The 144,179-nt window shown below is 40.4% G+C and overlaps 6 protein-coding genes and 1 long non-coding RNA gene across 8 annotated transcripts in view; 3 read left to right on the top strand and 4 right to left on the bottom strand.

The window, feature by feature from the left end:
• LOC119725854 overlaps positions 1 to 989 on the bottom strand; it is a 9,070-nt gene extending 8,081 nt beyond the window's left edge. Inside the window, exon 1 of the mRNA XM_038197446.1 lies at positions 891 to 989. The gene's annotated coding sequence lies outside the window, so the exon portion shown is untranslated. The remainder of the gene's footprint in view (positions 1 to 890) is intronic.
• A 17,159-nt stretch (positions 990 to 18,148) lies between these two features.
• On the bottom strand, positions 18,149 to 31,936 carry LOC119725853 (NACHT, LRR and PYD domains-containing protein 3-like). 2 transcript variants are annotated; one of them, XM_038197444.1, is made up of 4 exons: positions 31,786 to 31,936; positions 27,030 to 27,128; positions 25,275 to 25,342; positions 18,149 to 23,080 (listed from the first exon to the last, which is right to left on the bottom strand). In XM_038197444.1, the coding sequence occupies exons 3-4, from the start codon at positions 25,309 to 25,311 to the stop codon at positions 21,921 to 21,923; spliced, it is 1,197 nt and encodes a 398-aa protein (XP_038053372.1). In that variant the 5' UTR covers positions 25,312 to 25,342; positions 27,030 to 27,128; positions 31,786 to 31,936; the 3' UTR covers positions 18,149 to 21,920. Both variants share the same exon structure in this region, with proteins under 2 accessions (XP_038053372.1, XP_038053373.1).
• A 9,102-nt stretch (positions 31,937 to 41,038) lies between these two features.
• On the top strand, positions 41,039 to 45,215 carry LOC119725852. Its single transcript, XR_005270740.1, has 3 exons — positions 41,039 to 41,945; positions 44,727 to 44,861; positions 45,201 to 45,215. It is a non-coding gene; the product is annotated as an uncharacterized LOC119725852 (long non-coding RNA).
• A 4,301-nt stretch (positions 45,216 to 49,516) lies between these two features.
• LOC119725453 lies at positions 49,517 to 52,977 on the top strand. Its single transcript, XM_038196860.1, has 4 exons — positions 49,517 to 49,525; positions 49,841 to 50,322; positions 50,469 to 50,542; positions 50,668 to 52,977. Exons 1-4 carry the CDS (start codon positions 49,517 to 49,519, stop codon positions 51,405 to 51,407), a joined length of 1,305 nt encoding a protein of 434 aa, XP_038052788.1. The 3' UTR covers positions 51,408 to 52,977.
• A 451-nt stretch (positions 52,978 to 53,428) lies between these two features.
• Positions 53,429 to 54,847, bottom strand: LOC119725851. The gene is made up of 2 exons (XM_038197443.1): positions 53,532 to 54,847; positions 53,429 to 53,498 (listed from the first exon to the last, which is right to left on the bottom strand). Exons 1-2 carry the CDS (start codon positions 54,617 to 54,619, stop codon positions 53,492 to 53,494), a joined length of 1,095 nt encoding a protein of 364 aa, XP_038053371.1. The 5' UTR covers positions 54,620 to 54,847; the 3' UTR covers positions 53,429 to 53,491.
• Positions 54,848 to 70,477: 15,630 nt separating this feature from the next.
• Positions 70,478 to 90,678, bottom strand: LOC119725850 (Y+L amino acid transporter 2-like). The gene is made up of 12 exons (XM_038197442.1): positions 90,545 to 90,678; positions 86,895 to 87,216; positions 84,634 to 84,861; positions 80,131 to 80,256; positions 78,952 to 79,060; positions 77,970 to 78,014; positions 76,108 to 76,231; positions 75,150 to 75,253; positions 73,942 to 74,038; positions 73,151 to 73,300; positions 72,082 to 72,259; positions 70,478 to 70,858 (listed from the first exon to the last, which is right to left on the bottom strand). The coding sequence occupies exons 2-12, from the start codon at positions 87,178 to 87,180 to the stop codon at positions 70,800 to 70,802; spliced, it is 1,506 nt and encodes a 501-aa protein (XP_038053370.1). The 5' UTR covers positions 87,181 to 87,216; positions 90,545 to 90,678; the 3' UTR covers positions 70,478 to 70,799.
• A 5,380-nt stretch (positions 90,679 to 96,058) lies between these two features.
• Positions 96,059 to 129,477, top strand: LOC119725848 (putative N-acetylated-alpha-linked acidic dipeptidase). The gene is made up of 18 exons (XM_038197441.1): positions 96,059 to 96,458; positions 108,522 to 108,687; positions 109,492 to 109,635; positions 111,009 to 111,134; positions 111,775 to 111,955; positions 112,875 to 112,968; positions 113,422 to 113,520; positions 114,478 to 114,563; positions 115,284 to 115,403; positions 116,031 to 116,113; positions 116,504 to 116,567; positions 118,246 to 118,313; positions 120,356 to 120,447; positions 121,629 to 121,719; positions 123,358 to 123,616; positions 124,943 to 125,024; positions 125,389 to 125,481; positions 126,264 to 129,477. Exons 1-18 carry the CDS (start codon positions 96,220 to 96,222, stop codon positions 126,448 to 126,450), a joined length of 2,274 nt encoding a protein of 757 aa, XP_038053369.1. The 5' UTR covers positions 96,059 to 96,219; the 3' UTR covers positions 126,451 to 129,477.
• Positions 129,478 to 144,179: the final 14,702 nt, after the last annotated feature.

The raw sequence follows: 144,179 nt of genomic DNA, 5'->3' as shown, positions 1-144,179 counted from the left end.
AGATTGTGGTCTAGGAGCATGCCAAGTTGTAAGTAGATCGGATTAACAACAGGTGGTTCGTGGACCGCATGTGCATTTTTAAACAACGAAATGACCCCTACATGACTTTTGACCTCTAATATCGGGAGAGTTGCGAGGAACCCCCAAGTATCTTTGCATCCAAGTGGCTTTAAAATCCATCAAATTCTGTACATATATCTTAACAATGACATCTAATGCCCCTACATGACCTTTGTCCTCAGTTATCTGATGAAGAGTTATGTTTTTCTACCCAAGGGTCACTGTGTCAAAGTTTCATCAAAATCCATGAAGAATTAAACATTTTTGTTTGTTTAAACTTTAACATACGTACGGTTTGTACTGGTCTACGTGTCTACAATCGAGGGGGAGTGTCTCCCAAAACCACGCTTAGCCGACACAAAAAGGGGGTAATTTGATATTGGACATTGGACATTCACATTCGTTTTACAGGGAATGTTCATTTTGCTGTTTTGATATTGGACACTGGATACGCACATGGGTTTGTCAGGCAAATGTCCATTATTTGAAATTGAACATTGGACATTCAAATAGGTTTGTAGTGCAAATGTACATATTGTTTAAAAGCCAAGGAGGGGATTGAATGTGATCCCCCCCTTCCGTAATGCGCGCCTATGGCCCACACGAGACGCCCTACTAATGTTGACTGGTAATACACGTATATTCGAAATTCACATAGCGAATGTCATTATTTTTTCAAGTCCGGGAGGAAACGTGATTTTGTTTACCCGCAAAAGTGTTGGGCCGATTTGGATCCAGTAGTATAACCAAGGAGTTTTACGCTTGTGAAATTAAAGATGACGGAACATTTGCTAATATGAGAAGAGTGAAGAATGACGACTTTTACTTACAACTTGTGGACGGCCTGGTGGACGTACCAGCATCATCAGCAGGCTGAGTGCCAACCTCCTCCCTTGATGTAACTCCAGATGTTTGGGGGATCTGACTTGTAGACGGCCTGGTGGAAGTACCAGCATCATCAGCAGGCTGAGTGCCAACCTCCTCTCTTGATGTAACTACAGATGTATGGGGGATCTGACTTGTAGACGGCCTGTTGGAAGTACCAACATCAGCAGGCTGAGTGCCAACCTCCTCCCTTGATGTAACTCCAGATGTTTGTGGGATCTGACTTGTAGACGGCCTGGTGGAAGTACCAGCATCATCAGCAGGCTGAGTGCCAACCTCCTCCCTTGATGTAACTCCAGATGTTTGGGGGATCTGACTTGTAGACGGCCTGGTGGAAGTACCAGCAACATCAGCAGGCTGAGTGCCAACCTCCTCCCTTGATGTAACTCCAGATGTTTGTGGGATCTGACTTGTAGACGGCCTGGTGGACGTACCAGCATCAACAGTAGGGTGAGTGCCAACTTCCTCCCTTGATGTAACTCCAGATGTTTGTGGGATCTGACTTGTAGACGGCCTGGTAAAAGTACCAGCATCATCAGCAGGCTGAGTGCCAACCTCCTCCCTTGATGTAACTACAGATGTTTGGGTGATCTGACGTGTACACGGCCTGGTGGAAGTACCAGCATCAGCAGGCTGAGTGCCAACCTCCTCCCTTGATGTAACTCCAGATGTTCGGGGGATCTGACTTGTAGACGGCCTGGTGGACGTACCAGCATCATCAGCAGGTTGAGTGCCAACCTCCTCCCTTGATGTAACTCCAGATGTTTGTGGGATCTGACTTGTAGACGGCCTGGTGGAAGTACCAGCATCATCAGCAGGCTGAGTGCCAGCGGCCTGTCGTGATGTCTTGATGGTCCTGTAAGAATCTTGTTGATGTGAAGACTTTCGCTTCATTGTGACATTTTGCTCTTCATAACGAGTGCCAACGGGCTGCCTTGATTTCTTGTGACGTCCTAGTAAATTGTAGTACACAATATCTTTATTAACAACCTGGCTAGGCAAACAATATGATTTATTGACCCGTTTTTTTTTTAAGACGGGCCTTCAAAAGGACTTTTAATTTTTTTTTTAACTTTTAAACTGAGGTTTGCTCGCTGGTGATGTTTGAAGACAATTCGTCATCAGTTTCACGAAAAGACGGGCATGTGGATTTTGAAGAAAAACAGTTTTTGAGATAATCGCAAGAGAAGTTTCTCCGTTTTTAAAACTGCAAAAACTACTACTTTGCAACTACTTTATGCAATAAGAAAACCTTGACTTAATTCTTTGATAGGTAAACGTTAATTTGAACCCAATAATTTTATTTAATATAGTGGTTAAAAAGCCAAAATTAATTAGTAAAGATGCCAGGCCCTTCGTGAAAACGAAAATGTCTCATTTCCTCATTAATTAATTACGCCCTTTTTGTTCAACGTATTTTCCCCACAAAAATAAAAGAGACTAGATCGGCAGTGCGTACAGACGCGCGTTCTACCAGGGGCGGTGACATTTTTCAGCTCGTGGGGCAAAAGTTGCGTTATGCTCAACTTTATTTTCGTAGGTTTACATGAAAAGATAAATGTTTATGTCCGTAAAAGTAATATTTTTGACCTGTAGTAGTTATTTCCCCCACAACATTCAAAATGGGTAATCAAGCTGCATAATCATTTCGAAGTTTGGTCCCTTTTATTTCTCGTATTTATTTTACGTTTGAAAATGCTGGTGCCCGTTGCTAAAAGAAACACCTTGCATACAGTTGTTTAGGTGTTATTTTCTATATTTTCAAAGGGAGTGTACAACATTTGCTTTTGCTGCAATTTTCAGAAATAAATGGATTTGGAGGATTAGTATGTTATAGAAAATATTGTTAAACTGACTTACTTCACGTTTTGGGTTTGTAGATGCTGGAAAAACCAAGAAAAGCTATCATATTCTTGAAGTCTGGTTCCCTGGCCCGCTTGAGATGAAGGGAGCAATTAATACACTTTGGGGAATTGTAAGGTCAGAGAATAAGTCTAGCAAGCTTGAACCCTTCACAGGTGTGAAATCAATTGCAAAGAAAGGTCAGAATAACTAAATATGAAAAAGTGGGAACGGTTTTTGAAAAAAATTAAGTTTTCTCCAACGCTGGTCGGCCGACTTGAAAAGACAGCACACCAGGAGCCACGGTTTTAAACGATGCTTTAGACAGTCATTCCCTAACAATTCAGTAAGGTATTACGTGATAATTTGATCATTCCGTTCTTTGATGTTTGCAAATGTTGTATCTTCCCTTGAAGGGACAAAACCCAGAACATTATTTTCTCCATTGTCCTCCTGAGGACATTGCATACGCCATTATCATTTGCCTATGAGTAGCAGTGGTTTTGTTTATTGCTCGTTGCAAATTATAAATTGTATCGTCCCGATTTTGCTTCTATCAGCTTTCCCGACTTCGCTTTTAAGATCTTCGTGATGTTGCAATCTACCAATGCCCCCCTCCCAGCCTGGTCACGCCACCACTCTTGAGGTCAAAATATCCCTGACGCTTTTTCGAAATATGCACAACAACACACCCATCATCCGTACCCCTCAACCCATCCTCCCAAAAGGTTCGAATCCACCAATGCATTAAGAAGAAAGGAACATTATAAGGTCTGCTTATAAGTCCGACGCCTCATAGGTCCGACGCCTCATAAGTCCGACGCCTCCTCGATCTGACGCCTCATAGTTCCGACGCACCGTGGGTTCGACAATTTAACGCCTCGTTTTTCTGACGTCGGACTTATGAGGCGTCGGACTTATGAGGTTTCGGACTTATGAGGCGGAATAAATAAATGTTATGCCTCATAAATCCGACGCCTCATAATTTTGAAATTCCGGACTTATGAGGCGTCGGACCTATGAGGCGTCAGACTTATGATACGACTCCAACATTATGATAGTGTAATTGAATTTCGTTCTAAAAACGGTTTTCAGGGGAAGTATTATTGTCATTAAAAGTCATACATATAAAATGCAATCCAAGTAAACTGTTCTCATTCAGAAAAGGATAATTATAATATATTGTAACACACATCTCTAAAATCATTCATTCAAACATTTCACAATTCTAATTTTCAATAAATCAGAGATAATTTAAAGCAGTTTTTACATTCTACATTTTCCTTTTCATTGTTTAAAACAATGTTTGTATACACAATTTTATCAGATAATCTGACACAATATTTGGAGATTTTTAGCAACGCGCACCACCATGTTGAAACGAAAAAATAAATACGAGGGGAAAACAGAGCGAACTTCGAGGTGACTATCCAGCTTGAAATTTTATATTGAATTTTGTTGGTGACATAATTACTGGTCAAAAATGTTACTTTTACGGAAAAAAGGCAAGTTTGTGCACAAACCTACAGGAATGTAGGTGCACGTAACGCAAGTTTTACCCCACGCACTAAGTACTGCGCGTAGAGCGTCCAAGACGGAACGGGGATATTTGTGCACCCAAAAGTCTCCGGTTTCTGGTATGGAGCTTGCCCCAAAAGTGGTGCGGCGACGCGGCTTTTTATTTTTTTTACCTGTTTGTTTGTTTGTTTGTTTTTTGCTTCAAATGTCGGCTGATGACTGCAAATGGTGCCCGACTAAACTGAGTGCACTTTTTTCCAAAGTGAATGGCGCACGTGTTCGATTACGGGCGCGCAGCTGATAATGTAACAAAGATGCCCGTCCCTTCGTGGAAACGGAAATCTCTGTTGACCTACTTTCACGTCTTTGCGTGCAATACGTTTTGTACAAAGACAAAGACCTCAAAAGACCTTTATATGACCCTTGACCTCCAATTTGAGTTGTGACGAACCCCTACCCAAGGATCACTCCTTCTAAGTTACATTAAAATCCATCAAATTATGTTGACAATGAAACATTTAAAGCATATATGAACAATGATCTGTAATGACCCACACATGACCTTTGACCTAAGTAATCCGATGGGGAATATTGTCTTCCCACCCAGGGGTCACCGCATCTAGGTTTTATTAAAATCCTTGTCAGCCTGTAGAAGTTATACATTAAAAAAACGCTTAACTTACACTGCAACATACATACGGGTCCTAAATTCTGTATGACCGTAGGTTCATACAGAATTAAAAACTGGTGTCTCCAAAAACTTTGTTTAGGCGACATAAAAACGTATGTGCTCAAGCATGAATATAGTTTTATAGGCCGATGTGGCATCGCAAGATATATTATTTTACTTTACCTTTTGGTCCACCGCCCAGTAGGCCATCAGTACTCAGGCGGAGTGAGATATTCTCGTCCTGTTGTATTCCGTAGTCATAAAGTGTCAGCAAGTTACAAAGCTGAAACAAATCATTTTTTAATCATTTAATTTTAAATCTTCACAAAATACTTCTTAAACGGAGGTTTTTTAAAGACGAAAGTCTGGTGGTTGGGATTAAAACATAATTAAAGAAAACTTTTTTGAGACTAATTAATTGAGACTATTTTTAATTTGTGGTTTCAAAGCAACCAGTTCCCTCAGTAATAATATATTTATTGTTTCCTGAACTTTAGTGCAACAACATAATTGTACCGATATCAGAGCAGCGTCTGTTCGCAAATGATAGTGCTGCTTCTGATCCACGGCCAAATTATAATGAAATATTGATTGATACTTTACAACATGGTAATTTTGAAAAATGTGGAGCCATTTTTACCTCAAAGTTACGAAAGTTTCTTCGTATGAACAATCGTTGTTGTTGAGGATGAACACTGATGATCTCGTTTAATATATGTTTTAAGCACAAGACAGATGTCTCTGGATCCAATTGGAAACAAAGCGTTCTGGGCTTATGTGTCAGGTGTAATCCGATAAAGACTTGCACATGACTGAAACTGTCAGAAAAAAAAGTTCTGCATGTTAATGCACTTTTTTAGGTTGAATTGGCAATTACAATATAGTAATGAAGGTAAAGACCATGGACCATTTTTGTAGCCATTTTTGTACACAATTGTTTAGGTGAGGAAATATTTTTTTTTTTTCCAAACAAAACGTTTAGTTCTTTACAAAATAAAATGTGATGCCGAGGTAATTCTTCAAACACAATGTGAGGAACAAATAGCAGCATTTAATCACGCTTTACCAGATGCGCCGAGGTTTGTCTAGATCACAAATGTCTTACTTGTTCTTTAACTTTTCCTTGGTTGATCCCGCCTTGTTATCTTTGTTCTCCTCGTCAACTCCTGCATCTTGATGCCTTTCTGGCTCAGGTCCAGCTGCTTCGTCTCTTGATTCATTCGTTACTAATACATGCAAGAAAACAGAGTGCATCATATCGTTTATAAATGGTTTGAACTAATATGTTTAATTCGGTTCTTAAATGAGCAGGTTTTTTAATGGCCTATTTTCTGTCAAATGCGTGTGTTCTGATTTGAAAAATTAGTCCTCACTTCTAGCGTACCTGGTACATTTTGGCCCAAATCAGTCAATCCGATGGCCTCCAGTGCTCGTCTAAGCTGCTGAGCTGCTTCGTCGCGATCTGTCGTCTTTTCCCACCAAGTGAGTAACATGTGACGGCCAGCTTCATTGCTGCCTTTGTTGCTGGATTGGATGTCTGCAATTTCCGCTTCTTCATATCCTAGATGTTCAGCTAGTTCCTTCCATGATGATTCACTTTTCCAAGACAATTCCTTGAGGTACTCATCATCAATGTTGGCTTTGTCTATCAAAATAATGATTAACTTTAATGAAACATTCTCAAATGATTTTTCCACAGTATAAGTTACCAACACGTTTCTTCTTGATTAATATATCAAATAAAGATACAGTTTATTTACTTGAAAATTCTATTCCCACATTTTGTAGTTTACCTTTTGATACACTGTCATCATTTGGACCATCTACTGACAGATGAAGAGAGATGATTTCATCCTTGCCGACACCGTTCTCCTCAAGTGTGAGTAGGTCACACAGCTACCAAAGTGAATAATGTTTGAAAATAAGTTAAACGATCAGGGAAAAAACGCAGTTGATTTTCGTTATTTGTGAATTGATATTGTGTTCGTTTAACCTTTTGTATGGAGAGATTAATTGTAATGTGTTTGTGTATTTAACGTGTGTGTATCATCAGTACAAATAACATTGATTAAAACATGAAAATGCGCGAGTTTACGTTTTATACTACCATTTGGAACATCACATAACACCAAAATCCAAGATGGGATATTTCAAATTATCTGTATTGATATTAAAGTATACCTACCTGGAAGTTTCTCCTGATGTACAGACGCTGATATCGTGCCTCAACACCAATTCTCTTCTGGATTGTTTCCTTGAGAGATGTAACTGATGTCTCGGGATGGAGTTCAAAGTAAAGTGTCTTGGTTTTTTTCGAGAGGGAAGTCCGGACATAGAGATGCAGTTTCTGTTTTACGTCTTCGGTATTACTGTGAAAATATGGGGAAAACAGTGTGTAGTTTTAGAAATAAATTATTAAGCTATAGAACGAGATCAACAAAGAGTTTATTTTAAAACTACTATCTGAGTCATGTCCATTGTCACTGCCATTATTCTACCAAAAGTGTTGCGTTTAATCGTTTAAATTGTTTAAACTTTTAAACAATAACAAAAACGTTTTGAAAGAATCAAATATCTAATAAATTCTTCGAAATAAAGTTACAATTCTCATATAGCTTTTATTTGTCTCAATGTATGACTGTAAAAATGTCATTGCTGTTTACCTCCGACTTCGAATCCATCGTTTCGATGGTCTCCTCTTTGCACAGGAATCATCAGAAGACGTTTGCCTGTAATGTAGTCCGGACAGGAAAGCTTGTTTCCTCCTTGGTTTGACTTTAGTCTTCCTGCTGATGAGTTTGGTGTTAGAGTGGTTGTACACGACGGCTGTTGCCTTAATGTATGCATCCAACTCCTGAACTGTCTTTCGCGTCATCTTGGTACCTCACTGAACGAATATGAAGGAAAGGCATTTTTTAACCACATGTGGAGGTTGTATTCCTATCATTAGAACCCGCGTCCCCTAAAAGCCGCCCTCAGGCAGACCTTGCGACGAAACAGATCAGTCGGCGACTGACTTTTTAGGATCAAGCTGCGTCTGAGCTACGACCGTCGGGAACAACTCAGTGGCCGATTCAGTGCGACCTGAATGTAACTGCGACGATATTTAAATGATTGGCATAAGTCGGCGCTCAACAAAAATCAAAATTGGTAGAAAAAAACTCAACTTCTGCGACGTGTTTTGCGGCAATCACACGATTTCTCAGTTTTGTGACTTGAGCATAATTTGTGTGTTTGATACCGACGGTTCCGCCATTTTTTGACGTGAAAGAAATCACTTTTGTGCAATGGTGATTGGCAACCGAAATTGGTCGTGAGCATGGTGCTGTGTACGTGTGTAATACAAAACACACACAACGTGTATCGTACATTGTTTGAAAACGACAGGAAACACGTATCATACTCCGTCGTGCCCGATGTTAACAACCTGTTGTTTTTCTCGTCTTTTCTCTGGTACGGTAAGGCATTAGGTTGGTTTCCCTGCAACCAAATGTTTAAAATTGAATAAGTAAACGAACCAAAACATGAAATTTTCGGGGATTTCAGGACGCAGTGCCCCTTTAAACATTGAACATGTTTAACCGTGGTTTCCTGGTTCTCTTAACAACTGAGGACGCTCTAATTGCTGTGATGTCATTATAGGAACACATTCTTAAGTGTGTTTGTTCATATTTTAACGTCAAGATTAACTGATTGAAACGCTTCTCAGTGAAAGGTTCATTCGCTAACTTTCATGAACTGAAACTACAAAAGAATCACCAACAACATAACAGTTCGGACGGAACAAAAAAAATCATTATTCCTAAAACTGTTGTGCTTAAATACACTCAATCCAAAAAAGTCCCTATTAATATATATTTTTTGGTCTAACTTAAAAATTACTGAGCACATCTTGGGCAAATTACGACTGATCAGTACAGAAAATCCTGAGCTATCCAGTCATACCCTTTGTTGGGCTCCAAACAGTGATAATGTGTACAGAAATATGCAATTAATAATAAAAAGGTACGGAAAAACAGTTGCACTTTTGTATATGCGCAAGGTGAGTGTGACTTGCACGTATACAAAGGTGCAACTGTTTTTGCTACCATTTGTAGTAAATTGCATAAATTCGTACACATCACTGTTTTGGGTCAAATAAAGAGTATGGCTGGATTGCTAAGGAATTACTGTATTGATTAGTCATTATTTGAGCGAGAGGTGCTCAGTAGTTTTTGAGTTAGAAAAAAAAGTATTGGAAGGGGGGACTTTTTTTTTTTGGTTGAGTGTAGGTGTAACACGTTAGGGCAGGATTATGAATAAGGCTGATAATTGGTACTTATTTCAGGCGCGTATCAAATATTTTATGACGGCGGTGGGGTGGGCATAGTTGCTAAATTCCTTTCAATCTTTCAAACTTTGTAAGTAAACTTTTGTTAATCTCACACAAGAACATTGCATTAGTTGTGACGTGGCGTTTATCAAATTCAGACTAGGTCCTGACGTGTGATTTCTACATGGTGTATTTGTTTAAAACAGCTCTTCAGCCAAACAATTCGTGTTGCACCTATACGTGCATTCGTGGCCAATACTACCATTGTATGCATTAGCAGCTAAAGCCCCTGTCACAACTTTGCGTATCCTAATTCCTTATAAGTTCCTTATCAAAAAATTTCAATACGCAGCCGTACGCTCAATTAACGTCGAAATGTTTTGATCACTTTGACATATGTGCCGACGCACATCTAGCGTACAAGTAACGAATTCAGCGCATCTATTGCGTATGAGATGCGTATGAGTTGCGTATGCAGTGCACAACAATATTTTTTGGGCTGCAAATAGGTCAGTATGCAGTGCGCATGCCGAGCGTATTCCGGACGCACCCGACTTATGCCGACCGCATGCTTGACGCACTTCTGAGCGTCCAGCGTGCGTTGCATCTGCGCTGCAAGTACGCTATGTATACGTCCAATCCAGGCGGCTCATATGCTGACGGGGTGCGTCACGAACACATAGCGTACTCGTAACGCACTCGACTGATGCGGGACCGATGCGCTGCGTATTTATAACTTATGACCTGCGTAACAGCATAGGCAGCGTAGTTTTGTGCATGCCCAAAACTATCCTGCGTACTGGACGGACCATGCGTATGCCTGCGTACATAAAACTTACACAAAACGATAGTGATGCATATGAGGTGCGTATTGTGCGTACGACTGCGTATGAAAAAAATGTCAATGCGCAACTCATAAAGAATTAGGATACGAAGAAGTGTGACAGGGCCCTAACTGGCTCGTGACTGTACGCCGATAACTGCCCGAGCTGGTTGCAGATTCCTTTGCGTGAAAATGCCAAAACAAGTAGGAAAAAAGAAAGAAGATATTTCCAACGATTTGTGTACTAAGTGTGAATAGCTTTCAGTAAATAGGGGTCATATGTGCGGGTGGGAGGGAGGGGTTCAAAGAAGGCGAAGGCACGCCTTGCAATTTCCACCCCCGTTTAATCTGCCAAGTATGTCCCACAAAAAGTGTCCGTATGACTATTTTTGAAATAACTACAAAATCATAACGTCAATTTTGAAAACTTTCGACTGTGCAGATATTCATTATCTTCAATCTAAATACCAATAAGTTAATTTAGTTTCAGTCACTCACCGCTGCACAAAGGCCAATAGATCTCAACGAAATGTTGGACAATATGCACAAATTCATTGCCTTAACCAATTTCGGTGCTGAGTTATGTAATAGCTGTTTAAAACCCTTCATGTTGTGAAAAAACATTGTGGTTTGGAATTAAACTCAGTTGCCCTTGAGCATTATATTGAGGTTTTGCCATGATGACTGATAGCCAGATTTAATTATTCCAATCCCAACCGCAGCTCTTGTTCACAACATGCACGGCTTTAGACCAAGGATAAGAAGTATCTGCACACTAAAAACATTCAAAATGGACTTCATGGTTTTTAGTTCAAAATAGCCAGGTAGACACTTATTTGTGCACATACTGCAGAGCGGCCGACTGGCGCTCTAAACATCAACTCACCTCATTTCGTGAGACGTCCTAGTCAATTTCCCATCATTGGCTGTTGGCAATCACCTAGCTAGTAGTCATCATGCAGAAAACAGGAATCAGGAAATCAGTCGACCAGTAAAAGGGCACACCTGATGAGAATAATCGATGGTCAGGTGTTTCTGTTCAATTCTATGGTCATTCACCGATTGTCTATGTGGTTTAATCTTTAACATCTAAGTGTCGCATGGACCGTGTGTGATGTAAACGTCATCAGTGAGGGTCAACCGTGTCCACGTTATAGCGGGTATCGGTGAAAGAATTTTGCTGAGTGTTATATACATGTGTTAGGTCCTCCCACATTCAGTAACAGAGAGTAGACTCAAAACTATAGATTCGTGCAAGTCTTACACGAATCTACAGTCTATTTTCCGAGTCTATTGTCTGACTTAATATGGTACACGAATAAGGATGATAAAAAAGCTAGTTATTTCAGGAAGTATTAGCGATATTAGGAAAGGAGATTAAGTGGCCTCTGATGCTTCGTTTCAATCGTTTTTTAATATCACGCAAGACAATTGCATTCGTTGTGACGTTTATCTATTTGCAACCTCGGCCCCGCAGTGTGACTTGGGTGAAGGGCGGGGTCGTCAAGGCTGACAATAATTGTCTTCACACATGTCTTTTTTCAAATACAGGCTTTCAGAACACACAATTCCTATTGCCACCTATACGTGCATTTGTAGTCCATACTACCATTGTATGCATAGCAGCTGAGGTTATCTTACAGGTCAAAGTTGTGAATTATTAACCACAAGTAGGTTAGCATGAAGCAGGTCTCGGATCCCTACTTCCATGTCAATGAGTTGATTCAAAGCTAAGTTTGTCTGCTAAGTGTTGTTGACACTGGTATGAAAGTCCATTGGAACGCAATATCATAGGAGTCCTGCAATGGTGCTTCGTACAGCAGGCCTCGTGCGCCGGGCCTTTGTACGCAAACCCACCGCGTTCAACAGAAAATGGTATTTCGCAAGGGTATTAGGCAGTGGAAGAAGCTTCGTATATACCTCACGTCACTTAAACATTTCTGCTGTCTTAATCTCATCTTTACAAAACGTCTTTACACACACATCAGCACGTTTGTTTATGGTGTAAATCGAAGATTTTCAATTGTTCCTCTTCCCTTTTCCTTTGTTTATTACTTGTTTGCAACAGCTCTTATTGTTTTTCTGCATGTATTTCAACCGAGGAGTCCTCGATTTGGTTCAATTTCTCAATTCATTGATGATGTTGCACGTGTGTGTTCTCGGTTTACACCATAAACAAACGCAAACAATATGTATTATATGCGTTTTATCTAATAAAATGCATATAATACAGTACCTTCAATATGTCTATCCAGTTTCCTTTTAGAAATCTGAGTGCGAACAAAGGTTTTTTTTGTGGGGGGGGGGGGTATAGGGCACCCTGTAATCATGTGTGATTGTGACTGTGTTTGTGACTTTCCATGATGACGATTATACTGTGCATCATGATGACTGAAACACAGATGTGCACCAATCCGAGTGGCAAACAATAGGACCTGGTCATGATGCAAGCACAGGGCCATGCAGGCAAAGTTGAATAGATTGTACGAATCTACACTTACTCACAAACGTGGAAATTGTGGTAAACCAGAAAGCTTGTTTGCATAAACTATTGTTGTTTTAGGAAATAGTTCAGGTCGGAGAATCTATTGGGAACTGCAGATTCGTTTAACTATTAATGGACAAGGAGAGTGAATCACAGCTCGAATATAGAATTCCTCGTCCATTTTCCTCAACATATCCTTTTCTTTTGCTTACAATGGCAGCTTGTGCCAGTGTATCATCATTATAATCATTCTTTTGTTGATTACTGCTACCAAGCACAGAACCTGTCCCCTTACAGTGGCATCACAGATTGGCATCGGTTCCCTGGGTTCTGGGTGTAAATTCAGACGCAAATTCACCGAGTTCATCAAAGAACAAGGATCCGTTTTCAAATATATCGCTGTCGTTGGCTGAATGTTAGTGACTGAGTTGTGACTTCGGTGTGAAATGATCGCGTGATGCCAGAAAAATCACCTGACGTTTGACTGAACTATTTTTCCGATCGAAAATAGTTCGCAAATCTTATACTGCGTATTGCTTGTACGCGTATTGATATTGGCATTTGCCATGCTTACCAAGCCTGTCATTACAAAGTTAGTTTTAACAGGTAACAAGGAGCGCCTTCAGAGATATGAAATTTTGAGTAAAAAAACCAAACTTCATCATCGTATTATGGTTTTCCCAGTTTTTGTCTCCTTCAGTTGGTTACTTCATGGATATTGATATTGATTACGCGTATTGATATCAGCTGTTGTTATGTTTATACCAAACCTGTCATTATTATTCCGAGTTAATAATTAAGAGTGATACTCTGGCATTTCTTTGGTAATACTTGAAATGTAACTTTATGTTTCAGTTAACATTATATTTTAAGTTGAAATTGCCAGTTTAGGGGCTTGTTGCCTTTATGGTTTTTATACAAATACAAATTCCCATATTCATGAGCAAATTTTGTGACGTCAAGGCAGACATTTCAGTTTCACATCTGCTTAAGCCTAAAATGTCACCAGAATGCTCGGGGTAAGCTGTGAATATGTTGACTGCTTGCAGCGGTTTATTGTTGTTTCAGACTGTATATGACAGTAAGAATTAAAAACAATATATATGCACTAATAATAAACACAATTTTGGGCTTTGAACTTGAAGTGAAACTCCCTTATCTGACGAGTGTTCATAAAAGACATCACGCTGCAGCGCCCTCAGTTGTCAGGTAAAATTGATTGTTACAAAGAGTGCTACTTTCGAAACCTTGTACTATTATATGGATTTCTTATACTTTTTTTTTTATACATTCCAGAGAAATAGATATTAGCACATTATATGTCTCAAGTGGTAAATTCATTTCATTGACCCTTTAAATGTACAGTAACTGACGTTATTGTTGTTGAAAGCATACTTGGTTTCATGATAGTTTTAAAAATGATGGACTGTTCCTTTATAACATAATCAAGAAGAGACCTATTCATTTCACTTCACACAAGCTAGAACAATCCCGAAAACTATTTCTATTCTGATGAACAACTTTTTCATTTGCTTTTCATAGCATAAATCAATGACGAAAACTGTCCCTTCTTAATGCTGAAACAACTGGGAAACCTATACTAGTTCAACACAAGTCCTTCCGGCCACCAATGGAGGCGTGTCAGTGGCGTATCAAGGAGGAGGGGTGTTGCATCCTGCCTTTCAGCCACTGACTAATGTTATGATACCAGCAAAATGGGGTCACAACGATTAAACTGAATGCTAAAAGTCCTATATATATAATTTTCACTGCCTTGGAATGCAGGAGAGAGCATCACATATTTCAAAACTTTCTGGGTCATGCCCCCTAGCAGGGCGCGCCGTCAGCACGCGTCATATCAACCACCGTTTCCTAAAACTTAAAAGCTACATCGGCGCTGCGTGTTCCCTACCTACATTCATCGCTCATACAGACTACCATTGCATGCTAAAGCTGCTGAGGTTATCTTACATGTCGAAGTTGTGAATTATTAACTACAAGCGTGCTTTTATCGGGTCTCGAGTCCGTCCATTATGTCAATGAGCTTGATCAAAGCTAGGTGTCTGCTAAGTGTTGGCACTGGTATGAAAGTCCATTTGAATCAAAATACTCCTGCAATATGGTGCTTGTACACGTACACGTAGATATACAGTATGCAGAGTATTACGAACAGATCAATAATCGCTAATATTCAGACGCGGGTAAGGTTGCAAAAATTCATTAAAATAAACCATGGTTTTGCTGTTGGTGATATACGGAAGTTTGAGTCCAACGGTGGGCAGATGGATGACAGTTTACGATCGAAGGACCACTTTGAGTCCCCAGACTTTGTAGGTATTCCCCTTCATAAGAACAATGTGTAGCATATAATTATAATGCTCTTATGTGATGAAAATGAGTCGGAGCTGAAAAGAACATTTTGAAATAAACCAATCTTCCAAGACTCAGTGGTTTGAATCTTACGCGCTGCAAATAACTCAGAGGATGACCTTTGCTATTTTAATTTACATGCAGTAACAGTGAGTGCACAAAAGGTTCACTCATGCCTATGCACGCAATAAAACAACATTGCCCTCTATGGCTTAAGGTCTATTTCGAAATCTTAATAAGTAGTGTAAAGATGTCCTAGTCGTATGGTTGTATTGAACGCGAATGACGTGATTTTATGCAATCCTCGGGCGGAGATTCATGTTGCCTATGAATCTTATCTTTGCAAAAAGGAACACACGTATACACGAAAACAGGTTTAACGAAGTCAAATACCGCCATATGAATGTCATAAATAGTATAATATTACGGTTCGTGAGTAATATCTAATATTTAATGTTTACTACAAAAACACAATATCAACATTTAGAAACCAACATAAATTAACTGTTTCAGACAAAGGAAAAATATAGTTCAGTCTAAATCTGGTCGATAATATTACATATCAAGCTGTTACTCCTTTTCTTCCGCTTACAATGACAGTATATCGTAATGGCAATGGTAATCATTATTTTGGAAAATAACAAGTTGTTTCTCTTACTTTTTATTGAAATCAAACTAGAACATTTCCTACCTTTGTTTGTTTGTTTGACTTGCTATACCGACGGGCTGTGTGTTGCAAACAGCTACCGAGACTGTGGCATCACAGTCTACCAATGAACGGGTCGGTTCACTGCGTTCTGGGACTTGGTTCTGGGTGCGAATTCAGACACAAATCCACCGATGTTCATCAAAGAATAAGGTTCAGTTTCAACGGATGTATAGCCAGTATGAAAAGGAAAGAACATGTGAGGTTGTTGCAATGCAGAAACATTATAAAGGTGTGCCGTGCCAGTGACGTACGCTCGCGATAAATAATGTGTGCCGATAGACTTGACAAACGTCGTCACTTACGTACAGTACAGGTACCGGTACATTGAACACTGATCCACAGCACGCACCATGTGAATACGACCGTTTATCACAGATTGGAATTGCAGTCTACGGAACGTAGTGAGAATGTATATGTCTGCTGCATACTCAGACTTGAACAATACACTGCTTAATACAGTGCCCTGCGCAATGAGTACATGAAATCATTGTATTTCTTGGCAAATTCTCCATAGTCGCGTGCGTTGTCACGCTTGTTGCCCAACTGTGATATCGGTCCCCATGTATTTTGGTCGCCCAGACGTGAAGTACGCATAGTACATGTATATGTTCTCTTTTGGAAATTCAGAAACTAAATGCAGATACAATTGTATGGGGTGGACATATCTGACTAATGACGATTGGGAAACTGTGCTGTACCCTTAATTACGCTTATATTCCCTCACCAAACACAATTTGCTTTGTCTCAGAAAATTGGGTCGGTCGGGTGATCCGAGCCGAAGGTATGTTTTCTTGGCCTTAATTATCATGAAATTTTCAGATTCATTTTCACACGTTTGGGTATCAATATTTCAACTTGAAATTTCACGAAAATTAGACATCTGAAAAAGGCAGCACTTTCTCATTAGCCTATCAAGAGGGTGAGTATACTTCTAAAGCAAAGACAAACTACAAACTAATCCTAAATGTTAAAATCAAAATTTGACAAAGTTCGACATTTTTTGTACAAGGTGGAAGTGTGGCCTTTATTTACGGAGGTAGTCCAGTAAATTGGCCACATTTATGGAGCTATGTATCGGGGTGAAGGCCTATACGATAAGGATAATAATGATAGACATTTCGCCGTAAACTAAAATACATGTATCCATGATTATCGAGCCAGACACTAGTAGTATAGAATACGGATGAATGCTTACGGGAATTAAATGTCCAGAAATAAACATGATATAAATTAAAGTCAAATTACTTACAAATAGTCAAAATACTTACAAATAGTTGGCTACAGAAATGTGTAGTGAGTTGATCGGGAGCGTGGAGGCAACTGATTCGAATCTCCCGCACGCCGGGGTGACGCGAGCAAAGATATTACGTAATTGCATACCAGAGATGCCTAATCGGGATTGGTCGGGGACTGACTGGATTAAACCTATGTAGTAAGGGCTCTATTTAAAATAAGGGTAATAGTTTAATACTCGAAGGAGAAAATAAATAACGGAATAGACTCATAGCGGTGACGATTACAGGCTTATATTGCATGCTTCCGTCCGTGCAAGGTCGCGTGTACATAATCCAAATCGTTTACAATCCTTAAACAATGCTTCGAAATTTGGTGAGAATGCCATGCCCCTTTTTTATTCAATTTTGTACAGGTTTTACCGTATGATTTAGTACATTTTGCAGCCTACTTTCACAAATTTAACGCCTAAGTTATATGCGGGCTGGACGCAGTAAAAAAATAACCCTGGAGGAGGGGCAAGAAATTGCAAGTTGAATGACGAGATGAGAAGTCAGCCCTTCAAGGAATTCTTGCCACGAATCTTCTCCTGACACTTCAGCAGGTGGATAAACTGGAAACAGCTCCTTGTAGTTCAACGCCTGATTGTTTCGAGCCCGCGAAATATTTTGAATCGACCTCACGCATAGCAGCCATCTTAGAGGGCGTCTTTTGTTCTGTAATCTAGTAGCAATGAATGCACAAAAGGTTGACTCATGCATATCCCTGCAAAACAAATGCACTGTCCTCCAAGATGGCTGCTGTGTATAATGTCTATAAAGAAGGAGCGATATACATGTAGTTTCAGTGCTGAAATGGGGGCGCTGTTTTTGTAGTCTATTGCAAACTTTACACGGCAGGCAGCAGTGAAAAGTCAACTACTACAGTTTAGTATTCTGTGCTAAAAGGGGGCGGGACATCGCTCCAGTGGGGGAGGACATATACAGTCAAACTTCATAGCAGGCGATGGATTTACTGGAGGAAGATTTGACCTGAACTTGCACCGACACATCCTACTATTGCACTCCCGTATCAAGCAGGTTTGCAAAGATAACAGCAAGGGTTCGAACCCACGAGCAAAAGTACAAAAGGAAATGCGCAATGACAAGCTGTGGTGAAAAACAGAATATTTGACGGTGAAAACTTTGGCTTGACATTATAAGTATTTTGTTTTAACAAAGAAAATATTACAAACCAAGATATACAATATCTCTAATATCATTTATTTTTGTTCACTATGTCCGAAATAATCCAGCTGCAAAAATATGAAACAGTTACAAAAATAAAAAAGTCCATCCAAATATTCCCGTCACACAAGTTGAATTTTAGGGTAAACATTTCAAAAAAACTAATCGTTTTGATATTGAAACATTTATAACCTAAGTGCTAATGTTTTACTTTCATTGAAGCCAGAAACTTGCGATCTTTTTCTTGCAGGTAAACATAAACAAAAAACACATTATTAAATCCTGGACATCAACAAGTGCTAAGAAATACACTGACAACATGCCTGCGTTAATTTTACACAAGAAATGGTGAAAACTGCAACTTTACCCAAAATTGGGTTGTTCTATAACTCAGTGAAATTTGTAAAATGGAGCCTGGCTTTAATGGTTTAACAAAAAATGCATAATGCAAAAATCCTAAAAAGAGGCAAAGTATGAAGTAATTTCAAAGCATATTCTTTGTTAACCCAATTAAACATTGTATGTTTAATTTCATGGGTCATGGGGTTTGTTCCCTATTTTTGGAATAAAATATAACATAACATATCTATAACCAATTGTTTGGGTACGAATTTCTGTTAAATTCAACCAAAAGTTGTAGTCATAGACGATGCGAAAGTAACATGGAACTATTATGACCTTGCATCATTAACTACATCTATCCATTCCAGAACGAAGCAGACAATTTGGAAAAAACATCATTTTATATTAATGATTAACATCAAACTCTAAACAAAGAAGCGTACAAGTAAATAAATCCAGGACGCACAGACATGCGATTGATTACCAAAACGGACAGTTAGATTAGTGGAGCGTCTCACAGAAAAGTTGTGGAGACCTTGATTTCATTTTTAGATTCAAATACAAATGAAACAATTACAAAATAAAACCTTGCTCTTGAATCCATGAATATATTTTCGACTATAGCTTGAAGTTTTCGTTTGCATCAGCTTGTTATATACATTAATTGTCTTAAATATAAAACTTCCTTTGTGATATCACACTATTATTGAAAGTGTAGATTACTAGAGGTATTATATTAGGAATCGAGAGTTTACTGTAGATTCGTTGCGAATTCACAGTAAACTGTAGATTCGTAACGAATCACGGTTACCATGGATTTTGAACGTTTGTAAATTTACGATTAGTGTACTGCTGAATAAGGTAAAATGAAAAACAAACCGAAAACGCAATAATGTTGCAAAAAAGTACCATATTGTACTATTGGTAAGTTGTAATATACTAGAGATAATTTGGAATGTCACCATCATTGCCAGTTGTCAAACTGATCTTCGAGACAATGGAATTGACAAATCTTGACATCGTTTTACTGGTAATAAACAGTAAACAATTGAAACATAATGCAAATAAGTCTTGAAGATGTTTAATAAAACAGGATACCAGACTAAATACACATTCACATTAAGTTCTTACATACGTGTCACATGACTTGTTACATTGAGAGCTCAAGAAAACTCTTCTTGTTTTAACTGATTAATTATTCTTTCAGGCGAAGCATAGACTAATCTCTGACAATTTTTTTTTTCACAATACATTAGGTGGATATTTACGCAAGATTTTATTAATTTGTTATAAAGTTTCACTTGCTCAGAACAGCGCTGTGTGAGTCATTATTATGACGGCAGCACAATTCCAGATCTGATCGAAAATGAAAATGACGAGTTGTTGAGCTGTACCCTGGAACTTTGAACAGATTCTTGGGACTATAAAGCCACAACACGTTAAAATCTCCATGATATGTATAAATGTGGTTGTCTCGGATGTATTCAGGAATGTTCACCATTTTGTCTCTGGCAATCCTCAGGTGACTCGTTAGAGTTGAGAGAAAATAAGGAAGGACATTCAAGTCTAAGAAGCAAGAAACGGATGAGAGAGAACAATTCTTGATGGAAACCACGTGATACGGTGTGACATTTGCCCTTGACGGGAATCGAACCGAATGGTTGTGCAATGGGAGTACCCGGCCACCACCTCAAGTGTCCAGATAACACATCTAATACAAACAGCCACGATTCAGAGTCAATAAGCCTCAAAGACACCCTGGTTGGATGTGAACCTCGCCAACACAGACAAGTAACAAGAAAGGATCATAGGCGGATAACCAGATTGAGTAACACAAGCATCCAGAATAGACAATAAAGTAACTCTGGTTGGATACGCCGAATCCGCTGAAAATTCTCTGATAAGTAATGTACTTCACTAATTGTCAATTTGTAATACTTCTCAACAGGACTATTTGCTGAGGGGGGGGGGGGTCATGCCCGTTACATTTTCTTATGTCCGATTGTAGCAGACAAGCGGACATTTAGGTAATTGTTATTACTTTAATTTTTATGTTTTTGTTTTTGGGTGACAGAGCAGAAAGGGGGTTTCGACCTCCACCCCCGGGATCCGTGCCTGTCTCAACGTGTATTGTCACAGGATATGTCTTTTGTATGCTTACCAGCGCTGAGAGTTACACAGAGATTCGAGCGAAATAGCCCAACTGTCCAATTTCAAATGTTGGTGATGTAACTGGTAAGAAAATCAACAAATTTATGTTATCTTTTTGTAAAATTTATCTAAGAAAACGTGACTTCTGGAAGATTTTCCTTGACCATCTGCTTGACACGCTCTGCATTGGGACCTTTGTAATCAAGCTTAAACAGGAGTAGTTCAGGCAGATTCCTGAGATGAGCAGTAAGAGTCTCCAATCCAACCTCACTGAATGAATTGCCTTCAACATTAAGCGACACCAAACCATGCCCAGCAGGGAGGATGCTGATCAGGTCATGGATGTCATCATCATTCAGTCCACATGATTCTAATACCAACAACAACAGGAACGGAGAAACAAGAGGGGCTACACCAGCCAGATGGCCGTGAAGGTTGGTATAGTACACAAATACCCATGCCAACCTATCACAACCAGCCAGTGCATTCGCAAGTCTAATGACATCATCATACGTTCTCAGCCACAGTGCCACTTTCTGAATGATCTGCTTGCATACACGAGACAGGGATCCTAACACACGCTCACCAAGGTGAGAATCCTCATCAATCTGCAGTTCAAGCTCTATTTGATCACGAAGCCTCTCGACCACCACTACGGCTGTCTGCATCTCCTCGTCTGGTTTATCCGACACATTGTAAGAGACAGACACCCGAAATCTCCTGATTGACCTGATGTTATCAATCGGTAGTATCTCCTCCAGCAGCTTCAGGCATTCATGCAATCTACTGGTGATACTTAAATCAATGCGTACCTTTGTGTCATCATGCAGTAGGCTATCAATTCCCCTCAACGGCGCCAATTCTTCATGCGATCTGCAGCGGACAGTTAAGTCCTTAAGTTCTACTAGTGGCTGACGGAGACACTGCAAGTAATAGCGCATTGCTAACAGATCCTCCTGACTATCACACTTCGCTTTAGTTGGTCGGTCTAGCTTATCAGCCAGTTTGCCACAACCAGACTCCAATAAACACAGGTGCGTCAGTGGCTGCAGTTTAATCTCGGGAAAGAATTCTGCCTTGCTACGTTGTTTTTGTACGTGCTCGAGGATGAGCGGAGTAGCCAGAGACCCTGATGATATACCGCATGCAAACCGAAGCAGATATTCCATTGCACGGACATTGCCTGGATTGATCTGCTGCAACCTCTCATGAAACTCCTTTTTGTTTGCGTGATGCAAATTGGCAAAGTAGTATGCTGCAAAGTACTCTTGCATAGACTTGTGTTCGAAAGCTACTACTTCATCTTCTTCAAGCCACTCGTGAAACTTTCTTGTTGAAGGAAACCAAATCGACACCCATCCTTCAAGGCTTTCTCTTCAAATTCCTCCGAGGAGAATACGAGCCTTTCCCCCTTGGGGTCTAGTAACCCATCAAGAGCGACTGGTCCCAGTCCACGCACGACTGATTTCACCAGCGCCACCTGATCCTCGCCTTCATTGCAACGGCGACTGACTAGAACATCAGCAAACTGTGTGTAAAGTGCCGTTAATTGATCAGGCAGTTTTGACAGATTATCCCAAATTATGCACAGGAAGAGTACAAGGATTGGAATCTGGGCCAGTGTGCGCATCAATGAGCTGGATGTCACATGTGAAATTAATAATTCACCATTTTTGGCGTCACATTTTGTAGCAAAGTAGGATGTTATGTATTTCTGTGCAGTGTCGAGTGTGAAACCCAAAGTTTGTAATCTGGTGTAGTGCGGGTATCCCTTGATGGCAAAGTCAATCATGTGTGGCCGAGTTGATACTAAGACAGTGCTGCGTCTCAACACCTTGTTATGCAAGATGTCCTTGACCCCATAGCCACCTTCCGGGGCCGGAGAATTGAGAACATGGGATGGAATCTCATCCAATCCGTCCAATAGGAAAGCTGTATCCGCTTCGTAATCATCAATAACTTTCTTCAAAACTGCCTTCTCAATGCCAGGTAAAATCTGGTCTCGTATGGCCTCAAGGACGCAGCTTGTCTTTTTCATTTGGCTCAACTTTAACGGGAACACAAGTTTGAACTTTGCCATATTGGAATTTGGATCAGTACTCGCATTTGCAACGCTCAATAAAAGAGTAGACTTGCCAAATCCTGCCCTCCCTGAAAGAATGACCCGGAGCTTTGTTACTAAAACGTCAAGCATATCTTCAAAAGAATATAGGGGCTTCGTTCTAGGTTTATCTAAATCCCGTGTCCCCTCCGGTAAATGGATGAGTTCTTTTGTCGTCTCATTACTTTCTACGTTCTGAGTGAGTTCTAGTTCAGAAAAGTGGTAAATATCCAAGGTCCTGGAAGGATCCAAGGGATGTGCTGGGATAGTACATGTTTGATCGTTGTTGTACTCCAAAACAAGCTGCTGGATATTCGTCAGATCAGTACGGGGTGCGAATCCACCAGAAGGCCCTGAAACGAAGTTAGAATTAGCAGAAAATGTACCGAGTTCATATCATCGCGCCAAATTTCTCACTTTAACGGTCACTCTTAAAACGGCGTTAATCAATTTAGCTTGAATTCGGATGATGATAAAGGTTGAACCGCACTTAGTAATTAGAGATTTTCACGAAACCATTTCATTTCTTTTGAAACCTTTGAAGCTACTTGTTAGCAATTCAAAGATATTATGATTTACTTTGAAACGAAATAAAGCACCCGACAATTTTGTTATGGACAAATGCGTCACCGTTTTCACAAACTGACACTGTGGTATTAGTTCGTGAAAATCGTGTACAATTACGGTTTCACGAACCGACTGGCGGGTGCGCGCACAAATCGGAAAATGACGCAAAACAGAACGATTTGGTTTTTCACTATCTGAAACCCAAGAATGTGGCCGAAATACAATTCGTAGATAAAAAAAAGCTTTGAAGTGTTTGACACGAAATAAATCCGTCCGACTATTGTGGACTTACGCAAAAACAATACTAAGAACGGTTTTAATTTTTTTGGTGAAATTAATGTCGGTTTCAGTTCGTGAAAACGAAATTGAACGAGTGCGCGCAAGCAATGCTAGTGTGTCGTAAATTTAGGATTTTGTACTGTTAAATACGGACTCATTGGTAATATTGCGCATGTCTAAGTATGGTAATTAAGTGACCAGTCACGTGAGAGGGTTTAACCAATAATACGGTGAAGACTCACATTTTTACAGGAGTCTGCTTTTATGACACAGGGTGAAAGTTCGTGAAAACGAACATAATGCGGTTATGTATGCGAGCGTGCCGGCTCGTGTCGGTTCGTGGTGTCAGTGGCGTATTACAGAATGTAGGTGACACATTGTGAATTATTTGCGGCCCGACTATAGTTCTTGAAGGGTAGACTGGTTCTCGCCACCCAACATAATAGTAACATGGGCTTTTGTTTTGGATTTGTGAAGCCAATATGCCGACTGACATCCGACCCACATTATGATCCAAGTCTGAAGCAGACTGGGAAAATGGACAACACGTAATGCTAGGTCTCCATATTTCCCTGGGATATATTGCGCTCAACTTTCCAAATGATTGCATAATACAAGGTGCATCTCCGAAGAGGTCTATTTGACGGGTAGTTAGATAGATTTCAGTGAAGAGGGGCGATAAGTGAGTGATGTAGGTGTTCAAAGAAGACGAAGGCTCGCTTTGCAATTTCCACCCACTTTCTGCCACTGAACAGTATGCTCCACAAAAAGTGTCCGTCTGACTATTTTTTTTTTAATAACTGCAAAACCATGACGTCAGTTTTAAACACATTAAGTGCAAATATCCTTATTCCTTAATCCAAATAAGTTAATTAATTTCAGTCGCTCATCACTACACATGGTCAACTGATCACAACAACATTTTGCACACTGTGACACAGTTCACTGCCCTAACCAACTTCGGTGCTGTGTTATGTAAGCTGTTTAAAATCCGTCATTTGGTGAAAAACATCTTTGTCTATGAGTATTAACCCTTACGAGCAGCGAAGCGGTGATAGAATTCTCCACATTTTCCAAATATTGGCATATTTTTTTTCAATGGGCCAATTAGGCCAAGCTTCCATCTAATCCTCACCCCTACTATACACCACAAGCCTGTAGACTCCCATTGGCCAGACCCTAGCCACTCCGGAGTAAGGAGTGTTGGAAAATAGAAGCCAAGATGGCGGCTCTTGCCTTTGTGCAGTAGTTGGAGAAAATGGCGGCCAAACCCTTTGTGCCGCCGATCTCTTTGTGTCAACCCCTCGTGCCGCCCAGAGCTCAGACAGGTTGTAAACAGTCTCTTACGATGTGAATGACCTATATCTTGTGTATGTACAGGCATTTGACCTAGGTTATTGACCTAGAAACACATGTGGTGATAAAATTCTCCACGTTGTCACTCCGTGTGATTTTTTTTGCTAAGTTGCTCCCAAGGTTAAACTGAGATCTAGCCATGATAACTGAAAGCAGGCAAATGATTCCAATTCCAGCAGCAGCTCTTATTCACAACATGGGTTTTGGCGAAGGATAAGGAGTATCCAGTATTGACATCCAAAATTGACTTCATGGTTTAAGTTATCAAAAAAAATAGGTATAGACACTTATTTGGAGACATACCGAAGAGCGGCGGACTGACGTTCTAAATAAATTCCAACTGACCTGATTTCCAGAGACGCCTTAGTAAATTTCCCATCATTGGTTCTTGGACCTCACCCAGTAGTCATCATCTAGGAAATAGAAAACAGGACATCAGTTTACAGTCGACCAGTACAAGGGCACACCTGATGAGATTATCGATGGGTAGGTGTTTCTGTTTAATTCCATGGCCATTTAATAACCACTCGTCAATGTGGTTTATTCAGTAACATCTAGTTTGTGTCGCATGGACCGCGTATGATGTAAACGTCCTCAGTGAGAGTTAACCGTGTCCACGTTTATGAAGCAGGTATCGGTGCTGAAATTTGCCAACTGTTGTATACATGTGTATTGTCCATCCATATTGAGTTATATAGAGTGAACGAGGAATTGTAGATTCGTGCAAATCTTACACGAATTTACAGTCAATTCTCTGACTTAACTATTTTATTTCAAAACAACAACGGTTTATACAAATGAGTCCCATATGCATCAACCCACTCTCCGTATTATCGTCCATTTTGATGCATTTGTTTAACAAACTCTTCAATGGCGATAACAAAAGCTTACCTAATTACAGGGGTGCATACAAAGGCCTATGTTTCCCAAATACAGAGTTCCTCAACCCTAACCCTCACCTAACCCTAACCCTTACCCAACCCTAACCCTAAGAATGTTAGGGAAAATAGGTATTGGAGGACATAAGTATTAGGGAACGTCGGGTAGAGCTCAATTACAGTATGGTAACATTATCGCTTTTCAACTTGTTTCTTATTTTACCTTATTTTCACAGTACAGTAATCGTGAATTTACAAGCATCCAGAAACCATGGTTTATGTGGTTCGTTACGAATCCACAGTAGTAAAACAATCTACAATAGCGTGACGTCACAAAATAGTTCAATCGGTAATAATCCGAACCCGCCCATCTTATATACACCCAACTCTTAAACGTGTCCGGTCAGATTCGGCCAAGGATCCAGATCAGTTTTAAACTTAGACCGTTCTTGGTCCAAACGACCGAGTCGTGTTTCCCTTGAAACCAACATTTGAAATGTTGACGCAAAAGCGAGTAAGGTCAATTCTGAACTAGAATGGCCAATTCTGACGAAAGACTTTCAAGAGTGCTTGTCTCATACAAATCATTGTAATACAAGTGCATTGTATAGTTTGCATGGGGGAGTGTCGATATAGTTTCGGTATGCAGTAATACCATGAGGTAGTAGACTTAATTAGTTCTGATAACAACAATTATTCATAGTTCTAAACAGAGCTTGTACTGCTAAGTGCTGTAACCACAAGTAGGTTAACATGAAGTAGGTATCGGATCGATCCTACTGATGTCAATGAGTTGGATCAATGCTAAGTTTGTCTGCTAGTTGACATTCAGCTACCTCAGTGAAGATAATTGGGAGAAGTCCAATCGCCTTCCAACGTACTTAGCGAAAGTAGACAACAAGCAAGACAAGATCTTTTAAAACCTAAGCAGGACTGTTCTTATCAGAAATAAATTTACTAAGCGATATAGTTATTACCACAAACCGAAACTATAACGAAAATGCAGTTTTGAAATAGAAACCAAATGTGCAATCCAGAGGCATACGACTTTATGTCGTTACAGTGACAGTCAGATTCATAGATGACATGACTTGTGTGTCTGTTATAAAGAGCGGGCTTATGATGCACGAATAAGGTAGATTAAAATGTATACATTTGTTGTGAGCGAAATTGTTTCCAGTAGTACAAAGTTTCCTAAAAATGTATACAAAAGGACACTCACCACAATTTATGGAGGAGCCCAGTGAATTGTCCAGGTCAAAAGCGAGGGAAGGTCCAAAGATTGCGAGGACATACCCCGGCTTAAACTTGAGCGTCGCTGCTAAAAACAAAAAGACAACCAGCACTAGTTAGACCCGTCCGGTCCCGGCCGGTGTAGCGTGAATATCTGATTCTATGAATATGGACTCGTTTGTAGTATTGCTCATGCGTAAGCATGATAATTAGGAGAGTGACTGGTCACGTGCAAGGGATATTAACCAATAAAAGGTGAATTAGTCCGATTTTCATTGAGTCGGATTTTCTTATGACACTGGCCGCACCCGAACGATGTGGACACACCACCAAGCGTTTCTAAATTATTATTGCACCCTCCACGAAATGGGGTTATGAAATCAATTGTACTGTCTGTGACATAAAAGAAACTCTCACTTACACATAATTATAGTCCTTATATACAATTATGAAAAGAACATAAAGAACAAATAAACCCTCCAAAACGATGGACCTAGTTCTTTCTACAGTGTAGGGATTTAGAGACAACTAGTTCGATATAGTTGCATACATGAGTTGATGTTACAAGCAAATTATAGAACAAACTTAATTTAACTCTGTATCCGTGGGTTGGACAGTGGGTGAATGTTGCATGTCTCCATAGTAAATTGGAACAGTTGCTCTTGGTGCATTTTCTTTCCGTTTGAAGAAACCGAATTTTTCAAAAACGTTTTGTAGGAAATGTGTGGAATGAAATGGAATGGAATGGAACGGAATAGAATGGAACGGAATGAAATGGAATGGAACGGAATGAAATGGAACGGAATGGAATGGTTTGGAATGAAATGGGATGGGATGGGATGGGATGGGATGGGATGGGATGGGATGGATGGGATGGGATGGGATGGGATGGGATGGGATGGGATGGGATGGGATGGGATGGGATGGGATGGGATGGGATGGGGCATGGGGATGGGGAGGGTCGGGTCGGGTCGGGGAGGGGGGATGGGGAGAACGGATGGGGAATGTGGATGGGGATGGGGATGGGATGATAATCATGTTTGGGAGAATGTTAAAGTGTGGGAAGATATCTCAGCCAGCTTTGAAATGGAATGGAATGGGATAGAATGGAACGGAACGGAACGGAACAGAACGGAACGGAACGGAATGAAATGAAATGGAATGGAATGAAATGAAATGAAATTGAATGGAATGGAATGGAATGGAATGGAATGGAACGGAATGAAATGGAATGGAATGGAATGGAATAGAATAAAATGGAATGGAATGGAATGGAATGGAATAGAATAAAATGGAATGGAATGGAATGGAATGGAATGGAATGGAACGGAATGAAATGGAATGGAATGGAATGGAATTGAATGGAATGGAATGGAATAGAATAAAATGGAATGGAATGGAATGGAATGGAATGGAATGGAATTGGGGATGGGGATGGGGAGGGGAGGGTCGGATCGGGGAGGGGGATGGGGAGAAGGGATGGGGAATGTGGATGGGGATGGGGATGGAATGATAATCATGTTTGCGAGAATGTTAAAGTGTGGGAAGATATCTCAGCCAGCTTTGATGTTTTCCTTTTTATATCTCCCAGCATACCGGGGAAAAGTTCCTAGTCCTACATGGGTCCTAGCTCTATGGTCCTACTTCATTTAACAAGAGACATTATGATCTGAGCTTGCATTGCATTGTTGCTCTATGTGCTGAATACAGCCTCAAAGTTCCCCCCTGGTGGCGCGCATCCAGAACTCTGAATAGGACACTGAATTCACGTCCAATAATTCTAGAATGTGCAATTATTTTTGGTATATTGATTTCTTAAGAAAATCACCCCCAGAAAAAAAAGGCCTTGGTAAAATTTACAGAAAATGAGAAACGACGTACATACTTTCGCCCGACGTGAAAGAGAAATATCGTGTCAAAAAATGACCTCTCACTTCCGAAAATATAAAATTCATGTGGACTTGTGCAACGCGGCGTACTCGTAAATAGATGAAGACTTATGAAATAATTTGGGGAGGTCAAAAGGTAAAAAGTGAAAGTTAAACAGAAGGACAATATTAATGTTAGGGTTTACATATTTTTGGAATAAATGTAGAATTATTAGCTTTTATGAAAAAAAATCGAAGTGATAGCTGATAAGGACTGCATTCAAGCTAGCCCGACTAAATCTAGAACCCATCAGCGGTAGGTAGATACATATCTGCTTTGTTGTACTGGATAAGGATCACTTTCGTTGTTGTATAGCCAGTATGAATCAACATGCAATACTTGCCCGAGTCTGACAGGCTAGGAAAGCAACACGTAAGGGTGTGCCTACGTGTGTTCACGGTGGCCATTAAGTTAGCGCGCATGCGCATGAAAGGTAAACCCAGTTACACATAGCAAAACAAAAGTGATCTAAGGTTTCGCGCCCTTTCTGTAAAACTATTTATTTTGCTGTATAAGTTACATGAAAAGTTAAGAGAGTATTGTTGTGAGTTCAGAGCACATTTTATATTGATGAGCACATTCAGGTTTAATAGTAGCGTTTGTTTTCTAATCGATTCATTTTCAAGCCGATCGACTTGAAAATGTTGTATAATAATTTTACGACACTCTTTTTTCAATGACTTGTTAACGTTTCGTTTGAGGCGAGAATCATTTTTGTTTTCAAGTTGTGGTCAATTTCTTGATTTATTACGAGCATATATGGATGACGGATAGTGCCACTCAATACATCAGAATATTTTTTTTGTACGTGTGAACATATTTTTTTTGTACAGCGGCCGCCACTTATTATGTGGCGGCCGCCACTATTCAGACTTATTAAGTGGCACTAACTGTCTTCCGTACGAGTATACAAACATATAGCAAAATTAAAAGTAAATCATATACAGTAATTTCAGGTTAAAAATAGCAAGTTCCATGAAGCACTGGAAAAGCTATTAGTTTGGTAACCGGCCAGTTGTTTAACTTTCGGCTTGTGAACTTTCTTGTATCGATGGTACCACATGGTACCGAGACTGAAACACGGATGTGTGTACAACAAATGATGTTGAAAAAAAAAATCAACATGCCACGGATGTCACAGAGGTCAAGGGACATGATCCCGGATCCAGGAATGCGCACTTTCACTCTCGACACAGTGCCTGCAGTATACATGTACTCGCCTGCTTCTGGCCTTATCTTTGATTTTGGCTGATTTCCAAACATATGTAACATGTTTTCAAACATCAACACAAACACCGTCTGCATGCACCCAAGTTTGCATTATTTTACTTTCAATCGTGGACTCCCTATTTATTTATACTATTTTATTGAGCCGGACAGGAAAACGCATTCAAAGCCAATGTGAGCTGTTGCCAAAATAAAAGAAAATAATAATTGAGTGTAAACAGAAGATCGATGATGAGAAACAATGGGACATTAACACCATGAACAAAAGGCGTGTGGCAAAGTCTGTTTCTGCATTCAACAGGGAACGTTAAACAATAGAGGACAATAGGCTCCCCAGTTCGCGAGGGTCCCCAATTTACGATCGTGTACAAAACATGCGGGAATTATTAAAAAGTGAAAGTACACACAAAAGAGGGACAATAGGGGGCCAACGATTGCAGGCAAACACACACTTGTGTGCGTGTGTAACTATAGCAGAAAAGTGTGCTGGAATTTACTACCTTACGGAGACATGCACACAATAGGGAACAAAAGATTGGATACGTCTCCACAAGAACATTTCTATAGATGAATACGTCTCCACAAGAATTTCACGAAATAGATATATGGATTTTACTCAAAAACTAGGAATTTCCAAGGTAGGTTGATCCGTCGCAAATTGAAGATTTTTAGAAAAGTGATATTTAGTCCAAATTTCAGCCCAGGAAATTAATTCTGGTTAAAATAAGAGCAATTTGAAACTTCAATTTCAAACTCGAAAACTTTACTACACGAGGACAAAGAAATGTCACCACAAGAATACAAATTCCAGAATGTGTGTGCTAACAATAATTAAGCACTTTTTTTCATGGCATAGATGCGGTAGTGTGTGCACTCATGCAGATTGCTATTGTTACGTCACAATTATTTAAGAACATTTTCCTCTGAGGTTAAGTTTGCTTTTGCTGTGCTTATCTGCTAACAGTCTGTATGCAATCGGGCCCTGAAGGTTGAAGATGCCATTAGGCAAATGTACTTGGGAGGAAAGAGAACAGTCTTTCTTTGTTGCAAAATTAGGGGGTGGGTGGGTGGGTCAAAATAATTTGGAAAAAAAGTCGAAATTTTAAAACACTGAAAATTCTGAATGGTCCCTTAGTACCTGCATTCACACTCATATGCTGTTGTAGTCCTTTGTCCTGCCTGTCCCATTGTCTGTCCCTAGGTTAGGGTTCAAAAGCATTCTTGCTTCGCCCAAACCGTGTTGTCCTTTGTGTAATACTTGATATTAAATGTGTACTATTTGATATTAAACCTAACCTGCAATACTGAAAATCAACTTATTGTAAACATTGTGCATTTCCTCTCCAAAGGACAGCATTGAAATAAAATGGACCATTCATGCATTTCGCCTCACCCACCTGTATCTATAAACGCACAAACAATAATCGCGGCCACTATATGCGCTTTGTATACGTACATGCACAGTACAACGTGTGTACAAGATTTTTGCACGACTGTATGATAACAACGCTGAGCTTAAACAAGTTGTGGGCGAAAGTGTCTCTAGTAGTACAAACGTTTCCTACAAAATTATACAAAAGGACACTCACCCCAGTGTCTAGAGGAGCCCACTGACTTGTCCAGGTTAAAAGCAAGGGAAGGTCCAAAAATGCGAGGAAATACACCGGCTTAAACAAGAGCGTCGCCTCTTAAAGCAAAAAGACAACCAGCACTAGTTTGTCCCGTCCGGTCCCGGCCGGTGTAGCGTGAATCTGACTCTATGAATATAGACTCGTTTGTAGTATTGCGCATGCGTAAGCATGATAATTAGGAGAGTGACTGGTAACATGCGAGGGATTAACCAATAATAGGGCAAATGAGTCAGATTTTCATGGAGTCAGAATATCTAACGACACCGGCCACGCCCACACGATGTGGACACACCACCAAGCGTCTCTAAATAATTAAACTCTCAGTTTGGAAAAAAAAAGTGTCCCATTACCTTTTTCTGTAAGCAGATGCCTAGCTGTACTATTTTGTAACAGGAAAAAAAAAACTACTTTCATTGACCCAAAAATCGGGACGCCATATAAAGTGGGGACCGTCTTCTACATAGGAAAGTGCACATGTAAACAAAAAGAAGGCGCCCACTGAATGGTCAGTTTCTCGAGGTCAAGATGCAGTCTAATTGCATAATTAATCGCCATGTCTGCTCGCATATCATAGACCCTTGCTGCGCAAGTGAATGTTCCGTATACTAATAGTAGGTGTCCCCTCCCCATTAAAAAAAAAGTTGGGACGGATGCCGCTGATATGTATCTGCAATCAGATTGATGCTTGAGGGAAATTTACCCGAATATCCAAATTTGGTTGTGGTCCCGTTTTAGGCTAACAATTTTAGCCCTTTTCAAAATGCTGCTTATTTTGTTTAAAATGAAGAAAAAAAAGAGCGTGGGGGGTGTTTGCAATTTACCATTACTGCACCATTTCGTTTAATGTAAACTGACACTATAGTGTTGAGTCAAAGAAAGCATATCATAGTTGGTTTTTTTTCCTGCCTACGGATTTCCCTGTACGTCTACATGTACATATTTCCTGCTTCACGCTGGTAGAAATGGCCCAGGCATCCGCAATCGGGAAAAAGGGCAATGGGACACTTTTTTTCCAAATAAAAGGAGAGTTTTGCAAGTTATCAGTTCGAAAAACCCTATGCAATCAGTGCAGTGTTGGCTGGGATGTTTTACGAACAACACCCCCCCCCCCCCGATGCTCTTAGAAAACCCTATGCAATCAGTGCAGTGTTGACTGGGATGTTTAACGAACAACAACCCCCCCCCCCATGCTCTTAGAAAACCCTATGCAATCAGTGCAGTGTTGGCTAGGATGTTTAACGAACAACAACCCCCCCCCCCCCGATGCTCTTAGCAAACCCTATGCAATCAGTGCACTGTTGGCTGGGATGTTTTACGAACAACAAACCCCCCCCCCCCCCCATGCTCTAAGAAAACCCTATACAATCAGTGCAGTGTTGGTTTGGATGTTTAACACCCCCCCCCCCCTCCCGATGCTCTTAGAAAACCCTATGCAATCAGTCCAGTGTTGACTGGGATGTTTAACGAACACCCCCCCCCCCCCTCCATGCTCTAAGAAAACCCTATGCAACAGCAGTGCAGTGTTGGCTGGGATGTTTTACGAACAACAACAACCCCCCATGCTCTAAGAAAACCATGTGCAATCAGTGCAGTGTGAGTGTGATATTCTGCGAACACCCCCATGCTCTTACAGAACCCAATGTAGTTAGTGTAGTGTGCTTCAGGATGCTCTAACAGACCCCTCTCCTGAATGGTCAAACAAACCCACTGGGATGCTGCAAGAGAACCCCTATGCAATTAGTAAAGTATGGGATGCAATGTTCTAAGAACCCCCCCCCCCCCCCGCATGCTCCAAGAGAAACCTACTCAATCAGTGTAGTTTGGGTCGAGATGCTCTAAACCACCCCTAAGTCAATAGCTCGTTTCTTGCAGTTAATTCATACGGCTGCGACATGACTTTACAAGTTAACCTGCATTCAATAAAATGTGTAAGATTTGACCTGGGTCCGAGTTGACCTGTTCCCTGCATTCGCTGTCAGAATGTCACGGGAAGGTACGGGTAGTGGCGTAATAATGCACGGCGCCTGTTGCACCGACAATAAACGTCAGCGGATACGCGGATATAACTGTCTTGAACTGTCCAATTCGCAATACATTGGAAATAATATCATCATTTTGAACAAGTGTTCATCATGTAGCGGCATATTTCATTTGTTTGAAAATTGGAATAAAACTGGAGAAATGGTTGAAAAATGGGATTGAAATACCTGGACATTTATTTTCGAGTGAACATACGTGGTACTTACGGTAATTTGCGGGCTGCATGAATATGTATGCGGCGGGTCAAAGTTAACGGGCTTTGATTGGATATCGTGTAAAATATGCGCATCAGAAATTCTCGGCCGAGTTTAGCCGAAAACATAATAAAGAAACATATAATAAATTCGCCACGGTTGCGTCAAGGCTATGCTCCGCCTCGACTTACTGTACGGCTGTTTGCGAAAGTGTGTGTGTGGGGTGTACATGTTGTGTTCGTACATGCACACAAAGCACACGCAAGGGTCGTTGAGGCTAACGGTATACTAGTAAAACCAGTGTGTCGCGCGGCGCGGGCAGTGTGCGGTAGCACTAGCGAGAACAAGCTCGTATGGGAACAAGCTACTTGTAAGCGGATGCCCAGCTGTTCTAGCGTGTAACAGGAAATACGTACAGAGAAATCCGTAGGCAGGAAAAAACAAACTACTTTCATTGACCCAACCTTTGGAGTGTCAGATTACATTCAACGAAATGATGCAGTCAAGTTCAAATACATACGCAAACTCTCCTCATTAAAAAAAAAGACAAAATGATAGTCTTTGAAGGAACTTCATTAATGTTTATCTTTTTTTGTGTACACATATGAAGCATGTCCAAATGGATTTTGTTTTCGAAAGGGGATCACGACCATACTATTATCTGAAAACTTGCAAATTGGCCTTCGAGAAATCTTCAGATTAATAGACCTGAGACGAAATGACGTAATGGCTTTGTTTACATATGCGCTTTCCCATGGGATCGGAGCGAAATCGGGACCCCATATAAAGTGGGGACCGTCTTCTACATAGGAAAGCGCACATGTGAACAAAAAGAAGGCACCCACTGAATGGTCAGTTTCTCGAGGTCAAGATGCAGTCTAATTGCATAATTAATCGCCATATCTGCTCGCATATCATAGACCCATGCTGCGCAAGTGGATGTTCCATATAGTAGGTGACCCCTCACCATCAAAAAAAAAAAAAAATTTGGGACGGATGCCGCTGATATGTATCTGCAATCAGATTGATGCTTGAGGGAATTTGGTCGTGGTCCCGTTTTATGCGAACAATTTAAGCCCTTTTCAAAATGCTGCTTATTTTGTTTAAAATGAATAAAAAAAGAGCGGGGGGGGGGGCTGGGTTTGCAATTTACCATTACTGCACCATTTCGTTTAATGTAAACTGACGCTATAGTGTTGAGTCAAATAAAGCAGATCATAGTTGTTTTTTCCTGCCTACGGATTTCCGTGTACGTCTACATGTACATATTTCCTGTTTCACGCTAGTAGAAATGGCCCAGGCATCCGCAAACGAGAAAAAGGGCAATGGGGCATTTTTTTTTCCAAATAACTGGAGAGTTTTGCAAGTTATCAGTTCGAAAAACCCTATGCAGTCAGTGCAGTGTTGACTGGGATGTTTTGCGAACACACCCACCCCCCCTCCCGATGCTCTTAGAAAACCCTATGCAATCAGTGCAGTGTTGGCTGGGATGTTTAACGAACTCCCCCCCCCCCCTCCCGATGCTCTTTAAAAAAACATGCAATCAGTGTAGTGTTGACTGGGATGTTTAACGAACGTGCACCCCCCCCCCCGCGATGCTCTAAGAAAACCCTATGCAATCAGTGCAGTGTTGACTGGGATGTTTAACGAACACCCCCCCCCCCCCCCGATGCTCTAAGAAAACCCTATGCAATCAATGCAATTTTGGCTGGGATGTTTAACGAACACCCCCCATGCTCTAGAACCCAATGTAGTTAGTCTAGTGTGCTTCCGGATGCTCTAACAGACCCCCCCCCCCCCCCTTGGATCGTCGAACAAACCCCACTGGGATGATGCAAGAGAACCCCTATACAATTACTTAAGTATTGGATGCAATGTTTTAAGAACCCCTCCCCCATGCTCCAAGAGAAACCTATGCAATCAGTGTAGTTTGGGCCGAGATGCTCAGGGATGCTCAAAGAGAACCTCGAATACTTTAGTGAAAACAGGCAATTATTAAATTACTTTTTCGTCTTACGATTTTCGGACAAAAATAATTAGTGGAATGCAAATGATTCTAAAAGTATTCTCGAATTGCTTCAGAATGCAGGAGAAAGCATTATTTTCTCTGGGTCACCCCACCAAGAACAAGGTGTGCATTCAGAACGCCTTCACTCCACTCCCACAACTTCATAAATCAACCCCTCCCGTTTACCGAAAGCTACATCCGCCCTTTTATGGAATCCTACCCGGTTCATTAATGGTATTTAAAGGGTATTCATCAATGCGCAACACCGGTTAATAATCAGAAGTGGACAGTGAATTTGTGTATTTTAAAGGTGGATATCACTATTGGTAATGATTATGTTCTGAAGCGAGCCACATATTGTTTTTATCTTAAAATATTGTTTTTAAACTCGTTCACTTTTTTTCACTCACTGTTTTCTATATTCATGATTGGATTTGATCATTTTTTCTTCTTATCGTGTCCACACAGGCTAAACACGGTTCAGCCAAAGCTGAATGCATTGCTTAGCACTATCATTGTATATTGCCAAGTCTTCAGCTGTGGTTCATTTTAGAAAAAAACAAACCTTAATGGTTTAAACAAATCATAGTACTGTTTATCAGCATTATTCTGACACAGTTGTTGCAAAGAAACAGCAAACAATCTGTTTTAAGCTCGGTTGTCGTGTCCAGGCACGTGTGAAGAAGGAAGCAGGACAGTCCAACTCGTCAACATATATCCGTATCTATTTCTCGAAATCTGTTAACCAAAGAATGCTAAGAAAAGGTCTGATATTATTGGTAAGAACTCTGAGTTAGAAAAAAAAAAACAAGTCCCATTACCGTTGTCTCGTAAGCAGATAGCTGTAGCTGCCTTGCATTAACACAACACTCGTCGGCCAAGTTCTAGTGCTGAATATCCCATTCATGCATCAATGAAGAAAACTAAAACGACCGACTCTGAGACTTTCCAAAGCGAAATGTTAACAATGGAATAACAGCAGCCACTATTAACAGGAACTATTTTTCTGTCGTTCAACTTCCTCAATCGTTGCTTATTGCCATCACAAAGTCAGTTAGCCTACACGTTAATTTGTTTTGTTTTGTCATATAAATATAGTGTTGGGGGAACCCATAGCCTACAACAATATAACACATAAGACAAAAGAAACCTTCCAGATGCAGAAAGTACAAATAGAACTGCAATGTAGGCCCTACTTTGTATTTTGGGTACATTTCAGTAATTCCCTTTCAATGCATACAAACGAAGCAACTGTGATAGGCCTACATTGATTCGGAGCTTTGGAAAATTATCGCCCTGAAAATCAACATACATCCGTTATACTAGTGCGCATTAGTTTCGGTTAGAACAGCACCCCCATCGACAGATGGTACCACCCCGCCCCCCCCCCCCCCCCCAATTTGGTTTTATGGAGGCCAAGTGTACTGAGAAAAAAATGTGTCTGTATACACATTTCAGCCTGGATGCCTATGTGCAAGTGCCCTTTTCAAGACATTGTTATCCCCCCTAATATACATGTAAATGCCCTTGCTATGCTACTGTTGTCTCTTTCAGGGGTTAAACTTTCAAGGCAGCACCTCAAGCTAAGCATCTTTCCGAATTCTTTCCATATGCTATTGTGCCTGAATGTTTCCAATTTGAAATATTAGGTCTTTATTCATCATTACTACAACATGACTAGTCAGGTTATAATCCGCAGAATAGCCAGAAAAGGCCATTTTGGGGTTAATTTTGAATTTCAAGGGGTGGGGGGTTATTTAAGAGATACAACGTTTAGTTTTGGGGTCAAAAAGTCTTGTATCGATGGTGTTAGCCATTTCCCAGATAGACGTCTTCAAATTTTGACATTGGATTTTACCACCCCCTGCTAACCTATGCAAATCATTTTGGATCCAGAAGAACGCCTTGGTCCAATCGTCCATGTGAGGGTTTGGGGGTGGTGCTCATTATATGCTGCTGAATTGCCTAAGCTGACCTTAAAAGTCGTTGTCTTATCGGTCGATCGTTGCGTGGAAACTTGCATAGCGGCGAAAGTTAAAACGTGTGACATGTGCTGTGCATAATACATACACACACGATGTGTGTCTCACATTATTCTTACCCACACAACATCAATGCACAAAAAAATGTGGTTTCTGACACGTCCGCAAAAGGCGAATAGCTGCAAAAAAATTGATGACGTCGGGATTTACCAAGGTGTGATTGGACACGTACTCGCACAAACTAAAGTAAAACATAACCATTGATCGAATCGGACATTATTACCAGTATACACATGTAATTGTTGTAGGTGTTAGAGCGGAGGGGGGGGGGGTGCATTATTTTGAATGAATTTCTATGAATTTCTATTTCTTATTAAACGTACTTGTTTGTATTCCCATTCACAAATATCTTTGAGTCAAAAAGTCGAACTAGTCGAGATGATAAATTGCCAACTATTTTTTTCAACAAAGTTTAGTTCATGTTCTTTAAACACCCCTCTAGCTATAGTTTGGTATGTGCCGCTCGCAGGAGTAGTAAACAATCTCCTTATACGGAGATTGGCGCGCGCGTGTCGCGTACTTCGTGATATGGCGCAGAACGCGAAGTGCCGGTGTGTGCTGATTGGATACGCAATGAAGTTGGATGATCTTGATGCGCACACAACGTCGTAAATTCAAACACGGGTCTACTGCGATTGATTCCCGCCTGTCAGAAACACGTCGTAGAAGTTGAAATGTTCCTATATGGCTCGAGACTGTTCCGGTCGTCCTAATAATTATCGTCGCACTTGCACTCAGCCGGTCGATACAAAATCGGCGACTAAAATGTTCCCGACTGTCCTTCGACAGTCAGGCGCAGCTTGATCCTGAAAAGTCAGGCACCGACCACCGAGTGATCTGTGTCGTCGCAAGGTACGGTCGATCTGAGGGCCACTTGCAGGCGTCATCGGCGATGCGTTCGAATGGCGATGGTCTCCCGCATCGTTCTCCTAGTTCCGGATTTTTCCTAGTTCCGGATCGCTTCAAATAAAAAACCTACTACCTGTACCTCTTTTGGATTAGTCTCCAATAATTTTTATTTTTCTGACGAAGTGCATTTTGAAAAGGAAAATGTGTAAGCTTCTTGACGTACAAAGATCTTTTCGATAATCTTATTGTGTAGGTAAACTTTTTAGCCAATGTCACTTGAATTCGTGGAGTAGTTGAGCCAAAAGCAGCCTGAATGATGCTTGCTATCCGGAACTAGGAAAACGACTGTACTTTCTTGCCGGGGAGTACTTGTGCGCGGAGCCCATAGCAAGGTTTTACTACTATTATTAGTCTGAATCGGCGAGTATACTCCTTGACATTTTTAATTAAACCAAGTTCCGGAACTTAGGCCATCCTTGGGAACGTTCGGCCAAGCCTTGGAATTGTGGTGACTGAATCATAGAGTAATAGTTGTCGGTTTTTGTTTTAAACATAACTCTATATTGATTGAAATGCACACGGAAGTATGGACTGCGCCTGCGCATAATGTGATTGCACTAACTAGGGAATTTTTCTACGGTCATCTTGGGATTTTTTTAATTTCATAAAATCACTTCAAAAGGTTGGAGTAACAATTCAGTAACTGATAAAACAAACGGTCTTTCAAAACTATTATAATGTAAAACACTGGACACAATAAATTCCTTCTCTATCTTCTTTTTTTATTGACGACTGAACAGCTTGATATATGAATACATCACATATAAATACATAATCATAAAACTTACTGTGCAGACTAATCAACAGAACATGTACATATGCAAATTGTACATTCACTGAATAACTGTAACACAATTTCTTATCGCAATTTCAGTTTGATAATTATATTCTACAACAGTTTCTATCATTGCTATAACAGTACACTTATCCGAACATTTCAGAAAATACGATCAGTTTACATACATGTAGTAATTTTGCCCTAACTATGGCAGTCGCCCCAACTATATAGGGCCCAGTTGGGACAATTCCAACATTATTGGAATTAGTTGGGGCAATCCTTACTTTAGTTGGGATCATCCCAACTATAGTTGGGACAATGCTATAGTTGGGGCGAAATACACACACCAACTCTATCAATATATGTAGCATTTCATGCTCTTAACGTGATTTCAGTACTTATCCAAAGTTTTGTAATATTCATAATAAGCCAACAAATAGTACTGATTTATTAAAGTAACTAAACCTTGTTTAAAATACATGTTTAAACAAATTTGTAATGTTTAAACAAAAATACATTGTACAAGTGTACATACAAGTACATGTGTAAACTGAACGTGTACTTAAGTTAAATCCAATTTAGACAATCAAGCTGTTAAAAACTATCCAACTTTTTTGGAAACTTTTTGAAATGAGTTGTACATCATCATCTAAATATAACATAATTTGAATGCTTCTAATTTATACATGAAAAAATATATGTTTCATTCGTGGGCAATATAATTTTGAAAATGTATACCCCGTACATAAATATAAAGATACCCATTCATATTTTATTGTTGGTATCGATGGTACATGTATGTGAGTTTTTGAATAATAAAACAAATTAAAGGATTCCCTTCAGAAAAAAAATATAACATTGTGAACACTTTTATTATACATTACCACAAATACGTTTGATGTCTTGAAAAGAAAAAAAAGATACAATTCTATAAACTTGAGTAAAACAAAAAGGGCCACACCACATAAATGTATTTACGAGTTACGACTATTCTTAATCCATAGGCTTTTAATTTTTTTTTAGGAAGCTCTTAAATCCACGGAAATGCATCTCATAAAAGAAACTGAACTTTCTAAATACATTTTTTTCTCAAAATACAAAACATGTTAATGAATTTTGATGAATTCTGGTAAGTTAAGATACTACAAACTAGCCATTAAAAAAGGAACAAATAATAAATGAATACACACTGACTTTTACACAGCTTACAAATATATGTACATGTATGTTTGCAACATTTACAAAAAAACAACAACACATTTTCTTCTTATTTTCAATGCAAAACCTGTGCATGTATTTTCTTGAGTTGCAATAAAAACTAGCCCATATAAAAACACGGGGGAATGTAAACACTGACATTTTGCATAGCGAACACATGTTTGCGACACCTATTAATATTTTATTAAAAAATCCAAAAACAAAAACAAAAACAAAAAACCCGGTAAATTCTGGTGAGCTTAGATGAAACTGGCCTTTTCTTTTCATGATAAAAATACACAGACTGACAATAATTGCATAGCGCATGAAAAATTATATAAACAAAATCATTAACTTCCAAAAACGATTGCATCAGCACATCAAGCATAGTATTAGAAGGTGTGACATTGCATTTTAAATTTTACATGTAGATTTGTAATGCAAATCTTAATTTAAAGTGTAGGGGGCCTACTGAGTTTAACCGTTTTATTGAGTCTTATAGGGTGCATTCGAGTAGCGTCCCCGTGTATACAAGGGGATCATTCTCGTGGAAGTCATAATTAAGGTCAAAGGCTGTTAATTGGCAGGAATTTAAAATGTACACACATCAGGCATACCTGTCGTATGCTTCACTGGTAAAATTAGTTTTATCATTGCAGCCAGATCGATAATTGCTGGAAATGGAGGATATGCTCTGAATCATAAACACAAAGGTGTCCATCCAATTGAACACCGTCAATAATTGGGAATTTTGTGTCATCAATCTCTCCATTATATGCAGTTAGTAATCAAATTTTGGCCATCTTCAATCTAATTAGCCACGGACCCATCTGGTTACATTGTTACATCCGGGCAGCTACCACAGACCCGCGATCGCAAGCTGGGACATTGATGGTTGACACCGCGGGGCAGACACAGGGATCACATGACGGCTAATAGCACGCTCTCATGTAAGTTACTTGTAAGCTACTCAAACGCACCCATGGAATCTTTAACACTTCACCCACATGTTTGACCTTTGACCTGTAATCATCTTTTACTAATTCTCCCATTTTGTAGTCAGTTAACACCTGGGGCCCATTTCATGAACTGCCAAGAACATTATTATCTCTGTGTAAAGTTTAATCGCCTTGAGTTCATGTACATTGTACTTTTGATTATCCCGTATAATTCATGAGCAAAATCATACAGTCAGTGCCTTATTTGTAAAGAGAAAAAGGAGAAGAGATGCGAAGAAACTAAGTTTAGAACATCGCTATTTGACAGACACAAGTGTCCGGTTTTCATGCTCATCATGACGCATACTTTTGCCTTATAACAACGATCGAGTCCTCTGACACTATCAGAGAAGCCCTCGAACTGTACAAGTCTCTGTTAACTGAAGAGGCATTTGATGGGAGAGGGACAAAGTGTCCACGGGTGTGGATGGATGACAGTGATGCCAAACGGATTGCCTTAGAGGCTGCTTTTTTCCATAATCGCAATTGCTTGTGTGTGCTTTTCACATCTTGCAACAGAGAAGACAGGCAACAGTTGTTTTCATTTTTGAAAGCAATGTCATTTGCTTCTACCATAACAGATTTGGAAAATAATGGCATGATGAAGCCATGAAGGATGAAAAAGTGGCAACGTATCCCAATTTCTGTAAACTTCTGGAAGACATATACATGTCAATGTAAAGGCGACAAGTTTTCGCCATTTGCTTGAGATCACATCTACCCATCAGGGGTTACAACACAAATGACTGCGAGGCAGCAATTGCAAGTGCTGACGGATAAGGTTTTCGCAAGGACAAAAGCCTTCAATGTTCTTCAACTTATCAATTTCATTGTAACAAGACAGAATGGATATTATCACCGTAAAGTAGTGGACATTGCAAACAATGGTCTCGATGTTGTTAAAATGTCCAGATTTATGCCATGGGACGTTAAAATACCACATGACTCTGTACAACATTTGTCAATGTGAAACATTGTTTACCCCTATCATTATCGTAAACAAACATTCGACAAAAAGCCTGAAAGGCACCCCATCTGAATGTTGTAACACTGGTGCCCTAGCACTGTATGTAAAGAAGTATGTAAAGAAAGACCACAAATAGTACAAATTCTCATGACTGATGGAACCAACTTGACAATGGAGGTTCACCGGCATACTGCTACATGGACAGGTCCATGAAAAACATTTTATATTGGGTTGGAGCAAATAGAAACCTGTCACTGAATTGCTTGATTTGAGAATGACAATATCATGGGGCTTTGCTCTAACAAAAAAGAGCCTCAAAGCATCAACGCAAGAAATGAGAAGACAATATTCTGAGCTTGATGCAACCGATCAGTGAGCTTTTACGTATTATTAGGAGAGGATCTAGTGTACATGTAGATAGGTCCGTGACAAGACTTCAGGGACAACCTGCAGTGATGGCCCACTTGGATAAACTCTTGGAGGAGACATCCAACAGAGAAGAAAACTTATAAAGGACCCTGACAACATGGCCATATCAAAACTCGTAGAGAAGCTATGAACATATGTAACCGGTGAAATATTTCAAGCATATTTCAATCATATCTTTTGGGCACCTTTGCTTTTCCTACATGTCCTATTTCTACTGAAAGTCTTTTTAATATGTTAGGCCTATATCCCAAAAGTCGGTACGTAGGATTGCTTTTACTCAAGTTTCGGATTGTTTTCATGTTCACACATTTTCTTAGTATTGAAATTATTGTTATCTTCATTGTTTATACATGTCATTTTTTTTCATTTAAATACCACTGTGAGAAAATCTGTCCTTTGGCCCTGATTGGGTCAGCCACGCATTCCAAGTTTCTGGAAAAGTAATCAACTCCAGGCAGGAGGCCTGACTACATGTACCTCATTATTATTCATTAGATAGACTCTAGCTTTTCGACACTAGTTACTTTGTTTTATCACCCCATATTAGCTTTGTTTATTCATAATCCCTGTGTGGTTTGCCCAGGAATGTGAGGCACTGGCCAACATCCTGTGGTTAAGATTAGCTTTGTTCAGTCTTGTGTTAGCCACCGACAAGAGAACACACATGCAGTAAAAGTCTTGTGATGTAAAGAAAGTTACAGCACTGGCGGCACCTTGCTGCCATGCAGCCATTGAGAAATAAAAAAAAAGTATTATTTCATCTAAACTTGAAGAGCCTGTTGTCCCCGGTTACACATATTAAGACTTAACCCGATCGATGGCCAATACAAATGTCAAAATCAGTAATAAAGATACATATTCAGTCTAGAGAATGTCACAAGCACATAGATAGATGCCAATTCATCAACCTTTTCAAACACACTGGACAATGATGAAACTGTCAGAGGGCGTCTGAAGATACACTTATTCAAATCATGCGGAAAACAATTGACTAGGCATGCGGGACAAAGTCCGAGAAAAAAAATAGAAAAGTAGACGAAGAAGTGAAGAAATGTCGGATTCCACATCTGATTGAAAGCTTACACCTGATAAACCAACTTGTTTGAAAGTTAGAAAGGAAGGAAAGTCATGGTGTGATCATGCAGCTTGTAAGAGAAACATCAGCAGGATGAAAAAGCTCGCCCATGATTCCACATCGGTAGTTCAACGTCCAGATCGTACATGTATTGCCTAAAAGATTACAAGGTCACACAACGTCATGAGCCGATGTCGATTCCCACAAACAGTTGTATCAATTCTCCAACCCTGCATTCTCAAGAATTGTTTTGCATTCGCAGACAAACTTACCAGTTACCACGACTCACGAAGCATGATTGCCTGTGATAACTGTGACATGTGGTACCACTACACTTGCATTAACCTAGAACCGCAAACAAGACGCAAGTCATACATGGATAAAGGTACCTTTGCAGGTAGGTGCAGACTAAATAGTTGTAATGGTGGAGAAAGGGTGTTCACCAGTAACACAAGCTTGGATATTTCTTTCAATTCAAAAGATGAAGATATGCATGATGAACACATTAGTATCCCGATGCCGTAAATCAAAGGTGTCACAATGGATCGAATCATGTTCTAATTTCTTCAGCAAGAATATTTCATCACTTTGTGGCAGGGCCAACTTTTCCTTGTGTATTTCCATAGTGTATTATAATAGGAGTAGCTCCCCTTAGAAAAGAAAATCATTTTAGTTGAAGTTTGGATGCCCCCCCCCCCATTTCCTGGTAGTGTGACCCCCTGTTTGTTTATTTTAGCCCACAAGCCCCCCCCCCCCCCATATAAAAGCTGCCACAGTGTCATGCCAGAGTCATTATTACCCAGCAGACCAGCAGTGAGACAACTTAACATCATATAGTCATATATTTCCTCCTACCTGGAGAGTGTCTTCCTAGTTGTTTCTTTTGTCTGCTAGTCCAGTCATTGGTGAGTTTTCATTACTTTTCTTATTATTGTATAATTCCAGTTTTATATTTGCCATTATGATAGTCATATAATTCAGTTCAGCATCATTTTAGCTCCTTTTAAATTTTTTTTTGCTATACATGAAATCGTTTGAGTCTCCGCTCTTTTCTTATAGAAGCCGTTTTAACTAGCCATTTTGTTTAGAAACTTTTGATTACTGTTATAAGTTTTTATTCCAACTTGATTATTCTTTTGGCTCATTTCTAAACATTGGAAGTGTTCTCTTCTTTGAAAGTAATAAAGTTGTGTGATTCTAATAAGTTTTGTAATATAAGTTTGTCCAAGTTTTAATTGCTTGAGTCTAGGATTACCTGCATTTAGGTTTCATGTGTATGTTATCCACAGAGTTTAAGTTCCTTTTTCTTGCATTTTGAGTGGATTTTCATATTTTTCTAGATTTTTTTTAGTTGCTCTTTTTGACTACATGTACATGTACTTGTACATGTACATAGACCTGTATCCATTTATTTAGCCTAGACCATGCCTTAATCCTTTGTTCCCAAGTTTTAATTGCTTGAGTCTAGGATTACCTGCATTTAAGTTTCATTGCTTATCATTGTTACATTGCTTATCATCATATTTATTTTCTTTAACCTCTTACAAACCATACCCCTTACAACGTGGGATTGCCAGCTACAGCCATGGAAGGAGGAAACGCGGTAGACAACGGTGAAGCTGCACAGGCACCTGCAGCTCACCACATAAGCTTTGTGCCCATTGACCTGAAGGTCAGTATGTTTTCGGGCACGAAGCAGAGCGTCAATGACCCGACAGTCGAAGAGTGGATCACTGACATGAGGGCGCTCCTACAGACCTGGAACACTCCACCGCACCAGCAGTCCCAAGTACTCATCTAGTACTTGGGAGGGGAGGCCAAGCGTGAGGTACTGGTCATGCCAGAGGAGGAGCGGCAGCAGGCAAATGACATCTTCGCCCGACTACTTGAGACATATGGAGACAAGGTGCCAGCTGCCACGCTTCTGCAGATGTTCCACAGCAGGAGGCAGAAGTCCAAATTTCAGCGAAGAATCTTGCGTTCTCATTCCGTGGTTGCTAAAATTAAGCCTGGTCTGTTCAAGCCTGTTTAACATGTGGAAATACTATGGGTCACATATAGTCTGGGGATGAAAAAGCCTGATGGCTTATTCCTAATGGAGCATTATGTAGGAAAGTGTCCCCTACAAGATTTGGGTCACAATCTACAATGTACCTGTATCTTATCACTCACTAATTGCCACTGTTGGCAAATGCATATGGCCGGCCATCATTCAAGCATTTCATTTTACATTGATTATAAGATCACAGTAAAAAAAATAGACCATTTGTTAATGCTAATGAAAAGTGAATACATGTGACTGTGACAAAAAAACTGTTTTGTTCACTGACATATGAACAGAGACTTCCAGTCAAAAGCTGTCGTGGGAAGTTTATTTAGAAGTTTAATGTTTCAATTAAACTTAACATGGACTATACATGTACTTTTGTTTAACACCTTAAAGGGTGTAACTTCAAACAGGGCATCCCTCGCCCTTTTTTGAAGTTTATTCAAGATGCAGTCAACTGGAAGGACAGGCAGGATGTTTGGAGGGGATCAGGAAGTGCTTGAAGAGGTTGCAGTCCTGGAGAACGACTGCAGCACAGTGATATTTCTCACAACCTACTCCCCTGCTGCTGTCAAGAGAACGAATGGTTTCTCATCTGTGAAACTCGTTATGTTTGACATGGAGGTAAGTGGTTGTGTGATTATCATGTAGCTGATAGTGAGGCAAGGCTACAATCAAAACGAAAGAAAAGAAATACCGTATGGTACAGTACACCTAGAGTGAATGTTGATTTCTTAGAGAAATCTGAATAATGTTGTAGAATTATTTCTTCCAAGTTACATAAATACATATGACAATGATTAACACTATATCACAGAATAATGTGCATATTCCCCCAACCAAGCCGGCTCTGTACGTATTTTGTGCAAGGCGGACATTATTACTATCAAGACAAATTTGGGTGTTAGGGGGAAGGGGTTTTGCCTTATTTTACAGGAATTTCTGTGAAAAACAATTTTTGGGACAGAGCTGGCCCCCCCCCCCTTCTGGATCCGTGCCTGCGCACATATTGCATTCTTGCATGTTACACCATTACGAATATATATTTTAATCCCGCTTAATAGCTCGAATGGTTGAACCATGGTTGAACATATTGAAGGTCCTGAGATTGTACGGAGGCTAAGTTTGGTTGGTTGTTTGTTTGTTCTATTATAAGTTTCAGTTTGTTTTCAATCAAATCCTACAGGTACATCAGACAAGAGGTATTGCAATGGTGGTTTTGAGAGATCTCAATTATGAACTTATTGCATCTTAAGGAACATAGAACATTTATTTGTATATACATGTATACTTTACTGATACAGATGCTGTGACTGGTGAGATGAATATATTCCTAAAGGCGCACTTCCGTAACGACGAGGCAGAATTACTTGCAGAGGAGTGCGATATGCTCCTCAAAGAAGACCCAATACAACATGTGTTGGCAAAAGAAACAAAGGAGGGAGATTGGGTTGTAGACCTAACAAAAAATGGTAGGTATTCAATCAGTATTTGGCAGGCTGCACAAAGCAAACTCAAATTGACTATTAAAAACTTTGACACAGTACACAAGCGTATTAAAAACGTTGGAGTGTATTGGTGGTCTCATTATGGCTCTATGTACTTTGTAAGAAAGTATATCAAGCCCTAATGTCTGAGCAACGTAATGCATTGATAATGTTTGCCATTCCGATGTACAACAGGCCATTTGTGCATGGGGAATTGAATATCTGTGTACTGATATATTTCATCGCATGTTCTCGATCAACATTATATTATACAGACTTTACATTGAAGATTGTGTTGCTGTTTCACGTGATTCGGGGCAAGCATGCTCTTAGCAATCCCTAGCTTGGTATACATTTGTGACTTTCTTCTTCACTGTAAATGATCGTTATTGCTAAACACCTGTTATGTAACTAAGCAGATACAGCAACAGTATTTGGATCCGCCGCTCGGTCAAATGTTAAAAAGTCATGAGGCATTGACAAAAGGCCATTGCAGCCACAACACATGCACCCCACAGGCCTAAAAAAGTTTCTGAGTGCATTCACTGTCTTATTTTTTTCTTTTTAAGAAATAGTTTTGAAAAAAAAACCGGTTGTCTGTGTTCTTCAACCAATTTTTTTCTTGAAATATTTTCTCCAAACGTGTTTTTTTTATGAAAAATAAAACAATGAAAACAAATCACACTTTCATCTATTTTGAACCGCGTATGTAAACACACAAATGATACACCAACATATACAGTGGAAGCAAATGCTTCTTGATGAGGAAATGAATGCTTTGCAATTGCATTGATTATGTGAATTTTTGTCAGTTAGACTGACTTGGCAAATTCACATGTTGTTCTTGTCATAAGTAGGCGACTTTTAGCATCAATGTTACTGTAATATTCTTGAGTGTTCTCACTACCCTTAGAAATTGTTGTAAATCTTTTTAAAATTTTGTGTTGCCAATTATAGCAGCAGCTGCTCTAAAGGCTTGTGAAGGTGCAAGAAGTGCTGTGGTCGTGGCAAGTTCAGAGCATATTAAGAGAAGTATTCAAAAAGAAATTGCAAGCTATCTGCAGCTTGGCAGCTCTCAACTAGAAGAGAGAGACAGCCAGGATGAGGACTCCATGATGTCTCTGGATTCAGATGAGTGAAACGACGGTGTTAAGGCACACCTCTCATCTCAACAAGTAGCTCACCCATCAGCAAAATGTATGTATTTTCTAGAAACTCAATACACAATGGACAGATCTTGGGTTTGATGCAGGGTTGATACAGGCTTGACAATAAGGAACATTTCATAGCGCACAACTCTTAACCCAACCACGTGATGGTTATTGAAATTACATCTGTATTTTAGTGGTAATTACAGCATATTAATAAATTGTGTCAAATATGACTTCATGACAGCTGTGTTTGGACACACATACTTTATACAACTTTATACAAACTATTTGGATGCCTACAAAAAGACAACGAGCGCCAAAGAACTTATCCTGAAATTGGTTTCAAAGACTTTTTCTTATGAAGAACATGGCACAAGTGGGATGGACTGCGCGTAGCATTGACCAATCGATCGAGCTCGGCTCTTACCCACAGAGCTCCCACACACAGCCCTGACTAAACATTATAGTGAGCTGAGATGTAAATATTCCTGACTAAAGCAGTAGAGACTAATCTTAATTTGCACTGATATTGTTAATTGTGCCGACTTATTATTTTGATCAGACACAAACAAATTTTTTGTCTTTTGAACGGGCAAATAAAAGAAAAAAACAGTTATGAGTTGAACTGGTAATGTTTCTTTACGCATAAAGTTGTTTGAAATCTTTACCAGATTATCTTGTTTACAACAAGTTTATAAATATTTCATTAAAATTACGCTTATTTTTTTTATTTTATCAATTCACAGGCGATCGAACTGTAGCACGTTGGATGCAGCCACCGCACAAAAGCTACAGAAGTTCCACAAGGTACAAGGGGTTTATAGAAGCACGGGTCCCCGCAAAGGAGAACTCCATCCAGAAGGACAACCCAAACAGCCACTTCTACTCGGCACGGGTGAGGTATGCTTTGGAGTTGGCCTCCAAGTTCCACGAGTCATCCCTGGTCTACTCCGTGGACAACAAGAACAAAATTCTTCTTGGCGACCAGGTTGCGGCAGTGGACCGGCATCTCAAGATTCATCGGTTCTTCCCCTCTGGTGACTGCCCAAACCTCCCTGACCATGATTTCCCCACTCCAGGGTATTTCATAGTTCCATGTGGCTACCTTCAGATGCTTCCTCCGGCCCTTCCATCTACCCTGACGAAGGACGACCTTGGGCGGGACCAGTACGAGTAAGTCAACCTTAATTGTCATTTCATTAATTTAAGTCACTAAATTTGGCCCAAAGATTCCACGTACCAAGGGGGCCTATGATGTTGGATTAAAAAGAAAACCTGTCATAAAAAAAGGGTTTTTAATGCACATTTCTTGTCTGAAGATATAACATAATAATAACGCGAGTCAAGACAACACGTTGGTACTGTAAAGTCACGGTACTCATAAGCTCATACAGTAAAAATACCTGCAAGTATCTCTAAGAAAACACGGTTACATAAAAACAATGATTGGTGCTCAAAGTAACTGAGCAAAAATTACCACAATAATACATGTAGACGAAAGTATTGACTTTTAAACAGTGCGTATAGTCCACTTTCTATTGATTATATTCAAGGGAACATCGCCCGTGATAACAACGAAATATAGCAGTTCGGCATTGAACCCCGTGGAGCGGCTGTGGGCCCCGTGCACCCGGGCATTGACCTCCACGTCGATACCCGCAGCGCTCCCCGGGGAGCTGCCTCCCAAGCGGCAGTCCCTCAGCCAAGATGAACGAGAAAGGAAGGATGCAGAGGTGTTCAACAATGCCATGGAACGCGTCAAACACTATTGGAAGGGGCTCCACTACGCTGGGCATCCGGTCACCACCATCACAACGCCCAGCGGAACCCAAGATGCGCCCTTTAATGACTTTGATCGTGTTCACACTGCAGTGTCATCATCGGCGACTAGGCTGCGGGAGGATCGAGCAGTGAATGATGAATACAAGTTCGTCATGCGACACATGGATCGGCGCATTGGCATGGTGATTTTTGCTAAATGTGCCGATCCAGGGTGTCAGCACTGCTCGTCCAACCCCCCAGTTGCTGGTGATATGCTGCAGTGTGTGCGCGACTTTCCCACACCAGTTCCTTCATTGGACCACCCAGGTCATTTCTTTACATTCATAGAGGCCCTTCGACGTGGCAGAGACCCCCCATGTGAGCACATGCCGTTGTTCCAACAAAAGTCGTTAGGCCGCTGTAAAGAGACAGGGTGCAAGTATGTGTTTACTAGGAAAAAGGACATCGACGATCACAGGAGAAAGCTTCACAGATAAACAGTCATGATCAAGAAGTATGGATACAGCAAAATAGCAAAGTCATAGGTGATTTTTTTTCCAGACAGGATTTTTAATAGTACCTACATGTAATACTTTTTAAGCATGTTTCTGAAGATTACATTTGGACCGGATTATTTAATTTGGTCAGCAGATTATTTTATTAATGGTTTCTAATAAAGCACCTTTTCTACATATTGTCTTAGTGTCTGGCCAATTTCGCAGACCAATGCAAACAAAAAACACAGGGTCTGAATATCAATTCTACTACAGGTTGCAATCGAAAAGTACTGATGGCAAATCTTACATCTTATGTTAAAATCTAAATTTTTAGGGTGTTAGTTTATTTATTTAGTTTAACCTAACACAATAAAGCAAGACCAAGTTCCCGATTTTTTTTTTGGAATTTTTAAAATTGTTTTGCGAAATGTATAAGATCTCGATAAACTTACCGCCGGAATTTACTCCGGTACTTTGACGCCGGTAAATCTATTTGGTAATGGAACAGGAAAGTGCATTGGTGATAATTCTACCTTGAGAAGTTAAGTATGTGCAAAATTGTTTTTATTGTGTTTATCCGTGGAGCTATAAAAGCTGGGAATTGTTTCTGTTCTCGGAACCAATCGCCGAATTGCCGCAAGTATTCTTATAATCATGTTCATTTTGGAAACTGAGCTCGGTGTCTGATAATCTGAAAATGCTTTTCAGTCAACAGCTGTTCACAATTTATAAATGTACATTCGTAGAATTCCAATACAAAGTGAAGATCGTGCACAATATAAATTTTAACTCTAGAACTCACTGCCGGCACGCCGAGGCGGGCCGTGTGTATCCACGGTGTATGAAATGCGTTCGGCCGTGACGCCTATTGTTATGCGTGTTTTCCTCCAGCGCCGCACAGCGCCGGGCATCGGCGGGGCGAGGGAGGCCGTGAGCACGGCGCTCTCCGGCGCTAGTCGGCGCAGTGAAGCGGATCGCAGCGCGCCGAGTAAATTATTAAGGACGCTGGCCCTAAGATATTTATCTTATCTGGCTCTTTACTGATAATTTCTCTCACCCAAGAGAGACGTTACTAACTATCTCCCCCCCCCCCCCCCTGTTCTCCCTTCTCTTGCATTCTTTTTTGTGTGTTAAGCTTCAATCAAAGTTTATACACAAGACAAATTGCTGTTTCCTTTTAAAATGTCGGTAGTTTCTCGTGTACATTTTGATATAGCATTAAATTCTTGGTTTCCATCATTTATTAGGGGCCTGCATGACAGGAGGCCAAGGCGAGGGAGGACATAGCTTCATTCTTGAAGTATGCCCCACTAACAAGCCCGGAGGGACAAGATTCAGGGTAATATTAATTACACCAAATTACTGTGAACAGTATTTAAGTTGCTTGTTAAATAAACAAGTAAGCCTGGGCCTACAGAGTAAGAAAACACTCTTTTATATAAACGCAAAGTTATCGTAATGTCGACTTCACACTAATGGCTGAAGACAACATGTAATATCTATCCAAGATATACAAACTTGTACACTAGAAGTTGTTTGCAGATAGTGTACTCTTTACCAGACCTGCCTTTGAAGCATTAATCGCAGTACGCTTGCGGAACACAAAAATGAAATGTCAGTACATTTTGTTTACCTTCTCATGCACAATAATGATCCAAAAAGAAGTGACAGATAATCCAAAAATACATGTAAGTCAGTTGGTCATCATCGGTTGTCCACCAGCTGGAAAAAATATTTACATTGATTTTTTTCTATTTTTTTTATTTTTTGGGGCAGAATCTTGCCAACCCTGTTGACCCTACCAATGCTGTTGAGCCCGCCAACCCTGTCGACCCTGCAAACTCTGCAGATGACGAATAATGACACTGCATCTTTTGCTTGAAATTAAGTGCACCGTTCGTGCACTTCAAAATGCTGGCACAAGAGAGTTTTCATGGATTGTGCCAGTCATCGGCCAGCTCCATCTGGAGATGAACGCAGCCCGGATTTTCCTCAGACTGCACTGGAAAATTTTCCTGTCAAGACTGTAATATGTGTTGGGGTTCAAGACAGAAAAGAACAAGCAGTATTGTCCACGGCCTCCGTCACCACCTCCAGCCCCAGAACAATGGCCTCCATCACCACTTCCAGCCCCAGAACAACGGCCTCGAGTCCGTCACCACCTCCAGCCCTACCACAACAGCCTCCGTCACCACCTCCAACCCTACCACAACGGCCTCCGTCACCACCTCCAGCCCTACCACAACGGCCTCCGTCACCACCTCCAGCCCTACCACAACGGCCTCCGTCACCACCTCCAGCCCTACCACAATGGCCTCGGTCACCACCTCCAGCCCTACCACAAGAGCCTCCGTCACCACCTCCAACCCTACCACAACAGCCTCCGTCACCACCTCAAACCCTACCACAACGGCCTCCATCACCACCTCCAGCCCTACCACAACGGCCTCCGTCACCACCTCCAGCCCTACCACAACGGCCTCCGTCACCACCTCCAGCCCTACCACAACGGCCTCCGTCACCACCTCCAGCCCTACCACAACGGCCTCCGTCACCACCTCCAGCCCTACCACAACGGCCTCGGTCACCACCTCCAGCCCTACCACAACAGCCTCCGTCACCACCTCCAACCCTACCACAACAGCCTCCGTCACCACCTCCAACCCTACCACAACAGCCTCCGTCACCACCTCCAGCCCTACCACAACGGCCTCCGTCACCACCTCCAGCCCTACCACAACGGCCTCCGTCACCACCTCCAGCCCTACCACAACGGCCTCCATCACCACCTCCAGCCCTACCACAACGGCCTCCGTCACCACCTCCAACCCTACCACAACGGCCTCCATCACCACCTCCAGCCCTACCACAACGGCCTCCGTCACCACCTCCAGCCCTACCACAACGGCCTCCGTCACCACCTCCAGCCCTACCACAACGGCCTCCGTCACCACCTCCAACCCTACCACAACGGCCTCCATCACCACCTCCAGCCCTTCCACAACGGCCTCCGTCACCACCTCCAGCCCTACCACAACGGCCTCCATCACCACCTCCAGCCCTACCACAACGGCCTCCATCACCACCTCCAGCCCTACCACAACGGCGTCCGTCACCACCTCCAACCCTACCACAACGGCCTCCGTCACCACCTCCAGCCCTACCACAATGGCCTCCGTCACCACCTCCAGCCCTACCACAACGGCCTCCATCACCACCTCCAGCCCCAGAACAACAGCCTCAGTCACCACTTCCAGCCCCGGCACCGCAAGCTCTGGATTTCAGCCTTATGCAGGACTCTGATATGTTCATCCTACTCAACATTGGCGAAGAACTGTTAGAAGAGGGGCCAGAGCAGCAGCCTCACCCACCACCTTCTGGACTGGACCATCTCAGCTCCCGTGAGCTTCTGATTGCCGTCATTCAGAGGCTGGATAGGCAACAGAAGGACCTTGACACCATCAAGGAAATGCTCCGAGTTGAATCGCAGAGGTCCCAGTCCAATTGTGTGGAATTGGACAATGACACTGTGTTGATTTGTTAAGGGGAATTTACATTCAGTATTCCCAAGACAAACTATTTGGATGCCTACAAAAAGACAACGAGCGCCAAAGAACTTATCCTGAAATTGGTTTCAAAGACTTTTTCAGAAGAAGAGCTCGCCGTCCACAACTACCATGGGGGTGAAGTCCTTTGCAAGGGCGGGAAGGTTGTGTCCAAGGCGGCTTTGAAGCGTGACCCCAAATTTCAGGCCATCATGTCACAAGCCAGGAAGGTACATGTATACCCACAGTCTACCCCGTCTAAATCATTCATAAAATCAGTAAAAGATGCCATCAATGGCAAGTGTAGGAAAGTGGCAGGAAAGCTTGGGCTTTAAAGGGAAGATACAACATCTGCAAACATCGAAAAATAAAACTACCAAGTTTTTACGAAATACCTTACTAGGATGTTGGTAAACGACAATCTAAGCATCCTGTAAAATTATGGCACCTGGTGTGCAGTCATTTTCAAGAAAATTACATGTTTGTATAAACCTGACTATTGTTTTAAATACTGCTCCAAATTTACCAATTTTTTTAGTCCGAATTTTGTTTGCTATTGGTTGCATGATCATGAATGGGTGCAGGCCCACTAGATTGGTTTCCTTACCGTACAATTTTCCGGCATCTATAAATTCATCTTCAGTGGAGTCAGTGAGCCAGACTACTTGTACTTTTTCTTGGTTCTCCAGCATTTTCGAACACAAAAACTTCAAACATGCCAGCGTAACAATAATTTGATCTATTAAATTTGCTCCCACAATATTCCAGTAAGTGTAGGAAAGTAGCAGGAAATCGTGGGCTTTAATTCAATTTGCCTCCAAAATATTCCAGGAAATAATATATGTAATTTGTATGTACTGCTAAAATCATTTTTGTAATTTCATTTTCATTGTACATTATATATTCTACAATCGGGTCAAAATAAAGTGAACAATGGAGAAGGCTTATGTGTCTGATCGATTTCTGGTTTTTTTTATTTGCTTCCTTATAATTATTCTTTATGTAAGGTGGGTTTTTGTTTAACATAATACTATACTAAAAGGTTTATAAGGTCTGGAAGGGAAAAAACAAATGGGTTGGGATTCTTTGTTGCATTTTGCATACGGGGATTCAAGCAAAGAACAAAATGGACAATTGGATGTTATATTTTGAAAATAGTAATGATAATAGAAACAAATTTATAATAAGGCTAGCTTTGATTAGGTACGCATATGTTATTGTATGTCTGGCACCCATATCATTCTCGTACAAATAACATGCAGTAATGCACTAGTGTGGTTGCAGTGTTTTTACACAATACGTTTCGCCGTTGTACAAAACTCTGTTTCGCCTCTAGTACCCCAACCTTCAGGAAATGCTTTGCGAATTCCAAAAGGGTGCTAAAGGCTTTGAATCATTTCTCTTAATAAAGTCTGAACTTTCTTGGTACGAGTGTACTAGTCTGTGCCATTTTTATTTATTAAGTTATGATCAAAACATTTACGCTTTCAGATTTTAATTTACACGGTGGTATGAAAGGGCCCAAACGGTGATTATGATGTTTTGCACAATTGGTCGATGTGGAAAGTGCGAGTTGAGAATGCTAAGTTCTAAATTAAAGTTTTCGATAATAGGAGTCAGTATTCCTCTTGGTATCAGGATACTTTTTGTATTTTTAGGATACTTATTACCAGGGTTTCAAATTGACTGTTTTTTGTGGTTTCATATATACGGACCAAAACCACTGGACTCTCAACTACAAACGGAACTCGGTCCTTGTCCGTTGCATCGATCATATTGGGGGCATTTTTATGGAAGAACGGCGCGCCGCAGCGGCTCGCCCGACTATAATTTTTCATAACGCAGCGCGCTGCGGCCCGTCTTGTGCGTGGACCAAAACATCTCCGCTGACCTCGCTCATTAACATAACAATAGGACACGCACAATAGCAAAAGTTAAAGAGCTGATGTCTGGTCTGAGCGGCGCGCAGCGCCGAGGGTAGAGAGAAAATAAACGGGCCGGGAAATAAGCGCCGCACTGCGCCGCGGCAGCTCGTGTCGCGCCCAGTAAAATGTATTTGCCATCTGCCCTAAGGGAAGTGATCACCACAAAACCTGGCACTTGATCCAAATAGCATATATATGTCGCCCTCACAAAAGAATGAACCAACAGTGGATGGGTACTGGAAGTGGAGTGAAGAGGTCATCGATCCAAACTACCTGTACATGCAACAAATCACCTTCACATATTGTTAATGGAGTATATAATTCAGTTTGAACTTTTTCTACAATATGTTCTGAACAAAAGAAGATATTTCTGATGTGAAATTTGTTTTATTGTATACATGTATGTAGCTTTGCCAGAGAGACAATGTCAGAGATTGTCATACGACGTGTCGCGAGTTGAGAGATTGTCATACGACAAGACAGAAAGCGAGGGTCTGGATCCAGAGTGTACAATATTGAAGAGACACTCCCTCACAGCAGTAGCCAATGCAATCAGGGTGTATAAGGCTTTTGGGTACCACATCAACTCCTCACCAAAAGGCTGGCCCTCGCCCCCCTCCCCAGACTGATCCTGTCTCACCACTCTCGGCTGAACCTGTCTCACCTTTTGAGATCGGGTCATCTCCAGAGGGGCCGTCGCCGTGCGCCACATCAACTCCTTACCAAAAGGCTGGCCCTCGCCCCCCTCCCGGACTGAACCTGTCTCACCTCTCCCGGCTGAACCTGTCTCACCTTTTGAGATCGGGTCATCTCCAGAAGGGCCGTCGCCATGCGCCACATCAACTCCTCATCAAAAAGCTGGCACTTGCCCCCCTCGCGCCCCACTCAGAACTGATCCTGGCTCATCTTCCCTGAATGATCCTGTCTCACCTTTGCAGATGGATTCATCCCAAGAGCAGCCTTCACCGTGTGCTAGTCCAATCCCAGATCATTCTTATGCCATATCAACTCCTCGTCAACAGGCTGGCCCTCGCCCACCTCTCTGGACTGCTCCTTGCTCATCTCCCCAGACTGCTTGGGATTTGCTTTGCTACAGACCTTCTGATGAAGAGTTTGACGTCACTTCTCCCAAAAGGACTGCAGCCAAGAGGAAACGCACTCTCCATTGCTCGAGGAATGTACGGCAGCATTTAGACTTTTCATCGGACTCTGATGATGTTCAAGCTCCAACTATTGGACAGTGTACACGTAAACAAAATAAGTTAAAGGGTGGTTTTCTTACACCACGTGTTTTGTACAAAATGGTATGTGAAGAGGAGCCACAATATAATGAAATTCCCCCAGGAAACAAGGATAATAAGTTCTTTGTAATAGACAATAGTGGTAATATCGAAAGTAGAAAATCAGGGAAAAAGAGTGATTTCACAGATGACTGTGGAGCCTGGAATCGCGAGCTTACCTCAACTAAACGAACAGATTTTGTTCTTGTAAATGGTGACATTATTTCTCTTAAAACGAAAAGAGGTAAATACTGTAAACTTGTAAGAGGTGAAATGGTTGAAATCGATCCACAACCAAATGCTGATGACATTGTTATCATGAAAAGGTATTACACAACCCTGAAATGTGACAACACTTTGAAAAGAAGAGTGACTTGGTTTGAAACACTCCCCCAGCAGAGCTCTTCAAAATTGAAAACTGCTATTGTAGAATATCTTGGACAATTTCCCAAGAAAGGATCAAAACATGGAAACTCAAAAAGTGCTAATTTGTATTTCTTTAGCCCACGTCCCATCACTTATTTCCTTCAATTCTCACTTGGTAATCCTTGGCCAAAAAAGCAAACTGCATTGCGTGTAAAACTGTACAGCGGATCTATTGCTTTGTACAGCGTACATAGTGCCCATGTACCCACCGTCGTGTTTTACTATACGCCTGAGTACAACCTATTGTGTTTCCCTTTGTCCCTCTAATGTTACACTTTCCCATAGACTAAGCACATAACCGTACAATCGAGGACCGGTTTTAACTATAGGCACCGTCGTCTGAGGATCAAAGGCCCCTTTGTGCTCCTTTTGTTGTCTGTTCTCGAGCGTAATTCAAAACAAGAGCACCCACACGTGTATTACAGCGATCGATGAGTAACACACCTGCATGAGAGTCTATGAGTAACACGCATGCACGAGGGTCTGGATACGCCTTTATATATATAATTGCCCCTAACCCTCCTAGGAAAAAAAATTACGCGAACTGGGCTCTGACCTAGGCAGAGCACCTACACGTGTCATGTAGCATTGACCAATCGATCGAGCTGGGCTCTGACCCAGTAGACATCGCTGCCAACTTTTCAAAATCCCAATTAGTAATCAACCCGTGCGGTCATTTTCAACTGCTCCTATTATCAAAAGTGTTTGTACCAGCTTTACAAACATCGAGTACAGGTACATGGTTTACATGTGCATACCATTCTTGTTGTGAATATTAATGTACTGTTGGCCAAAAGGTTAAAAAAAAAAATAATAATAATAAGGTAGTGGATATTTTGCCGGAGGTAATGACGGCAAACTAACGATTACTAAAGGTTTGCCGGCGGCAATCCATATCAACAGAGGGCGCTGTACTCTTTAAAATAGGGCTGAATTATAAGATGTATTAAATTCCCATCAAAAGTTGTGTAGCACGTTTGGTGGAGTGGTTAAGCAAAGGCTCTAGTAAGCAGGATGACTCGCGTTCGATACCGACCGCACCACATTTTTAAGTTTTTTTTTTCTCATCCCCAAATAAATAAGAATATTCTTCTTTTATTATTTTAACATGTCTCAAACATTTTTGGCAGAGTATTACATTTTCTTTTTCAGATTTGTGGCTCTGGAGGATTTTTTTAAAAGGGAAATAAAATCCGAAATTATAAAATGGTCTGAATCCCATCTTGTGAATACGAGGTAACAACGATAATTTTGGCATGGAGCCAGACTAAAACTTGTCACCGGAAATTGTTAGAGTACAAAACAACAGTAACTGCGCATGTTCAGTGCATATCCGGCAAACTAACGTTTACTAAAGGTTTGCCGTCTCCGGCAAAATATACACTGCCTAATAATAATAATAATATTTTTTTTTAAATTCATTTTGTTTTACTGTCTGTATTTGTTTGTTGAAGTCAAATAAATAATAACAATAATAACATATGCGCATTTTTTTTCCCTTTGAGATGCATGCTATCAATGTTGAGTTTCGAGTTCGTATCGTGTTTTTACACACAATGATTTAGGGCCACCGTATGCAATAGAAATATCCTGCCAACATACCTTGCAAACGCATGCTGATTTATCTTTTCTGGACGTTGTGATAAACTCAAACTCTATTACCAATTATTCCAGCCATACTCTTATTAAATTCCATGATTAAAATCTCGCACTGATGGGTCTCATCCCGGCAATAAGCGACCAAATGTGCTCACGATCATCATTGAAAAGTACTCACACATACAGTACACACACCCACACAACCACGAAATGCACACAAATGGCACACCATTGAAAAATATTTTTAGTCTGGTCCTCAAATACTCCACTGCGCACACTGCATTGATGTCTATCAGGTGCTTGACCGCATTGCTTATTAGACTTGTCACCAGTCCATCCATTATCACAACATTTCGCCAGAAGTTTTCGGTCAAAATCAATACTTTACAAGTATTTTTTTTTGGTTAGGGAGAAAATGGGAAATTCGTAATGTTTTAGTGGCAAATCGTATTTTCGTAATTTAACAAACAATTCGTAATAATTACGAAAAAATCGTAATAGTTGGCAGCTATGCACAGAGCTCCCACACACAGCCCTGACTAAACATTGTAGTGAGCTGAGATGTAAATATTCCTGACTAAAAACAGTAGAGACTAGTGTGTGTAAGATATTTATCTTATCTGACTCTTTACTGATAATTTCTCTCACCCAAGAGAGACGTTACTAATTCTATTTAGCTGTTTCATCGGGACTCTCCCCCCCCCCCCCTGTTCTCCCTTCTCTTGCACTCTTTTTTTGTGTTAAGCTTCAATCAAACTTTATACACAAGACGAATTGCTGTTTTCTTTTTAAATGTTGGTAGTTTCTCGTGTACATTTTGATATAGCATTAAATTCATGGTTTCCATCATTTATTAGGGGCCTGCATGACAACTCATCGAGTAGCAGAGGCCAAGGCGAGGGAGGACATAGCTTCATTCTTGAAGTATGCCCACTAACAAGCCCGGAGGGACAAGATTCAGGGTAATATTAATTACACCAAATTACTGTGAACAGTATTTAAGTTGCTTGTTAAATAAACAAGTAAGCCTGGGCCTACAGAGTAAGAAAACACTCTTTTATATAAAGGCAAAGTTATCGTAATGTCGACATCACACTAATGGCTGAAGACAACATGTAATATCTATCCAAGATATACAAACTTGTACACTAGAAGTTGTTTGCAGATAGTGTACTCTTTACCAGAACTGCCTTTTAAGCATTAATCGCAGTACGCTTGCGGAACACAAAAATGAAATGTCAGTACATTTTGTTTACCTTCTCATGCACAATAATGATCCAAAAAGAAGTGACAGATAATCCAAAAATAAGTCAGTTGGTCATCATCGGTTGTCCACCATCTGGAAAAAATCTTTACATTGATTTTTTTTCTATTTGTTTTATTTTTTTGGCAGAATCCTGCCAACCCTGTTAACACTGCCAATGCTGTTGAGCTCGCCGACTCGCCGACCTCTGCGGATGATGAATAACGACACTGCATCTTTTGCTTGAAATTAAGTGCACCGTTCGTACACTTCAAAATTTGTTTTCTTGTAGGCCTATTGGGGCTTCCCTATTTATCTCAATGGTTCTCATATTTGTTGTCAGAAAACTCAGTCCCACGTTGCCTGAAGAATAATATTTTACGTTAAAGTTACTTATAGCATAACTGGTAGTCACCCGGAGATGTACGCCTGCCCAGCTTAGCAATTTCAGGACATTTAAATCCTTGCTAAAGGTTAATATATGCATATAAATAGACTTGTGCCCATCCTTGCTGAAGATTAATACATGTATAATTATATGAACAAAATCTGACACACTATCGTTTTGAAGGGAAACTGACAAAATAAGGCCGTTGGCGGGCAATCTGTTTTACATGCGTTTAAAAAATCCAAAACTGTTTCCTGCTGCTGTTCCTGCTTCCCAGCAAAAACACACACAAAACTAGATCATTGGTTTTTTAACTGAATTAAGAGGCTTTAATGTGTGGTTTTTTTAATTTAAATAGGCGAACTGAAAGCGACATTGTACTGTTATATTTGATTTACATGTATACTAGCTTTGTAATAATAACGATTGACGAAGGTTTGCTTCCATGCATTCACCGGATACATTCTTTGTAATAAATGTAGAAACAGTAAGTCTGGTTAATTTGGGGTTTCTTTTGTATTGTTTGCAGACAGGTATATCGTTGTTGCACAATTAGTTTCGTTAATTAACCGTGCCAGGAACAATGTTGCTTAAAGGTCCCACAAAGTTGCAGTGATGTATCCAATAAGTTGCGTGAAAGTTTTTGAAAAGTTGCAGTGAGGTGCCCACAAAGTTACCGGAACGTTTTGACTTAGTTGCAGTAACGTCTGTAATGAGTCATTGACGTGCTAACAATTAAGGTTGTAGAAACATCCCCACATCGTGCCCATGAAGTTGCAATAATGTGTCCTACAAGTTGCATTAACGTGGCCAAAAAGCTGCACTGACGTGCCCATAAGGTTGTAGGAACGTCCTCATAAAGGTTGCAGAAACATGCCTATCAGGTTGTAGTTATGTCCAACAAGTTGCATTAACGTGGCCAAAAGGTTGTCCTGACGTGCCTATAAGGTTGCAGGAACATCCCAATAAAAGTTGCAGTAACGTGCCAATCATGTTGTAATCATGTCCCCACAAGGTTGTATAAATGTTTATTTTAAGTGGCCATTAAGTTGCAGTAACGTTCCGTCATGGTGGTAATCATGTCGTAATCATGTCGCATTTACGTGCAAAGACGTTGTATGAAGGTGGCAATTACGTTGCTGGAGGGTTGCAGGATCGTGTACTGAAAACGTTGTAATAAATGTTTCATTGACGTTTTATTACGTCATTTAAACGTTGTGTAATAGCGTTGTGGCAACGTGCACGCGAGTCGACATTTTTGCGTTGCCGCAACGTAATTTTCTGAACGTTGCCGCCACGAAAACGTGACCTTGTGGCAAAGTTGTTACAACGTAAATGTGTTAGCTGGGCTACTGCAATAAAACAAAAACGTATCCCCCCCATCCCAGCATCACAAACCACATAGAGGATCTCAAGAAGTCTGGAGTTATACAACTGAGCACAAGTCTTTCATCGTCATCGTCAGCAAGAAGGATGGTAGTATCCGTCTCCGTAGACTATCGGACACTCAACTCTCTAACAGTGAGGGATGCTTACCCACTCCCCAGGATCGATAAAGCACTAGATGATATGCTCTCTGTCGCGCCAAGTATTTCTCCTGCTTGGACCTCACGTCAGGCTATCATCAGGTTGCTATTAAACAAGGATCAACCAAAGACGGCATTTGTCACGCCAAGTATTTCTCCTGCTTGGACCTCATGTCAGGCTATCATCAAGTTGCTATTAACCACTTCATGTAGGACAGTGATCCAAAACATACTGCTTGGACAACAAAACTTTAAAGCAGGAGGTAGGTATCAACTGGTTTCCATTTCCACCAAATCCCCAGCTCTTAACACCTAGAATGCGCTTGGCACAAGCTGAAGCACTACCCTAGACATTAGGGTTCAGCTGACAAATAAGGACTAGCTGATAACAGGACATCCTCAACTTCTGGCTGACCAATATTACTGTGGAGTCTTTTACAGGGTACATCGACCACTTTCCAAAGGTCATTACAGCAGTGATCGAAAGCAACAGACAGGTGATAGGCGTGGATGGTAATAAGAGAGCCCAGAAACAGCCACAGCGTTATGCAAGTAATGACAATGACATGTGCAGATGTAATGAAGAGTGGAGCATCCAACATTTTGTCCTACATGTAGGCAATTTATCAAATTAACCATTTTTACAGTCTCCCAAGATTAATTCCGACGAAGAAGCTACAGACAATCTTAAAAGAGGGGGTGGTCGGTACTGTGCAAACATGCATGTGCAAGCATTTTTGTAAAGATTCACGTGTATAACGCATTATCACCCAACAGCTTTCATTTTGGTTGGAAATAAGTGCCATACTCATGCCAGTTGGTCTTTGCATTGTCTTTGAAAGCACAAACGGGACACACAAGACTTGGTCTCTATTGCTGATACAAAGGTGGAGATGAAGGATTCTATGGCGTCATTTTCAATGATAAGTGCTCTCTCTTCAACTTTACTGGCACATCAAGTTGATGTTGAAGTCTGGGTAGACAAAGTGCACGTCTGGGAAGAAAGCACCAAGGGAGGCAAGACTCCCATTGTCATCTTTTAAGACATCATAGATGGTGACTTTTACCACACAGAAATTTTCAAGAAAACGCTGGTTCCCACCCGGCAGCTTTCATTTGGTTGGAAATCAGCGTCATACTCATGCCAGTTGGTTTGTGCATTGTCTTTGGATTCACAAACGGGACACACACGACTTGGTCTTTATTGCTGAACCATGAAGACACACAAGACTTGGTCTGTATTGCTGATACAGAGGTGGAGATAAAGGTAAAGAGATAGGCTTCTTGTATAATAAACATATTCTAACAGGTTGACATTTAATGCCTAATACCTGACTTCTGGAAGAATTAAAATAAATTGAAATACAAATGCAAACAGTAGAGACTTACTTTGCTCTATGTCCTTTTTGTTTACTGACTGTTCTTACACTAAACCTTCATCGCCAACGTATGCAGCAGGGTTTAGCATAACAAACTGCAGTACACCAAAACATCTGCAGGACCTGATGGCAAGAACATTTAAGAGGAAATAGATGGCCAGAGCCTTCAGTGGAACACTCGAAGCCTCAAGCGGAGCACCAAAGCCTCAAGCGGAGCACCGGAAGCCTTCAGTGGAACACCTGAAGCCTTCAGTGGAACATCCGAAACCTCCAGCGGAGCACCAGGAGCCTCAAGCGGAGCACCAGAAGCCTCAAGCGGAACACCTGAAGACACTGGAAGCCTTCAGTTGAACACCTGAAGCCTTCAATGGAACATCCGAAGCCTCCAGCGGAGCACCAGAAGCCTCTAGCGGAGAACTAAAGCCTCAAGCGGAGCACCAGAAGCCTTCAGTGGAACACCTGAAGACACCTGAAGCCTTCAGTGGAACACCTGAAGCCTTCAGTGAAACATCCGAAGCCTCCAGCAGAGCACCAGAAGCCTCTAGCGGAGCACTAAAGCCTCAAGCGGAGCACCAGAAGCCTTCAGTGGAATACCTGAAGACACCGGAAGCCTTCAGTGGAACACCGGAAGCCTCCAGTGGAACACCAGAAGCCTCCAGTGGAACACCAAAAGCCTCCAGTGAAACACTGGAGGCCTCAAATGGAGCACCTGAAGCCTCCAGCGGAACACGGGAGGCCTCCAGTGGAACACCTGAAGCCTCCAGCGAAACACCGTCAGTCAAGATCTCTCCTAAATGTATCCATCCGTGGTACCGTTAGCAATGCTGTATCAGCATTATCATTGGGTGGAGGCGTTACCAGCCTAGCTATGGAAGACTGATCAACATTGTTACCCCAAGGTAACTGTGACACAAATTTCCCATGAGCCACTTGCTATTGGTGGAAATGTACCTTCTGCCCTGTTAACAGTTCCGAGTCAAGATCGAACCTAGATGAATCCATTTATGGTACCGTTATCAATGCTGTCTCAGCATCATAATTGGGTGGCGGCGTTATCAGCAAAGCTAGCGGCAGAGTGTTCTTCATTGTGCTTGGATTGGAACACGTGCCGTCAATAGATTTACCTATTTTGAGATATACACGTACAGTAAAGCATCAGGCCCAAAAGAGTTTGTCTTGAAATTGTTGTGGGCTTTGTTTTCCATGAAGATTTAGCAAGGAGCAATTTTCATGGTGGGGAGTTTCTGCAAGGGGTGGGGGGGGGGAGGATCGTCAGAAAAGACGCGCTGAAACACAGCTCAAGTGGGAAAAGAGTTTCCCGATCCTACCAAAGGAGAAGGTTACAGAAGAGCACTCACAGACGCCGTCAACGGAAAGTGCTGTAAGATCGCAACCAAATTGGGGCTGTAAATTTTAAAATCATGATTTGTCATCACAGATCAATTAAATAATCTGGTTTATTTTCCGTTTAAAGTTACTTTTGTAATTTTGTCTCATGGTAATTTCAACTGGAAAAAAAATATCCAAGCTTAAGGACAGGTTCACGTCCAACTTCAAAAGAGTTTTTCAAAATATATATCAACATCATCTGTCACCCCATTTTTCAAGTCCATTGCACTGTCAGCTGTTTCTTCAGAAGGTTCACTATCAGAGGAGACACTGTTGTCATCAGATTCATCATCTTACTTTTTGGGGGGGGGTCGGGAGTACCATCCAAGCTCAAGAACAAGTTCATTTCCAACTTAAAAAGAGTTTTTGAAAATATGTTTCCACATCACCATTCAACCCATTTTTTTTTATAGGTCCTTTACATCAACTGTTCCTTCAGAAGGTTTGTTATTATCAGAGGAGACTCAATGAAAGGGATGATGAAGACATAACAATGTTGTAAGTTACTCAGAGCATACATATCGCCGCATGTACGTGATTGCCCTCCTCATATACTTGATGCATATGTTGTGTATACACAATGTACAAAAACATGAAGTGTTATATAAATTGATTCTGTGTATTCTATACCTTGACTTTTGCTTTACGTGAGTACATTTTTGATTCAAAACAATATTTGAATGACATTCTTGTTGATTTATTCTGAAACCAGTTGTGTTCCATTGAACACAACTTATTTTTCTGTTTGTAAATAGGAGGGAGTGACTTGGATGTGTCAATTTGCAGTTCACAGATGTCCGAGGACAGCCTAATGGAAACCACCAGAAGCACAACAAGTCATCTCATGGAAGGTACATTTACATCAATTTTACTTTTCAGATGACATCGGCAGATTCATCATCAAGGGCCCATGAAATGTAATTTGTTTAATGCAATCCTTGAAAATTATGTGACTTTGTGTCCCATTTAACCTATACTTCCATTTTGCGTTTGGTGTCTACACTTACGGAACTCTTACGTCCGAAAAACAGCTACAGTCAAGGATCTGGGGCAAATGCCCACCGGTATGGAGTGCCTGTTGCAACAATGGCAGCAGAAATGGTCCTCAATGACATGTCCAAGGCACCAAAGATAATTTGTGGCTCCTCTATTGCATTGATAAATGCTGTTACGAAGGAAGCTGCAAGGAAGGTCACGAAGTTGGAAAGAATGCAAGAATCAGCAAAACTGGAAATGTTCAAGTTCCACCCAAATTGGAACGAGAGGCGAATTTTATTCAGCATTTATTCCTATTCCGGCAGTGATGAAGACATCAACATTGAAAATCCTGGGATCAGTAAAGGGACAAGTTGTTGGCGTGATTATTATACACATTTTTTGAAGTTATGTAACTAAAATGCAGGATCTGAAATTGACAAACTGAAAATGGTTTTTGTTGAGATTATATAAATTATATTATTATATTATAACAAAGACTTTTGGAGAAGTGCAGATTTTGCAACATGATTTGAGGAGAAGGGAGGTGGAAAATCTTCATGAGATCAATGGTAAGAGTTAAAAAAAAACGTGATGGAGGGCCGAAGGAAGAAAAGTCCAACAAAAAGAAGCAGGTGTATGTAGCGCCTTTTCAATACTGGAAAATGAACTCTTATTGTTGCCATCAATAACCTATGATTTACTTGTAGATAATCGAGTGCTACACTGGGCAGGCCTGTCACTTAGTCAAGTGTTGCATGTTGCTACATTTTGCAGGGTTCTAGCAAACATACCCTGGAGGGTTAGGGTTGAAGGACAAGAAACCTTCAACTTAACCCCAGTGAAAGTAACGAACATTGAAACAACACTCCGATGCTGGTCTGTCCTTTGTAACTTGGAAAGCCTCACATCTACATCTCTTGTTACATTTTGCCACTTGTAATAGCCTGCAAGTTGTGCCTTTATAGGACACAGTCTTTGATTGTTATACATGTATTTTCATTTTTAGCCTAGAAAAGGAAATCATTATTTTGAAATAAAATGAATGACAACGCAGACCTTGGTCTGTCTTTCACAATTTCACAAGTAAAGAAACGGAGATGAGCACAAGAGCAAACATAAAGGGAGGAGTAATTCCTCAAGAAAAAGAGGAAGTCACTCAAGAGTTCTGGTATGACGCCGAAGGGTCTCTACCACCAGCATAAAAGGAGAGAGTCAAACAGAACACTGTGACATACAATGTATGGCCATGATCAACATACTTATCCTACTTTATACAGCACTTGGTTGGAACAGCAGATACACTTGTTACGCCTGGGCCAGAATATCTAGCCAGCCAAGCACAGATTGACGTGTGTGGGGGAAGATTGTGGTCACCTGCTCCGCAACCGAATGATGATGACACTTGCTTGAGACAGTAAGACCAGCTCATAGATGCATTGTGAAATGTGAACACTTGAGGAGTAGGATGACAGCCAGTGCTTATGTCACCATATTAGATATCTGTTGCGTATTGCAATAACCAAAATACAAGTACAGGAGTGTACACAAAAATTGTTGTAGGAGAAATCAGATATTTCAAAAACTGGTTATCTAATTTGTTTTCAAACCACATATTGACGTAACGGTTATTCGATTTTGCAGGAAGTTTTCATACAGCTCACAGACAAGCAAAACAAAAAGTGACAAGTGAAATGCCCCCCCCCCCCCCCCCCCCATGACTGGGTATAGTTTGCAGGATTTAATGACCACCGGGCCTTTACCAAAAAAATCAACAAACAGAGCTGTATGTAATGTTGTAAAAAAATGGATGGGAACTCTCCGACAAGTCAAATGGGCAGGCTCTTCATATACCAAGAAGAGCTAGCTTGTGAATGCAGTTACAATCAGAGACCGTGGAGCAAATTGATGGATGTTCTAGATGTTTTCTTGAGTCTGTGTCACAAAAAAATGACTGGCTTAAATTTCTTTTAAAGTTGGTTTCGAATATCCGGTTTCCAAAATCAAAACTGAGTAGTGGATCTCAAACCAAATGTTATAAATTTGGATTTAAATCCCACGACTACAAAAAATGCTGAAATATAACATCTTACGAAATTCTGTACACCGACACTTGGCTTTGAATAAGTGGACCAAAAAAACTCTCCTTAGATTTTGTGAATATTTTCTTGCAATGCTTGTGCTATCTTATGTTAAACTAGTTCAAAACAAGGCTTCGCCTCACCCACTAAGTGACAAGTTGATAAAAGGATGATTACAGGTCAAAGGTTAAAACCCAAACAAAACCGTTATTTAGCTACATGTATCTGTATAGACAACTTCAAAAGTTGTAAATTACAAAATTTAAAAAAAAATTTGAATATCGTACTGATTCTACATGTATTAACCCTAACCTTTCGAAATCCTCCAAAATTCTCTTGGCAAGTTGGAGGATTTTGCAGGTTTGAGGCCATATGGCAAAAATATGTGGCTGAATTTGGAGGATGCACTGTGTCAAGGTCCAAGGGCAAACCTTGTGTTGTTTATGCTCGGCCGTGCATAAATTTAGGCCTAGAGTATATACTTGAAATCCTCCCCGCTGTCACTGGCTCCGCCTCAAAATATTGACAGTGATTGCTGGAGGATTTTGCAGGATTGAGGCAGTGGTCACCCCTCCAAGGACCACATTCAAGAAATAACGGATGATTCTGGAGGATTGAGGCTGTATGCAATTTTTTACATGATGACAGTTGGAAGACTTTGCAGGATTGAGGTTGCATCGTAGCAAAAATGCCTAGAGAGTTAGGGTTAACATATGAACCTCTGTCCAACGTGAATTGCACATGGCTCTCAGACACTGATCAGTACTTTTGCATTGAAGGTTCCAATCAGTGTTACACAATGTTGGTGAGTCCATCACAAGTCCCTGCAAGTCCATCACAAGTCCTCCAGTCTCAAGTCAGTCACTGGCGATTCAAATGAACTGTTACAAAAGCATTCCTTTGTACGGAAGCGTATTTAGGACATGACCGAAAATATTTTTTAGGCCAACTACTTCGCTCGGGCGGATTACCATTTCGCCCCTGGCGGATTACTATTTCGCCCAGGCGGATTACTATTTCGCCCGGGCAGATAACTATTTCGCCCGGGCGGATTTGCAATTCGCCCAGGCGGATTACTATTCCGCCTGGGCGGATTACTATTCCGCCCGGGCGGATTACTAATTCGCAAGGGCAGACTACTAATTCGCCAGGGCAGATTACTAATTCTCCCGGCCGGGCAGAATACTTATTCGCCCGGGCGAATTAGTAATCCATCCGGGCGACATAGTAATTCGCCCGGGCGAATTAGTAATCCGCCCGGGCGAAATAATAATTCGCCTGGGCGAATAAGTAATCCGCCCGGGCGAAATAGTAATCCGCCCGGGCGAAATATATCGGGCCGGACATTTTGTTTGGGTCATGTCCTAAATACACTTCCGTACCTTTGTCATTGTGACTGGACTTGTGAAAGGACTTGTCATGGACTGGACTACAACACTGATTTCAATGGAATCCAGGAACAGGTTGAAACAATCGTCAAAGTTCAAATTAGCCTCTAACATCAATTTGGAAGAACATAATTTTATGGTTCATTTGACGATTTTGAAAACAATAATATTTCAACAAGACACCCTCTTACAAGTACTTTTAACCTCCTTTATGAGTAAGCTCAACGTTACCAAGACTTTCTTCTCCCTCACGAGGTTTCTTCCCGGCCAACAAACAAAGCCTTCTGAAGAAACACTGTCACGGTATCTGCAGCAAAGAGATCAGTTAATTTTTATTCATAAATACTTAAGACAGCTTACCCATTCCTATTGGTCGAGAGCCCGTCACGTGGCCAGTTTTAAACGTTGATAAAGACTGGCTGGCTCGTCTTACTTTTCCAGTGTCACATGAAATTTTTACTCCTCATAAATCTGGTGCATTTTACTGTTTTATTGGTATAATGTGCAATACTAGCACCAGTGAGTCAGTATTTCATAGTCCTAAGTTCACAATACACCAGCACAGCTGCGTTCTGCGCCACATCGGGCAGTATGGGCGTTCGCACCAATCTCCATATAAGGAGTTGTTAACGAATACTCGCGAGGAAGGACATACCATAATATAGCTAGAAGGATGTTTTGAAAAACATGAAGTAAAATTGTTGAACAAAATTGGTAAAAATTAATAATTTTTGACTTGTTATGTCTTAAGGACCAAATAAGTTTTGATTTTTTTTTTTTTTTACAGAAAAGGTATATATGAATGGAAATAAACATGATTGGCCGGTTATTAAACACTATGTTTAAGACCGGTTGGTCTTAAACATAAAGTGCTAAAGCACATATTTTTTCCCTCAATAATAATTTCAGGTTAGCCAAGCTTGGTGGTTGTGTGGTTAGACGTCTGCACTAGCAAGCAGGAGGTCGTGTCCTTCAGTCCCCGCAAGTGATTTCTTCTCACAATCACTCGGGGGAAATACAAAGTATACGGTGTCTATTAACCCTATTAAACCGCCCTGAATCCTTAAAAACCCTCTTTGCCAAAGTGGAGTAATTTGGAGGATTGAGGTTACATGGAAAAAGTGCGTTACTGATTTTGTAGGATGCACTTTGTCAAGGTCTTGGGCCAGACCTTGTGTTGTTTTTGCTCAGCCATACATAAATAAGGGCCTGGATTATGCTTGAAATCCTCCATACTGCTCCAGGAACATATTGACAGGCACTGCCGCAGGATTTTGCAGGATTCACCGTGGTCACCCCTCCACGGACCATATTCAAGAAATAATGGAGGAATTTGCAGGATTGAGGCAACATGCTATTTTTCCATGAGGACAATTGCAGGATTTTGCAGGGCTGAGGCTACGTCCTAGCAAAAAGGCCTAGGGAGTTAGGGTTAACTAAATATGCAGTTAAGGGCAAAACCCAATATTGAATTAAACTCATCCCAACGCAAATTCCATCTTACAAATACTGATATAACTAGCCACTTACAAGTGATCTTCCTCAACCAGCCAGGCTTGTTGGTTGGATAGATGCAGATAGCATAGACGGGGAGGGCTGTCAAGGTCATGCCTAGACCAATCAGAGAATCCCATGGTTCACTGATAATGCCGAGTACCAGCAGACAGGTGCAGACCAGAACAAAGATGATGGGTAGTACTAGGTTCACCTGCAAGAGAAGTGGTTTTTAGCCTCGTATGTCATTAACCACTTCGCGCCAGGTTTATTTTTGCCGAAAATTTCAAAAATTTTGAAAGACAAAATTTCCCAGCCAACTACTGATAGACAGCCAAATGTCACAAATACTGATTTGCAAAAATGATTTAACAGTATTTGTACGATATTTTTTGCCGAAACCTCATATGTTTGATACTCCAGGGTGTGCAATGGAGCGTACATTTTACAAAAGGCCGTGCACAAGTTACGGCCCACACAGCGGTCAGCACATGGTCTGCCTTCACAGACTTCACAGCCTTTGTGTGTGTAAAAAAGGCCAAGGGGATCATGTTTAGAGTCACCCGGAGACGAGTTGAGGCAATCTTAAAGACTTAATCCGTCAGCCATGCCGGTGTACAAAAAAGCCAGTGGGTGATATCACAGCCTCCAGCACAAACTGGTTAAGGACTGTTCAAATGACTATTTGAGACATTTTCATGCTGTCCACATCCCACTCGAGGCCGGACTTCCGAGTCTGCAATCTGAAGTTTTCGTTTGCAGAGAATTTTACACAAGCATACAGGACAATCATCAAGACCGATTTGGCAAAAGAAATAATAAAGTTGAGATCATTGTAAGACTAGGGAAAATGATGATTAGTTTTAGGTAAAATCCAGTATATCCAGGAAATATTTTGAAAAGCCGATCGGATATCTCAAGGACTGAGCACAATGTTTTTATGCATTTCTGAGCAAAGAACATGTTTTACGAATGTAATTACTGGTTTGAATTGTGTTTGAAAAAAAAACATGATTTCAGACTGAAAATAAAAGATTAAACTCATCCGTAGGGATCCGTAAGTCCCTAACTAAAGTTCATACATTACTTGAATACTTGTACGAACCTTGAAAGGTCTTTTCAGGTCAGGCCTTTTCCAGCGTAGGTACAGAAGGCCGAGTATGGAAGCTAGGATGGTACTCCAAGTCACTAAAGAGAAGCAGTTGATCAGTCTACCGATGTCGTTGGACGTCAGGAATATTAGACCAAACGCAGCCTGGACCAAAACAAACAAGAGCTCACTTTCGACCTTTTTCTTATCCAGTAGAAGTAGGAGTAACTGAAACATTCGATACGTTGAAGCAACATTTTTAGACGGTGTTAGAATAACTTGGCTGTGGCTTGCAATAAGTCTGCTCGGTATCTCGATGAAGATTGAGATCAGGTTGGCATAGCAGTACTTTCCTCGCCTTCCATCGCTGTGACCCGGGTTCGAATCCTACCTTGGCCAATATGTGGATTGGGTTTTCAGTCCCTACCTGATTCCGTGGGTTTTCCCCAGAATATTCCTCTGGGCTTTTCCTCCCACCTCTTCAGCTGTAATTTCTTCTCATTGTCTTCTCTCTAACTTGGTGTGATGTTTCCCCTTGATGCTTTGCCGACTATTATGATATAGATACAAAAGTAGTCCAAGTCAAAGGTCATATGGGATCAAATCACTGACGTGATGTTACATTAACGCCCATTCTGCTCGTAATTAACACACGAGCGTTGTGCGACCATCTCCTTGCGTGTTCATGTGTCATTGATGAGCGAATGATCCATGACCCATATCACTGTGTGCATGCGCAGTTGAAATACCAAACTGGCTTATTGTCTTTTCCTTTGAGCCTTTTCTGTTCCCGTGGGTATACTTACAACAAACAGTAACGCAGGTGCAGGCGTTTTTCTCTGGACTTGTATCATACCCAGAATGCTTGGAAACTGTCCCTTGCGAGCACCAACCATGCACGTCCTGTAGTCACACAAATTGTAGGAGAATCCGTTTCAGCAATTTAAGAAAAACAAATTTACAATCAAGTTTTACAAGACCAAGACCACTATAGACCTTTATCATGCTGCCACCATTTCAGTCATGTTCCCTGTATCCTATAACAGTGCTGAATGATGTTTTTTGTGCAAAAAGGAACCAGACTATTTTTCCTTCCAGCCTCGCTTTGGTAACATTGATTTGAATAGGAAAAAATCAAGATGGCCGCAACATGATAATGGTCTTATTGTAAGTACTATTAAGGTCGGTTCATACTGGTTGTAATATCGAATGGGAAAGAGAATTTGTGACGTCAGGGCAAGTTTTCATGCTTCAAATTGGCAAAAAGTTAAACTCCGGCGAATTTTGCAAATACTTCGTGACGTCAAATTTGCATCGCATTCACATAAAGTATAAATCGGCAGTGCTATATTAAATTACTAGAGCGCTGACTCAAAATACAAAGTGATGCCTGCTGGGCGCAGAAATGTTTGTGCACAAACCTATGGAATACACTCGAAATCGTGTATGGCTTTTGTACAGTTATTTGCATATCTGCGTTTGTATTCTATACATGTGCCTTATTGAAGTTGATACGCTCAAAACCGAAATGCAGAATCAGTATTAAAATGAGCATTTCATTTTGCTCTGCACAAACAAGGCAAACGCTTGTGCGTATCCGCTGCACAGGTCATTTTTGCCATGATATTTTTAACCGTCAGGAAGAATAGTTGTTGCGTATGTTGTACTGAGCGTTGCATTTAGAGTACACTTTCAAAACTCGCTCCACCTAATTTCATTATGTTCTACAAACATGCACATGAATTAAAATGTCTGCGCGCAACCAGCTTCAAAGTACCGGTATCTCAGTGTGAAAGAATGAGTACTTAGCACTCTTGTAATTTAATATAGCTCAATGGAACAGGCCTTTACCTGAAATAACAAACCAGTATCTTCTTCAAAATACTGGCCAGCCGTCACTACATCACGTTTCTTAGTTTAAAGCTGCCAAAGTTCCGAGTTTGAGTTAGATTAACGGCGCAAATAAACGCTGTTAATCAAATCCATTAGTGTTGCCCTTGGTCCTGTGACCTACCTGGAGCCTTTCAGCAGTCCTGCATTGAGAGCTCCCACCATGGATATGGAGACAGCTATGGGCATGATCCAGGAAGCGTCACCCAAGACCTTCTTACCAAATGTCTGCGATGAATAAAATGGATAAAGTATGATTAATGACAGCCTCGACTCCATGGGCTGCGTGCGGTGCCTTCATTAACTCCTCGCCGTGTAGAATACAAAAACGATGCTCATTTACTATCCAGAGCATACTGCGCACTGATTTTGAAGGCTGCACATATCATGTCACATCACGTACAAACATGGTTTTTTTTCAAGACTGTGCGATGCCAGTCTGCCAATACGGAGCCCGGAAGCACCTTTTTTCGCAAAAAACCTTGTACCTGCGTTGTAAAAGGGACGACGTCGAAATCTCATCTTTGAAAGATTTGATTCAACAAAAAAAACAAAAAAACCAAATCACCGACCCAAAATAACCCGAGTATCTGGCTTGGATAACTTGTGTACATTCTTTGTGCCTGAAGTTACTATCGTGTGAAAATCGCCGTCTCAGTAAAGAATCAAACCATACATTGTAAGTATCAGTGAAGACTCAATAACTTTGTCTACTGGTGGGGCCTACATATACATCATATACACCTACACTGTACGTGATAGACCACAAACCACATGATGCACATTCGTGTGGTAGGTTGGCATTGGTCGTATCGGGCAGCACGGCATGAATTTCCTAATTGTTTCGGTTTATTTTGGCTTATTTCGGATTTTTCACAAGATAGCTTTACCGACCTGACCCGAACCGAAAATTGCAAAAGCAAAACCGAAATGGACCCAACCTGACTGAAATGATGGGAAAACTGTCCCAACAAGACCTGACTGAATTTGGATCGGGTCGGTTTCAGATAGGGTTTGCACAGCAATACTACATGTAGTATTGGATAGTGTTAGATTCCGTAGGGTTAAGGAACTGTACTTACAAAGGCTACAGCTTTGGATTGAAGCATTTCCTGTGGATTGAGTACAGCAAGATAGGCAATGTTGACCAGCACATTGATGACTGTCACCAGTGGTAGGGAGACCATGAGTACTATGGGCAGGTCTCTGTTAACAAGAACAGCAAATAACCTCTCAGTTTATCATTTGTGCACAACTAACGCATGCCATAAACCCTTGTTTAAAGCTATAGTCCATCATTTGCAGCCATCCGAAAAAGTAACTGGCGTAATTATTGTTGAAAAACAAACTTGGTTGAAAGATAGTAAGGGAACTAAACTCCCTGTGAAATTATTCTTTCTGGGAAGCTGTCACTTTGAAGTAATCAACGAAAGAAGGCATTTCCAACGGTGATTCTTAAGAAGCACCGTAGGAAAATTTAAATTAGTAGTTCGTTTTGTTATTCAGCACAGCGCGCACAAGGTTTGGAACGACGCACACGCGCACGCGGTTGTTATAATTCGTCGGATCAGTGCGCGACATCGCGTATAGCTGCAATTCAAAACAATTCAAACATGATTCAGTAACTTTTGATTTGAAATTGAGATCTTAGAATGCTGTTTTTCTCGGAATATACAGCTGAAGCTTAGCTGAAACTTCATCAGGTTAGTTGCTCAGTATCCTTCATTAGATTTTGAACTCTTTTGTTGCTTCAAACGAACAAAATGCACAAATTACAAATGATGGACTATAGCTTTAAGAGCAAACCCAAAAATGGACCTTATATACTCGGGTTTTTGCCCGGGCATGTCAGTAGCAACGTCTAGGACATTTCCTAAAATCTCCCCCCGAAAAATGGGGGAAACTAGGCCAAACAGGTGCGCACGCATTACACAACCAGTACGAATTGGCCTAGACATTGTCCCCAGGGGTTCGTGGGTGATATTGGTTGGTCATGATAGCGCCCTCTTGCAGCGGCGGGTTATTGCGTATCATATCATAACAACGTCTAGCCCCTAGGCTAGTCGAATGCCCATCACCAGCAGGAAACAATTATCATCAATTGACTCAATGACTTGTTGCCTAAATCTTGTTTGAGTGGCCTTAACGCACACAGATTTTCAATAAATATAATATCCAGTGTAATATCCATTCATGTCCAGTAAAGAAACCATCTACGATTTTTTTTCATCGTTGAAATTGGTGCACAGACAACAGAAATCCTGATTTGTGGGACTGTACGTAAATAGGTGCATGTATGTATACATGTACATGTATGTATACATGTTTGTCCATATATGGTGAATGTGTGTGGGGGGCTGTCACCGCGTAAAGCCCGGTTCATACTTCATGCAAATGCGAAGCAAATTTGACATCATGAAACATCTGCTGCGAAATTTGCCCGAGTTAAAATGTGTTCAACCTTTAACGAATTCGCAGCGCGGATACTTGCCTTGAAGTCACAAATTCGCGTTCGCGCCGAGTATGAACCCAGCTTGATGGGGAATTTTTTTTGTATTGCTAGGCAAATTAGGACCGAGTTATTGGGGACTTTCTACTGTCTCCATGGCGTCTTCTGTCCCCAAAGTACCATGAGACAACACGTATGTTATCCCCCACAGTTACAGAACAAGTATGTGTGTGTCCTGAGAGGATGGACTGGCCATGCACCTGTGGTTTGGCAAGTTGCCTGAAGATATTAACCTGTAATGTTACAAGTGGGCTGACAAAAGGATTAAAAATAGAATCCTGGTATGAAAAAGACCCTGTATTTTAAAAGGGAAAACAGCTCACGCTTGTAAATTTCACCTTTTTTTAACAGGCATAAATATTAATCCCTTGCTCTACTACACCTCCATACCAAGAGCAATATCGCATATAAGTTGATGTTGAGTACATCACTCACCTTACAGGATTAGTTAGCTCCTCAATGAGGAAATTCAGTATGTTCCTGAAAGGCAAAATAAGAAGAAGAAAAGAACAGATTACAAATATTTACATGTACATGTATATAATATTGGATGGCTTTCAGATACTTAATTGTTGACTACTGTGATGTGGGATATGACGTTTTGAACACCAGTAGAGGGGCGCGATCGATAGCACCCGGGGAGAAGCCAAGGGTGCTATGAGCCCTGATGGCGTTCAAAACGTCATATCTCACATCACAGCAGTCAACAATTGTTTTGTTATACAGAGGTATTGGATTCTTTAGATTGTGATGTAAAAATCATGAAAACAAACAGCAGTAAAGGCAACAATCGTGACAATCTAACAGCAACTCACATGCATGTCGCGTGCTCGAAACAGCTGATCATCTGGTACCGGTAGTTCGCTGCTCCCACTCATGTGCAAAAACATGGTGAAAATAGCGTGGGTACCAGCAATACAAGTCTTTCACACCGTACATGCCGTTCACACCGTACATGCCGTACAATGTCATAGCACACTTACTGTGGGATATCACGTATATTACAGGATATCACGTTTATCACATGATATCCCACAGGGAGTGTGCCATGAATTTTATAAACTTAACACGTGATCGTTCTAGACCAATGAAAATACAGCATTCAAGACAGAGGTACATGTATAACAAAAGAATATATTGCACGATCTACAGTATGACAATATTGCAGGAGTCGAAGATGTGTGCAATGTTGTCATAGCGAGTTCTATATGGCATCTCATCCAGGGGGAATAGAAATATTCTCAGTCGTTTCACGGTACTGAAACCAGAGATACACGCTGGCTTGATGGGCCACATTGGCTCAATGTTTTTCACTATTGTGATACATGCGTGTGAGGAAACTGCAGTAATTTTGTTGACACCTTTCTGTACTTCCTTATTGCAGAGCAAGGGCATTCAAATTGAAAATGAGACGTACCATCCACCATATGCAAACAACGCTGCATAGAACGCGACTGCCACTGAACCCGGAGCTGTGTGCAGTCCTTCAATCGGCTCAAAACCATTCACAAAAGCAGCTGTATTTCCTGAATAAAAAAAACAAAAGGGTACACATTCCTTGCTCTAGTTGCACCCGATTTCACGAAGCCCTGCGACGCGTCGTAACCCAAGGACGTGTAACACGTCGCAACTCGTGACCCGTCATATGATCCATAAATTTCATGAAACTTGCGATGTGTTGAACGCGTCGTAAGTTCCTTGACAACGGCCTAAAACATGTCGCAAGTTACAACGTCTTTAGCGATCATTGCAAAAAAAGAAGCGTTCTTTTTTAAATTCTTAGCCATTTTTATGCCATAACTGAGACTATAATACATGTACCAAGACAATGTGCGTAAAGGTGTAAATAGAAAATTCTTGAATAACTAAAAATTAGCGTGGAATATTGCAGTTGAAATTTCAAAGTACCCATGAGTACAGTCCACTGAGAGCTTGTTTTTTCTTTAAAATTGCATGACATGCAGGTCCGCCATTTTGTTTTACATTTTAAAATTTTTCGAGAGGAGACTACACAACTCTTTGTTGAATATCAGACGGCTATTTACTGTACGCTGAATAAATACATTAAACAGTCACCGAGTTGTGCTATAAATACACCTACAATTTGTCGCACTTACGACATGTTTTGTGAAATGGATTGCAAGACGCGTCGCAGTTGCGACGCATCGTTGGGATACGAAGCGTCGCAGCGCTACAATGCATTGCAACTTACGATGAGTTTCATGAAATCAGGCACAGGTCCTCCAATTCATGTCAGTATTTGAAAAAAAGTGGCTCGCCCATGTTTTTTGCAATGCCAACAAATTTTGCCACTGTACTTTGTGGGTGAACCACAGCAAACTGCAAGAACTGCCAAAGGGTATTGACAGAAAAGCTTGGCCATGCTGTGAAGAAACTCTTCCGTCAGCAATAAACAATGATACCAAAGTAAACTAGTATGTGGTGAGATTCCCATGCCATCATACTCTCAAGAAGAAGCACATCTGGAATTTTTTAGTTTGTGGTTTTATTATTTTGTGTCTGTTTTTATTAATAGAAAACATACAAAGTGGAATTTGCTTTAAATAATTTGAACAGAGGGATTTCAACCTCTTACCCTGAGCCAGTTTGACCAGTCCTGTCATGATAATGACCAGCAATGCTAGAACAACAAGTCCCGTGCAGACGCCCTGGGCACGAGTCACCCATTTCACACTGTAGATGTTTAGGAATGTTACCAACACTGAAACAAATAATATCAAGGAAAATAGAGTGAACATCCATCAACACCTCAGTAAGTTAAGCTATTCCAATTCGGGCGATTCACAATGCGGTGCGCCAGCAAGAGTTTGCCATTGAGAGTCCATTTTTCAACTTTACGGTCGACAAAACATAGCCCACTGAATGAGTGTCAGTAGACAACTTGAGCTAATTTGTTATAGATTGGGGCTTAATTAGCGTTCTGTGTCACCTAACAAAAAAACCCAACATATTGATAACAAGAAAAGAAAAGAAACAGATACTCGAATCACACCCTTGCGAAACTACATGTACTGACTGGAAAAAAAATGAACAATTTCAAATGTCCAGCGCTGCGAATGTTGTCGACCATCTCCCACAATGCACTGGGAAAAATGAACTCTCCGTGGCAAACTCTTGGTGGTGCACTGCATTGTGAATCGCCCGAATTGGTCGATAGCCTGTTACATGGGGGTGGTTTAAATTGCCTTTTAAACACCACTGAGCATGCTGAGAAATGTTTAAAGGATTCATGAGATGAATTTTCTAAGGGAACACATTTGGTGCAACTTTCTACTCTTCTTAAAATATGAAAACTATTTGACATCCCTTTTCAGTAAATTTTATTTTAAAAAGCACTTCTTTTGGTGCTGAAATAGCTGGAACATTGAGGTTTCTGCCTGAAATGACATCACACTTCTGCTAATGAGTATATGAAATTCGCATTAGCATGAAAACAAACTTTACAAAGGCGCCAAAATATTTTGGAAATGGCAAAGCGACAATTGAGAATAAGGTTAAATTGAACATTAAGAAACATGTTCAAGGATTGCAATTAAAAAAAAGTTACATTAGCCTTTTAAAGGGAATGTACATCTTATTGGCTTTTGCTGTAATTTTTCAGAAATGAACTATTTGAGGGGTTACTATAATAGATCAAATATTGTTACACTGACATGTTTGCAGTTTTGAGTTCGAAAATGCTGAAAAACCAAGAAAAACACAAATGGTGGAGTAGTCTGGTTCCCTGACTCCACTAAAGATAAAATGGATCAATTTATAGATGCCGGAAAGTTGTAAGGTAAGGGAAACAGTCTACCTGGCCTGCACCCATTCATAAACATGTAACCAATAGCAAACAAAATTTGGACTGAAAAAAAATGGTGAATTTGGAGGAGAAGTTGAAAAATAGTTAGGTTTTTCCAACGGTGGTCGGCCGACCACCGTTGGAAATTTATACAAAAATATGATTTTCTTGAAAATGACTTCACACCAGGTGCCATCATTTTACAGGATGCTTTAGACTGTCATTTACCAACAATAACATCCTAGTAAGGTATTTCGTAAAAACTTGGTAGTTCTATTTTTCGATGTTTGCAAATGTTGTATATATTCCCTTTAAAACTGACCACATGCCCCTGAACTCCATGCCATCAGTGCATGATCAGTGTAACCAGGCAGGCACTCAAGTTTGGAAGATGGCATATTCCATTTATTATTTTATTCATCAGTGGCAGCATGGCAGCTGCATGTGCGCAGCCAGAACTGTGAAACTGTTCTTTTACAACAGACTTATTACATGTGCTCTGGCATGTCTGGTCAGTGGCTAGAACAAATCTGACCCCAGCTAAGCTGGACCACATGTTTGGCTGTGCCTCACATTCCTGGGCAAACAACACAGGGATTATGAATAAACATTTGTTTGCCTTAATATGTCTCGTTTGATTCCTTCTGTGTTTACTTTGTTATGTTGCTTGAAGCTTGGGTCCTTTCTATTATTGTGTGCACCCAATCTACAAACAACACAACTTTAAGGGGGCCCATACTCGACAAGCTGTGCTTCTTATGGACCCCCTCCATTTCCAAGCTTTGTTTTCATTCTTATTATCTTATGTTGTACTGTATTATTTATACTCTTATCCATACTATCTATTTACAAATGTTTATTGTTCAGCGTTTCAATTGGAAATAAAGTTAAGATTGATTGAGAGGGGTGAAAAAAACAAAGTAACTAGAGTAGAAAAAAAAACATACGGTACATGTGATTACTCTAGCAGACATTGGCAGAGGATTGGAATGTGGATACCCCCCCCCCCCCCCCCAGAGCAAAAACAACAGATTTTCCCACAGTGGTCCTAGGATAAAATACATTTTAACAAAAAAAATGAACTGCACAGAATGTACATAAAACAAAAAAAAGAACATAATAATTTCAATACTTGGAACATGCTTTAAAACATATATAAACAATCCAAAATTTGTGAAAAAGCTATCCCACTGAATTTTCAGAAAAGAGGGGAAACACATCAGTAAATGGCCATATAAGGCCTGGAATATGCCCAACTGGGCTTCAAAATGCATTTTAAATGAAATAATTTTAAATGGAAAGAACATTCAAAAGTAGATTGTAAACGTCCACATAAATATCCTTTAGAAACTGGGCGTTTTTGTGTTATGGAGAACCATGCAAGAACAAATTTCGGGGTTAATTTTGTCCCGAAAAATCAAGCTGCTCATCAGTGTTACATGTACATGTAGTTGTGATTCCGGCCGCACTGTGGTCGTCTCAGCAGACGAGTAAGAAACAACATTTGTGTATTGGTGCCGCGTGTAATTTATGTGACACACACAATGTGTATGGTACATTGAATGCAAACGACAGGAAATACGTGTAACGGTTAATTATGGATAAGAGTTGCGAACTCATGAATTTTCGAAGTACATTTTCTACAAGCAAATCTTTTTTTCTTGGAAAGTAGACAAACCAAGCTTTCAGAAACAGTTTTTGCTTTACTTCTACCGCGCACTTGGATTTATTTTCATCAAGGAATTGTTCTGATATTTCATTTCAAACTCTGTCACATTTTACCCATTTGTTAAGTTTTTTTGTTCGTCTGTCACATTTTTTCAATCACCTCCTGGTTGACAAAGTTGAACATACATTTTCTGTAGACTCTTCTGGTTTTTCAATATACTACAGGTCCTTAAAATAATAAATGCTTGTGCCTACATGTACATGTACATTTATTCAGCACATACAAATGTCACATTTTGCCCATTTGTTATATTTTTGTCCCATCTGTCACATTGTTCAATCACCTGTTGAAAACAAAAATTTAACATACTTTTTTTAAGACTCTTCTGTTTTTTTTTAATACACAACATGTACTACGTGTCCTTCTTAAAAATAATAAATGCTTGGGCCTACATTTATTCAGCAAAACCCGTCTGTCACTTCCCATCTGTCACAACATTTAATAATGAGCCTGGTGTTTCTACATGTAGTTCTCTGTTTTGAATTACTGAGTAAAACGTTCACTGATTATTGGCATAAAAGTGATTAACTTTAAAAGAAAAAAAAGAAAAAAACATTAAATTTCCCAGGGGAACAGATAGCTTTTTCCATCGAAAGTCATTTTCAAAATATGGAGTGTACAATTTCCGTCCCATTCTTGTCCGTGGTCACGCTGATGTCACTTTGTCACTTTACAGCCACTGAATCCTCTAGTTTCATGGCTTGTTTTTTAATTTGAAATTATAGAGTATTTACTTTGACTTCATACATAACTTAGATGGTTACACCTTACATATTGATTGTGGCAGGCCTTTGACCAAAACAAATCTGTAAATCTGTCCCGTCTGTCACGCCGGAATTGCGTCGTCTCTGATGTAAACATCCTGGGTTTTTTCATCTTTTCTTGCGAAAGGTAAGACATTACATGTAGGTTAGTTTCCTTTTAACTACATGTAGACCTTTAAAATAGGTAAACAATCCAAAACATGAAATTTCTGGGTATTTTAGGCCTTAATGCCCCTTAAAAGGGTACCAAAAAGATGATTGAAATACGGGGTACAGTACTTCACCAGTAACATTTAAGCAATGCAGTACATTTCCGCATGTGTACATGGGCTACATGTTTACACGTACACGTACATGAACAGACACGTTTGTTTATGGTGTAAATCAAAGATTTGGTATTGTTCCTCTTCCCTTTTCCTTTGTTTATACTCTTTTATAACTTTTTTGCAACAGCTCTCATTGGTTTTGTACACGTTTTCTAATCGAGGTTACCCCTGTTCATCAGGCCATGAGACCAGTTTTCTTCAGCAGCTCAAGATCAGCACAATGTAATCTCTACCCTCACAGATACCTTTTTTTTACTCCTGGGTGGAGAGGGGCAATTGTAGTAAAGCATCTTGCCCAAGAACACAAGCATCATGTTCCGTGTCACGGTTCCGAACCCACATACCGTCACACACGAGTCAGGCACCGTAACATTGGACCACTGTATGGCACTCCACACTAACTACCTACTGTGACTACTCCAGGTTTTGACCTTCGCTAAAACTTGTAACAGCTTTACATTTTCGTAATACTCACACAAGCAAACAGCAGCAAATAAATATATCGCTGCGGCGGGAGGCATACACAGATCTCCCGCCTGGAAGAACGGATACAACACGTAGTTGGAGAACGCAGACGCCATGATTGCTAGCATTGTCGGCGCACCGACTATTGTCGTAACCCAGACATACAGGAATGCGGGCAGCGGACCGAACGCTGTGTAGATGTAGGCATAGTCACCGCCGGACACGAGTATCATTGTACCTGCAACGATGTAAGACAATAGCCTCGGTCAAGGCGTTTGACGATAGTCTGATGATCAATGGTTGGCTGCCAAGAACAGTAGCTGCGCGCTAAGCACTCACATATACGGCAAGAAGCGTGGATAGTGCCCTCACGTGACTAGGCTACGATATGCAAATCAGCTGGTATTGAACGAACACCTTGGAACATCCATGACCCTTGGCTTGTGTTTTTCTTTATTTGTTGCTGGATTTACAGCAAAGAAACAAACAGTAAGTATTAAATTAACTCTTTTAGCCTACTTTTACTGTCCTGGCATCCATTAATTGTTGAGGTGTCATTTTTTTAAAAATATTTATTTCATCAGCAAACATAAGATTTTTTTGTTAGTCATGGGTTTTCATAGATGTTTAGTAACGAGCATGTCTATTTATGATGGAGGTTTATAAGAAAAGTATTACAATATTTTTAAAATTTTATAAGATGTTTAACATCATCTGGTAAGATTTTAAAAATTTTAAAAGATTTTTATAAGATTCTGTGACTATTCTTATAAGATTGTTCTAAGATTCTTATAAGATTCTTATAAGAGTATTTTGTAGGCTACGCCAGGGTTCTTATAAGAATCTTATAAGAATCTTATAAGAATCTTATAAGATCTTACTAATTTGCAAATAAAATACTTATAAGATTCTTATAAGATTCTTATAAGATTCTTATAAGATTCGTATAAGAAGGTTCTCAGATTCTTATAAGATTCTTACAAAATTCTTATAAGGCTCATACATGTGTATTACTTGGATAGTGTGGTTACATTCTCCAACAACTTTGGAGTCCGCAGCCTAAATATATCTTGATATAAAATCCAGCGACAAAATAACGAAAATATTGGCCACTGCCCACAAATGTTCCAAGGCGTTCGTTCAGCACCACCGGATTTGCATATTGTAGCACAGCCATGTGAGGTCGCTGTTCGCGCTTCGTACAGTACGCGTGATGACTAGTGCACGGCTACTGTTTTGCTGGCGGCTGACCATTGATCAACAGTGTCTCATTCACAAGTGAATAACTTTTGATTTTCTGGATAAATAGCAATTTAGAAAAGGATGTACCATTATATTATTTTTCAGGATGAAACTCGAAAATAGCAAAGGATACGCATCTTTAACGCTAACTCCCTAGACATCATTGCTAAGATGCACCCTCAATTATGTGGTCCTTGGAGGGGTGACCACTGCCTAAATCCTGCAAAGTCTTCCAGCAATCACTGTCAATATGTTGAGGCAGAGCCAGTGACATCCTGGAGCAGTGCGGAGGATTTCAAATACATAATACATGTATAGGCCTAAATTTATGCACGGCTGAGCATAAACAACACAAGTTCCGGCCTAAGACCTTGACACACGCATCCTCCAAAATCAGCCACATAATTTTGCCAATATACATTGTACAATCCTTCAAAATCCTCCATTTTGCAAAGAGGATTTTGGAAGATTTGGGAAGGTTAGAGTTAAATTTTAAAAAAGACTTAACCCTAACCCCCTAGGCCCTTGTTGCTTACAACCATAATCAATCCCCCAAAATCCTCCGAAATTTTTGCAACTCCGCCTAAATTTTTCAAAATTGTCAGACAGTCCTGCCTCAAAATGCATTCATCCTCAATCCTCCAAAATCCTCCTCATCCCAAAATTTTGCACTTGTGTTTAAATGAAGGATAACCAACGCCAAATCCTTCAAAATCATCAGACAGTCCTGCCTCAAAATGCATTCATCCTCAATCCTCCAAAATCCTCTTGTGCTTCAATCACCATTCATCCTCAATCCTCCAAAATCCTCATGTGCTTCAATCACCATTCATCCTCAATCCTCCAGAATCCTCATTTGATTCAATCACCATTCATCCTCAATCCTCTAGAATCCTCCAAAACCGCCAGGATTTTGGAGGAGTGAGGTGGGTTAGGGTTAATTAAAATCTGAATATATGGACCAGTAGCCTTCCTGTATTAATTCTCAACATCAGAAATTCGTGAATCGACTCCCTTTTTCCAACATACCCAACTCGACGTAGCACAGGGAACCAATGATAGAAAGAAGGCCTGCGATAGTCCACACAAGCAGTGCCATGCCGACAGAGCCGCTGCTAGCAAGCACAAACGACGGCGTAATGAAAATCCCACTCCCCATCATGACGCCCACCACAATAGCCACGCCCACCACTGGCCCGATTTTCTTCTGGAGTTTGATGTCAGGCGAGGGCGCTATCTGCACGTCGGACTCAGATTCCTTCATGGCTAGCTCATCCCTGTCCTCTGTAGCTTGCTGGATATTTTGCTCCTCCATCTTCAGTCGCAGTTTCTTGAGTCGCAGTTTCTGTACCTGAAATGTACAACATTATTGAGGCTTTTGAGCACCTGTCAACATGGTCAATTAACCCTAACAGAAGTCAACCCATCAAACCCCAACATACTGTACCCATCCTAACAGATTCCAACAATACATAGTGTATTGTTGGAATCTGTCAGGATGGGTGCAGTACCCCTAAACTGACAGTCTTTTACATTGGGTTGGCACACCTCCAGAAACTAAGTCAGAAATATGTGTGCACAGTTTCTCACATGGTGTTGGAATTTGCAAGGATGGGTATGGTTCCTAGTACATCATGTTAGGGAGTTAGGGTTAATAGATGGGCGTTTAATTAAGGGACATGTATTTGTGAAAAATGTCGGAAACATTTTTCATGAAAATCCGCCTTTTCATTTTAGCTTTCATTGTATTACACTGTCTTTATTCACTGAAAAATCACTAAAACCATCTGCTCCGGCAGTTTCGGGCGGAGAAATAGGCAGGGCTGTTTGTTTCAGATGCAACAGTGACTAACCCTAACTCCCTAGGGAGTGCGCAAAATCATATTAAAATTAGAGGATTCAGGATGGTTAGGGTTAGACTTAAAGGGAATATACAACATTTGCAAACATCAAAAAATAAAACTACCAAGTTTTTACGAAATACCCTACTAGGATGTTGGTAAAAGACAGTCTAAAGCATCCTGTAAAATTATCGCACCTGGTGTCAAGTCATTTTCAAGAAAATGGTATTTTTGTATACATTTCCAACGGTGGTCGGCCGACCACCTTTGGAAAAACCTAATTATTTTTCAACTACTGCTCCAAATTTACAATTATTTCCGTCCAAATTTTGTTTGCTATTGGTTACATGTTCATGAATGGGTGCAGGCCAGCTAGGCTGGTTCCCTTACCTTACAATTTTCCGACATCTATAAATTGATCCATTTTATCTTTAGTGGAGTCAGGGAACCAGACTACTTAAACAATTTTTGTTTTTCTTGGTTTTTCAAGCATTTTCAAACACAAAACTTCAAACATGTCACTTAAACAATATTTGATCTATTATAGGCCTACTAACCCCTCAAATAGCTCATTTCTGAAAATTACAGCAAAAGCCAATGATGTACATTCCCTTTAATGAAAAACTACAACTCTTATGTTGTGTATGTTGTAATGGTTTACAGTCAACTCGCCCGTTTACCAACTCAGCCGTTGGGTCAATAGTGCATTTTGCATTGACAGTCACTCGGCAATAGTCCAGTGGCATTGACCCAATGGCTGTTGCATGTTTCACTCAGCATCAATAATCAAGGAATATTCTGATTGGCTGATCCATACAAACACACAGCACAGTCATGAGCCAGCCATGACAGTGTGGCACTGGACGGTTTTTCTGAAGAAGCTACCGAAATCGAAACATTTTTCACATTTTTGTTTTTTTTGGTTCTGTTTCAAGTCATCATTTATTTTAGCTTCGTGAATGACTGCTGAATGGTATGAGGTATGTAAATCGAATCTGGGGTGAGGTTAATAAATAATAGAGGTAAAAAAAGACAATTTTGGGGAGGCCATTTTCAAAGGGTCTCTTAACCCTTACCCTACTTGACCCTCCAACGCATGCCAATATGTGCCTCAAGAAAATCTCCTATGTTTTTTGCATGGCCCTCCAATATCTGCCATGTCATTTCAAGGGTAACTGGACAGGCACTCCAATACATGCCACAGAGAACAATGAGAGTCCTCTGATAACAAAGTGAGTGCCCCCAGCTGGTCAGTTTCAGGCACCCTCCAGGGCCTCCAACTCCTGCCAATTGGAGCCTTCACTGCTAAGACTTGTTATCTGCCAAATAACTGCAGCTGGAGGGCATTGGCATAACCAACTGACATGCAGTAAACTACCCTCAGAGAGTAAGGGTTAAGACCACACTTTTATGCCTAGTTATGTCTCGGGAAAATTCGGCCAACCGATCACCACTTACCTGCCGCCAAACATCCAAATTTTCACCTCACCTTGTGATTTCAACCAAGAGGAATCCAGGAAAGAGTGGACATGGGAAACAAAAATGGTAAAAATGTGTTTTTGGAGCACATTTTGCATGCACATGTAGTGCAGATCTGAGTTGAAGCAGCCGTCAAAACTGATTGAAGTGTCTGGAACAGCGGTACGTAATTATACGCATGACATCGATAACCATGACGTCGCATGAGACGTCGCATGAGCCGGCCAATGATAGTGCAATACGTCATTATGAATATTTATTTTCTCATGAATATTTAGTTTATTTCAATGGATACTTCAAATACGTCCAAAGATTGATCATTGCAACAGCGATCGTGCGCGGCCTAGCGGTTAAGAGACTCGTCTGCTCGTGTATCAAGCAAGCGTCCGAGGTTCGAATCTCGATAAAGTGAGCGACTGATTGATATATATAGAAATTAAGGAAAGGAGGGGGTGAGAGTAGAGGAGGGAAAGTGGAGGGAATAACCATAAAAGATGTAACTTTTGGCGCTAGAAAATTAATTGAAAAAAGTGGTGATCGGATAGCCGAATTTTTCCTATGTCTCCAGCGTTACATGTGAATTCCTGATGAGCATGTTAAGCTGGAGTTACTCAAGCTAGCTATTATCATTATAAAGACTTACTGGAAAGAGTTCCATACTGGGCCACCACTTAGACCTCCTGCACAAAGTCTATGGGCCATGACAGAAAAAGTATTTAAATGAATGTTTGCACTCATTAAAGGGAATATACATCATTTGCTTTTGCTGTAATTTTCAGAAATGGAGGGAATTGGGGGGTTGGAAATATAAAGCAAATATAGTTACACTGACTTTTTGGAGGTTTTGGGTTCGAAAATGCTATAAAAACCAAGAAAAACGATCATTTTCCTGTAGTCTGGTTCCCTGACTCCATATAAGAAGAAATTGAGCAGTTTACATACATTGGGGAATTGTAAGGTCAGGGAACCAGTCTAGCTGGCTCGTACCCGTTCATAGGTTTGTAATCGATTGCAAACAAGCGCAATGGTCAATTGGGGCCAGTATTTGAAAAAAAAGCCAGTTGTTTCCAACGCTGATCGGCCGATCAGCGTTGGAAATTGATACAAAAATACCACTTTTCTTGAAAATGACAGTATACCAGGTGCCATAATTTTACAGGATGCTTTAGACTGTCATTTACCAACATCCTATTAAGGTATTTCGCAAAAACTTGGTAGTTTTATTTTTCGATGTTTGCAAATGTTGTATATTCCCTTTAAATAGTGTGTCCTCAGTACTATCAGATTTACATTACACTACAGTCAGGTCAGTCAGGTCAGTGTGGCCCAGTAATATGGAACTCTTTCCCACTTACTTACCGATGTATGTACACACACTAACGTAACGTAGGGCTTATTTTTGTGCAGATGTCTGGCCAAGCTACACTGTAACACAATAAACAGTCAGGAAGTCAAGCCTTGGCCGGCCAGGCGTACGTAATGACACGCTACGTCCCGTGCTTATTCCTCCATGCGTGAACCAAGCATTTAGGCCCTACGTCTAAAGTTTCAGAACTGTTTCCAATGTCAATATATTTTGCACACAGACTCGGCAAAGTGCAGTGTTGGCCATTCAAGTGATACGTCGATATCGGCTGATCATACTCGCATTGTATATCTCCCAGCGCAGCCTCCTTGACCCCACGAAAAATAAAGAAATTTCCATAAGAATAATCGCCCAACTGAATACTTAATAAGACTTGCTTTATTGTATTCAGCGTGATTGCGCACGTTGCAAAGCAGATACCCTGCCACGCTATGTAGGGCAGCGATCATGATGACGTCTGGAAACTCCTCCCGGGCCCCCGAATGTCAAAATGATAGAGGACGCTCTTTCACAACGGTGGTTCGAGCTTTCGAGCTGCATGATGCATGAAGCGCGAAAGCATTTCTGGTAGCAGACCAGTAAATAAACTTCCATAGACCCCAATGGTAAATGCTCCCACTTCAAAAATTCGGGAAAAATACTCACAACTATCCAAGGTGTTCGAGACACATATCAAATTAAAGCTTATTTCATCATCTTTCATTTTCTTTTCAATTTTCAACTTTTAGGAGAAATTTCCATCTGAAGATGATCACCCCTGAAAATAGTCCTGAAGCCCATCGCCATTTTGAAAAAAAACAATGCCTACACTCCATTGCAAAATAGAGCGCTTTAAGGGCCCCAATTTCATCCAAATTGAACGGAACTACAAGCTCACAGTCCTGTGCACGGCTTCCACCCATACTTTTTACAAACCCTCAAGTTCATATGGCCCACAGCATGCTCAGATACCGAAGATTTTGAGGGCATGCAAATCGTGATTTGGCCGGCGCAGGCAATTTCGGACCGATTTACTGGTCTGCACCCTTCTGCAGAGAGCCTACAAATTGAAGTAGGCCTATCTCAGCTTATGACCGTTCTTTTTGGACACTTTTAGAGATGATGCATCATTTTCCTTCACCTATACCCAGCGTGACCGTAACGTGAGCATCGAAGCTCACTGTCATAACACTTGGATGGATAGCCTGACCGTCACCTGGAAATTTACACCACCAACTATAGCTCCCGTCAGATTATCGAGCGGTCATGCATGGTCTATGGAATATCAGCATGCGTGAGCAGATTCGGCCTAAAAAAGGACTGCGTCTTGACCCGATATTCTGACCATTCCGACAGCGGGTGTAATTCTATCTGGTCTTCCTATCCGTAACTCGTTGGTGTGTTACATGTATTACAGAAACATGCGTAACAAGGTTAATGATTAACCATGTTATTAACATGGTAGCCAATTAAATTCAAATAATCAACAGTTTAATTATAAAGTCGACATTTCGGATCGAAATGACGTCACGATTTCTAAAGTCGACTCCGATTAGCAAGCGCGCGGGGTCGCATAAAATTTGCATTTTTCAGATTATCAGACGGCAAAGCGACGTTGGTTTAATACGGAACTCCGTTGGACAAAGGGTGATACTCGAACTACATCACTGGCGGCCGGGACCGGTGTGCAAGAGTTTATCCATTGCATGCAACTTTCTTTCAAGATCAAAGAAGCCTGCAGCCATAGGGTGAACATCATGCCCTTCCTTTCTTAAACAAATGTTACTAGTGTGGAGGGGTTGTGGCATAGTGTCAAATATTGACTATAAGACACTCGTCAACAGTGGGTTCGGATTGACAACAATTATTTATTGTGGCTACAAATGTAAAGGTCGGCAAGGCAGCGACCAGCGACGGAGGCGGCAAAGTGGCGCATAACCACACTCCGACACATGGAGGTGCCCTCCAATTTACCACTACAGACTTACGTTAGCGTCTGCAGTGGCCTAGCGACAACACCATGGGTCAATCCTAGGGTACCGAAACTTGAAAACACTTCACAATCAAACAATGCTTAACCATAAACTAACAAGTGAAAAGGGATACAACACTTTTAAGTATGGATTGGTCTAGTGTTGACCCTAATTAAACCGCTCAACTATAAGCCTCTCTGAAAAACTTGTAATAATGACTTTGTAACTACATTAAAGTTACAGGACTTTGTGATTAATCAAGAAGTTTGGGTGCAAATGGGTTCTTCTGGCTCCTGCACCAAATTTACTAAATATGCTAGTAAAACTAGTAAAACAATAATGAATTAAGGTTTACGGAAACACCATGTGCGAATAATTTCTCAACTAAGAGAATGGTTCTGAAAAGAACCAGAGGTATAAACTCGACGTTCCGGTCAGTATGCTCTGACCGTCTTCAGGAGCGTGCCTTAACTCTAAGAAAGTGAAAACTTAAGTAGCAAAAGGCGAAGTCAATGAAGTGAGACTGATGGGTCTCCTATACCCTAGGTCCTCAGCTACCACCTTAGACTGATGGGCGTCCTATACCCTATAGGTCCTCCCTCTACTGATACTGCAACCCTACTGTTCCACTTCAGTGGGCACCTAGCTTGTTCTAGGATCCTGTCTACTTGGCATCCTCACACTCACAGGATGCAACTTCTCACTTCATTGACTTTAATAGTCGAGTCATATTAAGACGAGTTTGTTTTTAATGTACATGTATGTTTACTATACTATGTTCTCTCCAAAGGCAATCTAAAAAACATTTTTTAATACACATAATACAAGCTTACTCGTCGATCACCGCCTGTTTTCCGCGGTTCGAATACATGTATCTAGTCGTACGCGTGTATTATCATGCACACGTGTTTTTTACACCGTGATGTCCCTCCATAAAGTGTCTAATTCATGTAGGTCGATCATGAAGTATCACGATTTAGGTAACACGGCTCATATCTCTTCTCTCAATGCAAGTCATATTTTCTTGCTGCATGGTCCAACCATATTCCTACATCCACAGTCCAGCTAACCGAATTAAAATTTGCCACTTAATAGGATGTTTATATCTCAGTCTGGTATGCAAGGTCTTCTGTGTATTATGCACCTCATGGGTTGGCATTATGTAATATCCCGAATTAATGTAAATATATGCGCATAGTAATGTTAGTAACATATGATATGCACACTTCAAAAAGCTGCTCGGTGGGAATAATTATGTAGGCAAAACTGCTAATTATAGACTTAAAGAATAAAGTTTAACTTAAAGTTGATGTTTTTTTCTTTAAAATATATAGTCGTAACTTTTTGATGCTTGTAAAAACTGGCTCGCGGTACGGAGCTGTGAACTGATTGCTAAATTAAATGTCCAACCAGTACATAAATTATGAACTCATGGAAGGTTGTAAAAAATAAAAAAAGGTTGCATGGATCAAGCGGCCGTGAAGATCTGAGCTACGACTTCAAGCTTTGGTTTCTGTGAAACTTGGTTAAAATTATAGGCCCAATAATAAATGCATGCTGTATTCTGCAAACATTTTTTTTTCAAAACGGCGATGGGCTTCAGGACTACTTTTAGGGGTGATCATCTTTGGATGGAATATAATGTTCTCCTAAAAGTCCGCAGTGGGCGTAATTATCACCAATTAAAGTCCATGGCAGTTTAGTTTCTGGTCTGCTGGCATAGTTATGCATTTGACTTGTGTGTAAGTGAATGGTATGAATTGTGTACAAGTACAAGGCGGTACCAGCTATGAAGGATACAGAGCTGCAGGTCAACACTCCGGGGTAATGCTGGAAATGAGTCAACACGACACGAGAGATTACAGGCTTGTGTTTGCAATCGGGCAATGTCCACGCCTCTACGGTGGCCTCTAAATGCCAGCTTTAGAAAGAAAAACAATATCAACTTTGACGTGTACACATGAAATTTGCGACTTCATTAGACAAACTTACCCAAGGTATCCCATGGTTTTCCCATGATGTCCATTAAGACCGCACGGTGTTCCCATGGCGTCCATAGAATCCCCATGGTGTTCCCATGGAGCTCATATTATCCCCGTGGTACAATCTCCATTGTGTTCCCATGGGTTTCCCATGATAAGCATACTAAAATCTCTCATAGTGATCATTTTTTACTTACATGGTGTTCTTGATGACACCATGGGTTTCAATCCAATGGGATGCCCATGGTACATTAAGGGTAAAACAGGGAAATGGTTTCAATTGAAAGAAAACAATCATCGCAGTTTTTTTAAAGGGTGTCCACAGGCCCGCTCAATTACATGCGTTAACAACGGAATCAAGTTCCGAGATCAGGTTTTCTCACTGTTCTTAAAATACAGTAGTCTCAGTTAACTATCAAATACAGTGGTCTGTTGTCATTTCTTTCTTTCTTTATTTATTCCATTTCTTAACCCAGTGTTTGCCAAACAGTTAAAAACTAGCTCCCATTGGGGCCCTGCATACATTACAAATTATTAAATTATTTTAAGTTAATTTGAAGGAAAGTGCATTGGTGAAACATACGACGAACATTAATATTTACAAATAGCCTACAAGTATTTCAGAAATATTAAGAAATAAAGCTACAGATTTTAAACATTGAACTATCAGGCCGCTTACTGATCACGGGATGGGCGAAAAAAAATCTTTGGGGGAAAAACGCATAGCAAATCCTTTGTGGTCAAAAGGACCCAATGTAAACCGGCCAAAAACGCACAGCCAGATGATCTTGCACATAGAGATAACAGCTCCCGGGCTCTGTGTACATGTATGCACGTGTACAATAGACAGGCCCTACGCACTCAGCCATGAGCAACGGCAAATGTTATTGGAGTTTAGATGAACAATTCTTTTGTAAATGAATATGGGCGAGCCTCATCCTGAACCAATCACAGTAAGGGTTATATTGTTAGAAAGCTTGAAGAGACCAAGAAAAATTACCAGAGAGAACTAAGCTCCTATATGTGGCGCTGTTGAACGTTGTGATGATTTGAATGGACCGGTTCTTAGCATGAACGCGTGGTTTACACGTATAAACAAAACTGGGAGATTTTTGACTAAAAATGCGGTGTTCAACATAATTTTGGCGAGGGAAAATCAGTGTTTTACTCTGTTTTTCTTTCATTTTTTGATAGAATATATTGTTAGGGTCATACTGTAGTAAGAACTAAGGTATACTCTGTCGAATACCGGCGGCGAAAGATGCGAAGAAGGGCCTGTTTTTGCCGTGTTCTCTCATAGAGGTTGCATATGAATCCATATGATCCGGCTGCAAATTAATACCATTCGGGCAAACCAAGTAAATAACTCCGTAGATCGGCGCATTTTGAACTTAATATCACTAACTGACATGCAGACATGCAGCCTACTTAAGATTTTGAGCAAAAACGTGTTGCTTGATAAAATGGCAAGAAAAAGGACACAATCATAGGCATACCTGTAAGTCATTTGCTGTGTCATTTCAGGGCCTCTGTACTTGTTTTTGTATGCGCCTGCTGGGTTTAAAACCCGACGGCATTACAACCCGTTAACATATGTTCCCAATTCACTGACGTGTTAAGGCCATTGTGTAAACTTATGCCAACAAAATCTGGTTGAAATCGATTCCTGTATAATTTGAAGTTTTCTACCTCGATCGGAATTGCGTAGAGGTTTCTTTTTTCCACTAAGTCAAGATGAATCCAAAAGTTGTGATTGGAATCGCCGCGACAGTGACTCTTGCTGTGGGGATTGGTGTCGGAATTTTACTGGGGCATTTCGTGACCGCGCCGGCCACGGCAGGTAGCGGGAAACCCACGGCGAGTGCGCCGACCGCGCCGCCCAGCTACCTGGACGCGATCAAAGAAGCGGACGCCAGCATCAGTGGGAAACTCATAAACGGCATCGTGGCGGAAAACATCAGATCAAATCTCATGTAAGTCATTTTGATGATTGATTTATTGGGTTGAAGTTAGGCCTAATTTACTCTGGTTTTTATTTTCATTTCAAGCAACAAATATGCTCAAAATCTGAAGTATAGGTGCGTAACAATACTGAGTCCGAAAATGGGGGTCTCAAAACTTAAGGTATTGAAACTATGCCTACATGAAAATAGACAGGCACCTGAAACAACCAGTCCAATGACCTTCAGCGGCTGCGCCAAAGGGAACATCTGACATATCTTGTACTAGGCTTATTTCTTTACATGTCCTATCATTAGTCAGCCACCAGACTGCAATGAATCATGGAGGAACTTCTTATTCCTCCATGAATGAATGGAGAGGTCGGTCTTTTAAACAATTCGGGACCATGGTTGGACATTCACCAGTCTAGTCTTGAAGTCACTTGACTTCCCCTCTCATCTGCAAATTATTCAAGAAATGTCTCCTTTAAATATTGAGTAAATGAGTCTTCAAACTTTTGAGGTGAAAATGAGGACATTTTCTTTGCCCAATGAAAATTTTGGAGAATTGTGCTGATCTAAAAAGTAAAGTTGACCTGATTTTGTTTTGAATGTTTTTCAGCACTCTAGGTCCCAGTCTGCAAAACAACTAACCTGAAGTTTCAGCTCATCAGGGGCTATGAGAAAAACGAAGAAAACGTTCTTATGCACAATTTTTGGGATCTTGTATTCCATTGCAAACGCATGTAAAGTGTGGCCGCGGCTAGCTACGCATTGAAAAAACACAAACACACTTTGAATGATATTGTTATCTTTTGATCAAAACCGACGGAATAATTTCACAGGACATTTATGGACCATGCCCTATAGCTATCTTTAATTTGAGCAAGGTTTTTTTCCCATTTAATCGCAGCTTTTTGTATTGCGTTTCTGGAAATTTGCCACTGTGTCTATGTGTCTTTATCTGATGGCCCATAGGTTAAGCTCGTTATATGTTTCTAAACATCTAAAAGCCTATGGAGTTTATCGTGTTTGTGAAATTCCATCGAATTACAAAAAAACAACCATGCAGCTATAGTGATTGGTTGCAGTCTTCCCAGTGCTATAGACTCGAACCAGCCAGCTAGGCCCAGCGAACTCGGTGGTCGAGTAGTATTAGACGTGCTCGTGCACTAGTACTTTCGAGAATGTCAAACTTTACGTGACTTCTGATACCTAAACTGTAACACACCTATTGCTAGCAGACAGTCCGCTGATACTAGCTGACTGGAGCCTTTTCAGTGTGTGTTTACAAAACGCCTCTGGCATGTTGCCATGCAGACGCTTTAGTTATTGTATACGGCGGTTCAAAATTGTGAATGTATGATCGTCGGAAAACCACCTGCATCACTATGATATTTCTAAAGTCAAGCGCAGTTCAAGGACAATGCAATTTTCGTCTGTAACTTTAGCTACATGAATGTTCCAAGCATATACAGTAATAGAATACATGTGAAACATTACTATGCCAACCACTGGGCCAACGCAAAATACGCCATTGCACACACGCGTGTACTGCAAAATAGGTTCCGGGATCGAGCGGGACAATTAGGTTCAACTAGATGCACCGGCCAGGCTTTTTCATGATTTCAATTTCTCTGTACTATTAAGAGATATGGTACATATGATGTCTCTATCTTTCCCGGAGACAGACGCCTCTAACCCTGAATTAATTAAGCATCTAGATACCCGCCACGTTGATGCTAGAATTAAGAACCAAGACGCATTAAAACCCTTTAAAAAAGGTACACAGGTTGTGTAACATTACCATGTTTCATATGTATGCGAACTCGCTTGCAAATATGTAAAAAGTTACCTATGAAACGTGTTTGGTAAAAGTTTTTTTGACAGTTGTGTAAAGGTTCAATGTCTTTGTTCACATTTAAAAAAAAAAAAAAACCCAAACTATTCCTAAGTTGATTGTAACTCTCAAATGATGTAATCATCAAATCGCATACGAAATGGTTATAGTACAGTGTAACATCAAGTGCATGGGTCAGCCCGTAGTTTTATTTTGCCAAAAAAAAAAAGCCAAAAACAAAAAGCATTAAGGCCCCCCAAAATAATTAATGATAATATTTTTTTTATCGGAAAAATGAGAAACTAACACCCACAACCATCAATTTCTACATTGTACCCTTGACTACACACAGAAGCCTCCATATGATCGTACACAAAAACAATTTGCCAAAAAAATAAAAAAAAAATCCCTACCTATTTTCAAATGTCACGTAATCGGAAGCAGAACTGTTTTGGGGGGCCTAATCATTCCAGTGTCCCACTGAAAAAAATATATGCTGTAAAAAAATTTCAAGGAATTTTTGCGCAATTCGTCAAAATTGGATCCATGAAAAACAAGAGTAAAATATGAAAAATGTAAAACCCTCGCAATCGTAGAAATTGAAATTCGTCGTTTCTGAAGATCTCATCCGGGCCAGGGATCTGGCATTAAATCCGATAAAAAGCCAGTAAACCGATTAACCGATTACAAAGATAAATTATCATGATTTCAAGCAAATGCTTGACATTTAATCCGTTAAGCGGGATTATCGATTGGTAATTGATTAATGAGCGATTTTATCAGAAAATACACTCAGAGATTGTGAACTTATTTCCCTTTTTGCTGGTCACAGAGGGGAAGCCCATATAAGGTGCCCCCCCCCCCAAGGAAATAAAACCCGGAAAGGCGTACTTCCGCTACCCTGAGACTCAAGCAACCTATACCAATGCATGGGGAATCCTTTTTAAGAAAAATTATACCAATTTCGCCCGATTTGGTTCATTATAGTTTTTGTTCTAGAGCATACTTTGGGAAACAAAGTCGGGAGCCATTTTGTCCTGATGAGTCACTAATCCCCACCCGCAAATTTGACTTAATAGGGTAAAAGATTCATTGTTATGTAATAATACTCGCATGAAAGATGTGTGCTTCACAAAATAGGCTCTGTAGCAAAAACTACTGGACCGAATCTTGTAATCATATTTCTTCTAAAAAAAACCTCCATTGGTACAGGTGTTTTGAGTGTCAAGGTAGTGCAAGTGTGCCGTTACTTTGCCACCATGCATATTCTTCCTTCCTGACTTACTCACGGACTTACTGACTCACTGACTATCTCAATGCCTGAGTTTCACTTGTTAACCGGGCAGTGCTATCGTATTGGATCCCCCGTACATAACGCCAATGAATGGGCTAAATCCAACCATTGTGCACACCACATGCTGTAGTATCCTTACATGATGGTATATGTATAGGCGCTTAGTGCTCTGAAACCACACACCCAAACCCATCAGACATTACCTCATCCACACTGGAATGAATGAACCCCACCTTACTAAATGAATAATGAATAAGGCCCCAACTTGGATCAGATTGCACCCTAGAACAATGTAGCCCTTTGTTAAGCATTGAACCTCGTGTGATGTACTGAGATGTACTGATCTGAGACACAATAAACCAAGCAAGCATCGAAGCAACCACTATAATCCGTGTGCTAGTGACGAGCTTACTACATTACACATGCATGAAAACGTTCCACTAAATAGCCATTCCGAATTCACTTATATGTTTCTTATTTTAACAGGGTAGCCCATTCAGTGGCACTGGTCTTCCATGGGGCCCAGTAAAGAGAAAACACTGTGAAGAAATCACAGTCGTGCATGCGGGAGGAAAACCCCAGAAGAATATTCTGAGGACAACCCACGGAATCAAGTGGGGACTGAATACAAAATCCTCATATTAATGGCCAAGGCAGGAATCAAACCCGGGTCACATCGGTGGAAGGCGAGGAAAGTACCGCTACGCCAACCTGACTCCCTGACTTGAATATAATCTTGTGCACTCTGGAACCAGCTTTACTAGACAGTTACCTTATCTAGTTTACAGTGATACATCGCACGTTTTTGTCTTTTAGAGCTTCCATTTCGTGCTGCAGTCTTAAGCCAAGCAAGGGCGTATACAATTACACAAAACTGTTTTATAGTTAAGGGTCAAAACATGGCCTATATTATCGCTCGTTTTTTGTGTGCATGAACCTTAAGATCAATATACCTTTGTTGGTTGTAAACACTATAGCCTATTTGTAGTTCAACACAAACGTGTTCGTGTTTACAAAGCTGGTATAACACTGCAAAAAATGCTGGGGAAATGCAGTGTTGTACTAATCGAGTACTTAAAAATATGTAGGGTATTTTTTCGTATTCGTACTTAAATGTCAAAATACTCGTACTCGACATGACGGTACTCGTACTCGGGCATTGTACTCGATCATCAAATTATTCGTACTCAAATGGCAGAACCCGGAGAGAAAAATGGTGTAGCTGGACTTACCACGGCCTTATTTTATCGATACTTTCAGTTTGAAATAGTTGATTGGCTTGCGGAGAAATCGAAGTTTCCTGATTTTCCTCAGTGCGGGTCCGGACAAGCTCATTAAACGGCTATAGCCGTTAAATTACTATTGTGCCAACACGTTGGGTAAAACGTTGGGCAAAATTTGACCATTTTTATTTTGGCAGTGTAAAACGAGCCCAGTTGTGCCACAATACCCTTGCACAAAAAAAGCAGTAACAGGCATGATAACCTTGGCCTACTTATGCAAATTCTTTCCTCGGAATAAATGCAAATTGAAAAAAAAAATATCTCTCTTGGGAAAAGCTCGAGGTCACAGTGGACCTGAAAAGCCCAAAAATAACTTCACAACTGAGTCCGTTCACTTGATTCGATGCCAATTGAAACTTCAGCAACATCAATGCATTCCCATTATTGTATCTATACACTCGGCACTTGACAAACACGTACACGATATAGTTAGATTTGATAAGCAAACAATCCATGGGCTGTAGTCAGCTGGTTGCAATGACTGTTTTCTAGTCACATCTACTACCTGTTGTAATTGTGTACATGTAATAGTTGATGCTTTTGGGTATATTTATTAGTCTACATTAGTATACAATCATTTTCTCTTCTTTAGACGCAGATTTCTCCAAATTGGAAGAGACATGTTGAAATTGTTTTAAGATATCCCTGAACTACAAGATCTTGGTGGTATTTGGTGGATACGGCATTGAAAATAGAGCCTAATTTAAGAAATGGCAGTCACTTGCAGAAACTATCAAAAAGTATATGGGCTTCAGGACTGCATGCTTTTAGGGTTAATTATCTTTGGATGGTTTTTCTCCAAAACGTAATTGGTTAACCCAAAAACTTGAACGGAAAAAGACATATGATGAAATAAGCTTTAATTTGATGTGTGTCTCGAACCTTGGAGAGTTGTGAGTATTTTTTAATAATTTTGGGAAATACGCGTAATTACCACTGAGGTATATGGCAGTCTATTTACTGGTCTGGAACCCTATAGCTTTAGGACCAGGAAACGCATTCGTATGTTCTTGTTTCCCCTTTTTTCACATGCATGAAGTTCAGTTTGATAATTAATACTTTTGAAGCTGTAGATTCCTGATAATGCTGTAACCATCGAGAAACGGAGGAAGCTACATTCACGTCATAGGGTGGGGTTATTTTGTGAATACTTTTATAATACGAATGACTATACTGTTTGATATGGTGGTGATAAACGTACGTAGCTTTGTATGATAAGACCGAAGTGTTTGCTAAAACGATGTACATATAGATTACAGCAGAATTGCCCGGGAACTTTGCCCCGTTAAGCGCGGTAGACAAAGCACGTATAATGTCAAGCATTGGTGTTATTCACACATGAGAAACCTACGTAGAGTTAGGCTTACAAGTGCACAGGCAGATTTTATAGAGCTATACTTGGCACAGAAGTTTGTTTAGCACAAACAAGTTAGTACAGAAAATATGTTGTTGCATGACATAAAGCTATCAACTATATGGTTTACTGCAATGGCTGTTTTACATTTACCAGGGGTAAAGGCCGTCTACGGTCGTTTTGGTGCTTTCACAATGTCCCCTTTGTACCTATCTAACAATACTGACTGACTAACTGACAAACTCTCTGACTGACTGTCATTTGTGTGCCGGGCAGTGCTATCGTATAGGCTTACCCGTAACGCAAACTATCATTGACTAAATCCGGCCCATTAGGTAGAACATACATGAAAAAACTTCCATGAACGGCAATTCTAAATCAAATGAATGGAGTTTTATGCACTCCGGGACCAACTTTACTAGGCTTTAATTGCCTTGTCTTGTGGATTGTTTTAATAAAATGGTGGAGAAGGGTACTTTTTGTTTTGGTTTATCAATTGTATTTTACATCCTAGAGAGCCTTACATTTGTAATGTATGTGGTAAAAACACAAAAACATTGCCCAGGAGTGTCATGACGAAAATTAAGTTCTTTTGCTAACCTTTGGGAAAATAATAAGAGAAATATTTTCACAGTTTGAAAAATTCGAAGCTGAAACGTGCTAGGTTTGTAAAAATTTTACTATATTTCCGTGTTGTGTAAGGTTAAGATCCGGGTAGGTTGTAGGCTCGAAGCAATACAATGACGGGAGCATGGTTATCGAGAGTTACAAAGTCCAAATCAATAAAATTCATATTTTATATCATCTGGCCATAACGGAAAAAGACAAACATAATACACCAGTCAGGAATAATCATAATTTATGGACGAGTACGGCTTAAAGAAGCTTTATCTCGTCTTGATGTGAATTCAGTGGTTTTCATTCACTAAATAATTTGAAATATTCGGTGAACGTAGAAAGAGTTAAACTCGTCACTTAATTCAAACTCTCCTTATTGAAAAATGCAGAGCGAAGTGCATATTTCAGTTGTTCAATAGTCCACAGCTATGAAACAACGGGGACGCTATTTCAGGGTACAATAAAGTTCATTAAAGCAGCTAACTACATTATATTTAAATCTAAAAATTATAGATTATAAAAATACCATTTTTTTAATTGTAATTCCATCCTGCCCTTACCAAAATGTTCAATTCATTCCAATTGGAAATCCAATTGGAACGAATTGGGTTTAATTGGTATTGAGTTGGTTTGAGTTGGTTTGAGTTGGAGTGCTCATTCCCAATTGGAAAAAACGTCATGGACCAACTCAATTCGTCTGAAAACCCAACTGATGTGTGATGGTCTTAATTGGTGTTCAATTGGTCTCAGTTGGAATCTATTGGAATTGGGTTTTCCCAATTGGAATCCTATCTAATAATGTCATTCCCAATTGGAATCCCATTTAACGTTCCATTCCCAATTGGAATCCCGTCAAATCTTTTCATTCCCAATTGGAATCCAGTCCAATCGTTTCATTCCCAATTGGAATCCCGTCGATCATTTCATTTCCAATTGGAATCCTGTCCAATCGTTTCATTTCCAATTGGAATCCAGTCCAATCGTTTCATTTCCAATTGGAATCTCGTCTATCATTTCATTTCCAATTGGAATCCTGTCCAATCGTTTCATTTCCAATTGGAATCCCGTCAAATCTTTTCATTCCCAATTGGAATCCAGTCCAATCGTTTCATTTCCAATTGGAATTCCATCTATCATTTCATTCCCAATTGGAGTCCCGTCCAATCATTTCATTTCCAATTGGAATCCCGTCTATCATACATTCCCAATTGGAATCCTCAAGCGCTGTCTATCATTCCCAATTGGAAAACTGTCCACTCGTTTCATTCAATGAGAGTATGTGCGTGACAAATAAACTTCCATCTGCATTTTTATTGCAAAAAAAATCATTCAAAAGTGAAATGACATGTACATATATCATGTATACATGTACTTATACCTCCATATGTCTACACCCAGGCCCCGGCAGTAAATAATTTTCAGAGCAATTCATTTACCAGGATACCCCTCTAAAAAGCTGCATGCAGCTAGGGCCAGCATATGGAGCACATATCATCCATAGAGCTAGGACCAAGGCCTCACAAGTCACCAAGGGCGGATCCAGAACATAATTTTTTGGGGGGGGGGGCGAAAAAAAATTTTGGTCCCCCAAAAAAGTGGGTCTAAAAAATTACGGCGTGGGGATTGGGGCCCGCTAGGGCCCCGAAAAAATGTTGGATTCTAGATGCTCTGTGGTGCGATCTGAGGCAATTTTTGACCACTTTAACCAATTTTTTTTGAGGAAAAGATGGTGGTGTACTCATTGCCTGCCTTTATTGCGATGTCACATTAAAAAAAAAAAAAATTGGTTTCGTTTTTTTGGGGGGGGGGGGGGCCATGGCCCCCTTTGGCCCCCCCCCCCTGGATCCGCCCTTGCAAGTCACATGCACAGAATCAAATTACATACATAGCGCTTGGGCCAGCATGGCATTTACCCCCTGCTGTGCTGTCTTGCCATCCGCTGGTAACCAGTCTCACCCAACGTGTGTTCTACATGTACAAATGTATGCTCCATGCATGACATGCACACAACCTTGCATACCAGTCAGTGCAGAAACTGCTTATGTGGCAAATTTGAATTCAGTCAGTTGGATTTTGGTTGGATTACAGGATCGTGGTGGGCTTGCAAGTTCAAGAGAACAAAAACTTGTACCTGTTAATTGTAGTAGAACATGAACTTTAATTGCCCAAATCATAAATGTTGGCAGGAATCTTTCAGGACTAAATTGCTGTTCATGGAAACTACACATTTGATGGAGATGGTTAGCGTGTGTGCAGATTGTGTTCCTTCATACATCATGTACATCTGTACATGTACGTGTAGCTGTGGCTGTGCTGTGGCTACAATTTAAAAGAATATTGGACATGAAGGCCTTGGACTTGGAGGATGAAAATAGATGGTGAGTAGAGTTGACTTCATTAAAAACCAATTTGTGCCCCAAGGGTTTAGAATTTTGCAGAATAGAACACGCTGTGCGCGAAAAAAAAAAAGATTTCGCAAAGGCAAAGTTGCAAGAGAACATCAATTTTTAAGAACTACACGTAATTATTTTCTCAGCTAGAAAACCACTTCTTTTTAAGAAAGTACAAGTCCGAGGACAAACTAAAATGCATGATGGTGGCCAAACGCCATTCCATTAAACTTAACATGTGGGGACATGTATGATTTCGCCCTTTCTAATAAACATGATAAACACATTGTCATTAAAATCGTGGATTTTTTGATTCGGCCAAAGATATGTAAAAATAATGGCATTTATTTTAGAAAAATCTTTTTTTTCCATATATGCAGGACCTCCCTCCACTACCAGCAGACCGTGGTGACAGCTAGCTAGCTGGCTATACTGTTTTGCAATGACTTTCAACTGCAACTAGGGCTTTTAACGTCCAAATGGTGTACAGCCCTACGACTACGTGTACGAGACAATTTCGACAACCATCTGCTCAACAGATCTTGAAAAGCACATTTTACATGTAAACAGGTCACCTAGGGCTAATTCTACTGCCATGCCTATGGTGCTGTTCGCTATATGGACCACGATTGGCCAAAACTGATAGATAATTGTTATGTTCCCGCTTTGGGCTCCCATTTTGCTGCAGTCGGCTGAAACTGGTCACAGACGCTTTCAAAATATAACTGTTCAACTTTTGACTTGAAACCGATCGAGATCCGTTTGTTTTGTCGGCTGGAATATCATCTACATCCACTGAGCAAAAACTTCATCAGGTTAGTTGTTCAGCAGCCGTCTTGCACATTTAGAGCACTTTTGTTGCTAATGCAGATGCACTAAATTGAATATGAATAGCTACTGCAATAAAAACACAAAGTAAATGTAGTGATAATCGTGAAAAAAGGCGACATTGTGTATTCCGCGGATCACTTTGTTTTAATTGTATTCCGTGTGGTTTTAATTTGATTGCAACTGCAGACTGTATGATGTGGTGATAAACAAAATAAAGTACTGGTTCAAATCAATCATATTGAATGTGTGACGAATTTAATAGTTTCCAATTTTTTTTCCAATTGGGTTTTTTCCAATTGGTTTTTTTTCCAATTAGGTTTTTTTTCCAATTGGTTTTTTTTCCAATTGGTTTTTTTTCCAATTGGTTTTTTCCAATTGTTTTTTTTTCCAATTGGTTTTTTTCCAATTGTTTTTTTTTTTCCAATTGGTTTTTTTCCAATTGGTTTTTTTTTCCAATTGGTTTTTTTTCCAATTGGGTTTTTTTCTCCAATTGGTTCCAATTGAGGAGTGCCAAAGCTCAATTGGTAAAATATCCAATTGGTTCCAATTGGAATTTGAATTGGTAATGAATTGGAAATTTTGGTAAGGGTGCATGATGCTATTCTGTACTTATATAAGACAACGATACGTCCCCTGAGCGTTGGAATACTGTTGCCACATATGGCCGGAGCTTCTGCCTGCCATTTATCTCAATTAGATCGGATGCAGAAGCGAATCGTTAATTAGGTTGGTGAGTTGGTCTCATCATTACAACCCCTTTCCCATCGTAGGTCTGTAGCCACACTCAGTCTGTTCTACAGATAATTATTTCCATGGAAATTGTTCCACCAGTTTGTTTGACTTGTTGTTCCGTGTCAGGTTGTTTGAGCGTGCAACCATATGCTTTCTCTCAACCATACACTCTAGTGGTGCCGAGATAGCTTTTTTTCCAATGTGGTGCATCTCTTTGGAACTCCTTGCCTAGTGGCTGTTTCCCTCCACTCTATGATCTAGCCTGTTTTAAGAGGACTATCAATTCCTACCTCCAGCTTTCCTGATTTTGTTTACATCTTATTTTCTTAATTTTTCTGCACTTTGCCTAGAGTGGCTTTTATATCAACCTCGCCCCCAGTGCTTACTTTATTTCCAACCGCGTTTCCAATAGTAATCCCTGGATAGGAAACTGTCTTCCTGTATCCTGATTCGATAGCGCAATTGGCTAGAAATGGATTTTTATCGTGTACTTGGTGTTGTTATTCAAAACGTGCAGTACGTGTTTTCACGATCATTCGTCCACGCCTTCTCGAAAATACTCATTTCCTTTCCAATTTGTTCATATTGATATTAAATGTGATACTGCATGTATCACGCCATGCTCGCGCTGCGACGAATTGACTCTGTTTTTACCCCAGACACCGCATAAAAAACAAGCGCTAATGTAACGCACATGCAGGCACCAGACTATTCCTCATTTGCATACGTGTTCAAAAATCTTGCACATGCAAATGATCCAATACCAGGGTTAGATAGCAGGTAGTGATGGGCACGTACTGCTCGACACCCTGGGGACGAGGTTGCTTTTATATAGCCTTGCTTGGGGTGATTTTGCATTGAAGAAAAATGTACATGTAAACTACGTCAACAACCTTGGATACATGTCTGTTTATATTACCTAAATGCAGACTTGAATGACTATTCGAGTCCCATTTTCCGTGACTCGGACTCGGACTAGACCTGGGACTCGACCCTGCGGACTCGGACTTGGACTCGACCTGCGTGACTCGGGACTCGACCAAAAGTACCACAAATCACTAGTTTCTTTTAACAATATCATTACAAATTATTTTGAAGACGTTCCTGCGGTGCAGAAGAAACGCTTGTACAAACACAGTGCGTGCGGCTGGCTTGTTTGGGTATTCTGTTTTCGGAAATCAATGTATCAAAACATGTACCCCAGCGTCCACACTTGATATTGCGTAAAAGCAAACTTGATTTATTATCCTTACCGGACACTGTGCCTTGCCTTATTTGACATGTTATACATGTATTTCCAAATCAATACATTAGAGAAAAGCTTTGAAAAATTGAAACATTTACACTGTGAGTTTTTAGCAGTACCTCAAAAATATATCTCAGTATATATTAAAGGTGACTCGTGACTCGGACTCAGACGTGACCTTTGTGACTCGTGACTCGTGACTCGGACTCGGACTCGGACTCGACCAGCATGAGTCGGGATTCGGACTCGGACTCGGGAGAGGTTACATATCTGACTCGGACTCGGACTCGATGCTTGGTGACTTGAAAACAAATCTGCCAAAATGTCTTTGTTACTTCGGCGCCCTCATTTGTTCAAGAGTGAGACCTCTTCACAATCTTGGCCCCTGTATTGTTATGGCGGTTTTACTTGGGAAGGAGTGACGTGTGGCCTTAATAGGCAACACCTGATTGGAAAGTGGGGGTGTAATACTAGAATGTGGTCTTACACTATCTTTCATTTCCTTCAGGTATTTATCCAACAAATCGCACGTAGCTGGCAGTCCTGTGAGTAAAGAGCAAGCGGAGTGGGTTCGAGACAACTGGCTTGCCCAGGGACTTGACTCAGCTAAGATTGTCACGTACCAGGTTCTGCTGTCATACCCACCAGATTACGAAGATCCTAAGCAAAACACGGTAAGTGAGGCTCGACGGTCGTTCATGAGCCCAATCAACCTCGTCTCTAGAGCTTACTTTATTTTCAACCTCATTAACCCCTGGATGGGTACTTGCTTCCTGTATCCTGATTCGTTACCGCAATATATAACAAGTACTGATCGTACTGAGGGGGGCTCATGCCATATTTTCAATGGGGAGCGCCAATTAAATCCTAAAATCATGCACACTATATTAACTAATGCACCCTTGTCACGGCTACTTCTTCTTTAGGGGGAGACCGTTCGCATGTACATCACAATCCTTCTTTTTGCTTAAATGCAATTTTGTTTAAAGGAATTTATTTTTTTGGGGGGGGGGGCCTAGACAAATTTTTTTGTGGCCCCCCCCCCCCCCCCCCCCCCGTAGAACCGCGCCTGGCCATTTCCCTTGTTAACTAAATTTTCACGGATTTTTCAACATATTAATCCAGATTAGGCATGAAAAAACCCTTAAGGAAGTCTTCTTTTACCTCATGGAGACAGACCCAGTGTACCGTTATGTATAACCAATGATAATCCTCAGTGGCCAGGGTCATTAAAAAAAACGTGAAAATACCCTTACAGGATTAGTCCTATATAAGCCCTATGTAAATGTCAGTGAAACATCTCTTAAAGATTCTTTTCACGGAGAAATGGACTTTTAACGAAAATGTAAGGGATCAGATGTTCATAGACTGGGCATTCTGCACCACTAGGGGGCAGCATAATCATCCAACGGATGGTGACAATATTTTTTGATTGCATTTTTCTTTGAATCTTCGACTCTTTTTTTTTTTCATTAAAGATTCAGCTTTTGAATGCAGCGGGTGACGCAGAACATACCACACAGGAGCGAGAACCACCACTTGAGCCGGGCAATGACAACCCGGTAGCTGATAACGATATATTAGCCCCGTTCAACGCGTATTCTGCAGATGGAGAAATAGAGGTACAACAGTTAGTTAAGAAAGAAAAATAGAGCTCACTTTTAACTGATACATCAACAAAAAACTCGACCCACGTTTAGGTATGGATTATAATAATGATAATAGTAAGTATAATAATAGTGGGTATTTATGAAGCGCACGTATCCACCGGGACTTGTGCTCAAGGCGCTACATCATTAATACCCCTGCTCATTGGGCCCATGAAACATTCCAAACACCATCTCAGCTCCCTGGGGAGTATACAGCTTGATGCAGCTTGTTAGGCGCAAAGCAGCTTATTCAATCACAATGACCATATTTGCCCTCACAGGTACCCATTTAGGTGGAGAGAAGCAATGAGTGTCAAAGTGCCTTGCTCAAGGGCACACGCACCATAACCCCAGGCTGGACTCGAACCAAAAACCTGCAGCTTTACCCGCCGACCACGAATCCAATGCCCTTACCCACGAGGCCACAGCACTCCACATTGCACTCGGACAACATTATTTAAACCAAAAGAGAGCCATCGTATGAATTCCAGCCTGATCCACATCCTGATGAAGACTGTTTATATTCAGCCATACCCAAGTTTTGTGCTGCATACCAAATAAAGGCGCAAATCAGACACCGTGATCAAAATTACATGGGGACACACCACAACCCCTGCAGTATGAGTGCTCATTAAGCCCCCAAAAATCTCCGGTTTCTGGTATGGAGCTTGCCCCAAAAGTGGTGCGTCGAAGCGGTTTTTCTCCCCTACTTTTTTTCTTCAAATGTCGGCTTATGTTGCAGATGATGCTTCGATCCTCTTAAAACTCTCAAGAATATCCTTCCGAGTGGAGCTTGAGGTGACCTCAGTCAGGCCATAAGGCCTTTTGAGAAATCTGCACCCACTTACGATCTCGACCGACACTAAAATTCTTTGGGATATTTCAAGACAAAAATCAGAGAAAACGGTAACCATTCAGCGACATCGATATCGTGCATGAGCTGCCAGGCTGGTCATTAGTCTGTTCCTTACATATTGCGTTAATTAAAAAGCGTTTACAGGTTCCAGATACACGACTAGCGCTCCCTCAGTCTGGCTCCCGGACGCACCATTACAAAATTACATAATCGACTGCAAATTGTGCCCGACTACATTTAGTGCAAAATATATAGGAGCCCAGAGAGGCAACATAATTAAGGCTTATACTCGATCGTAACCCCATCTAAACACACGTTAAAAGTGTGCAGCATGCAGCAGGATTCCAGTCGAACCAGCAGACCAGAAACCGGAAACTTTTATTTTTAAACCAAGTAAGCTTTTCAACAATAATTTCGTCAGTTACTTTTTGGATAGCTGCAAAATGACCTACTCTACCTAAAAGCTCTACTTGCCTTGTTTGTGTTTCAGGGCGATCTGGTGTATGTGAACTACGGCAGAGTGGAAGATTTTCAGGAACTAGAAAGAGTTTTAAGCATCGACGTCACCGGCAAAATCTGCATTGCTCGATACGCTAAAATCTACCGCGGTGACAAGGTAAATTGATTTTACCAACAATACAGAGTGAGTAAAAAAAATGAAACCGAAATGTCAGGACTATTGTTTTAGTGAAGTTCTGCATGTGCACTTTCAGAATCTAGGATATAAAAGCCCAATTCATAAGCTCTTTTACAGTACAAGAATCACTCAAATCACTGATGTACTTTTCAAGTTACGGAATTCTAAACACAACCGCCGTTTTAAAGTTCTGTCCTCGGATCCCCCCCTCAAAAAAGGGAAAAAAAATGCGTTCTTTCAGCAAAACGTAAACAATTCACACACATTCCTATTATGTGATTTGTTTTCGGTTTACTGAAAGAACACTGAACCTTTTTTGTGATCCGTGGACAGAACGTTAAAACGGTGATTGTATTTAAATTTTCACAACTTGAAAAGTACATGAGTGATTTGAATTATTCTTGTACTAAAAGAAAGCTTGTGCATTGGGTTTTCATATCATAGATTTTCAAAGTGCTACAGGCAGAACCGCACTAAAACAATGGTTCCGACATTTTTTGCTTTTTTTTTACTCACCCTGTAGTAACTTTGAAAGACATTCCCATAGACTTGTGAACAAAGCATCTCAACTTTAATTACTCTGAACCAAAAGTCTCTGAACAAAACTGGTTTTTTTTAGGCCACCAATGCGGAGAAAGCTGGTTGTATTGGACTGATCCTGTACAGCGATCCTAAGGACTATGCCGTTGAGGGCGCTGCAGTCTACCCCGATGGTATCTACCTCCCGGGGACTGGAACCCAACGTGGCTCTCTCATGCTCGGGAGTGGTGATCCACGCACACCGGGGTACCCTGCCGTTGGTAAGATCACTGAGCGACTGAAGGGTGATTCCAGTATATTAAGAAACCAGTGATAAATCCCCATACCTCAACATTCTTTTAAAAAAATACTCAGATCTCTCACACGGTGTTCAGGCTGCACAGAAAAATTATAATCAACATGTCATCTTTCATTTCCCTTTAATTTTTTGATGGGTTGACCATTGACGTTTTTAGAGAAATTCTCACCTTAAGAAGATTACCCCTAAAACGAACGATGTTCCCCGAACTGGAAAATTAGCCATTTTAAAAAAGATCCCTCCACAACTTGCCTAAATATAGCGCCACTATCGGACCCAATTGCATCCAAAATGCTCAAAATTGGAAGCCCAGGCCAGAGGTAGGTGCAGTGCCATTATTTTTTTCAATTCCCCAATTCCATTGCTCTCAAAACTCTCTAATGTGGAATGACTTGAGTGTATAACTAATATATTCATGAGCTCGGCGGATGGATTTTTGGCCTATTTACTGGGGTGTACGCTGAAGTAGCTACCCACCATCCTGGGTCACCCAATGCACACGCGCAGTAAACGCGAGTTTCTTTTCTTCTTCGGAGTTATAGGCCATCAGCTTGGGGGTTTGGGCAGTATCAAATCAGGGCATAAATTATTATAGTGCGCATGCGCAAGGTATACCGCCTCTAGAGTGGTAACAAGCATTTTGATGGACATTTAAAAAAAAAAAAGGTGGTAACACCACCGCTGCAATGCTATCACATATTTTCCAACTCTGGAGGTGTATACTTTGCCAACATCGCTATGACGATTTGTTGTTTTGAGGTTGAAAGTATACCCTAGAAACGAGGATATCGACTATATGATTTTAACGTGGCGTCGTTGTAGCGCCCTCATTCGGTCTTATAGCCAATCCTAACCCATGTGCGCATTTTGTTTTCTGGTAGAATCGGCCTATCGTGTTCCATTGAGCAACGTTACGGGTTTGCCTAGTATCCCCGTGCATCCCATAGGATACAACGACGCAGCTGTCTTTCTCAGGTCGGTCACCAGTCCTCAACTTCTCATTAACATGTCAAACTAGTAATAAACGATACTTCAAAGTTACGGTTTTGTAAGGAGTATTACTGAGGAACGTTTTAGATTTCTTTTAAACCGACGGAGGGATTTTTTCCCAGTAGGAATAGTTATTTTACCCTGCTTGGAGACCGGCCGGCATGCCCCTTGGAACAGTTTGAAATCTACGTTTGTTTGTCCTATATTCTAAGACAATTCAAGAATACATTTAGGACATCCATTTACTATTTTTGGCCCATTTTACTTCTGAATACATTCAATATATCGTTACAACAACAATTGTTCTGTTGCGCACTTGTCTTTGATCTTCGACTTGTGCAGGAGTACGATAGTTCGTGCAATATCTCCCGGCTCCCCCTGGTATAGCCCATCCACTATTACAGCAACATTTTATTGACCTTTTTGTACCCTTTGAAGCATTATGGGAGGGGACGAGGTAACCGCAGAATGGGCTGGCAACTTGCCTGGTGTGACGTATCGCTATGGGCCTGGCTTCAATGCTTCCAACGTAGACAAGTAAGTCATGATTTCCATGTATTATTTTCGTGCTGTCGTATCGTGCGTCACTCAGCAGAATTTATGAAGATCCTTTCAAAATGAACGAATAGACGGCAGCCATTTTCTGCGGTGGCACCATGCTCGCGCGAGTTGCGCTGAGGTAGTACACACGCAGTCCGGGCTCCTTCAACCAATAGGAGTACTAAAATGCGCGTGCAGCATCCGCGTGAGCGTGACACCAACACAGTAAAAGCTTCTACTTCTGGTCGCTGGATTCCACTACCAAGCACCAGGGAAACCAGAAGATCATCGTTAAATCTGCGTATTACATGCGATGGTCCGAAGGTTCGTTATTAGTCTGAAGGTTCGATAATCCGAATTTAGAATCAGCTTAATCAGTCCGAAGGTTCAGTTGTCCGAAATGAAAACAAAGTTCAATAGTCCGAAGAAACCACTAGATTCAATATGCCCAATTTACAATAATGTTCAAGACTGTCAATACGGACTGTTGTTTGAACTATCGTACCTTCGGATTATTTAACGTTAATACTTTATTTTCGGATAACACTTTGGACTAACGAACTTTCGGACTAACGAACTTTTGGACTAACGAATCTGCGGACTAAAGAACTTTCGGACTAACGAACCTTCGGACATCCCAGCCAGATGGACTTCCGGGGCACCTCCATTGTTGTCCAATTGTCCCTATTTCGAAAGATTTCACTTGCCGGGTACCCTCTTTACCTAAAGATTTCACTTGCGGGGTAGGTCGATGGACAGGTACCCCACAAGTGGTCCATGGTAAGGGCGGACTAACGAACCTTCCGACTAACGAACCCTTGGACTAACGAACCTTCGGACTAACGTGGTTTGTCTGTAAATCGAAACACCGTGGTCTCCAAATTTAAAAAAGGTAACTTCATAACATGTTCGTTAAACAAACAGTACTTTCAGCATGATTTATGTCTTTGACAGGAAAGTTAAGATGAACATATATAATGAGAACCGAATGGCAACCGCGTACAATGTTATCGGAACAATCAAGGGAAGTGTAGAACCAGGTGAGAATTTAATTCAGATGTTTTTTTTGTTTTTTTAAGTTGTTTATTTTTTTTTTAGTAATTTAATTAAGTAAATGTATTACAGCTTAGGGTTGCAGATAAACATTAACTGCCACAAAAATACCCCGGCAACTTCTCAAAACCGGGAAAAAACTCACCACTCCAGCTCCTCGGTGTTAACTGAGACAACCATCAAATTAAAGCTTAATTCTATCCAACGACAATCATCCCTAAAAGAAGTCGCCGTTTTGAGAAATGATGCGTATACCCTCCATTGCAAAATAGAGCAACTCTAGGGCCCAGTTTCGTCCAAGTTCACAGAAATACAATGTCGCAGTCCGGATCACGGCTTCCACCTTCAAGTTCATGGCCAACAAAATGCTGTAATAGCAAAACAATGGGCATACAAATCGTGATTTAGCCCGCGTAGGCAATTTTGGGCATATTAACGGACCCTTAATATTTTAATCTGGAAGTTGGAAATATCAAACTGGCTGCTACAAACCTTTGGCGCTGGAGGCGCTCTTTCCACTTGTTTTTCTATCTTTATTTCTTTCTTAATTCACTTGATATTTCTCGAAAATTTCAAAGCAAAGAGAATGAACAGACTACACGGCTTGGATCCGTCATACTGAATTGACACTGCTTTTATAGATTTAGAAGATAAAAACTAATCCTTCTGCTTTGGAATTGCATTAATGGTTCGTCTTCTTGATGCAGATCGTTATGTAATCATTGGTAACCATCGTGATGCGTGGGGCTACGGGGCCATCGATCCGTCTAGCGGTACAGCATGTCTGATGGAGATGAGCCGGGTTATTGGGCAACTCGTCAAAGATGGTAATGATATTCTTGAGTCAATCACCTGCTGATCACATGTCAATCACATGTCCATCACAAGTCGATCACTTGTCAATCACATGTCAATCACATATCAATCGCATGTCAATCGCATGTCAATCACATGTCAATCACATGTCAATCACATGTCAATCACATGTCAGTATGACCATTGGTAACCGTCGTGATGCGTGGGGCTATGGGGCCACCGATATATAGCGGTAATGCATGTCTGATGGAGATGAGTCGGGTCATCATGGGAAAGCTCGTCAAAGCTGGCACAGATATTCTTGAGTCCATTACATGTCATGGAAACATTGATCCGTCTTGCGGTACTAGACTGCAAGTCTTCTGGAATGAGTCGGGTTATAAGAAAACTCGTTAAAGATAGTGTAACAATGACACCAAGTCAAATAAGTCAATGAAGTGCAAATCACATGCCGATCACATGTCAATATCGTCATGATGTGAAAAAAACCCAACCCGTTGGGTAAATGAAAATGTTTATAACCAACTGACAAAGCAGGCATATACTAATCACGTCATTGACAAAGTTCATCACCTATCGATCACATGTCCGTCACAAGTAATTACGAGTTCAATTTTATGAACTTAATTTACCTGCAGGTTGGAGGCCGCGTCGCACCATTATGTTCGGCAGTTGGGGAGCTGAGGAGTATGGTCTGATTGGCTCTAATGAATGGGTCGAGGTAACACAAACCTATACATTATTATTGCGCATGCGCCCATCACTGCGCATGCGCCCATTACTGCGCACGCTTAGGGCGAATTTCATTTTCCACTGAGATGAAACATCAAGATTTTGGATTTGTTGTTTCGATTTTGAGTGGAGTATTTATGTAAATGAGCAAAATGCATACAAATCTAATGATGGTCAGATTTAATTAATGAATGAGCTCAGATGTAAAAAGAGCCTGGAAGTTTGCGTTGTGTCAGTTTTTGTGCAATTCTGGCATGCATGTGTTAGATTTTGTCCAACACTATAAACAATGGCGTACTTTATTTCAAACAAAGCACAAAAATACCTTGTTCTGTGTGAAACTATCAATGTGACATTTTTGAATGTTTTTTTTAATCAGGAGTATGCAAAGAACCTTGGAGCTAGAACGGTAGCATATCTGAACCAGGATATCGCTGTAAAAGGTCAGTGGCTTTTCAATTATCTTATGGGATGAGACGGCCATGGTCCAGTGGTTACGGTGATTGACTCATGGTTACGGTGTTTGACGATGGTACATGGGTTTGAACCCTGGCAGGAACATGGTGTTTGTGCCCTTGGGCAAGACACTTAACAACAATTGCCTTTCTCTACCCAGCTATATACGAATGAGTACCTGTGGACCGAATGCATGTGCGCTGATATCGGTTCCGCGTGGTCTCGTGGTCTGATGAAAGGGGAATATTTGTACAGCTCTTTAGGATTGTTGATACGATGGAAAGCGCTACAAAGCATTAGAATGTTTTATTTATTGCAATAATCCTGGACCACACTTTACCCAAAAATGTAAACATTAATTTGGAGCAATTTCGAGCACGACTATGGCTAATAAAAGTTAGAATCCACACTCGAACGCAGGATGGTGTAACTACAAGACGACTATTTGGAGCCGGAGATAGCCCGGGCTTGGTTCAATCGCTGGTTGCCAATAGCCGCGCGCATCATAATGCACAGCGGAGAGCCAGGATCAAGACGTTTTGTGATGACGTTTTGACCAGCGTTTGCACAGATACATTTGCTATTAGTGCGCATCTGTAAGTAACGTCACGAATCAGCCACTAGTCGAGTAATGGTCCTTGCCCGAACTTGCTTTTAGCTTTATGCAGTCACGAAAGCTATAGTAGCTGCAAAATGAATTGCGTAATGGCACACTTAAAGTTCTGTGTTCCCTTCGTAATGTTTAGGCGTTTATTGTATTTCTTGACGTGTCCCATACGGTCACAAAAATACCGAGGTACAAAGTCCTTGGAGATAATTTTATTTCAGGTGTCACCTTGTTTCGTGTTTCAATCAGTTCAGAATAATCTGTATATACCAACCGCATGTCTCATAAGGTTTGTACACGGAAACTACCGAGGACTTGGGAACAGGTCCTCGGAGATAATAGTTATTTTATGTGACGCCTTGTTCCATATCCTTAGTTAAGAATCATCAGTACACACAATCCACATGTCCCATAAGGTTTGTACACAAAACCTACAAAGGACTTAATTGGGCTTAGGTCCTCGAAGATAATTGTTATTTCAGATGACACCTTGTTTCATGTCCTCGGTTGAGAAAAACCATCATATACCATCTACATGTCCCATACGATTTATACATAAACACTTCGGAGGATTTGGACTCAGGTCCTCGGAGTTATTGTCTCGCTCTACCATAATATTACTATGGAGTATACTTTCCTCTCTTTATACTGTTTTGACAGTATTACTATTGGACAGTTTTCTTATTTCTATTTTGACAGTTTGTTACGTGTTCCCGGCCTATTGTGTGTACCTTTTAAGCTAATCTAGACATGGCCAAAAGATTTTACGCACACAAAATGTACTGAGGACATTTGAGGACATGGACTCATTATGTCCTCGGAGATATTGCCTGGTTCATACTTTACTATAGAGCACTTATACTATTCTTGCTTTTTTATTACTGTTTACAGAAGACCTGTTTAGTTTACAGAAGACCTGTGCAGTTATCGGCCCATCGTTTGGACTTTTTAAAATATTTTCTTAGACATGGCCAAAGAGATTTGCACACAAAACTACGGAGGCCATAGGCTCAGGTCCTCGGTCGTTTATGCACAGTTTCCTCTATTTCAATTCATAGGTACGTTCGTACTCGAAATCGCTGGAACTCCCAACCTCTACAATGCAATATACAGTGCTGCAAGGAAAGTAAGTCACCGTTTTAATCCCTACATTAATCAATCAAAAAAAATAGTTTAAATTGTTCATGCCTGCACAGCACCCTAAAATATTGTACCCCTTGCTAGCAAACTTATATAAAAAGTAAAGGGGACGAACGTGTGTTCACAGGAACGGAGTGCCCATCTCTCTTTCGAAGCGATTGGGCCAGACTCATATGCTGCTGTGGGGGGATCGCCACACCACCTCCACAGCGAGTCTGTTACCTTCCCAGCATTGAACAATGCCGGTACCCATTTAACACCTAGGTTGAGAGGAGTAATTGAGGTGAAGCGCCTTACTCAAGGGCACAACACGCATGGCCACAGTGGGGCTTGAACCTACAACCTCTCGATCACGAATCCTGTGCTCCACCGCTAGACCACACGTGCCCCCAAACTTATATGACAGCTTTCATATGTCAAATGTCCTGTCATGGCATGGTGTGATGTGTACATGACTTCTGCTCTGTTTTGAATGGCTTCTTGTGTATTTTACACGTTTTACATTTGATCTCGGCTTGTGTCGTTCACGTTCATCATGTTTACTTGTACAAAATTCACCACCCCATAGCAGAGACTTTCTGGAAAAACAATATCCAGGGATAACTTTGTCTGGGATATAATATGGAAAAGGCTCGCTTATTGCTGTCCAGATAGTAAGTCCTTTTCAATTTATTGGAAAGTTTTACCTCACGCAAGTCTGGCAACACAAATGGAAGAAGAGCGATTGTACATTTTGCCGTGATACAATAGATTGCATTGAACACTTTTTCCGGTAATGTAAATGGTTATGCCACTTTGGAACGAAATAAAAAAAATGCTGCTTCAAAATATGGTAATTCGATCACTCTATCCGTGGAGAAATTTTTTTTTTAGGGTGGGTGAAACACATAAAAGCTATCGGTTTTTAAATACTCTACTTAATACAGGTGAACAGTCAGTGGGCCGTTTTAGATATGGCCAGTACTCTAACCTTTTCACCCTTTTTTGAGCAGGAACTCCAGCTTCATCATATGAAGTAAACGGATTTATAGATTTTTTGTGTGTAAAATTAGTTGTAGGCCTACGTATTTAGCAGACGATTAACTGTGCATATTATGTATTGTTGACTGAATCTTGGAATTAAATCGAACAAAGAAAGAATAGACCTAGTTTAACTCAATTCAAATCAGTGTCACATTTATTTCCGTTCTTCTATGCAAAATAAATATTCAACATTATGCGTAAAAGGCAATGTATGGAACTCTTTACATTGCAATGTATGAAACAAACGTATGCAGTATTAGGCAAAATATCAAAGGTAGAGAACACAATTAGATCGTTGCGCGGCAGCAATATATTTTTGAGGTACGTGTTTTTGTTCAACAGGGATACGAGTAGACCTCTTGCGCATTCTTTGTTCATGAATTAACATAACAAAACACACACCACAAAGATGGATTCTGAATGCAACCGATTTATATAAACATAAACTTGTGGAAAACAGCTCAGCAAGCTTGCTCAATATCCATTTTTGGGGGCATTTTCGATATTCCGGGCGAAATACACATCGGAGTATTCGATATTATCGTCATTCAAACGTGCACATAAAAACAAATTACGCAAGTCTGAATTTGAGTGGATCACAGATAGGAATAACATTAAGTCTATAGCTTCATATCGACGTACGAATCGCGAAGAGAAACGCAAACACGACCCAAACTGCAATGCAGACTTACGGAAACATTTCCTCCAGAAGTGTCGCCGACAACTCAGTCGGCTACCTCGCGGACCATCGGCAACGTTCAACACGGTTCAACTTTGCCGATTGTTCCGCTCACTGTCTGCACAGTCAGCGTATTAAGCTTAAAGTCGATATGGAAACCAGACTTTGCAGACATAATCAGACATGCAAAAAAATGTAGAACAACCCCAAAAAGCAATAGCAAAGAGACAGTGTGGAGGTATATATCACAAGGAATAACAAGGCTTTGTAAGATTTTTGAAGATAATGTCCAGCTCTTTTCCCTCTTCTCTCTCCCCCGCTCCAAGGTGGCTGATCCCGATCCCAAACTGTCACAGACTGTGTATGATACCTGGAAGGAACGAGATCTCGTGGGGAACACCGTGGACGGACACCCACAGTAAGTCACTCGGTGAATTGTTGTTTTAAGTCCGGTTTTGTGCCCAATGTTTGTATTATTAAAGCGGGACATTATATTTCTTTCTGTTAATTAAAACAAGAATTTCTCAACTTTGTGCCCTAGGCACCGTAGCTCGAAAGCCTTTAGCCTGAAGAAAGCCTGAAGAAACCTGTGAAAGACAGTGAGAGGAATTTACAGTTTTGGACGGGTACTAATTGGGACTGAAAACCCGAAAGAATATTTTGGGTAAATTCCCACGGAGTCAGGGATTCAAAACTCAATCAACGCGTGATCCATGCAGGAATCGAACCCACATTGGTCTGGGCAGGACTTGAACCCGGGCCATAGCGGTGGAAGGCGAATGAAAGTAGCCACTGTGCCAGCCTGACTCCCGTAACATCTTTAAATACACAGGTTTTTCCTTACTCTCTTACTGTTATGGGGTATAAACACAATCTTAAAGGACAAGTCTGCCATGTGGCTCGGAGAGTTGAAGTGTAACTCTTTCTACAGTGGTTTTTCAATATGGACCCAGTGAAAAACGTCTCTAAAAGAGCAAATCTTCCTCTTTTCATATGTGGAGGACAGCTTTTTATAGAGTGGTTTTCTATACACTTTAACGTTAAGAGGGTATATTTGAAACCACGTAAACATGCACTCAACTAAAAGAGAAAGAGTGTACAGTTCACTAGCACAGCAAAGATGAGCAATTTTTTTCAGGCCTTTTTTCCCACAGCGGAATAGCAGATAAAATGAAGGTGTTTCCAGATATTGATACGCGAGTCGTGTAATAATGAGTTACGAAATACCGAAACTTAGAAACATTGTAAAAGCCGGAGTCTGATTGTCGCCCGTTGTCAACGGAGACCTTTCGGTAACCAACGTCTGATATATGTGAATAATGACAATTGTATGGTACCCTGTGTGTCAGCCAATCGGAGTCGGTTTTAGACTTATGACGTCATTTCTATCAGATATGTGAACTAAGTTGTAATTGGTCAATTTGGCTGCTGTGTTTTTGTAACACAACAACGGGTTACTGGCTGAATTGTCGGAAACTTGTCTTGTTTTGCATAATTAATCGCCAAATCTGCTCGAATAGCATAGACTCTTGCTGCGCTAGAGGATATTCCATAGACCAGTGAACATTTTGCCTTTCGTATTTTTGTTATTGTCTCTAGTATTGGTACCCTCGGCTCTGGAAGTGACTACGCGCCGTTTCTTCAGGTTGTTGGAATCTCTGCGGCTGATTTTACCTACACGTATGATAAGGTATAGTATTATCTTAGCGTGCACAAACAGACGAGCCTTTGTTCTCTTTGTATCTGGTACCTGACTAACTGACTGTCTGACTGACCTATACTGACTGGCTGTCACTTGTAAGCCGGCAGTGCTATCCAAAACGATTAAAGAGGTTGTGGAATACTCGAAGACATTTCCGTCATTTTTCGGGTATATGTAGCCTATTTAGGTGTGATGAAATAAAAACGGCTATTGTTTCTGTCATGAAATGAGTACAAAAGTACTTTTGAGAGCTGTTTTTCAGGTCCAGTTTCGACCCGAACGTGCAACTGTGTAAAAGTCGTCGTTGCGGGCAGCAAACAAAACACAGTAAATCGTGACGTAATTAAATCGTGACGTAATAAACAGGACTCGTGTATGCTACTGTGCATCGGGAGTCCTGTTTATTACGTCACGATTTACGTCACGACGACATTTACACAGTTGTACGTTCGGGTCGAAACTGGACCTGAAAAACAGCTCTCAAAAGTACCTTTTGTACTCATTTCATGACAGAAACAATAGTCGTTTTTATTTCATCACACCTTAGGCTACATATACCCGAAAAATGACGGAAATGTCTTCGAGCATTCCACATCCTCTTTAACCGTGACGCGAATGAATGGGCTAAATCCGGCCCATTGTGTAGACCAGATTCATGAAGAGACTTCCAGTGAATAGCCGTTCTGAATCAATTGAATAGAGCTTTGCCGTGTGCTTTGGAACCAGCTTTATTAGGCTTGCCTGAGCTTGCCTTTCTGAATGGCCAGGGGTTCCAAAGGATTAGGTCAAAGTTCAAAATAAGTACAGAAATAAACAACAGACAAACAAATTAGTACTGTGTTTTTTATTTGTTATTGAAACGTCCACGATTGTGTGGCACACAATGTGAAAAATAAATTAACAAATTAAAACACTATTTATTAGGCATTACATGTTACGTCAGTGAAAAGTTACACTAACAAAATCGGCTTGCTGCTCACGATATTTAGCAGCTTAATATTAAATTTGGAAACCGGATTTGGACTTTCCTTTCGCGCAGCATACATGTAATTATAGCACATATTGCATAATAAAACAGTTTTGTTTGGAAGACAAAAATGTATAGGGATATATGTACAGTTCTTGTTGAAAAATACCAAACCCAAGCCAAGCAGAACTAAATCAATATAATGGATTTGTTTTCAGTATAGTTCACTGGATGTACGAACATGGTTTGGATATGGTTTGCATTAAATGTGGCCTCTCTGCGTTTAGTTAAGACTCCGTCTCAAGTCATATCCTGGTTCCGGATCTGTTCCGGATATGTTCCGGACATTTTATCGGGTATAGAAGTTGCAGTATTCTGAGCAACTTCGCAGCAATATTCCCGCAATGAAGCTATCAATACATAACTATTCTGATGATTTAAGCAGTTGGTAATGAAAACTTCATCGGAAAATATCTGGGGAAAATGCAAAGCTTTTTTCGGACAAAGTGAATGATTCTACTCGACAACTTGTCCGGAACTCCGGATATGAATGGAGAAAAGCCTTCTTACAAGCAATAATAAAGTTTTACTTTTGACTTCTCACTCTGCATTGTATGTAATATAGTGTATTCTCTTGTGGTTTTCGCCCACAAAAACAGAAAACGATTCTAATCTCTGGCTACCCTATGTACCACTCGGTCTACGAGACGTTCAAGCTGGTTGATATGTACTACGACCCTGGGTTCCCCTACCACCGCGCTATAACGCAACTTGTGTCCGAACTCGCTCGCAATCTGGCGGACTCTGTAGTGCTGCCAATGGACGTAGCCGTGTACGCAGAACACGTGCAGGAATACTACGTGAGCCTACGCGAGGGATCCGTGGGCAAAAAAATGATTGCCGAAGGTATCATGTTTGGTAAGTATGGCCAGACCTCTGGTTATTACCAAACCTACTAATCTATTTATAGATACAGAATTCTGTACAGAAGCGTATTCTTTCCTGGTAAAGAAAAGTGCCCAATAAGTGTTCATCAAAATGAAATGTTTTGAGGATTTTTTTTTTTACATCGAACAAGACAATTCCATACACATATCAATTCCTCTGAACCGTTCCCCTTTTTAACAGCACACGTTGCTGTTGCTTTGCGACCCTTGAGGGCGCTGTTACTGTGATGTCACTTTAAGGCCAACACTCAGTTTTGGGAGTTTCTGTTGGTCTACAAAACATGAACCCACCGTGTACAAATTGTGAAGAAACTTTACTTTTTTTGCCTGTTGTCACATTAAAGAACAATAATGCAAAACAAGCTCGATCGGAAATATATGGGAAGCTGATGGCCAACGAATTCGTGTTCATGCATCAGTCACGTGATTGTGCCATATATTTCCTGGAAGAAGTAGTCTTATGAGTAATAAAAATTTAGGTTTTTGGTCATGTGGCATGCTGGGGCTTAGCTACTGGTTACTGTGACAACGTTTGGTTGAAATATAGGTAAAAATATGTAGGAGCAATAGACAATGTCAACGTTTGTTACTATTAACGGACGAATAACGGAGAAATATATGATTTGTCGAGCTGCTTTCTGAGAGAATGTGGGCGCCGTAAATAACGCCATTTTTTTTTATATGCAACTGTTGAAATGGCACGTCTATTGAAGCGATTGAGCAACTTGACTTTTATAGTTGAACAACTTTGCATTTCACCAACATGTAAACGTACGTCAGTACCTTACATTCATGTCTGTTTGCACCAGTTTCATCACCAAGATTGGCATTGTTATAGCTCCCTCATTCGCGATATCAATGCCAAATCTGGTATACAACCTTTGAGACGCTTCAACGCTTGGTGGCAGCAAACACACCAGTCCTTTTGCGTCATTTTGAGCATGCGCACAGTAACCTAAGATCAATCCCAGCATTTTGGAAACAAGTGTAATACAACGGTTCGGATAAATGATCTAAAACTTCTAGTCTGTACTCTCCCTGAGCGTTACTAGATGATGGATGTAGGCCTGTAAGATTGAAAAATAAATGTTCAGGTTTATTCACTTAGCGCTGAAAAGCTCTAGTCACGGTCATTACATAACGCTGGAATAGTCCCTAAATAAACATGACGTTAACAATTAAAAAGAACTGGGGTGTTTGCTGCCACCAAGCGTCTCAAAAGTCTCTCATTGTCAAATACATGTTACCAATCGAAGACATAATGTGCCTTTTGTTATCTTTTCATTTCAATGTTTAGATGACATGCAGTCGGCTGTCAATAATCTGACAGATGCTGCCAACAAATTCAAGGCCAAAGTTGAATCGGTGGATAAAACTGAGTAAGATGCGTTGAAGTAATGTGCTTGTGTTCTCGAACTTAACATTTTGATTTAGTCGAAAGATGAAAAAAAAATCGGCGTTATGCCAACAAATGCTTTGAGAAATCTGTATCTTGAAAGTTTCATGTTGTCCTTTAACTTCCGCCAATTTTTTTCTTCACAAAAACATTATACAAATTCGATGAAAAGATTATCAAATTTCGTTCCACAACATCAAGTTGTTAATAATTTATATATTTTAAAGTTGCACTTACGATTTAATATTCTATTTTTCCTCATAATTTAGGCAAATTCGTTTCATGTTGAGGTGTGCGTTGGATTGTTAAAGCCAATTTTTTATCCCTACGTTATTTATCTTTTGCAGCGTTCTGATGGTGCGTATGCTGAACGATCAGATGACCCTTTTTGAACGAGCCTTCAGTGACCCACAGGGACTTCCCGATCGTCCCTTTGTCAGGTAAGCTTGTGACAATGCCGGTGTGGTAGGGAATTCCGCCCGCCATGATATTCCGTTCTCCGGACAGAATGTTCCTGCTTTTGCCAGGATATTGTGCACCCTGGCCATTTTCTCCTAGGAACTAGTGCCCCCTCTAGGATATTCCGCCCCTACCGGAGAATGTGTAAGTCTGTAAACCAGACTACAATTTATTTCGTATGTATTATTATAGACTTCCGTCAATCATTATAAATTATAAATGAACCTGCCTTTCTGCGGGAAATTCTGCAGGTGGTGGGTTCGATTCAATCTGAGTCGCATGTTTATGGTGTAAATCGAAGACACACACGGGCAACACCATCGATAAATCGAGGAAAGAAACCGAACTGAGGACTCCTCGGTTGGAAAACGTGTATAAACCTTTGAGAGCTGTTGCGAAAAAAGTACAAACAAGGGAAAAGGGAAGAGGAACAAAAGAACATCCTCGATTTACACCACAAACAAACGTGTTAATTATGGTGCGTGTGCCCTCGGGCACTTTGTCACTCATTGCTTCTCCCCACCCACGAGTAAATTGGGTACCTGCGAGTTATTCTGAATGATTTTAGCGACTTTGCGCCGAAATGGCAGCATCGAGCTGTATACTCCCCAGGGAGCTGAGATTTAGAATGTTTCATTGACCCAACAAGCAGGGTAGTAATGATGCGCTTTTAAATAGGCATAACTATCTCTTACACCCCAGTATACGTACATTTTAATACTAGTGCTCAATAAGGAGTTTTGCCATCGTGTTTTGCATTCAGGCACATTGTCTTCGCGCCAAGCAGCAGAGACAACTACGCCAGTGACAAATTCCCAGGCATCGTGGACGCCATGTTTGACATCGAAAACAACCCAGATCCAGAAAAGTGGAACTTTGTCAAGAAGCAATTGTCCATTGTCATATACACCATCCAGTCAGCGGCTAGCGTTCTCATGGAGGTTGCATAAAAAGATACACATGCAAACACATGAGTAAAAAAAAAAATTTCCACGGTTTTATCGAAATTACAAGCAAGGGGTGCGGTAGTGTCACTGGAAGTGTTTGCGTTTGTAAGGAACACTCTAAAAACATCCGGGTCAGACTGACCACGAAACCGGGCTCTATTTGGCTAAACCTTTTTCCCAGGTAAGAAATAATACTTCTCCAGGTCAAACTGACACTTTTCCCGAGTTAAACTTACACGTTTCGGGCTCAATATAACACCTTTCCAGGCTAAAGTGACATTTTTCCGGGTCTAAATGACACTTTTGCTGGTCTAAATGACACTTTTTCGGGTCAAATTACTTTTTTCCGTGAAATTTTTTCCCCGGGCTTTTATCTTGAATAAGTGTCAATTTGACCCTGAATAGTGCCCATTCTAACCCGGGAAAGTGTCGTGTTCACCCAGTAAAGAGTTGAGCCGGAAGAAAAAATATGATTCTGGTCAGTGTGGCCCGGATATTCTTAGCTTGTTACCATGAGAACGTTCATACCCCAACTGGCACGATGTCCTCGAAATACTGCTGTTATGATGGCCGCGGTGCCCTGTATGCTACTCCTACAAGGTTCAGTGGTTTAATGCAGCTTTCAATTTCCTTCCAAAAATAATTGTGACTGGCAATGCATATTTTCTTTAATGTATTAAATTACCTGTTTTCATTTTGTTTAAGGAAACAAAAATCCCCGACAGAATATTTGTGTGTTTATAAATTGAAAAAAACATAGCTAATGTAATTGCATATATCAATTGATCTTTTGCAAGCACATTTCTTAGGCTAGAAAAACAATGAACTGAAAGGCATTTGAGATCATTTGCTTTTCATGCATTTAGTTCGTTTCCAATACTAACACGACCCAAAATGCAGAGACGAAAGTTTAAAACCTAACCTGTTGAAATATCAGCTCTGTGGATATTATATTTTCGAATAATGCTACAGATCATGCACAACCTTTTGGTCACCCAAAACCTGATTTCGTAAAAAACACTATGTACATATTTTGATTTCTTCCTAATGACAACAAGCCAGACGAAATAATTTCACGGGGTGTTTGGTTTTACTACCACTACTACTACTACTACTATTACTACTACTACTTTTACTACTACTACTACTGCTACTGGTTTTAGTATGATCTTTAATCTAAGTAAGTTTTTCAAATTGATAATAATTCGGTAGGTTACATTTTGGAGGAATGCAAATGATTTTATAAGCTTAACCCAATTTACCTTCTTGAACTCTGCCTATAGTGAAAACTTATACACAGATATGCCATTAACGCAACAACTATAGTGCTCGTTAACAAATGCTACTTTATCGTTAGACACTTCAAGTAGAAATCCATTTGTTCAAAAAACATTTATGTTAAGAATTTGAACTAGGCTATGAGATGACATCGAGTGTCATAACACGCGTGTGATTGTGAACATTGCGTGTGAGCGTGAAGTACTTAAAGTGGAGTGAAAGAACGTTTTGAATGTTGTATTTTTAACACTTAGGTTTAGATTCTTGTTTCTGTTTTTCTTTTTAGGGTTTCATTTAAATATACTTTCGTTTGTCTTGAACACTCAAAATTTGAGGGGTTAATTATTATATATGCAGAACATTCCAGTTAATTCCTTGTAATGTATAAATGTGAATTTTTTTTTGAATTTGGAATGAAGAAGGGGATTTTTGGCGACTTTATTACTGTGTTTGTCCAGTTTAGTATTAATTTTCTTAAAAATCATGTTGAATGCATTAATAATGATTAATTGGTACCAGTTGATCAAACATGTTTTAGGGCACTTAGGCATTAGCATTTTGAAACTCATTTTCACCTGGGCAACAGATTTGATTATAGAAACTATTGTTGAAAATCTCGTCTTCCTATTTCCAACTTTCCATTCTAAATGGGTAGTATGTTATATACACACATATATTCATTAATGTAATATGTAGACTACAATTGATTTTAGAAACAATTGTTGAAAATCTCATCTTGCTTTTTAGTTTGTTTTTATTTTAAATGCGTCGCACGTTATATATACACAGATATACATTATTGTAACATGTAGACTACATTTTAAATAATTTGTAAAACACAACTCATTGTTTTGATCATAAACGGTTTTTCTCAAGCTTTTGCAGTCTTCCAGCCTATCTTATTTAAATACAGAAACTAGCATCTATCCCTGCTTCGTTTTCTTAAAAAGTAATATAATTAGCTTGTCTAAAAAAACAAAAATGTGATTACCTACTGTGCCTGACGAAGGATAGAAATTTATCACAAATGGGCAATTCCACCGTCACTCACGTTACATTTATATGCCATGAGGCTATGTCCTCTCACTGCTTCAAAAGTATTTGATCAAGCTGAATCCAACCAGCCATACAACAACCTTGGGGTAAGGGGTACTCAAAAATGGTAAGAAAAATTCAATCCATTTCACTTGGTTTTCATATTCCTCGTTCATATCAGAACTTTCTATACCATTTTGGGAAATGCTTACTGAAAACAAATTATCCGAAATGTTAGGGTCAGTTTAGTTTTCATCTCGAGGGGCACATTTATTATGCTTGAGGTGGCACATTTATGTCTGTAAGTGGGGCACTTGGGTAAAACGGGGAGGGGGGGAATTCCCCCGCCGCCCCTGTCTTGCAGTTATCAAGGGTTACAAGTCACCGGACTGATTGAATGTATTCCTTGCATAATAACCATTTATCTTCGACTTATTGGCACGATGTAACAATATAATTGTTAACTGCTTGATGTGATATTGCCGTTTATTCGCCTCGGGTGTTATGCGCCCCTGGGGTGTTAAAAGCGGCATATCCCACATCACAGCAGTCAACAATTGTTAATTATAGTCTGGGAACATTTTTTGCACTGCTCAATCGTTTCACTATGGCCCTTATGTAGCATACTTGTAATGATGTATATACGGATGACTTAAAGCACTTTAATGTTATTATAATAACAGTTTTATTGAATGCTATAAAATTAGTTTACATCTATTCTCATTTGACTTTATTTTTTTTTCATTACTGAGAAAGAAACTTAAAAGTCACGAATTTAATTATTTAATCATGAATTGCTATGAAGTGTTATTTCGTGGCGGTGACGCATACGAAAACACATCTATATATTACGTGTTGATTATCTTGCCCCTGCCTAAAGGTTATGGACACTGTTTGTAAACATTCCAAATTGAAACTGTCAAACTATCATTAAAAAAATGAATAATAATAAGCTGCTGCAAACTGCTCACTGACTGGATTGACCTGAAATATACAAGTCAAAACGATACAGAGGCCTGAATTCGTCTTTAGCAAAGACTTCTTCAGAGGCAAAAAAAGAAAAATCATTTATCTAAAATAACATTTATCTAAAAAAATATCATTTAGCTAAAATTTTAATGCGGCCTGACGTTGCGAACTGAACAAGTTCTTCTTTAGAGGCAACATGACGGAGGTACAAGAAACAAGCATGTAGGGACTCACAGGCATGCAGGGTTGGGAGGAGAAACACAAAAGGGATTACGTGGGTGGGAGCACACCAGTGTAGGTGAAGATCACAGAGGATGGAGATGAAGAACTAACAACGGACGGATTAAATAGGGGAGGGCAGACTACGAGGGATTAAGTAGGTGACAGGTGAGTATGGGCGGGATCACAGCGCATGTAATGGAAGTAAGAACAAAGACGTGTAAAATGGGGGACAGATCGCGAGGGATTAATAAGGGGACGGACCAATGTGGCTTAAAATGAAAGGGTAGGAGTGTAAATCCGAACAAAAGAGTGCGTGATGGTTGGTAAGTGACAAAAAGCGGGGGTGGGTGGTTCGCAAGTATTATGAGTCCGAAAAAAAGGTCGCCTGAACTATCCATGTTGACGAAAGAAGCCTAGTACACGCAAAATGACTTGGCGGTACGGGTGTGGCGATACACATGTTAAACAAGCCACAATGCTTGATTACGTAGACCTACAAGAGCCTCGACCCCCCCCCCCCCCCGAAAAATGCAAGTCTTTTCATCTCCACTCACTGGACTGTTAATGACAATACTTGAGAATACACTCGCAAGTGTGGATTTTTCATTTACGAATTCACTCAGCGCTTCGCGCCTCGTGAAATCTTTAATTACGAATCCACACTTTCTAGTGTATTCTCCTTAACGAAAGGCGTAAAAAAAAGATGTAAAAGAGGTAAAATAAGGTGATAAGGGGGAGGGGCAGAGAAGATAACTTGAGACACAAGGTAAATATCATTTAAGCAAAAGCAGCAATTATTGCACCGAGTATACTGCTGTCATTTTCGAGATAAGAGGAATTACCACCATTCGCAAAGGTTCGGATGAAAACATCATCAGAAAGAAATAGCTGTTTTGCCCAGTTGACCGAATTTAGTTGACACGGATTCTCTCGTGATGGTTTATAGGAATAAACCGTCGTGCTTTCAACGGAAGCCTATATGCATTAAAGGGATATTACGTCCTGGAATGCGCCTAATTGCGCTCCAACATGCGTTTTAAACGGAATAATGCTAACTAATTGGGAAAAGCCTTGAAAATAAGAAGAAACATATCCACACAACCATGCTATAAAACAAACTTGACTCCGAAACTTTTGTTTTTGGTGCTAGTCGTGATTCCAGTCGCACACATGTTCCTTTGATACATTTCTCGAACACGCGAATGTGTGTTCATCGGTTGAGTGAATATGTTGGCTTATTTGGGTGGAAAAAAAAAACACCGACTCATCGCTATTGTTTTAGATTAATCAAATTACCGTAGCTATTTGTGGCATCAGACTGACATGGCGCCAAATAAGTTTGCGGCTGGAAATACGAATTTAAATTCGAATAAACTTTAACATCATGCGAAACACCAATGTGTCCTCTTTCAAATGATGCATTCATTGTGTCTGTGGCCACGGATGACTGAGCATTCATTTGTATTCAGCCAAGGTTCACAACCCGTACTGGGCAAGTTTTACCTGGCTTAGATTGCTGGCTGGTTTGTTATGCTAAGGTTGAAATGGACACATCAATGAGTTACACAAGCACTTTTTGCCACGTTGCATGGCATTGGGCCATGAGGGGTTAACTTTAACAATGAGAGTGGCTAAATCAATTATGTCAAAATAGAATAAATTGTTTGAAAGAAAAGGATGTCTTCTTTCTTGAAATTGCCGTTTCACATACCAGTTACACTTTTGCACAAAACTTGGCCCAGTACAGGTTTTGACCCTTAACAGAATAACAATGAATGCTCAGTCATCCGTGGCCGCATATATACACACAATCAAGATATCATTGGTGTTTCACATGATCATCAACGTATTTGAAAATATTTATTAGATTTTTTTTATAATTTACATTTACATTTGGGTTTCCTATTTTTTATACACCCTGTATAATAGTCACTGCATACACAGTCGTGTATCCGCTTCCCGCGGACTCATCTCAAACACCCCCCCCCAAAAAAAACCCACCCAAATAAGTCATTTCCTTGAAGAGTTCGTACCTAAGAGTGTTGATAACTTTATACATATCTAAACCCCCATGAAATTTCAATCCATTAGTTGAGAGAGCCTCAAGATTGACTGTTTTTCTTTTTTGGCTCCTTGCCAAGGTTCCCTCGAGCCTAAGGAATACACACAAGTCGCACACGTTCCCATGGCAACCAGGGCCGTAATACAATGCGTAGAGTCAAGTGCGTTATGCGTAGGAAGCTGGGGGGAATCAAGTGATTTTCGACATTTCACAGATTTTTTTTTGTTAACCTCATCCCGAAACAATATTGACGTTGGCTCGATTATTAAATAACAAGACCATGACGAAAGCACGTCTTGAACATTGTGTTTAGAGCTACTTGGAGAAACAAGTCAAGCATGGATATGAAAATGACAACATACGTACAGCGGGGAACGTGATCAGTAGGCTATGTCTACTCTAAAATTGCTCAAAACCAATGTCTGACATTTTTCAAGAGTTTTGAGGCAATATATTAATGCACAGCAGTTATCAGATCTTAATACAGAGAGTACTATTACTACTGAGGACCCGTTTTGTTTTCTTCCCCGTTGCCTATTTTCAGACGGGCACTTTCTCTTGACATTTTCCATAAAGTTTGCTCACAAAAGGTACCAAGGATTTGGGCCGAGGACTTGCGCTTAAGTCCTTGAAGTTATCGTTATTTCAGGTTACGCTTTGTTTCAAGTCCTCACAGTCGTAAAGGGCAACCTGTACCCGCCATCACGGATCCTAGACACCAGGATAAACGACTCGGCCCAACTCCTGGTTAGACGCGTGATAACGGCCTGTACTGGTGGCAAATACCATGAATACTTTTCAACAAAGACCACTGCGCGCGTTGGACTTTAGATTTGCAAGGCTCTGTGCCCGATCTGGCCTCGAAGTCTGTCAAGCCAGCAAATTATATTTTTGAATATTCATGAGTCTACGTTTTTGGTCTTTATTACTGAATTCTGATAAGTGATAACTACATAACCATGGTAATGCCGAGCACAATATCTTTAGCTTTAAGATGAACAATGAAATGTCTCTTTTGTTTCATCGGTTCGGCATCACATCTCTCTAAAAAATTTTAATAAAAGCCTCATTAAAACGAAATTTGGGTAAACGGTGTTCTCCTCGAAATTTGACGTTTATTTCCCGGGTAAATACTTCATATATGACGACAAAAACTGCACAATACCCTCTTTTATATCCTGAAGTATTTATTTCTTAAATAATTTGGAACAATTATATCTTAAATAAGAAGTAGTTTTGCTTACAGTTTTATGAATATTTCCGTTTTAGATGTCATGCAAAAACCCAACACAATGGCACATCTGGAAAATTCGCGATTACGCGCCAACGGGTATTAATGCCCGTTATCACGCGTCTAACCAATTAAGGCAAGTCCGCTCAGTGCATTTTGTACTGGAGCTCAGAACAGTCGTTTATCCTGGTGTCTAGGATCCGTGCCACCATCAACAATCCGATAAAGGTTGCACACGACAAACCACGTGAGCTAATAGGTCCTCGGAGTTATAGTTATATCAGATACATTTTGTTTCAAGTCTTCAGTCGTGAGGAATAATCTGTGTATTCACGCTCGTTAACAACAACACTGATGCAAGATTTGACTCAGAACAATCATAAACTGTTTCATTTAAGGCTTCTGCTGATAATGTTTTTGAAATACATACGAAGTCAAAATAAGCAGAATCCAAACCAACCCCATAAAATATATTTCATATTTTAAAAAAATATGTAGCACCAAAAATAATAATGAATAGACAGCCAATTTCATGAAATACCTTTAGATGAAAAAAATAACTGAAATTGGTCAATCCGTTCAAATGATATCATTATTAAACGCAATGACCCTTAAACTTGTTTCGTCAAAGCAAAATTATTGTCTATTCTGACTGTCTGGATCAACAAAGAAAATGACAGAATACTTGTTTTAACAACTGTCAACAACTATAGTACACAATATCTGTATTAACAACCCTGGTAAGGCAAACAATATAATTTATAAAATCAATTTTTTTTTAAGACGGGCCTTCAACAGGAATTTGTTGAAAATGTTTAACTTTCAAACTGAGGTTTTATCGCTGGTGATGAAAAAAATTGTGATGACGATACTTAAAATTGCATTTTTTTTGGACGAAAGAGGTTTTAGGGCCATTGTGTTTAAAAGGTGATATTCTTTGAACGGATTGAGCAATTGAAGTAATTTGTTCATCTAAAAGTAGGTTATGAAATTCACCTTCCAGTCATTGTTATTTTTGTTGCTACGTATTTTTTGTCAAAAGTAAATATAATTTTGGTTGTTTTAGGCCAAAAAAAAAAAGTATCCGGTTTCTGGTATGCGCGCGCGTCGCCGTAGCCATGCGCGTCGGCAAAATGAAAACGTTTTTTTTTCAATGAAAGATGATGTCTCAAAACCGCCAAACTCACTGGTTTGACTGGAATCCTGCTGCTGCACAATTTTAACGTGTTTTTAGATTGGGTTATGGTCGAGAATAAGCTTTATGTGGCCTCTCTGGACTCCCATATATTTGCACTAAGTTTAGTCGGGCACCATTTGCAGTCATCAGCCGACATTTGAAGCAAAACAATCAGGTAAAAAAAAATTAAAAAAAGCCGCGTCGCCGCACCACTTTTTGGGCAAGCTCCATACCAGAAACCGGAGACTTTTTTGGGGGGCTTTAGAGCTTTTTTTACTCACCCTGTACAACAAATCAAAAGCTTATTTATGCGAGTATCAACATTTGGTTTACTGGCCACTTTGGTTTGACTAGCAAACATTGCAAACGTCAGAGTTGACAAGTGTCCTCGCTTGAACCCTTTAAAGGGCCACTTGAAAAGTCTCGGGTGTAACACGCTGCACTCTGCTTAGTGTCCAGTGAGCCCGACTGACCTATTGTGATATAAAACCAATTTGGCCCCTATTTTTGTTATTTTTTTGTTATCGTTGTTTTGCCATTCCAATTATTGGGTTTTGCCAAAAAAAAAACCGGTATGGGGAATTGAAAGGCAGGAGGCTTGTCTTGTCATCACTTGAAAGTGTATTAACTCTGCTCATATTTTCTTGGCTAATATGTTTAGGGCGTCCCTGTTTATTTCTATGGTTCGCATATTTTTGTGTGTGACTCGAAAGCAGTTTCTTTAAATCTGAGAAACATAATGCAGTACACCCGTAAAGATGGTTAAATTAAATGATGCCAAGTGCGTATTGTCTCTAGTTGTATTTATTGCAATACGTTATCATTAGTTGATATAAGTAAATAAAATAATAACACCATATTTGGCAAGATATAGTTGACCATGTTGACTTATACTTTATCTGCGCCCTGCAGCTCACTTACGTTTTGGTATAGTAAAACATGCATAATTTCATATATCACGTGTCAATTTCAGTAATTGTTGTTTGTAGATTTTGTGTCAAAACACAGAATCTCACAGTAAAATAATGCGTCAGTTTCGACTCACATGATTAAAATCTCTTTGTATTTGAATGCTTGTGTGTCATCTGTAATCTCACTCAGCCCAATAGTTTATAATGCCATTCCGTGGACAGCTATAAAAAATAAAAAAAATAATAAAAAATAGAAATCTGTTTGTGGACAAACACAAGATATTTCAGATATTTGAAATGATTCTGTGAAGCTGATGAACACACGATGACAGCACATTATACGTACATTAGCAAGTTACAACCAAATCGAACATGTAGTTATTTATATATAGGCCTATAATAAGGTGTTTTAGTAAAACTTGTATATAACCTCTGATAACATGGATCAATTTCAGTAATGGTTTTTTTCAGTTGAGTGGAAGAACATGCTCTTTTAATACATACTTCATTGGCGTATCAAATTTTGATTGTAAGGAGAGTAATCTTTAAGCGGCTTAAAAACAGCAATGGAATTCTATATAAACCCTCAATTAACATGAACAGTCTCAGGGGTAGCACGCTGCACGCTGCTAAAAGTCCAGTGTGCCTGACTGACCAATTATGCTTAAACCCACTTGCCCCCTGTGTTTGTTATTTTTGTGTTTGTCCAGCTTTTTCAATGTTTTGCAAAAAGGAATAGCAAGGGGAATTGAAGTCTTGTCGATTCACAACTTTAAAGTGCGCTGTGGTCCAATGGTTACGGTGTTCGACTCGTGTGCCGTGGTATACGGGTTCGAATCCTGACCGTGGGAACATGGTGCTTGTGCTCTTGAGCAAGGCACTTTACCATTATTGCTTCGTCCTTCGGATGGGACGTAAAGCCGTAGGTCCCGTGTGTTGTGTAATGCACGTTAAAGAACCCAGTAACACTTGTCGCTAAGAGGAGGGGTTTGCCCCGGTGTTTCTGGCAGTGGCAGCAATGATGCGCCGCAGTACCTAGCAAAAAGGTGCTTCATAATGGGTCTCATATGTTCATATACTTCATTTACCTGGCTTTGGTTGCATTCTCCCCCAGCGCTTTGTATCCTCTGGCAAAAAGCGCTATATAAATTCAGTTATTATTATTATTATTATTACTGACTCTTCTCTTCCACAAATTTATTGTATTCCTTATAGCCAAATTAATGTGACCGGCTCCACAAAAAAGGATATTATGTCGCAAAAAAGTATTGTGTCGCAAAAAAGAGAAATTTGGGATATATACCTGGTTGCAAAGCCCATATCGTAAGCTTACATTTGGTATATCATAGAGCGTCATAGCCCCTCCCGTTCTGGAGATATGACGTATTTGCATATTAATTACCTTCTTGGAGTTCAAACTGAGAAAACAGGCTTCGAAATACCTGGCTTAATTGTAGAACAACAAAACGATGCACACAAAGGGGTTGTTTTTTTGTTCATTGTGTCCATCGAATTCAACATTTCTGTAAATGTAACCTGGAACTGTAGGTATTAAAGATGTCATTCATGACAAGAAATTAATATCACATTCTGATGAAATGTTCATTCTCAACCTTGACCGGGCCATTACAAGATAATGCACAGCGCGACTTAATACCTTTTTTGCGGAGCCGGCTACCCAATTTGTTAAGAGTGTCCCTTTTTATTTATACAGTGCACCCGTATATATGACTAAATTAAATGATGCCAAGTGCGTATTGTCTCTAGTTGTGTTTATTGCAATCAATGTATGATTACTTGATATCATTGAATAAAATAATGCAATCATATTTGGCAAGGTATAGTTGATTTACGTTTTATCTGCACCACGCAGCTCGCTAACATTTTGGCTGTAGTGGCAGCAATGACATACTACTAGTAAAGGGTACGTGTGATCTAGCGGTGGAGCACAGGATTCATGATCGCGAGGTTCTGGGTTCGAGCCCCACCGTGGCCATGCGTGTTGTGCCCTTGAGTAAGGCGCTTTACCTCAATTACTTCTCTCAAATCAGGTGTTAAATGGGTATCGGCATTATTCAATGCTCGGAAGGTAACAGACTCGCTGTGGAAGAGGTGTGGCGATCCCCCCACAGCAGCATTTGAGTCTGGCCCAACCGCTAACGAAAGAGAGATGGGCACTCCGTTCCTGTTAACACAGGTTCGTCCACTTAATAATAAAGATATATTATAGACACATAATATGACAAGAGGCAACATCCTCTCAGCTTTTAGGATTCCACTGGTTGCTACACGTCCTACTTCGCCTAAAAATCTGGTATTCATCTTCAGTAGCTTTTTAACTAACACAGCGCCTTAATGCCTCGATTTGATAGGCATTTTTGTTTCTATTTTATATTCATTTCTGTTTAATTTTTGTTTGTTAATGAGGTGCCAGACAGGGTCGGCGGTGATTAAAAAAAAGGTTTTTTTTTTCTGTCGGGAGCCCAAAATAGGGTCGGTCGGGAAATGAGAACCAAAGACAAAAAGGATGACCTTGTTAAAAAAATGAAAAATGATGCCTTTGTTAAAGAAATATAAAAAGGATGCCCTTTTAAGTGAGTTGCGTCTGCAAACCACTTAAAAAGCTTTCTTTGGGTTCCGGTTGCTCTTACGCACAAACGTATGCGCCTTGGAGTAGACTGGTTCCTGGTCCCTAATTAACGAATCTGATAAGGGCAGGATCCAGTCTATCCTGCGAATGCTGAAGTATTGTTTGTCTTTCGATATTCATTATTTACCTTTTCCCCTGGTTTTCATTGTTATCTGTGCGTTAACATTTTCCAGTGTTGTAGTCGAGTACTTTTTGCCGAATACCGAGTACTGCCGAGTACCTAGGTTGCCGAGTAAGAGTACGAGTACTTGTGCTTCCGAGTACAAGAACAGGTCTCCGAGTACGAGTACTTGAACGTCCGAGTACGAATACGAGTACTTGTACTTCCGAGTACGAGTACGAGTACTTGCATTCCGAGTACGAATACCGAGTACAAGTACTACAACACTGATATTTTTTTTCTTTATTTTTTTTCATCTTGTATTAGGCCAAAAAAGTCTCCGGTTTCTGGTATGCGCGCGCGTCGCCGTAGCCATGCGCGTCGGCAAAATGAAAAAGGTTTTTTTTCAATGAAAGATGATGTCTCAAAACCGCCAAACTCACTGGTTTGACTGGAATCCTGCTGCTGCACAATTTTAACGTGTTTTTAGATTGGGTTATGGTCGAGAATAAGCTTTATGTGGCCTCTCTGGACTCCCATATATTTGCACTAAGTTTAGTCGGGCACAATTTGCAGTCATCAGCCGACATTTGAAGCAAAAAAATCAGTTAAGAAAAAAAAAAGCCGCGTCGCCGCACCACTTTTGTGCAAGCTCCATACCAGAAACCGGAGACTTTTTTTTTTGGCCTTAGCTTAGTTCATAATTCGACTTTACTACGCTGGTTTCGTTTGTCTTTTGTTTGTGTGTCTGACTGTGTCTGTGTTTTGTTCTTGTTATTAGGTTGTATAGTTTGTCCAGGTTTGTTCCAAGTACAATCCTTTGCTTGTGTGAACAGCCTTGTACTCTCTTGCTTTTAAATGGCCCTATCTGTTAACCTTAATAATAAAATTAATTAGCTTCAGAGTTTTATTTTGTTACTGGTGGTACTTACCTTCATGTTTTACTTAAATACAGGGTGAGTCAAAAATACCGAAACCCAAACCCAAAACAACAAATTATATTTAAAATAAAAAAAATATGTAACACTAAAAATACTAATGACTGCAAAGCCAATTTCATAAGCTACGTTTAGATGAAAACAATTGTTGAAATTGCTGAATCCGTTCAACAATATCACCATTTAAACGCAATGACACTTAAACCACTTTCGTCAAAAATGCTATTTCAAGAATCGTCGTCACAATTTTCTTCAAACATCACCAGCGATAAAACCTCAGTTTAAAAGTTAAAAAACATTCAACAAAGTCCCTTTGAAGGCCCAACTTAAAAAAAATGCATTTTATAAATCATATTGTTTGCCTAACTAGGGTTGTTAACAAAAAATATTGTGCACTACAGTTGTTGACACAAGTTTTAATAATAAATAATATTCTGTGTCATTTTCTTTGTTGTTCGAAAACAGTCAGAATACACAATCAATTGCTTTTTTGGACAAACCAGGTTTTAGGGTCATTGCGTTTAAATGGTGGTATTCAACGGATTATGCATATGAAATTGGCTTTCCAGTCCTTATTATTTTTGATGCTTCATATTTTTTTAAAGATGACATGTATTTTTGGGGGTTTGGGTTACGCTTGTTTTGACTCACCGTATGTCTCACCCTGTATTAAACTGTATTATCACTGTATTATCACACTATGTATTGGTTCACTAGAGACTGCAGAATAAATGTTTACCGAATTGAATTGAATTGTTGTGCTGATAATAATTGCCATTTGTTATAGTTATTATTCCATTTCTAAACATGTCCCTTTTTCCCTTCGATCTCTAATTCAAATGTGAATTAATTTTGGTTGGCTAGAAAAATAACAAATTAAATGAACTTATTTCTGATTTGAAACTCAAAAGAGTCAAATGAAAGTGACCGAATTAGAAAAAAAAAGAAAAAAGTGTGGCTCGCTCCATTTTTATGAGTTTTACGGGCCCATGAATACCATGAATACCCGGAAACCGTGAATACCATGTGCACACAGAATCAGCAAAAATATGGTTCTTTTAGTAAAACACGCGCAATTTCCGATAGAATGGATCAATTGCAGTAATTCTTGTTTTTCAGATGTGACTGGTAAATCATGCTCTTTCAAGACCTACTTCATTGGTGTATCCAATTTGATTGCTTTTTAAGAAAAGAAAATCATCAATACGGGTCACTTTCTTTTTGCTTTTGCTGTAGATCTTTAGAATGGCTTAAAAACAACAAAGGCATACTAAATAAACCTTCAATTTACATGAACATTTAAATGCTTAAAAGACAAGAAGTTCAAAAGTCCTTTCTTTTTGGCTCATGCTGTAGATCTTTCAAATGGTTTAAAAACAGCAATGGAATACTACATAAACCCTCAATTTACATGCACGTTCAAATGCTTAAAAGACAAATGTTTCAAATTCACTATTTTCCACTGAAAAGTCACTCCATCTGACTGAAAATAGACACTTGTAAGATGATTAACAGTGCAGTGTATTTAATCCAAAGGGTCGTGCGAGCACTCGAGTTTCCCCAGTAGTGATTATCTTTCATGGAACACTGTATTAAAATAAATGTTCGAGTGGTTTTCGCTAAATCATCAAGTCCCTAGTTTCACTAGCTGTTAATAATTGAGTAGACCGTACACTGTCAATTGGGATGGAACTGGGAATTGTTTTCACTTTGTCCCTCGTGTATATTACCTTGCAACGGAAATCCTACAGAAACATCCTTAATTCCTCTTATTTTAGCTCAACCAAAATGTCCAACAATTTTTTTTTTAATCTTGAATCTCACAATTTCTACTACATTGAAAAATAGAGTATATCATTTGTTATTTGTGCATTTTTATTCTTTTGTAGCAACAAAAGTGCTCATCTAAGGAAGTGTGCAGCTTAACAACTAACCCGTTGAATTTTCAGCTCAGTAAATGCTGTAAATTGCGAGAAAACAATATTCCAAGATCTCGATTTAAATTCCAAAATTGACCAGTCATGTTTTGAATTGTGCTCGAAATCAGCGTCCGGGACACAATCTCAATCAGCCGATTGCACCTACGCGATGTCACGCACTGAGCCGACGAATAATAGCAACCCTGCGCGCGTGATGTGCGTGTGTCAACGCCTGCGCGCACCCATCCTCGGCTTCGTCGAATTACAAACGACGCAGCTTTGGAAATGACCCCGTTTCATTGTTTTCTTCAAAATGACAGCATGCCAGGGAATTTGGTAGTCTGAGTATCACCCGTTATCCACGGAGCCATCTCCTGTCTAACGTCTGATATGTCAAAGCATGCAGATTTATGCAAGCCGCGCGCCAGCCAATCGGAGTCGACTTTACTAAATCGTGACGTCATTTCATCCCAAAATCAGGACCAACGCTGTGATTGGTCAATTCGAATGCAGCGTTTTGTAATACAACAACAACCGGGAGCGCATTCGCGTAACATGATACCGAGCGCCGCGCGCCGTGATTGGTCAATTCGAATGCAGCGTTTTGTAATACAACAACAGCCGGAAGCGCATTCGCGTAACATGATACCGGGCGTCGCGCGCCGTGACATTTTTTTTTAATCCATGTCTATGACGCGCAACGGGTGAATGACCGAAGACCCGGAGTCATAGACCTATAGAAAGCGCCTGCTGATTGGTCAAAATCTAGGAAGTCAAGAGGCGGGGTCTTGCTTAATTACACGTATGTTTCAGCCCCATAGACCGTGCGTGCATTTAGTTCGTCTTCTCACGCATGCGCAATGGTTTACTCCGCGTCGTCGGCTTGCAAAGAGCGATAGCAGACGACGCACTGAACGATTGTCTGGTTTTCATGTCTTAAAATGTATCCTTCTCAAACGTACTTAAAAGATGATTCAAACCAAAAATTATCAGTAGACCAAGTGAACAAAGATATAAATTGTCTCTACAGTGTGGTAACGGCGCTAAAAACCTTTTAAAATATAAAAAAAAAACAATAATTATGGACAAAAAAGGAAACCTGTAGCTTATAAAAATCGTCATTTTTCGAGTAAACCCATTTTGAAAGCTTCGTGCACAAATACACTGGTCCCAGTGCCCTCTGTGATCGTACTTGCATTTCAGGGGCGGGAACCAGTCAGTTGTAAATCGTTTCAGTTAAATGTATACATTTATTTGCCAACGCGTCGAAAGATTACAAACGGAGCGCCGCGCGCGGCGCGTGGCTAGCCATGTTTACGGGCCAGATTCCTGCAGGGTCTGTGTGTACAGGTACGTGCACACTAACGTTACATTCAACGAAAAAACGTATAACGTGAGACCTTACTTTTCTCATTGAAACGGTTTCCGACTTAAATGATATTTAAACATCGCACTTTCCATGGCATCTTTTACCATTTTTCAGTGAAGACAAGTTTACAATTACTCGGCAAAACTGAAAAATTATCCCCTAAACTGTCGCCTGTTTTGAATTTGTGACCCAATATTTTCGTACTACACGACACAGAAAAACAAAAAAAATGCATCAAATACTCTGTTTTTTTGCGCTAAGGTTTGCAAAAGTGACTTTGATTGCCTTAAATTCCTATCCACGTGGAAAGAAAAATTTATCAAAGTTCTTCAAGCGTGATGTTGACCGATACTTCAGTGGGTCAAACTGCGACCGCAGGCATCCATGTTTGCTGATTATCAGTATTTCATATTTTGAGTGCGCATGCGCGCAAACTAAATGAGCGGCTGAAACATATGTGATTAATCAGCAAATCTGTTCGCGCATAATAGACGACGGCATTCGCCGTTGTCTATTACATAGACTAGGAATTTGGTGTCGTTACTGTCTTTAAACCACGTATGCTTTCAACAATAATTTCAACAACTACTTTTTGGATAGCTGCAAATGATACCTTCAAGTGGCCTTTTGGTCGGCCAATTTCATAGAATAAGTTGTTGCATTAAATATTTTATACTTTTAGGCGACTTTCGTAATTACGGCACATACACTAGGCTTCTTATGAGGTAGTGGAGGGGCCAATGTACTTCCGTCGGCATGAAATGTTCATTTTTAGCAATTGGTTGGACCATCTTCTGGGATGTTTTAACTTACAAAGAATTGGTGTTGCCATTTTTTCTGACCATTTTCTGATACCTTAATCTTATTTTCCATAATATACCCCAAAACGGGTTAAAATGCACACAATATAGTTTTAGAAATAGGAGCTTAAAGTATTGATTAAATACCCATATACCCCTTTGGGGTTTTTAATAATGCTTCTTATACTAAGTAATGCTCTGCATGCGTTTTTAAAGTCCTGTTAGTGTGTGGAGTATAAACAGCTGAATTTTCCAGTAAAATATCAACGTATTTTCGACTATTTATTAACATGACGTCTTTTGCTGGAACATTACATACATGTACATCCATACAGATCTTACAGCAAACACATGTTCATCTGTCTAATGTTTATAAAGGATTGTGTCCATGGCCGACCATACCAGCAGTACAAACTGCTGCAATGTCAGAACTAAATTGAAGGATCATCCTCCTCATCATCGTCGTCACTCGAGCAACGTGACAGGTTGGCATACAAATGACTTGATGCCTCCTTCTGTTGCGGCTGTCAACTTGCAGGCAGCTTCCAACGCAGCAAGGGCAGAAAACACCTCAGCAGAACACTAATTTAGTGTCTACCAACAATTGAGCTTGCCCTTCACCGCAAACTTGCCCGTCTGCTCAGCTCCAGTGAAAGCATGGAAGCCTGCATTTGTGGAGGCGCCGCGAGGGCATTGGCTATTATTGGTGCCAATTGTATTTCCTGTTTCTTAGTCCCAGTGCCTCTCCAACCAAAGAAACAAAAACAAATTCAACCAACGAGCTGTTCATTTGATTAACATCGACGGAGGAAGAAGATGATTTCCCAAATTCCTGATGTCTCTCCGAATTCCAGATGTCATCGCCATCCCAAGCAGGGCACAGCAGTGGGGCCTTTGTTAAGGCCGGCGCTGACAGTAATATCTGCTAACTTTGAGGGGATATGGCCAACGTAGACTACCTTCTTGCCAATATCTGCAAGAACACCAGGTGCGGTGTCCTTTGCCGGCTAGAAATGCACCATGGTCGCAACAACAGACCAAAAATCCACGGTATCACTCTGACAATGATGA

This window comes from Patiria miniata, unplaced genomic scaffold (assembly GCF_015706575.1).
Source record: "Patiria miniata isolate m_02_andy unplaced genomic scaffold, ASM1570657v1 HiC_scaffold_19, whole genome shotgun sequence".
In the NCBI taxonomy this organism is placed as follows: domain Eukaryota; kingdom Metazoa; phylum Echinodermata; class Asteroidea; order Valvatida; family Asterinidae; genus Patiria; species Patiria miniata.
The sequence above is the reverse complement of the archived record's forward strand: the minus strand, read 5'-3'. Positions and strand labels throughout refer to the sequence as shown.

Coding starts and splice junctions, on each gene's coding strand:
- LOC119725853 (XM_038197444.1), bottom strand. CDS start 25,311: ATGATGGGAAATTTACTAAGGCGTCTCTGGAAATCAG. Junction 23,081..25,274: donor AAGGCGTCTCTGGAAATCAG/GTCAGTTGGAAT, acceptor ACTTCGTTTCAG/GGCCTTCTGGTGGATTCGCA.
- LOC119725848 (XM_038197441.1), top strand. CDS start 96,220: ATGAATCCAAAAGTTGTGATTGGAATCGCCGCGACAGTGACTCTTGCT. Junction 114,564..115,283: donor CAAGGGAAGTGTAGAACCAG/GTGAGAATTTAA, acceptor TTCTTGATGCAG/ATCGTTATGTAATCATTGGT. Junction 115,404..116,030: donor TGGGCAACTCGTCAAAGATG/GTAATGATATTC, acceptor ATTTACCTGCAG/GTTGGAGGCCGCGTCGCACC.
- LOC119725851 (XM_038197443.1), bottom strand. CDS start 54,619: ATGGAGGCCGTTGTGGTAGGGCTGGAGGTGGTGACGGAGGCCATTGTG.
- LOC119725850 (XM_038197442.1), bottom strand. CDS start 87,180: ATGGAGGAGCAAAATATCCAGCAAGCTACAGAGGACAGGGATGAGCTA. Junction 84,862..86,894: donor CCTGTGCTACGTCGAGTTGG/GTATGTTGGAAA, acceptor ACATCGTTGCAG/GTACAATGATACTCGTGTCC. Junction 73,301..73,941: donor CACCTGCGTTACTGTTTGTT/GTAAGTATACCC, acceptor GTTTTGGTCCAG/GCTGCGTTTGGTCTAATATT.
- LOC119725453 (XM_038196860.1), top strand. Junction 50,323..50,468: donor CTTGGGCGGGACCAGTACGA/GTAAGTCAACCT, acceptor TCTTGTCTGAAG/ATATAACATAATAATAACGC. Junction 50,543..50,667: donor GGTACTCATAAGCTCATACA/GTAAAAATACCT, acceptor ACTTTTAAACAG/TGCGTATAGTCCACTTTCTA.